Genomic DNA, 122,342 nt, shown 5'->3' on the forward strand with positions numbered 1-122,342 from the left:
AAACTATTATTATTATTTTTCCTTTATTTTTTACTGTTTTATTTTATTATTGTCTGTTCAAGTGTTATGTGGGTATTTTGTATTTTGTACTATTTTGTATGTTCTTGATTTCAGCAATAAAAATAAAATGTTGGTCCGGGCAAACTTTTAAAAACTTCATCTTTTTCATTTATTTTGTTAAAGCTTTCATTTTGTAATATTTATTAATTGCTATATAAGCATATATAAATGGTGCTTTGCATATAGTCACCTCTTTGTAAGCAGTGTTGATATTTTCTGTACTTTTATCTTCGGAATAATAATAATAATAATAATAATAAACTAAGTTTTTACGGTTTATGACACGACAGCACTGTCTTTCCCCCCCCCCCAGCAATTTGCACTACAGACATTAAAACATAGCGGTAGGTTTAAAATACACCTGTTGAGGGCCTCTGCCTTTTGTTCATGTTTGTTTTTTAACTATACATATTTCAACTACCAATGTAACATTCCATACATTTTAGAAAGTAAACACTATGTTTGTGATATTTAGCAGTGAACATTAAATGAAACATTATTTGTATTTTAAGCTAAATAACAACATATACAAATCAACCACAGTAAAATAATGAATGATTTCCACAATTTAAGTTTTAATTGTTTGAGTAAAAAAAAAAAAAAAACTTACACTATATTGAAAACACATGAACTGCAAGTAACCGTGATTGTTACAGTAAAGACACATTGCGCGCACGCGCTCTCTCTCACACACACACACACACACACACACACTTCACTCTGTACCAAGACCTCCATCGTCCATAAAGCAATCCCAGCTACAGTAGCCAGAGCGGTCATCTGAGGAGTAAAACCCCAAAAGCACTCCCCGTTGTCCATTTCCCTGGTAGCCCCACAGTCTTTATAGGATACAAATATTCCATTGTGTTTCTTCATCCTTTTGTGCATAATTTCATGAAAGCTCTGTGCGTTCTGCTTGCACTGCACGTTAGAAAAGTGTCAGTTCGCCATTGTAGCGATGATAAAATAAAATTATTTGAGTTAAAATTTAAAGAAGACGCCATCTTGATTAATTCAAGTGGAGGTGACGTATTTCCTGTTCGAGAGTGGAGCTCCACTCGCCCACGGTCTGCAGCCAGACCCCTCTCAACATTCGAGCTGTTTATCCATTTTCAACCCCTGAATGTAAAAACGGCAAATCAAGGCGATTTCTTGTTTTTTAATTTTTTTTGAAAAAACGAAAAACGAAAATGGTGCCATTTTCTCATGTTTCTATTTTCAATTTTAAATCAAAAAACGAATGAACGCAACGTACACGGACCTACACGGACCCCAAACCATCTAAGACTTTCGTTCATCTTCGAAAGAAAAGCGGAGATATTTTAATGAAATCTGAGAGATGTATGTCCCTCCGATTAAAAGATTCATCAAAGATGTTCACGTTTCAAAAAGTTCATCGCAAAAAAACATCGCCAAAGTAATCCATATGAATTGCGTGGTTTCCTCCAAGCCCCTAAAGAGACACGATCACTCTATATAATATAACTGTTTAAATTTAGACTTATATTCACATTCAAGGGACATTTGCACACATCATATTTGATTCTGAAGCTCTCTGCTGCGAGCTCATTATCATACGAACCAATCAGAGCCGTTCAATGGCTCTGGAACCAATCAGGTTTAGTCTGTGTTGTTTGAATTTAAACACAAATAAACGTGTTTTTTTTTTTTTTTTTTTATCATTTCAGATATGATGTTGAAATCCTTGTGGGAATTTCAGAAATGTATATTAGAAAATAAAGGCGTCAAGCTTGAACAAGTTTATAAACACCTAGCTTATTACAATTAATGTATCATGTAATGAACAACAGCCTAATCAACCAAAGTATCATAACCCATATTAAACAACATATTTTAAATACTGCAATGGTTAATAATATTTGACAAAGGTTTGTACATTGTAAATGTAAATTTTTTTTTCAAAATATCGTACTTTTCCAAATATTAAAATGATAAATACATAAATATTTAAAATATAACCATGTAGGCCTACTGCAATATAAAGTACATTAAAAACCTACTAAAGTGTAATCATTTTGTTATGTTCTTACACAAAGTACACATAAAATATATTTTAAGTAAGAGTAACATAAGTGTGTTTTTTGTAAATACACTAAAACGTCACTAAAAGTATGCTTGTGTTTAGTATATTCCTTAAAAGTGTAACTAAGAATATATTTATTAACATAGTATTTCTACTATACTTTTTAGAAATATAGTAACAGTGTGCTTGTGTTTAGCATATTCCTTAAAAGTGTAATTAAGCATATATTTATTACCAAAGTATTTCTAGTATACTTTTATAAACACATTAAAAGTATGCTTCTGTTTAGCATATTTCTTAGAAGTATAACTAAGCATATATTTAATACAAAAGTACTTCTAGTATACTTTTTAGAAATATATTAAAATGCAATTCAGTATATTTTTAATGCACTTGAAATAAGCATGTTGGGAATACAAATGTATTATAAACATACTACTTGAATTTCAAGTATATTTTTAATACATTTAACTTATTAAACTGTTACATTACAATACTTGCAGTTGTATTAACACTGTAAACCACTCTAGGGTGCTTTAATCTGCTAGTGTAGTAATGAGATAATGAGAAAGTAATATTCTTTTAGTCAGATTATGAAAATGTGATGTTGATAATTGGGAAATCTTTATCCTTGGCCTATATTAACCTAGACAGATCAAATTTTAACACATGACCAGATCTCTGTAGAAACTGCTGTAGGGCCCAGTGAGAATCTGATTGATTCATAACTTACTGTCACTGCTTACTGAAAAGGCCTGAGGCTTTGTTCAAACCAGCTGCAATATTACATAAGAGATTATGTTCCATATATGTTTGTAATAAAATTAGGTAAATTCAGGGGCTTTCAGGATCTACTGTATGAAACTGAAAATGCATGACAACAAAACACAGACATTTTAGTATGTAACCCAGAATCAATTTTGGTTTCACATTTGTTTCTCATAGCACAGAGCTCCTAAAATATGTTGTTCTAAGGGGCCTTTTGAACTACTAAGGTACAGTTTGATGTACTTTTTTCTTCCAACCAAGTTCGTCACCAAAGTTCTGCTGGTTATTTCAGCATTCTAAATAAATTCACTCTTATATTGTAAACCAAGGTGGATTAACCTAACCTATGAGTTTGTCTCTTGTGATAAACCTCAAGTATCAAAATAATCACTAACAGAATAAAACCTCTTCCTCTAAATAACCCTGGCAGAAGTGCAATGTACATTTCATACTGTTATGACATCCAAAGAAATAAAAAAAAAAGTGTCACATCTTTCCACTGAACCAGAGACAATTGCTCATCTGATAGGAAAACAACAGTGTGATTTCCCCTTCTGCTTCCCTGTCATTTATTGTTTAGGGGATTTTGTAAATGACATTGATATTCTTGTCTGATTCTGAGTCTTTACATTCTAATCTAGTATTGAATGATTTTATTTTATTTTATTTTTTAAAGAGCACATTCTTTAAAACAATTGAGTTGTCTTTACATTACAGTTTCTCGTCAAATGATGCTAGTCAATTTTTCTATTAGAATTAACATTTTATATTTTCATTTCTTTAATGTCAATCTCATATGTAGCAGCTGCGTATAATCATGCCATGGGCATGTCATGAGTTCACAAAATGAATGAAGGTATGCTTCACCTGCCATCAGAACAGGCACAAACCTATCAGTAGAGTCTGCCCTTGAGACTTTCAAGACCAAGCAGTTGTCTGTTAGATTCCACTTTTTATTAATGTTACTGATACCAAGCATTGACCTTATGCAAGAGATCTGTGATAACAGAATTACATAAAGACTGGCATTAACATATTTAATAGAAAACTGCCTAGAGTGTTTCTAATCTAAAGTTTTTTAACTTTGTTTTCTTTTGTCTCCTAGCAGCAACGAGGTACATGTTTCTGTGTGAGTTTGTGGTGTGTGATTCTCAGTACTTTTGGCTGATGATACACGGGGCAACTTTTTGAGCAATGTTGCCATCAACAGATAACAGATGAGAGACACAGGGCACATGACTGATCTAAAGTATCCAGATAAAAATATGTTACCCATTCTCAATGGGAAAGTGCCCAAGCAACATTGCTCAAAAAAGGTGTGCCTTAGTGTCTGATGTTTTCTCTGTAAAAGAAATATGGTGTTTATAATAACTAGTGTTTTAAAATTGGTTCAGATTTTCAATTGTTTTCAGATCTAAATTCAGTCTAAATTCAATTCGTTTTCAGTTCAAAATTTGTGGTGTAGTTCAGCCTTAAAGGGTTAGTTTACTAATTACTCACCCTCATGCGGTTCCAAACCCGTAAGACCTTCGTTCATCCTCAGAACACAATTTAAGATATTTTTTATGAAATCCGAGAGCTTTCTGAAGCTCCATAGAGAGCAATGCAACTTAAATGTTCCCAGACCCAGAAAGGTAGTAAGGACAATTAGGGGCGATATTCATCAGTCAGCTTTCACTGAAATTCAGCATTTAGATTGAAGACCCATCCTAGAAGGAAAATGTGCCTGCAGGTCAGAATATTTTGACATTTAACAGACAACCGACGCCATACCTCTCCAATGAGACAAGTTACAGCTTATTCTTTCTCTGTGGAGTGTCTCTTTTTGCACTGCCCTCCCTCCCTTAAATGTATTTAAACAGCGATCTTTAGTCTCTCGCCCTGCCTGCACTCTCTGCTCGGTTCAGACTCTGATCCTTCAGTGCTCATCCATAGCTGTTCATCATGGCTTTGTCCATTTCCTTTGCCCCTTCCCGGATGTCTGGGGGATATGGAGGGTTTGGTGCAAGTGGTGGAGCAAGACTGGGTCTGGGGCTCGGGGGTGGTGCTGGCTTAGGTGGAGGTCTTGGGATGGGAGGAGGACTGGGCTTTGGAGCTGGTGGAGGTCTCGGCCTCGGCCTTGGCCTTGGTGGAGGTGCAGGAGCTGGCGCAGGATTGGCACTGGGTGGTGGTGGCGGTGGTACACTGATTGCCAGTCCTGCATTCGCAATGGGTCGCGCCGTTGCTGCAGGAGGACTTGGTGGAAGCGCCGCGTTCGCTGCTGGTCCATCAGGTGCTGCTGTGGCCCCGTTACTATCCAGAGCAGCTGAAAAGCACACACTCTCTGGGCTGAATGACCGCTTTTCCACGTACATGGCCAAAGTACGGGCGCTACAGCAAGAGAACGCAGCTCTGGAGGCCAAGCTGTCCCAGCTGACTGGGGGGACGGATGTGTCCCAAGAGTCATCTGTGACTGCCACGGTGGAGTATGAGGCCCAGCTGAGTGAATATCGCAACACATTGGAAACTCTCACCATCGACACTGTTAAACTGGAGATTGAGCTGGACAATGTTCGTGGAACTGCCCATGAACTGAAGGCTAAGTGAGTGTTTCCTTTTTAATGACATTAGAGCATGATATTTTATGATACAATTAAAAAATAAAAAAGCTTTTTAATGTTATTCAAACATTTAAAATTACACAACATATTGTAAATAAATAAAAATTTAATTTTCTCTAAGGCTTGACTTTGAACAAGGAGTGAAGTTCCAACTTGAGTCTGACATTGCTACCATGAAAAAGGTGAGAAGGATGACATTCAATCACACAATGTATATCGAAACTGATCTGTTATTGACTTAAAATTTAATTTGTTGTTCGTAGACAACTAAAACTTTGACCACGCATGTCTGTATCCCTTTTTTAGGATGTAGAATTGGCCTCTGACCTAAGAATTGATTTGGATGCCAAATACTCCAGCCTGAAAAATGAACTGGACTTTGTTAACAAAACACAAGAGGAGGTACAAATTAAAGATATGTGTTGATTAAAATCTGAAATGCATGCAAGAAGTAATGTAAATATTTTTATTTTAAAAATCATATATAGTCACATAAGTTCAAAAGAACAACATTTATCGAAAATAAAAATATTTTGTAGAGTTATAAGTCTTTGCTGTCACTTTTGATCAATTTAATGCATCCTTGCTGAGTAAAAGTAGTAGTCTATGAATAAAATGTATTGTATTGTATACATTTAATATGCTATACTAATTTGTTGTATCTGTCACTGTAGGAACTGTCATCTTTGCAATCTAAACTGGGCACAACAACAATGGACACTTCAGTCTCAATGATTGAAGTAGACACTGGGAAGTCCTTTGACATCTCTGTAGCTCTCAACAAGATACGAATGGAATATGAGAAATCTGTGCAGCAACACAGAGAGGAGGCTGAGGCGTATTACAAACTCAAGGTCTGCACACAGGAAGCGCTCACATTGTCTAAATATTTGATAATTTTGGCATCCCAACTAAATAGATCTTATTCTATCAACTTTTGAATCTAGATGGATGAGATTCAGACGACCAATGCCAAAAACACAGAGGCCGTATCGTTGACTAAAGCTGAGATCACGTCAGCCAGGAAAGAGCTGCAGACGCTGAATTTAGAGCTTCAAGGGCTTGTGGCTGCAGTAAGTGTTTGACTTTTTAAATAATGCGCACTAAAATACAACAGATGTGTGATGTTGGTCAAAGCAACTTTTGACAGAGATAAAATGGAGTGGTTTGGAGTTGAGTGATTTTTAGATAGTAAAGGTGCTTCAACAGTAGCAATTCCCTTGAGAAACAGTGTTCGTCAGCAGTGTGAAACGCTTCACTGCAGATTCTCAGCATGTAATAAACATCTCTTGAATAAATCACAGCTGTCTGAGACAGGAAGCAGGTGACATAGGAAGTGGTTTATTGATCTCAGCCATTTCATATTGGCTGCAAAAGCCCCAATGCCACAAGAGAAGCTGAGTTGATGCAAAAGAACCAATTTCCCAGACAACTCAAACGTTTCAAGAGTTTTCTGACATCATTTACAACAAATTCATTGTCTGAAAATAAGAGATATCAAAACTCTGAAGAATTAGGTGGAGTTTTTTGGCACTTTTTATGAAGCTGTGTTGTAAAGTTGTCAAATTATGAAACCAAAAAATAATGAAAGCATTCTAGACAACATTAAAAACATTAGTCCCTCACCCCCATCTATGGAGAATATTTGTTTTGAAGTCATCCAAAAGGGGAAAAACAATGCGATTTTACAGGAGACTGTTGTTTATGTTTTCAGAACATGTCTCTGGAGCAGAGTTTAGCAGAGGCCCAGGCCCAGTCCAGTGTGGGTGTTGCTGAATACCAGGCACAGATCGCCAGCCTCACATCAGCCATAGAGGTGGCTAAAGTAGACCTCCACAAACAGATCCTGGCCTACCAAGAGCTGCTGGACATCAAACTCGCCCTGGACGTTGAGATCTCCACCTACAGAAAATTGCTGGAAGGAGATGACTTCAAGTAACTATGTCATAATCTTATGGGTAGTTCACGTAAAACATGATTAATTCAACACCAGGAATTTAGGTTAAAATAGGCCTATACATAAAATTACAGTACAAAGTGTCTATTTTGTTCCACCTAGTTAGATTTTTTTGGAAATGAAAGGGATTTCTATATTTTATCCATTCAACAGCCCAATAAAGCGATTCAAGTTCTGCACATAAATGGGTTGCTAGAAGGGATGCAGCAAAAACCGGAAGCTAACAATAAATTACATTTTCTACCTATTAGATTGTGTTTTATTAACATCTACACCTACCCCAACCCTAAACCTACCCCTTACAATAATGCAAAAACAGTAATTATTGTTGTACAGTGTGAGAAAAATTATGCTATATTGATGTGTGCATGCCCAGTAGTTTTTGCTGTATCCCTTCTAACCTTAACCACATAAACATTGCGCAATATAAAATAGTAAAGCGATGTCGGCTTTTGTGATTGGCCATAATACCTGAAGACTGTAGCCAATAGAAATGCTTCTCTGTCAGTACTTGGTACGTGTCCTACTCCCTCTAGAACAGATCCTGAAAGCAGACTGCTTTAGGTAAATTATCTAGGATGAACCGTGATTTTTGCCAAAAATCTGAACATCTTGCATTAACAGATGCTATAATAGAGAATTGTATATGGATGAAGCTGTGTTAATGTACCTAAAATGTTCTAGGTTTTAATGTGAACAAAAAAATAATGTATTGTCTAGCCCGAAAAGAGCTTGCATTTCCATTAATAAGACACAAGTTATAAGATCATAAGGTAGCCTATCATAATCTACACGCTTTCACAAACACAAATACATGCAAGATATGCATAAAATGCATGTTAATATTAAGTGATTTTAGGTACACTGTTTTCTGATTTTGCTGTATTTCATCAATGAATATATTTCCACACAAAGTCACAGCTGAGCTGCTGCACTTCTCCAAACTAACACAGCGGGTGTTTCGTTTATGAATGAATCTACGTTTTTGAACGAATCTAGTGAGTCAATGATTCAACGACCCATTCATAAAGACAGTCACCCTTACCAAAAAGTAGTATACTTCAAGTTTATTTTACTAAGTATACTTTATGTAGAAAGTATACAAATATCAGTGTACTAGTAGTATAGTTGTAAGTGTAATATTTCAATACTCCTTGGGCCCACATTCTAGTATATAAAAGTACACTTTATGTATATTTAAAGTATAACAGTAGTAAACTTTGAGTACACAACTAGTTTACATCAATGTTTTTAGCTTGTACTGCAACTATACTAAAAGTGAACTTATAGGTGTACTGATAGTTTACTAATTAAATACTTGTAGTAGCATTTTTAGTACACTTTGAAGTATAGTCTCAGTAAACTACTAGTTTAGTAGTTTTATACTGCAAGTATACTCGTAAGTGTTCTTTAAGTGAACTTTACATCATTAAGCATACTACCCTGTCCCTATTTAGGTATTAGTTTGTATATATTTTGTTGTACGAATATCTGAACATACAAAACATCAAAAGAAAGAACAGGGTATCTGCTTGTAAACAAAAACATTTTATTCTAGTTTCATGCATTCTTTTTTTAAACACTTGAATGTGGGTAAGTTTCATACATAAAAAATAAAGAAATAAACAACATTTTGAACAAAAAGCTGAAAAAATACTATGAATTGGATTCAGAATGATAATCAAAATGTAGAGTCATGGAGTCCATCAATACCCCAAAGCTTGACAGTCGTTATTACCTCTTCATTGGTCGACATTTTATTCCATAATGTTACACAGTTTTGATGCTGTTTTAACACGTGTAAGCATCTGTTTTTTCGGTTTCTTCTTCACTTGTGTTTTTTTTGGAAATTCTGTACAGAAGATGTGTACTAGCACCCCCTACCATATAACAATGAAAACACGGATTCTCGGAGCACAAGTATAGCTCAAATATATTTAGACTTTTTCCTAAGTATAAGTCAAGTATACTTAAATGTCATTTTAAGTATATTTTTGAGAAGTACATAAAGCCCATTTCTGAGAAGTACATAAAAAGTAGACTAACAGTATACTTTCCTATTTTTTTTAGTTTAAAAAAAGTATACTAATAGCACACTTGAAAAAACTTCTTTTTCGTAAGGGCACTTGCTTCATTCCTGAATGAATCAGATGTTTAAATGAATCAAATGAATGATTCAGTGACAAAGACTTGCCACCACCTACTGGCGGATTTAGTTTCATTTTTAAAGTATCATTCAGTTATAGATTCAAAACATTAATCTCATAACAAGGATATTATGAATTTAAATGCATTCATGCGACCTCTGAGCCTCCTTAAACAGTCTGTAAATACACCTAAATGCCACATTTGTGTTCGTCTGTGCACCGCTGTTATTGTTTTCATTAAAAAATGTAATGTAGTGTTTATGGACACCAATTTATGAATTTTACATAAAAAAATGATACATTTCGTAAGGTTAGAAAAACTTGCCTTTACCAAGGTAACCCTGCAAATCACTTTAAGGAGTCAAATATTGCCTCATAGTGGGAAGGTTAGATTAGAAGTGCTCTTTCTCCCTTTTTTTATTAAATACAAGGGGTTATTAATGATGCTTACATTATCACATTCATGTGCAGATTTCTACACAATGTTAAAAGCTAGAGAAATATATATATATGTATATATATTTTTTTTCATTATGACTTTCAGGGTGCCTGAGTTTACAGAGTCGTCCTACACTTTTTCAGGTGAGAGCCGCTTTTGTAAGTTTCAATGTCTTTGATTGAATGGAAACCAAAAGCCAGTTTAACAAATCGAAAGGAAACAAAGCAGTGATGGTATCAAAAGCTATAGGGACAGTTATCAGGGAGTTTCCTGACTGCTTTGGAAAGCTTTTGTGGTCAGACGGTTGTATCTTATTGACTGCTTGCTTGGTTATTGTTAATCACAAAACATTTGTAAATATGAACATACATTGCATGACTGTTTAAACCAACAGAATGCGTCTGTTAGTACAGCTATGAGTTTGAATTTTTTATGACAGAGATGACAGAAAGATCTCCCTTCTATCTGAGATAACAGAGAGATAGATGACCAAAGTTTCACTATTCTGTCACCATTTGCACACATTCATGTCATTCCAAACCCCCCATGACGTTCTTTTCTTCTGCGGAATAGACAAGGAAAATTTTGAGTTCATGTTTTAAAATGATCATTATTATTATTCACTGATAATCACTGTGACCAGATCATAGATCTGATCAGTCCGATTTGTTCATGAAACATATAAACAGCTGTTTGCGAACTGGAAACGCAGCCACAGTCCTTATTCGCTTTCATTATATTGAACAGATTGGTCAAGATGCGCTTTAAAATTCACTTTTGTGTTCCATGGAAAAAGGAAGCTCATGTGGATTTTTGTCTGTCTCTTTAAAAACACCCTATGAAATCTGGCCTTGACGTGACAGCAGATGATCATTCTGTTTTCCCTTTTTATACACATGATGAAGTGACGCAGTTGTTGACATCTGGATTTTACTAGTTCAGCTAAAGTGAAAATCTGTGGTTTTTGAGGGGAAAACAGTGTGTTAATCCATTACATTTTGATAATAGCACCATAGGATGTATTATAGTTTTGATTATAGGCTTTCCTATTGAATTGTAAAGTCCGGGGGCATCTGCACTTTTCCATCCTGTAGGGAGGGCCCTACCCCACACCAGCACCCCCCAGGACTCCCCCCATAACCCTGCCCCAAAGGACATACAAACTAGATACATCCTGACAGGCAAGTTTCATTCTAACATGCAAGGGCAGTGTAGGACAGAAACTGCTTCAGGTTTATGAACGTTATGAATTTGACAGATTATTATTAGTGCTCATCCCTTGTCTTTTTCTCTCTCTCTTTCCATTTCCATTGTCCCATTTCTCTACCAACAGCTGGTCAAATAAAGGTTAAAGAAATTATTACAGGTACATACGCAATCATTTCAACCATTTGATTTGAAGTGAAATTCTGTTTATGAAATGCCCTTTCATTCGCCATGTGACTTTGCTGTATTCATCAGTCATGAACAATGCCGACATGTGACTTCCCTCATCTTTCCTAAACAGAGACATCAGTCATCTCCGATGCAGATGATACTGAATCCTCTTGAATGCTGGGATGCATCCAGTCAATGCATCCTCGATGAATGCAGACCCCCCCAGCCCAAATGTGAGGAGTCTCATCCTTGTTTCTCCAATAAAGCTGCATTTTGGATGAAATCTTGTGTTTCGTTTTTCTCAATATATAATGCTAAGTCATTCTGTATCAGTTTACTGCAAAAATAGGCCTCATTCACATAAAAAAATCATATAATTTTGGTATTAGCACAGAAAAACTCAAAAATAATACCAGATTCCTCTTTGGAGTCATCTGAATGAATGAAACTGAACTTATCAGGCTTTTCGACCCTACATTTGAGAGATAGGACTGTTTAAGATGAACGGATTTACTAGAATGACTAACTTTTAATTGTATGAGAGAGTACAGTTGAGGTGGTGAACGCGCTTGATTTTTCACTGGTTGTGTCTATTAGGTCCCTAAAGGGACTTAGTTCTGGTAAAAAATATTTTTAAAAGTTCAAAGCTCATTCTTTTAACAATACAGCATAGTGCATAAATGCAAATAAAGTGTATAGTGCAAAAATGACCCTTAAAAGAATAGGCCTGTGCTTGTTGGATGAAGTAGCTATTTATTACAATGATGCTATTGAAAATGTAAAGTGTGTTACACCAGAAGTATGTGACCTTTGTTTGCTTTTAGTTGGTTCTATATTTTATAGTATACACTTAGTGGTGTATCACTTCTTCTTCAGATGCAATGATGCTAAACTCCTTCAGAAGTCTTTTATAGTTGCTTTCAGACAGTTGTTGTGAGAAGATTTCATGTTTGCTCTATCGAGAAAATTGAGGAAGTCACGCTTTGTGAAATCACGCTACCATCATGTCATTTGTTTTTCTCACTTTTTTTTTCTATTTTAATTTTTCACTTTACCACTGTGATGCCACAGGGCTCATGACACTGTTCAAAACATCATGTGACTTAGAAGGGTATAATGGAAGCGTAGGCACTCAAATAAACAAACCCAAAGAGATGTACACCTCAATTCAACCTTACTGTAGAGCAGAGAGTTAGAAAAACAAAAAGAGTGGCTGACTAAAACTAACCAAGCATGGCAGCTGCAGACAAGCACCTGGCTAACAACCTGAAATCTTTCTTTCGTCAGTGCATATGTCAAATAATAGTATTAAAATGCAATTTTGGGTTTCTGCAAAGTGTATGAGTGAATGAATAAACCCTCCAAACTCAAAAAAACAGTTGTGAGGGGGGTGTGTGATTATAAGTGCTTTGTTCCTCTATATAGCCTTGTGGTCTTAGCATGTCGTGCAAATGCTCACCGCAGAATGTTCTCAGTAGTACTAAGGTACTAAATGACAAATGTTTGTCCTCATCTCGCGGTGCCACAACCGTTACTAGGTGATGCATATTTGTCATGCAAACTGACGTACCAGGAGGGACACCACCTAAATCAAACCGAATTTCACGTCAGTTTGCACTGATTTAAAGCAAGACATGGATTGCACCAGCTTCTATTTACACTTAAACAATGCTTGCATCAGTGATTGATCACTTTCAGGTTAGTGAAATAACCTACAGATAAGGAATCTGTAAAAGTTAGCTCTTTTTAGCAGTGTTCATCATTGAAAGGAAGCAGTCTAACATGAATCACATGCTACCTCCTCAACGGTTTTTCGAGTTTAACCAATCAGGGCTCAAACCACAGTTTGAGGAAGGTCTAAAAACTCAGATAAAGAGATATGTGTGCGTGCATGTCTTTCGTTTGACCAGGTCACTGAAAATTAAAAAAAAAAAGAGGAACATTTGGTGGTTGCATAAAGGACACCTATAGAGGCCACTGGGTTTAATTATAGACATGTAGAGAACGTCAACGAGTCATTCCATGAAACCGATACGATTTGGACTTACACAATTTTAGATTTTTTACCAAAATATATTACTTTTCTGAACATCCCACAGCATTAATGACAATTATGTTAATTTAACTTCTTGAAAAACACATTTTCCCACCCCAGGCATCAAATCCCTATTATTATTGGTCATTATTTTAAGATATGGGCACTATTAATCTTCAGCCCCCTTATGGACACTATGGGAGCTCTCTGAATATGATCATAAAATGTATTTGTAAAAGCCTACTAAAGCCTAAAATGGAACTTTTTGTGACAGCAACCTTATCATTTTTGATCAAATAAGTGGGTTAACTTCAGAATTTTAACTAAAATCAGTATTCTTATGATTGCTCTGAACTTTTCAGACTGAACTCAACAAACATTAATTACTTTTTCATAAACTTAAAAAAATAATTTATAAAAATGTAGGTGTGACGGGATTGAGACTAGGGTAACGGGGTTGAAAATAGTAATGGGGTTGAAGAGACAAATACAGCTTAACATATAAATAGTTGTTTTTTACTCAAATTCACTGTAAGATTTTCTATAAACACTGTATTTCATTATGTGACCAAGAAAGACAACAGATATAAATTACAATTGAACTGAGTTTTATTAACCCGACTGCAGGAAAAACAACAATAACATTGTATACATTAGAACATTATAAACATCATCAAAATAAAACATATAACTTGTGTTATATTCAGTATCTGGCCCACACCTCTTTCAAGATCTCCACATGGAGATGGTGCTGAAGCACACAGGCTATGGTTTTCCACCACGTACAACACCCCTGTACAGTGCATCCGGAAAGTATTCACAGCGCTTCACTTTTTCCACATTTTGTTATGTTACAGCCTTATTCCAAAATGGATTAAATATATTATTTTCCACAAAATTCTAAAAGCAATACCCCATAATGACAATGCGAAAGAAGTTTGTTTTAAATCTTTGCTAATTTATTAAAAAAAAAAAAAGAAAAGAAAAAAATCACATGTACTCACATAAAATCACATAAGTATCCACAGCCTTTGCCATGACACTCAAAATCGAGCTCAGGTGCATCCTGTTTCCACTGATCATCCTTGAGATGGTTCTACAACTTGATTGGAGTCCACCTGTGGTAAATTCAGTTTATTGGACATTTTATTGGATTTGGAAAGGCAAAGACCTGTCTACAGTGGGGCAAAAAAAGTATTTAGTCAGCCACCAATTGTGCAAGTTCTCCCACTTAAAAAGATGAGAGAGGCCTGTAATTTTCATCATAGGTATACCTCAACTATGAGAGACAAAATGAGAAAATAAAATCCAGAAAATTACATTGTAGGATTTTTAAAGAATTCATTGGTAAATTCCTCGGTAAAAGAAGTATTTGGTCACCTGGAAGAAGCAGGGCCAGAAAGCAAGATTTCTGGCTCTCACAGACCTGTAACAACTTCTTTAAGAGGCTCCTCTGTCCTCCACTCGTTACCTGTATTAATGGCATCTGTTTGAACTTGTTATCAGTATAAAAGACACCTGTCCACAACCTCAAACAGTCCAACTCCAAACTCCACCATGGCCAAGACCAAAGAGCTGTCAAAGGACACCAGAAACAAAATTGTAGACCTGCACCAGGCTGAGAAGACTGAATCTGCAATAGGTAAGCAGCTTGGTGTGAAGAAATCAACTGTGGGAGCAATTATTAGAAAATGGAAGACATACAAGACCACTGATAATCTCCCTCAATCTGGGGCTCCACGCAAGATCTCACCCCGTGGGGTCAAAATGATCACAAGAACTGTGAGCAAAAATCCCAGAACCACACGGGGGGACCTAGTGAATGACCTGCAGAGAGCTGGGACCACAGTAACAAAGGCTACCATCAGTAACACACTGCGCCGCCAGGGACTCAAATCCTGCAGTACCAGACGTGTCCCCATGCTTAAGCCAGTACATGTCCGGGCCCGTCTGAAGTTTGCTAGAGAGCATTTGGATGATCCAGAAGAGGATTGGGAGAATGTCAGATGAAACCAAAATAGAACTTTTTGGTAAAAATTCAAAGAATGCTGAGTTGCATCCAAAGAACACCATACCTACTGTGAAGCATGGGGGTGGAAACATCATGCTTTGGGGCTGTTTTTCTGCAAAGGGACCAGGACGACTGATCCGTGTAAACGAAAGAATGAATGGGGCCATGTATCGTGAGATTTTGAGTGAAAACCTCCTTCCATCAGCAAGGGCATTGAAGATGAAACGTGGCTGGGTCTTTCAGCATGACAATGATCCCAAACACACCGCCCGGGCAATGAAGGAGTGGCTTCGTAAGAAGCATTTCAAGGTCCTGGAGTGGCCTAGCCAGTCTCCAGATCTCAACCCCATCGAAAATCTTTGGAGGGAGTTGAAAGTATTTTGGCCCTAACCTTATGGGCCACAATACCAGCAACAGTGTGTGAAAACCTTGTGAAGACTTACAGAAAACGTTTGACCTCTGTCATTGCCAACAAAGGGTATATAACAAAGTATTGAGATGAAATTTTGTTATTGACCAAATACTTATTTTCCACCATAATTTGCAAATAAATTCTTTAAAAATCCTACAATGTGATTTTCTGGATTTTTTTTTTTTCTCATTTTGTCGCTCATAGTTGAGGTATACCTATGATGAAAATTACAGGCCTCTCTCATCTTTTTAAGTGGGAGAATTTGCACAATTGGGGGCTGACTAAATACTTTTTTGCCCCACTGTATATAAGGTCCCACAGGCAACAGTGCATGTCAGAGCACAAACCAAGCCATGAAGTCCAAGGAATTGTCTTTAGACCTCTGAGACAGGATAGTATTGAGGCATAGATCTGGGGAAGGGTACAGAAAAAGTTGGAAGGTTCACAGAAGCATGTAGTCTCTGTTACCCTTAATGGAAGAAGTTTGAAACAACCAGGACTCTTCCAAGAGCTGGCCAAACTGAGCAACTGATGGAGAAGAGCTTTGGTTAGACTGGTGACCAAGAACCTGATCATTCTCCACTTCCATGATCATACGCGGAGATAGGAGAAACCTACAGAGGGACAAACATCACTGCAACACTCCACCAATCTGGGCTTTATGACAATGTGGCAAGACTCAATCCTCTCCTCAGTAAAGACACATGAAAACACATTTGGCATTTGCAATGTACCATCCCAAAAGTAAAGTGTGTTGGCAGCAGCCTCATGCTGTGGGGCTGTTTTTCAGCAGCAGGGACTGAGGGACTTGTCAGAGTAGAAAAAAAGCTCAGTGCACCAATATATTGAGATTGCATTAACAATAATGATTCAGAATCTCAGACTGGGCAGAAGGTTCTCCTTTCAGCAGGACAACAACCCTAAGCACACAGCCAAGATAACAAAGGAGTGGCTACGGGACAACTCTGTGAATGTCCTTGAGTGGCTCAGCCAGAGCCCAGACTTGAACCCAATTGAACATCTCTGGAGAAACCTGAAAACCGATGCTCCCCATCCAACCTGATGGAGCTTGAGAGGTCTTGCAAAGGAGAATGGGAGAAACTGTCCAAAAAATGATGTGCCAAGCTTGTAGCATCATACTCAAAAAGACTTGAGGTTCTAATTGCTGCCAGAGGTGCTTCAACAAAGTATTGAGCAAAGGCTGTGAACAATTATGTATATTGTTAAAATAACAAAGATCATTTCACAAGTAATAGTTTTCTATCTTTATTTGATGTAACGGGGTTGAGTTATTAAGCTTGACAATCACAATATTAACAAGTTATAGTTATAAAAGAAGGTGGTAACTTGTTTATGTCTGCTCACAATGTTGTTCAGAAGAGTTATATGATGTCACTTCCTGTTAATGATGGCACATAAGGATCAGTTCATTATTTTTATGGGCAGAAAATAATTTGTGTAACAGGGTTGAGGGGTTACTGAGGTACGAAACTAAATAATTCCTGTTCCTGCTCCTAAATAATTCCTGTTTCTGTGGCTCAGTGGTAGAGCATTGTGTTAGCAGTGCAAAAGGTCATGGGTTCAATTCCCAGGAAACACACATACTGATAATGTATAGCATGAATGCACTATAAGTCTGCTAAATGCGTAAATGTAAGTAATATGATTTTAATGAATAATCATGAATTTACTTAGAAAAAAAACATTAACAGCAAAAAAGCACAGATAGATATTTATGAGAATAGCAAAATATATGGACTTTTTTCTAATTTTATTATTCATATCCCAAGTATACTTTCATAGAAGGCCATGAGGGACATGACAAAATAGGTGGTGTCAACTGAAAAAAACAAGATAATTTCTAATATATAGATAAAATCTATGTCATGTTTTTAAACCTTATTGCCTTATTATAAAGGAGACATTTCAATTAATACAAAAAGATTTTAAAAATTGATTTTGATGACCCAATAGATAAAATACACTTAAAAATGTCAGAGGGACTCAAATCGTACCGTTTTCGTGAAATGACCTCTTGTGGCATACACCTTATTTCCATTTTTCCAACCTTTCCTCTTCATGCGAATCAATACACTCTACAAATCATTGCACAAAAGGGCGGTTTTACCAACGTCAGTCTTATCACTAAAAATCATGACTGGAAATGAGCGATAAGACAAATTTAGCAATCAGTATTGCATTCTGAAACGGCAGCAACAGATCCAAGATAATCTAAAGCTTCTTGAAAATGTCTTGAGCCTGACCTTTACGACAGCACAACATAAAACTACTGTATCTTGTGTATCTATGCTAAGCTTGACAGTTGTTTATTGCAACTTGCACTCTCTTATATTTCATATTTAATTATTCCAAGGGGGAGTGTGCTGTACTGTGTCTGATGTGATAAAGAGGAAAAGTGACCTATAACACAGGATATGGCATAATAGTGCACATATAAATAAGTGAAGTATGTGTCTGGTGAGACAATATTAATGATAAACAGGATGTCTGGGGCACGAAGATTCACACTTGAGTAAGGAACCAAACACGCAATGACAACGTGTAAAAAACAATTCTGCTTTAAAGATACTCATGTTGTTTGTGATGTGTGTAAATGTAAATTCCAATTAGCTTCAAGTGTTGTTCATAGCCAGGGTCAAAAGTTTGTATGTATCATCTTTGTTGCGCAAAAATATTGGCAAAAAGTTGCTGTGCATGTCATTGCTCAATTTTGTCGGTTAACGTATGGTCAGTGTTTTACTTGTGCTACAAGAACTGGATCCTGTCATGTCACTGCCAGTGTGACTTACCACAGTGACAAACAAACCTTAGAAAAAGGGAAGATAAGGATAGTTACAGGTGCTTTCTTGTTTTTGTTTGTTTTTTTGTATTTGTTAATGAAAACAAGAGTTCAGTATAGGCAAACTAAAAATCTAATAAAATTAAAATGAATTCAGATGTAATTTTAAATGAATTTAGATGTATAACATCAGAAATGAGTGAACAGGAGAGACAGTGCATAAGGCATGCATAAGACATTCACTCTGCATACACAATCTCTCACTTCAGAAAACCTGGTTAAGGTGCTGGTGGAGGAGCTACTTAACTTCTTCTTTTTCTTTTTCTTTCTTTTTGTTTTTTTGAGTAGCACAAAGATTTTAGTCCTGTGCGGGAAATTATGCAGGCCTATCACCACAGATAAAGCTGCATGATGGTGTAATGATATTGAGGAGTGTTTTTACACAGGTGTGTGAACAAGTGCATCACATCTAAAACTCAGTAATTATGATTTTGAGGCAAACATAAAATAAAAAAAATATAGTTTCCTCTTTTATGTTGTACTATGTATAAGAAGGGTTCGTAAACAAACATTTCAGATCTGCTGTTGTGTTTAGAGGAGGGCCTATGAAAGAGGGGAAAAAAAGTGTTAAAAGAGTACACGCTATTGTGCGTCATTGTGGTTAGACCTCAGAACTTAAAAGCTTCTGCAAAACAGACATTTTCCAGACGGCGCCAAAAACAACGTGAAAGTGATCTTAGCGATCAGGAAGACAGTAGACAGCAGCTCATCTGTATTACTAGTCCTAATTTTTCTCAAAAAACGTGCAGTAAGTACTGGCTTTATGTAAAGGAACATAAATTGATAATGATAATGAATTAAGAATGGCTAGTGTTTAATTTCATTTAAACAGAACCAAATCAAAAGTCTGATTATTGATATGCACTGTTTTTGGTTGTGGATATTTGTGAATATAATATTTGGTGTACTCTGGCATGATAAAAGTGAAACTTTGTTAATATGAGTATTTTTAATATATATATATATATTTTTTAAGTACAGAGACGATCAACAATGAACATAACCGAGTCTGTGACCCAGTCGACTGGGATGACTTCAGAATATGTAAGTGATATCTGAATATTTACATTAAGTGCATGCTGTCTCATTATTATAATGTTTGCATACATCTTTAACATCAACATGATTGCAGTTTAAATGCACAGTATCAGGGTTAATAAGATAACAGCTCAGTAAGATATGCTTTGCTAAATTTAACAGGATTATGAAGACTCTTCCACAACTATGGGTGATTATGAAGATGGGGAAATATGTAACAAAGCAACAGTGCGAAAGTTTCGAATGTACTATGAACCTGCACTCTATTGGATGATTGTGATTCTGGGAGCCATTGGAAACACTCTGGTAGTCTGGATATACACACACTTCAAAAACCGCCTGAAGGCGATGACGGACGTTTATCTACTGAACCTGGCTCTGGCTGATTTGTTCTTCCTCTGCACTCTGCCATTCTGGGCCGCCGACTCCATCTACGGTTGGACCTTTGGCTCAGGCCTCTGCAAAATCGTCTCTGCCATTTACAAAATCAACTTCTTCAGCAGCATGTTTCTACTTACCTGCATCAGTGTCGATCGCTACATAGTGATTGTCCAGACTACCAAAGCACAGAACTCCAAGAGGGATCGTCTCCTGTACAGCAAACTCATCTGTGTTTTAGTCTGGCTCCTGGCGGCCGTGATGTCCATCCCAGAGTTTATCTTCGCTCGTTCAAAAGAGGATGATCAGGGCAATCACTTTTGTATGATGGTCTACTGGAACAATGAAAACAATCGTACAAAAATACTGGTCCTGGCTCTCCAGATCTGCATGGGCTTCTGCATCCCTCTCATAGTGATGATCTTCTGCTATACCAACATCATCCGCACCTTGCTGAAGACGAGGAACTTCGAGAAGCACAAGGCCCTGCGGGTCATCCTGGCAGTTGTGGCTGTGTTTGTTGTCTCTCAGCTTCCATACAACGGCATGTTGGTCTTCGAAGCCACTCAGGCGGCCAATACAACTGTCACAAACTGTGAAGAGGTCCAACTCTTTGACATCGCCGGCCAAATTATGAAGAGTCTCGCTTACATGCACAGCTGCCTAAATCCGTTCCTTTACGCCTTCGTCGGAGTGCGTTTCCGAAAAGATGTCTTTAAACTTTTCCAAAACCTTGGCTGTATTCCAACCCTCAAGAACTCCAAGTTGCTGCAGGGAAGCTCTCACCGCCCCTCTGTTATGTCAGACACAGAAACCACCAATGCACTCTCATTGTGATTGGTGTCAGAACACTGCCAGTGAGGCTTGCTTAGAAAAGGCTTCTGTTTTGCTGCAGGTGCTTGGCATCTTAGTTTGAAAGCAGAAGTTTGAGGTTCCATAGGAGGACTTTGCATGCTTGAAAACATGCTGCCTGGAGGAGGGTGAAGTAACCTGCTCACCACAATGAGATGGCTGCCTTGAATATTGCATAACAAGAGTTCTCTTTGTTTGACTGGGCCATTTATATGAATGTCACAATTCCTGATCAAATAATTGTATGAACAGTGTTGTGGCAGGGAGAGTGCATGGTTACTGTTTTGCCCATTTAATTGAAACAATATTTTCCATCTTTTGTTCAGCATTAACATTTTCAGTTCATATAAATGTTGTATAACAACATGATTTGTCATGTATGAGCACTGCATTTCTTCTAAAAGTGTTTTTATTCCCCAAAAGATTATGAATGTTTATAATTGTTATTGTATAAAGATATTTTTTTTGTCTTTTTGTTGCTGCAACTGTGAATATTTTATTCATGATTTAAAGCCAGTTGTGTTCATTCAGGGTGTTTGTGTCTGTTTTGATTACTTTACACCTAAAATATTGTATATATATATTTGCTGCTCATTTTGTAAACAGTATATTAAATACAAAATGTCAATAAAACCTGATATACAGGCTTCCTAACTGTAGTCTTATTCTTTTTCTTTCATAATGCATCAACACATTTTCTCCATTATGCATTGTTATCATTAGGTACAGCATCAGAAAAGCTGTAACTTTTGCACACAGAACAGTTTGTCACTGGGGCAGAACCCGCTTATCTACACCTAAATGGTGTCTTAAGGGTAATACGCTTACTTTAAGGCTAAATAAGTCACTAAATATCATGTGCCTTTGACTGAGAATTATTTCCCAGTGACAAGATATCATTTCACACTTTGTTTCTCACCATGTCTTCAAGCATATTTCTGTTAATATAATGCTGTCAATTACTAACAACTTTTAATGTGATCTTTGTCATTCGAATCTGGCAGACGGCCACAAGTTCGTACTGTGGCTAGAACCGTTGGGACTATGACGTACACTATCTGTCTGGTGTACTCGCTGTGGGTCTTGTGGGGAGACACATATACATTCACTAGAAAATAGACACGTGCTCGCACATACACCATACTCTCAAAAGTACCTTGAATTCAACGGACATACAGGATGTTGCACTGAAAATCACATAAATTTCCACATTATATCAGTTTATTAGAATGCAAATTGATGATGTGTTGTTTTATACATCTTAGCTACTGATTTAAACAAACACTGCTGGATAAATTATGTTTAAATTATGGTTTATTTTTATTATGTATTTATTTTTTAATGATTTAAAGTGTAAAAGGAATGGCAGTTTCTTTCAGTTTCTTTGCTTTTGAATACATTTGTGCAGTGCAGACAGGGTCAAACAACCACAAAGCATAAACACACCTTAAATATGTCTGCTTGCTCTACTCACGACAGGAAGTGGCACACAAGCCAGAGTATGTTCTTTCCAGTGTGTGCAGGTACATGTGACTGAGGCTGGCTTGTCAATCACGGATACATCTGAGGTTAAACATATCACTTAAAAAAATAACATTTTAAATTGAAATAAATAGAATGCACGCTGTGACGTATCAAATCTAAAATATTATTTTAATATTTTGGTCTTAAAACCCTTTTTTGTCTATAAGACTCCCCCTAGTGACGAACATGCACATTTTTCCAAGCATTAAACATGTTAAAAATGTTAAACATGTTTAAAAAAAAGTTAAAAGTGTAATATATTACTGAGTCGTCTTCCAGTGTTTAGAGTTATCCAAGCACACAGATGATACAGCTAACACTATACACGTGGACTAAAAGCCACAAAAAAGGATTCAGTGCATTTTGTTGTTGTTTTTAAACAAACTTCATTTTCCCCATAGCATTCACTCACAGTTGCAGCTGGATGTACACAGCAGCTCCACAGATGACTGCTCAGGAATGAATGGATGGAGGATAGCAGACCGGGCGGTGTGAATGGTTGCCATGGTTTCAGCATGCAATTATTTGTGTTGGACAAGGAAGTCGCATGTGCTTTCATTTTTGACATATATGATTACATTTGACGACATGTTCGCTCATCAAAACTCAGCGACTGTCGGGAACTTAGACGAAGAAGAAAGAAGAGCACCTGGAAGAACATTCCACATGTTCTTATTTAGTCGAAAGGATCTATGATTTTTCTATGGAAAGCACGAAGGATGAAATCATCTGGAAGTCGCATGGAGTGGCTTGCAGCGCACCTGCTATTTACCTGTCTACTGCACCCACTGTAAGTGGCAGTAATATGAAATATAAACCGTTAAATAAAGAAGAAAATAATCACAATTTAATATGTAAATACAAGAATACATAAAAACCAATCACATTTCAGTATGCAAATTAGCCTGACATCATCGCTTACCTGCCAAGCGTTCTGGAAGTGTGAGAGACCTTGAGGTCAATCCATGTTTTAATGGGGTCTTCATAGAGTATTATGAAAAGAAATATGAGCGTTTCAGTAGTGGGTCTTGTCATGTGAATTTGGTTTATGTATCATTGTAGTCTACCTGGCGGGTCCAGAGCAAGTCTAGGACACATCTCACACCACCACCTGAAGGTGAGTGAATGTCTTCGATACACTTTTCATAGTTTCATTCCAGACTTGGAGGGATGTTTTATCTTGACAACTTGTTTCATCCCAGGTACCTCTTGGTCAGCAGAGTGTGATAAGGTAAGGAGTTTATTCTTATGCAAATGACCAGTTATATGAGACCCAACAGAACAGAACCTTTTTATATATATTACCATAGTCCAATCGCATGTCATCAATTGGGGTTTTGCAAATATCTTGTTTTAAGCTTTGAACCTTCACTACTTTGTCTTTTCCAACAAAAGGTTTCAAATATTAATACATATATATATATATTTTATCTCTGCAAGTGAAATGTTTTAATAGAAGTATTACATATAACTAGACAATGTGTCAACATAGGTAACTTTAGATGACATATCCTTTGTCTATTGACACTCTTGTTTGAATATTCTGTGTTCACAGGACGTCTACATTACTCAGTTAGTACAGCGACTGGAAAGTCTGCACATGTCTGCGGTAGTGAACACACAACAGGTATCAGTGTTTCTTCTGTTTCATATGGAGTTACTTGAGCTGCCACTGTAACTGAGGATTATTTTGTTAATATATATATATATATATATTCTTTAAATTAATTTAGATTATGCATGTACAGTAACTCCAAGATTGAATAAATGGATTTGTCTGAATGTCATTGCATTAGATGACAAAGTATCAAACCAAGTGGCATTTCTTTGAACAAAAATTTATAAAATAAAGGGGAAAAAAAAGAGTTAATTTCAATGTTTTATATTTTGTGATATTCGGTAACATGTATACATTTGTAAGTAATATGTGTGCAAATTGTATATTTCATTGGAAATCATAAAAATTGAAATGCATTTTATTTTGCAGGTATCTTTGGAAAGCATTTCTAATGGCTGTATGGCACAGGAACCAACCACCTGTTGCAGCCAAACAAAATCATCCCAAGTGTAAGTAGATACTGACTTCTTACTGACCCATTAGGCATTGCCAGCCAGATGACAGCCATCAGTGTGACAGGGTCATCTAAGTGTAAAGCATTTTGAAATATCAATTCTAATTACGCTAGCAGTACTATTTGCAGTAGGTGTTCTGTTACCTACCTATATGTTTTTCACTTTGTGTTTAATGTAAAATAAATATATTAGAAATGTAAATGAGGACTTGGCACAGAGACTTGCTGTGTTTGCCAGGAATCTTAACCTTTTGTTGAACTGAATGTAGCTTTGTATCATGCTGCAACACTAGACTTCTCACACTTTGCCAACCTGGAACTGATACTCCATGCCACAATACTTGGATATCTATTGAAGAGGTTAAATGGCATCTAGACAAATATTTCTCTTGTAATTGACATTTTTGTACTAATTTTCTTCAGCTCAAAGCAACATCATACAACCCAGTTAAGGATGCTGTCACATAGATGGCAGAGGCTTGGTCTTCAGCCTCCAATCCTCTGGGACACGCAAGAACACATTTCTCAACATAAACCTGAGGTAGAAACCAGACCAGAACTGGAAATCCACCCCATACAGGTCAGCCGCATTGTTTCTCCAAGGAACGAACAACCAGATGAGATCAAGACAATCAGTAATTCCCTTTGTAGCAGATCCAGTAATGAACGTCTTGAAGGAAATGCAACTGAACCATCCGTATCAGTCGAATCTGAAAACAGTGACCTCTCAGACCAAGAGAAAGACAATAAACCTATATTAAAATGGGAAACAGCTGTAGAATTGGACCTGAGGCCAGACTTATTTGATAGAGATCTAGAACCTACAGTGACTGGAGAAGGAGAGCAAGTGTATCCTGAGGTTCTTCCATTTCCACTTAAAGATCTCGACTTTAGTCAATTCCAATCCACAGCAGATGATTTGGAGAGCCAGCACAACTTGTGTTTAACCGACCCTTGCCTCACCGCTATGGCTGCACGCATGATAAAACTAGAGAAACTTCAGACTGCGACTATACAGAAAGAACAAGGGAAAGCGGTGAGATCTCGTCCAGCAACTGCTTTAGTTCGAAACGCCAACCATCTGAGACGTATGGAAAGCCCTTGTTCTCAGGAACACTTGAGGATTAAAGGCAATAATTCAGTTTTAGAAGATGTAACAAAACTTGCGCTTTCTTCAAGCTCTCATTCAAAGTCTACGCATCATAATCGCCCCTCGCCAAATGCTGGAAAGGTGTGGATTGGATTTCAGCAACCACCGGCTTTACCTAAGAAACCACACTCTGGTGTGGTAAAATTAAAGAAGACTGATGCCCTTGTTCAAGATCTTGTTGTTCACTCGAGCATATCACAAAAATGCAGTAGTCCAAATAGCTCGAAGAGATGCAAACCCTCAAAGAAAGCCATGCCAATGTCTCAGAAGACCTCTTCTGAAAAGACTAGTGTTCCCGCTAAAGCTCTTTGCAGGAAAACATGATCTAATTATTTTTAAGGGTTTTAAGCTTTAAGATTGACAGTGTGTAATTACCTGTGTGCATGTTACTGTATTTAATCTTCCAAATTCAATACAAGTTGAGCTCCATCAACAACATTTGTGGCATGCTGTCAGTTACCACAGAAAAATAACTTTAGTTTTGGGAAAAAAACATCTTACAAAGTAACCCAAAACATTTCTTCAGTAGCTCTTTGTTTTTTTGTGGGCTTTGGGCTGCTTTTTATTAATACAGACAAGTGATAAGGAACTTGTGCTAACCACATGCAGCAAAACTAACTGGAATACAGTGGAATACTGGAATACACTTCTACATAAAAACGAACTGAAACCAGAATATAAGTAATTGTAAAATTCACCATTTATTAATATTCTTGTGCAGTATTGGCTGTATAATCTGATACAAAATGAACATATTGTTATGCTGTGTACAGATGTCGGTAATTTCCCCCTTGAGTGGATAAGAAGATGAGCTCTTGAAAGGCACTTCAATAATAGAGTAGGACAGCAGCTGGCCATCAGGATCTCTCTCACACTTGGAATCACACGTGGCCATGACAGTAGGGAAAATTTTAACACTTACCCTGAAAATAGAATTGAAAATGGTTAGTTGTGGTTCAAGAACGGTTACTTTTGTGGGCGACATGCAAACATGTATTTCTTAAAAAAGAAAAGCATTACCTTTTGGTTGATAAATCTGGAATGTGTAATACCAGATTGTAACAATTTTTATGTATGTTGAGTAAATTTATTTTATTTTATGAACCTGCATTGTCACTATATAGAGTGTTTGAAGTATAAGTATGAATTGCTTATAAATTGCAAATTTAGGTGGTATTTATTGGGTTTAGGCAAAAATTGGGTTATACTGTATAAATACATTTGGATTTGACTAAATTATATATATAAAAAAAAAAACAACAACAAAAAACCCCAGAAATCAGTAACTGTCACATTTTATCATAGGCTAAATGAGGAACTACTTATTCAACCACATACTGTATTGTCAGCTTAAAATCAACAGCTTAATTCTCGTAAGTACTCGCTCTAAAACAGAAACCTTTTTTCAGATGAGATTTCCTTTAAGAGTCTTCTTTAACAGACAGCACCTATAATACAAAGAATAAATATACCAGTATCTTGGTACATTACAGAAAGTACACATTCTTGAAATATCCTGGGTAAATACACACTCATCAGCCGACACACAAGGTGACTAAATCAGTCCATTTTTTTAGGTCTTGAATATAAAACGGTCCAAGAATGAATCTCTGAGGTTCACACCAATGGATAAAGTCAATGCAAGGTCCTCACAAAGCTGAATATAGATAGGTTATTCTGTGATCAGACCAATATTAACACTGGTAGATAATAATAATAATAAAAATCATGTATAAAAGTTCATTTATAAAATAAAAGGGTTTTAATACAGGAAAATATACAGCTGCCCTTATATTTAAGAAAAGGACCCCTATCATTAAATTTGGCGTCTGAAAACCCATTGTCTGCTGCCAAATTCATTATCATCTAATATCTACAGCCCTGAAAAGCTGGAATAGAAATTAGACATTGATTAATGCTACACATGAGATGGAAACATTAATCCTATGAGAATTAGCCTCTGAATTGGCTGTTCATTTCTAATCAGAGCTTTGCTTTGTGTTGGATCTAAACATGCCTTTAGGAGTGACCTGGATAAAGGGCCTTGAAGAGGTCTCGTCCTTTTGAAAGCAGAGGCAGGCAGGAGGATGATGGACAGACATGTCTCCATTGGCCAGAGAATATACTCGAACACAAAGAAACAGTGGGAGAAACAGCACAAACAGCAGTTAGTGTTGATGAAACAAAACCCACCATAAGCTTCCTAAGACGCTGAATTATTTTCTTACACTGTTATTATTAACTTGCATGAAATTCTTGAAAGACGGACAACTTGTGGGAAGTCTAAATTCATTTTTTTTTTCCACCACAAAACAGCTTTATTTTTATATTGTTTAATGATAACAAATAATGTGAATTTACAGTCAATTCAGATTATTCCATTATCGTGCAGGACAGGCTTTGCAAAAATAACAGGCAGATAATTCTTCCAGCATACTTTATGACCGTTGTATAGATTTGGAACGTAAGGAATTGAGATATGAATAAAGAAGCAATTACCGCTTGTAACAAGCAGATTCATAGATCAGAGCAGGAAAACCCCTGTATCAAAAGACAACATTGTCACAAACACAAGAACAGTCACAAAAAATACAGCTAAATAGTCTACGCATAGTGAAAAACACACCAGAGGGTTTGTACAGTAGTGCATTGGAAGCCATACATATAACATATTCTCATGCATATTGAAAAACACTCAATAGATTATGCAAAAACTATGACACAAGTGTGACAACTCTGAAAAAGGTGAGGCATGTCTATCAGAGGCAGTACACTGAAGGTGCTTGGTCCATTAAAAATACTTGGATTCACCCTTACCCTCAATGTCAACCGTAACCGGTTCCTTCCATTTTTGAGAAAGTGACAGTCAGTCTTTTCATTCATACCGACTGTTTTGTCTCTGTGAGAAACACCACAACAGAAGCTCTGTTCCAAAATCTAGTGAAGCTGCCTCACTGCCTATTGCATACTAAGGCAGCACCCTCAAAAGTGAACGTTTTGGAATGCTCTATGTAGGTTCATGACTCCAATACTCTATTAAACATAATAAAATAATGAAACATAATAAATATAAAAAGTCATACAAAATTTGAGTCAAATAGTTTTTAATTTGACACTTTGTAATAATAATTTTCAGTATTGCGCAAACGTATAGGGCCAGTAAGTACATTAATTCAGAAAGGTTGCATTAAAGACAAGGACATTTATAATATGTCAAAAGATATATAATATTTCAAATAAATGCTGTTCTTTGGAACTCTCCATTCATCAACGAATCCTAAAAAAAGGTATCATTCTTTCCATAAAAAATTGTTTTTTAACACTGAAAATAATAAATGTTTCTTAAGGACTGAATCAGCATATTAGAATGATTTCTGAAGAATCACATGACAGCAAAGACTGGAGTAATGGCTGCTGAAAATTCAGCTGTGCCATCACAGGAATAAATTACATTTAAAAAAATATTAAAATAGAAAATAGTTATTTTAAGTTGTAATAATAATTCATCATACTACTTTTTTAACAAATAAATAAAATTAAAGACCCCAAACATTTGAACAGTGATATAAAATAATGTAATGTAATATAATATATCTATGATGCCTCACTAGGTTTTGGTACAGAGCAAAAGGGTGACAAAGGGTTTCAATGCATGTCCATTTCTCCAAATTTCATTCTGTAAACATGCAGGAGAAGCCTAAAGGGCTTTATGATGACACTTTATTTTTTGGATAGAAAAGAACGCAAAATGTTGATGCCGTTTGCTTTGGAAGGATTAGCTTACCTTCAGTGTACCGATAGAGGTGTACAACCTGCCTTTACAGAGGAGGCTTTCCCTGCAGACCAGGTCAAGCAGGAGATTCAGCAGAAACACACCTAGGGCAAGGGGCATGCCGTGGGCCTGCACGCCAGGTTGAGTTCTCACTCTCACACCTAAGGGAGGGTGGATATAGACAGCATTTATGCTGGTCTTACTTACGTCACACTCTAAACAGTCCTTGGTGGTTGAGTAATATTTGGTTTACATCAAATTGTAGAATTTTACATAAAATATAAGGTCTGTGAACTTAGCACACAAAAGGATATTTTTACATTCTGAACATTGAGCTTAATATCAAATATATTTGAAATTATTATTAGCAAGAAGCTGTGTATAAAGCATGCAATCTGAACAATATAGATTATCTTGAAAGATTTTCTTTTTTCTGAAAGATTTACAGCTTACAGGTTGTCTTGTAGGTCATCTAACAATAATAAAATAAAGTAAATCTTGATTGTGTCCTGCTCTGAACAATACTACAAATCAGAGACTAAAATAAAATAGCAAGGCAATAAAATATGCAAACGTCTTTTGTTGTCTGAGTCATATCTGTAGATACAAAACCATCATTAATCTCTGAGGTACGCTGCTGTTCATATCCTCTCCTGGATGAAAGGATGCTGTAATGCCTGATTGATGGTGATCCGCTTGGCAGGATCCAGCATCAGAATCTGGTCCAACAGATCTTTGAGCAGAACAACCTTCTTTCGCTGGTCCTCTGGTAGCGCCTGGCGACCCACCATGTCCATCGACAGGTCCTTAGTTGGGTTAATGGTACTCATGACCGTGATCTTTTCCTGCAGAGAAAGAGACATGGGTGTAGAGGAGAAGAATGAGAAAAAAGTGAAAGGTAAAAAAATGGATTTAATTAGTCTAGTAATTTATACAGATATTTTTCAGTTATAAAATTAGGGCTGCACGATTAATTGGAAAAAGTACAGTTGTACTGTACATTTTTTTTATTGTATTATTTTTCTAAAATACAGTATTTTTTATTTTTCAGTGAAATTGCAATAGTGATATTTATTGTTCAATATTTTTATTTAGTGATAACTATAATTATTATTATATAGTGAAGCCAAAAAACAAATGTCCAATTGTGGACACTAAAGGAACAAGCTAACTAACATATAAATAATGTTGATATACAAATCACAATTTTAGGCCAAATTGTGCAGCCCAATAAATATGCACAGCAAACTGGGAGCTTTTAAAAAAACTCAATTTTTTTTAATCAGTAATATTACAATTAGATCATTTTTTCCACACAAATCATGCAGTCCTATTTTAATTTTTTTAAGTGAATGGAATATATAACACTTACCCTCTCAGTGACCTTATCAACCTCGGTATACAAAAAGTTCAAGTTTTGGTCAAAGTGCTGGTCCTTGAACAGACCCTTCCTGATCATCTATAAATATCAAAAAATATTTAATTATTTTTTTATTTCTATTTTATTTTGTTTTAATTCCTATTATCTGATGAATTCTTACTTTATTAGGCAGTTTTCCTTTCAGGTCCATGGCAAGTTTTAGCATGTGGTTATTTGTTTTCCCAGGGAAAAGGATTTTTCCCGTGTATAGTTCATAGAGAGTGCAGCCCACAGACCACATATCGATTCCGTAATCATACGACTTTCCAATGACTGCAAAAAGAGGAAGAAAAACTCTTACCCAATTTCAGATGAATTTATTTGGATTTTTATATGGATTTTTTTTCAGATGGTTTAATTTGATTTGTTAAGTTTTTGCTTACTGATCTCGGGTGCCCTGTAGAAGCGGCTGACCAGATATGGTGTTATGTCGTTGTCAGCCACATGTGACGCAGAGCCAAAGTCGCACAACTTGAGGATGGTCTTGGATTCGTTCACCTTTAGAGTATTAAATACATTTATATAATAAGACAGCTAGAAGTCAGTGTCCAATATTTATGGCACAAGAATTGTGTCTTACTAAAATGTTGTCGGGTTTGATGTCAGCATGCAGGATGTTGCAGCGCTTGAGGAGTTTGAGGGCCAGGAAAAGCTGCTGGCTGTACGAACGCACAGCCTTGATGTGTAGCCCAACATCCTTGCCATATTTCCTCAATACCTCCCGCAGGTTCATGCTGAAGCCAGAAAAAAAGTTGCTTTAAAGGATTAGTTCACTTCCAGAATAAACATTTCCTGATAATTTACTCATCCCCATGTCATCCAAGATGTTCATATCTTTCTTTCTTCAGTTGAAAAGAACTTAAGGTTTTTGAGGAAAACAGAGGATCGTGTAGAACCCTTTGAAGCTGCACTGAAACGGCAATTTGGACCTTCAACCCATTGGCTCTCAGTGAAGTCCACTATATGGAGAAAATTCCGGGAATGCTTTCCTCAAAAACCTTAATTTTTTTCTGACTGAAGAAAGAAAGACATGAACATCTAGGATGACATGAGGGTGAGTAAATTATCAGGAAATTTTTATTCTGGAAATGAACTAATCCTTTAAGAGAAGAACTCAAGCTGCACTGATGCATGTGAATCTGTTGACTGTAATGTACCTGAGTGGTTCGAACACCAGACACAGATGCTGCTTGTGATAAAAGTGTCTAAAGAGCCGCAAACAGTGGAACTTATCATCTGCATCGGCGTCATTCAGTTTCTTCAGAAACTCCAGCTCTTTGAGTCCTGTTTTTTGCCTGTGAGAGAAAACATGTGGCTGTCGGTTACATAAAGACCACATCTACACCTACTCTAAATCTCAGTTCCTATCCAAATAAATCCCTATGACACAATTTATTTGAGAACATTAAAACTGTGGACGTAACCAACACCACACATTGTGGTTTGATCAGAAGTCCAACTGTACCAGACAGAAGTGTTTAAAGGCTAACGATACAGCTTTTAAGGGAAGTGTCTTACATCATCTCATTGTTGCGTATTATTTTCACCGCCACTTCTTGATTGGCTCGGGCCAAGTCTCTGGCTCGGATCACATTACTGAAGACACCATGTCCAGTGTAGCCGTACACCCCGTACCGTTTGTCCAACACCTCGCCAATGTTCACACCTGAATACATTAAAAGAACAATCACATTTTTGATGTCCTCTTTAACATGAAACCTAAGATATTTTTCAATCTTATAAACAAGTTTTGGATACTATAGGTTTAAATACAGCATTTGCTTCAAGACAACAGACTTACGGTAATAGCCTTCTGCATCTGTCCAGTTATCTCTGAGACTTGGGTTCTCCTTGAAGTCCTTGCCAATGCCTGCGGCCCGTAACCTGGCACTCTGCGGAGAGAGATTAGATGTGGATTTGTCACTGTCAACATGATTGAATTCAGAGAGTTGATTAAAACGTTCATTCACGAATGAGTGACTGACACCATAAGAGACCATTTCAACATCTGAGGGGCCTCGAGATCCAGTGAGCACCAGAGTCAGATTACCCACTTGGGAAAAAAAGCTTTGAACAAAGTTTCCAGTACAGAAACAACAGCTTGCACAGGACTATGCAACTCTACCTGTAGAGATCCCCTTACATAGACAAATTCAATCAAATTCTGGGGCTTGCAAAGCCATTGACCTATGCAATGGAGAGCAGGAACTTGGCTACTCACGTCAAAGTAAGCAGCGAACATGTCATCTGACTCTGTGAACATATCTGGCGCTGCTGGCTTTTTCAGATTAGCACCTAAAGAAAAAGAACAATGATGCAATGAAAGGAACGTAGACTTGCTGATAACGTATCAGACCACCTTGCATTACATCAGAGTAAATGTTTCATGCCTCAAATTTCAATGACTCTCCTTTTTGTCTTCCTAAACATCTGATATGAAAGCCATTTTAGACTTTATACTGACACCTGTTGGCATGGATGTAGCATCAAGCAAATGTTATTAGTTACTAATGCTGTCTCAGAAATATATTTGTAGGTGTATTTATTATATGATATGAACTAATAAAAATTTTTACATTTTTAAATAGATTATTGGGCAGAAAAAACATTTCGCAATTTTATGATCACTCCGTATGAATTGATGAGTAGTCGTGAGCACTCACTGGTCATGCGATCTCAACATGGGCAGTGACCACCTTTTGTACGATATAATAGTTTAATCTGTTTTTCTCATGTATGTGTACATCATTTTAAACATGATTTTCAAACCTAATCTAAACAACTTTTTTAAAGTGGAAAGTGCACTTTTAATTAAAAGATATTTTGCAGATGACATACCATCTTTTTCTTGAGAGATAAGACTATGCTTGGCTTTCACATTATCCTCAAACGTGTCCAGGTTCTCTTGCTCGTAGGCTTTGACATCAGCAGCCACACGCTCGAGGATGTCATCGGGAGATGGCGATCGGCTGTGAGTGCTACTCTGAGGACTGCCATGCTCTGAGAGTCCTGACATGTTACTGTCTTCATTTACTGGCTTATACTTCTGTACAGGACACAATACAAACACAATCACATTACATACTCTACCGTTCAAAAGTCTGGGGGTTGGTAACATGTAACAAAACAGTTATGCTGCTTAATTTTTTTTTGTTGTTGTTGAAACTGTTGTTCATTTTTAATTATGATTATTTGATTAATGGAATGTTTAAAAGAAAAGCATTTATTGCAAATAGAAATCTTTTGTAACATTATAAATGTCACTTTTGATCACTTTAATGCATCCTTGCTGAATAAAAGTATTCATTTCTTATTTATCAACATTCAACATCTTACTTATCCCAAACGTTTGAGCATTAGTGTACGGCTAAAACAAAGTAAAAGCCATTACAAGAGATTAAAATATTCTAACCTGCACGATGGCCAAGCGCTGAAGTCTTCTCTGTTCTATCAAAGCCTCCTCATCCTCTTCATCAACGTCATAATCCTCCAGCCTAGACACAGATTAGTATTCAAAATGAAGCCCAAATTTGATCAGCAACATAAAAGCAAAACATCATTTTCATTAATACTCACACTTCATCATCCGAGTCCTCCTGCTCAGGCTTCATTCCTTCAGACAGACTGCCCTTAAACATGTCCTCTCTTTCCCTGCTCCTTCTCTTCCGCCTTTCCTGTGATCCCCAACGTAGCTGCTGTCTGCGCTCTGTCCTGTCACGCTCCCTAGATCTACGCAATATTAATTCCTTTTTAATTCTACTGAGAGATGTTATAAAAAGTAAATTAGCATTCAGATGTAAATGTGATGCTCCTTGTAATTAAAATTCCATTAAAGCCCCTAGCTTAAGGACAGCAACCAAATCGGTTTACCTTTATTTCTTCAGAGGATGTGTAAAATAGCTACAAATTTATGAATTATTTATTTGTGCATTTACTTTTGTCATTGAAGCTTATTGGATAGTTGTATCATCTAAATGGGGAGTTGTTGAACAGTTTTGAATGCTACCGCACACCACAGTCACCTGTGTCTGAGAGGAGACCTGCCGGTTCGTCTCCTGGGAGAACGGGACCTTCGTCTGACGGGTGAGTGATTTAACCTTCGTCTGGAGTTCAGAGAGGGACTTTCCTCGCTACGGCCCCCTGCCACATCACGAGATCGCACCCTGTCAGTATAAGAAAACAATATGAAAGTGAGTTTAAAAGAAATTTAATTTTGGATAACAACAAGGAATGTTCATAAGAACACTATTAGTAATAATCTATCTATCAAAGATTTAAACAAACAGAGCTAGAACCTGTCGTTGGAGAGTCTCTGTCGATCTTCTTCTCTCCGTCTCCTCTCAACAGACCGAGATCGGCCTCTCCTGGGAGGGGATCTGTTGTGACATGAAGATCTGTCCTGTCTGGATTCCCGGTCTGTGCTCTGGGCAACAGAGATGTGTTCAGGTGAGCGGTCGCCCCTGGGCCGCACAGTCAGACTGTGCTGTTCTGGAGGTTGTTTTCTGCTAGGAGATCGATTCTCTTTTCCAGATGAGGCTTCTTTTGAGGGTACTTTCACTGTTTTCTTGTCTCTCTCCCTGTCAGCTTCTGGCAAGTTTGTGTTTCTTTCTTTAGATCTAGACCTGCTCATTCTTTCTGAGGATCTGTGGTCTTCAATTTGCTCTTCAGGCCGTGTAGTTGATTTTTTGTTGCTTGATGGCAAGTCCTTGGACTTCACAGGAGATTTAGACCCCTGACCACCATCTTTGGATCTCTCAATGCTCCGGGATCGTCTCCGCTCCCTTGCTTGGATGGGACCACTAGGTTTCTCACTGACGTTAACTTCTAACCCAGTCTTACTAACTCTTTTTTCTGATTTATGGGCCCGGAATGCCATCTCGTCAGACATACTTCTGTCTTCCAGCCAGGGATACATTTTTTCATCATCTATGTAATCCTGTCGAGATCTTCCAGCATGTCCCCGAGCATCAAAATCTTGTCTCTGTTGCTCACCATTTTGCACAGTTTGCTGGATCTCGCCATCCTCTTCTGAATCTGAGTTATAACCCTGTAATATCAATCCCATACCTGATTGCACAGCCCCTTCCATCAGCTCATTATCAAGCTCTGCTTGAATCATGGCCCTTTGTTTCTCCAGATCCTCCAGAGCAGCAAGGTCATCAAGTCTGGATCGCTTTGGAGAGATGACTGCACCTTCACAGCCAGCAGAACAGTCTCTATTATCCTGTAATGTGTCTCTGTGTTTCCGCTTATGTTTGTGTTTGTACTTGTGCTTGTGGTCCTTCTCATCTGGTGAGGGATATTTATGTTTTCTGTGCTTGCTCCGATGTTTGTGTTTTCTTTTCTTGTGTCTTTCCACCCTGGCAATGTCCATGTTATCTGCTTTTCTAGCTCCACCTTCACCAGGCCCATATTCATTTTCTTCCACACTGTCGGAGCTCTCCACATCATCCCTGGAAAACAGTAAACAGTACAATAATATTAACATACTTATTATAGTCTGGTTTTGATAAATGACCACAATTACAATTACAAGGTATTCAGGACGTATGTTCCATTGTCGATGGTTTAAAGTATATACAAAAACATACTGCTGGTTTATGTTGACCACAGAAACAGAGAAGTGTGTTAACTGATATCGTCAGAAAACTACACGTCAAACAAGTTGTACGGAAACGTTTTCATTTCCAATACATGTAACCAATATTTATATATCTAAATACCAAAACTATGCTATATAAAGTCAGTAAAGGTGTTACTTACACATAATCCTTCGCCATTGTTTTGGCTAACACGTCCATGTTCGCCATCTTGCTTGTTCCTGCTGCTGAGTCGTTTGGCAAAGAGAGTCGATTCACAATTCAGTCTGGCTATGCTACCAGTACTAACTTAAAAATAAGCAATCAAATTGTCCTCCAAATATCAACTTAAAATGTTCGTAACGTTCCCGTCTCAGTATACATTATTGTACAGTGGCTAAAGGAAAAGGAAGTTCGGACCAAATTGACTGAATCACTGAATCGATGAATCAATCGTTTGGAGCGTTAATAAACCACGCATGCGCAGTGTCTACGCAGAAGAGGAACGAACATGAAGGCAGGGATCTTAAAAATGTCTTGCTTACGAACAGTTTTCATAAATTTATTGTTCACTTTCTTTGCCTAGACACTCAGTTTAAACCAGTTAAAATGGTGTTTGTACATGAGAGTAGTGTTTAGGTTTGTCAGTATAGAGAATAATATAACAAATGGCACATTTTACGCTGTATCTATGTATGGTAATTACGCAGTGGTCCCTAAATCGCATGTTTGCTTCCACAACACAAGCTAGTAATTTAAAGATACAACGCTGTTTGATTCAGGTACGCACATAATTTACACATCATTGACACACACACATAAATAGTTAAACTGTGAACGATTTAACTGTTAATTAGCAAATATAGCATATGCTTTCTGAATTATTGGATGACTTTTGTGTTTATTGTAGCAGATGCTAGTAGGTAGCTTAACTAGTAACGTTAGTGTATATGTTGTGAATGAGCACATACTACGTCTGACGTTATCATTGTGCTTCAGAGTGTTGTGCAATAACAGGCTGTACAATAAACCTACTTAATTAGCTATCAATATATCTAATGCCCAATAGCCTTGTTGAAGTGTAAAACACTGAATGTTTCATACTGCACTCCAGATCATTTACAAGACTGCCTAATGCTTCTGCCTAATGTTTGTAATATCTAACTGATATTTTCCTCCTTCTCCACTGTTTCCCAGAATGGGTGGATTTAAAGATACATACCAAGATGTTCAGCCAGTAACCCTTCGACTTGCAGAAGAAAATGTCACTTCCAGTCTTTACTGCAGCTCAGCCGAGGGCATTGAAGCTCATTTGTCCACTTTAGTGGAAGCTTTCTTAGTTGAAGTGTACCGATGTAGAGTCTGTCAGTTTATCAGCAGTCAAAAAGCCAAGATTAGCCATCATGTCTTAGAGAGACATGATCCAGTGTCTCCATGTCCCCATCTGCCATGTCTGGAGAAAGAGGATGAAGAGAGTTTGGGTGTAGGAATGAGGGTTGATGATGAAGAGGAGGTTGACCACAACAGCTCTCCATATGACCTAGAGAGTGATCTCCATTCTGGCTCAAAAAGCAGTGATGATCAGATGGACATGGAGCGCATGTCTTTCCTCCTCCCGATGTATGGCATGTTTCAAAACATCAGCCCACGGTCATGTGACATTGGCCTGGGCTCCAACTCTGATGGGAACTTGCATGTGGCACAAACTTGTGAGGTGACTAAAGATTTGTGCAGTGTTAAAGGGATAGTCCACCCTCACCTTCATGTTGTTCCAAATCTGCATGACTTTCTTTTTTCTGTGAAACATAAGATATTTGGAAGAATGTTGGTAACCAAATGGTTTTGGTTCCCATTGAGTTCCATTTTATTTTTAGTCCATGCAATGGAATTCAGTAGGAACCGCTACTGGCTACCGACATTTTTCAAAATATGTTTGTAACGACATGAGGGTGCGTAAATGATGACAGAATTTTCATTTTGAGTGAACAATCTAAGTTGAATATGTGAGAAAATGCAACAGTAAATGTTTTTTTTTTTTTGAAGGTAAGCACGCTCTTTGAGGAGGATAGGCATGATGAGGACAGTGAGGAGGAACCTGTGTTTCAGCTGGAGGATGCTAATACAGATCTGGCCGTTCCTTTGAACAGTGGAATGGACACAGAAATCCAGGATGAAGAGATGGCCCAGTCGGCTCATCTCATGACTCTTGGGTTGTGCAGAATTTCAAGCACTAAGTGTCAACCTCAGTCTGCGACCTCCGCAAAAAGCTTGTCCCATCCAGAAGGTGAACAGGATGCTGGACATGCCAACATGGATGCTGAAATGCAGAAGCCATCTGAGGAGGATGGCGGATTGGCCTGCATCCTTTGTCAGACACTTGTTTCCAGTCGTAGCATGCTAGAGGTGCACCTGAAATGCCACAGTGGAGAGCAAGGATTTAGGTGCCCTCGCTGTGGTTGGGAATCAGAAGACTGGGATGATATGGAGCAGCACTGGAGAGGACATGGTAAAAGAAAAGGCTCAAAGAGGCATAAATGTAGCATTTGCCCCAGGACATTTAGGAGAGCTGACTCTCGTGATGCACATGAAGAAAGGCATAATCAGCGGCATCCCTGTCGGTCTGAGTCTGGGGGTCTGGTGCAGTGTTCTCTGTGCCTGGAATGGTGTCTCTCAGGGAAGGAGTGGGAGATACACCAACAATGTCATTTTCAAGGAGGATTTAAGTGTTTACATTGTGATTTCAAAGGTACAGATCATTTTGTCTTATTAAACTGAGTTTACTTTGTTGTAATCAGAAGTTTTGATCCAACCCTGCTCCAACAAACAAACCATCTAGTTTTCAAATAAGCCTGAATGACTTAATTAGCTGGATCAGGTGTGTTTAATTAGGGTTGCATCTAAACTCTGCAGGGCTCCGGCCCTCCAGGAACTGAGTTTGACACCCCTGGTCTAGATATATCCAGCTAAGACTCAAGTTTGTGTTCCACAGCATAGTCACTATAGAAGTGTATAGCAGTGTTGTTGATTTTAATGTGTTTTAAATATTTGTCTAAACTGAAAGTTTATTAGATATTTGTTTTAATTCCAAATTTGATAAGTAGAAATTTTCCTTTACCTCTGTTTTTGCAGTTTCTTATTTCTCTTATTATTTCATATTTCTCTCTTATTTCTCTTTTTCTCTTTTAGAGAAGTCATGGAATAAGACCCTGAAGCATATTCACACTCAACACAAACAGCTTGACACAAGTCAAAAGAAACAGGTTGCTCACAGTAGGTAAGTATCAAATGTTATCATTCAAATACATTTTTTTGTCAACTAATTCAAAATGCCGTAAAGCATTGGTTCTCAACTGGGGGAGGTGGATCTACCTATGGGGGAAAATATAATTTACAGAAACTATGAGTGTGTCCACAGTTCAAAAGTATTCAATTATTGTTGGAGTCCAATATGGTGAAACGGTTGACTCTGTTACTCTGCTTAACAGCCACTGTTGAATGATGACTTCTTTGTCTATACTCAGAGAAAACCAGCAACTTAACACATCCACCAGGTACCCAGAATGCTTGAGAAAGATGAAGCCTGAGTCGTGGTCCCAGGTTAGGAAGAACAGGGTGAAAAACAGGGTTGTGGCAAGGAAAAAAAGCAATGAAAGAGGAAAGGACAGAGTGGGACACGTGAAGTGTGACGCATCTGTTGGACTCACTGTTTCTAGACGGAAAGAGTTCTGCTGCAACCTCTGTGACAAGTATGAGAATAATTTCATTCCACATTAGACAGTAATTATCTTAACCAAAAGACTGCTAATGATGTTTAGCATCTTAAGGTGGCTGTATTTTATAGTACGTACAGTTCAAAAGTTTGTGGTCTTTAAATTTTTAAAATGTTTTTGAAAGATGTCTCTTATGCTCATGAAAGCTTTGATTAAAAAAAAAATGCAGTAAAAACAGTAATACTGTGAAATTTTACAATTTAAAATGACTGTTTTCTGTTTTAATGTATTTTAAAATGTAATTTGTTCCTTTGATGCAAAACTGAAATTCCAGCATCCATTACTTCAGAAATCATTCTAATATGCTGATTCAGTGCTTAAGAAACATTTCTTATTATTATCAAAGCTGAAAACAGTTGTGCTTAATATTTTTGTGGAAACCATGATATATATTTTTTTAGGGTTCTTTAAAGAGAGGAAAATTCAAAAGAACAACATTTATTTGAAATGGAAATTATTTGTAACATTGTAAATGTCATTAATGTCGCTTGAAATCAATTTAACATGTCCTTGCTGAATAAAAGTATTAATTTCTTTACAAAAAAATCTTACTAACCCCAAACATTTGAACTGTAGTGTATAATATTTTTATAGTGGAAATGCACTGAAGTGTTTCACATAGTATCTGAAAATAAATTAAATATTTCCTTGATATGCCGTGTAACTTTCTTTTTCCTTTGAGATAACGTTTGACTGTATAATTGTATAATTTCTTTATCTCTGTTCAGGAAGTTTTCTACCAAGATGACAATGCGGCGTCACATGGGCATTCATGAAGGAGATAAACCATTTAAATGTCCACACTGCCATTATTGCGCTCGTCTCAAAGCCTCACTCATACAGCACCTCCGTGTCCACACAGGTGCAGTTACAAACACATTATACATATCTTCTTTTAATATGTAACATTCTTTTTTATGTATGCATATTTGGTGCAATGGCAGTAGATCATTGTTTTGGAATGGAGCCACCGCCTTTATTAGCCTTGGTCACTAAACAGAAATTATGATCAGAGCCGAGCCAATAAATTACTTTCCCATGGTACTTTAATTAGAAATGTTGCAAATATATGGAGAAAGACTGCTCATGGTGACGTGCAGAGATTTAGAGCTTTGTGGAAGTCCTTTCAAAAGACTGGTTCTCATGGAACAGTTTCCATGACACTGCTCTGCCTGAGAGTGAGAATTCCAGTGATGTGTTTTTCTTCTTGCTTTAGGTGAGAAGCCATACAAGTGTTCGCAGTGCTCCTATGCTTCTATTGACAGAAGCTCTCTGCGCCGACACTTAAGGACACACACACAAGAAAAGCCTTACCGCTGCCAGTACTGTCCTTACAGCAGGTACATGCATTCATCTGTCATAAAGTTGACAGGCTACACTTGTTTCATACTGCATCTGTAACTAAGAATGAGGCTCTGCATTTCACTTCAGCATCCAGAAGAAGAGTTTAGACCTTCATTCACGGCGCCATCACACTGGAGAGTCATTCCCTTGTCACTTGTGCCAGTATTCCACACCAGACCGCCAGCTGCTGGTGCGACACAAGAAGAAACATCACAGTGCCGAACAAACTGCAGCACTGGGGCAGAGGAACACTTCTGGTTCCCAAACCGCACCTTCTCAAAGAGCACGGACTTCCAAATGATATACATGATTTCTAATAAAGTTAAATTTTACAATGACAAATCAAAGTATTGTTTTGTTAATTATGCACACATCTTGTAATAATTCAGTAAATTCCATGTGCCATTGCTAGTGAAATGTTATGTCATGGTTTTAAATAAGAGTAGATCACCTCAGCATTGACACATTAACCCAAGTCATGGTTTAATAAGTTCAGTGGAATGTAGGTGAATGTTATTTGCTCTATTTCAGCGGGTGGTTAATTATAGCTTTAAAATAGAAAGCGATTAAAGGATTGACCCATGATGCAGCAAGCGTAATACTGAGTTTAAAACGACAAGCAAATCCCACTACCAATCCAATAGAAACTGGATTATTTCACCTGTTGCTCAACGCACGAGCAGCCAAATTCATATTATCAGAGGAACGCAAGCTTTAATTTGTCATTTTGTTTTAATTAATTGCTTTAAGGCTATCGTTAATTTTAACAACATCTTTTGTGTTAACATCTTTTAAATCATGGGTCTCACTTTTTTTTTCAATGACACTTTTCACCTCGAGCTCAACTTTATGCAAACAAGCAGCGACACGCTGTAGCAACAACCAATGAAATTGCAACTTGTGACCTGCCGCCTGATGCAATTGGATGCTGCGGCAGAATAGGAACGCCTACTTGCATCAGTCAAGAAGAATAACTGACTAGAAGACCTCCATCGATTTAATCGATGTGTGAACGCTCCCACTTGAGCAATTCTTAATTTTCGAAGAGAGTTCACAGGGAATGTGCACAAATGCAGCTTTCAGAGCTCATTGTCTGCAGGCGAAGAGAAAAGCGGAGGAGTTTGAAGTTTGTTCAGCTTATGTCAGAAGATTTAGAATTTGTATCAGATAATAAGCCCCATCTAATTTCGATGGAATATTCGCCGTTTTAGCAATAGTTTTTTTCGTTTTTGCAGCGGAACACATTTTTTATTTCGTATTATTCAATTTAGTTTAAATGATAATTACTTTAATTACTATTTAATGTGTTTATGATACGACTCCGTTATGGCAGGTGTTAATATGGACACCTTTCCTCAGGTGACCGTGAAGGATTGTTGGGTCGTTGGGCTCGAGCGTTTCGCTGTTGGTGCTGCTGGAGAAGAAGAGGAGTTTTTCGAGATTAGGACTGAATGGTCTGAAAAAAGCATAACATATCTGCGAAGGAGATATTACGATCTGGTTAAACTCGTTAAGAATTTAAGTATATCGTTTACAGACGACAGAGGACGTTTGTCTCAGTCAATGATGCTTAAGGGTATGACATTTATGTGAATTTGTGACATTTTAAAAAAGTGGTCATTTAACTGATTAGAGACTTAATTATTCTATGTGTGTATGTTTTATCAGCACTACAGAGGATAAAAGAAGCAGAGGAAAACAATACCGTTAAAACGAGGTTGGATGAAGTGGAAAAATTACTGAGAAATATAATCAAAATGCCACAAAAGGTGCTTCATTAGACTAGCCAATCAATTCCCTGTCAATAATAACTGTATAGATGCCCTGTTGTAAATAACATGCATGTAATTTATTTTCCAGTTCTCTCACTCTGAGGCAGTTCTTACATTTTTCAAGACTTCTTCTCTTGACTACACTTTGAAAACCATGTATGAACCAATCCAGCCTCTCTCCCAGAGTCCTGTCACTGTAGCTGGTGTGTGTTCGTGAGTTCTGATGTTGTATTGATCTTGAACTGATACTTGATTTAAAAATTTTTTTAAGCTAATATATGCTTTTCTACAGATGTAAGAAGGGCCAATGGGTTTTGTTTGGCCAATACAGAAACTGTTCTTTTCGATCCGTATTTACTAGCACAAGGAGCAGAAACATCATCAAAGTACAGGTAAATATCTGACAAATCAACATCCTAATACTCTTCTGTTGATTTATTGCTCAAGCAAATTTGACATATGTGGAATCAAAATGTATGTGTCTTATTTCATCACATCCAGCTCTGAGATTGAGTCCCAGATGTGGACTGGAATGAGAATTCCAAATGGCATCAGATGCGTCAAGGAAACTGTGCACAAACCTGGCATGGGCTTCATGACTGCTGGTACCCCTGAAAGTAAAGACACAGACAATCAACCGAAAATATCACAGATTACCAGCAACATGACCTACCTCGACCTACAAGCCTGTGAGACAGACATTCTTGAATGACATAGTGCACTTGACAGCTTTAATTGTAATTGCAGCTTTTCTAGTGTGGAAGTCAACAGAAATATTCATTTTTAAGGTTTAGTCTGTAAGAATAATATATATTTTTTTAAATAAAGTAATACATTTCTAAAGGATTTCTAAAGATTTCTAAAAATGGATATGAATAATATTTTTTAAAGTTAAGATTAACTTTAATATTAATTAAAAAAAAGTTAACCACACCTGATTAATGTTCTTTGGTTCATTTGCTAGCATTTACAAATCATATAAAATGTTTAGTTGATGAGTGATATCTCAAGGTCATTTATTGTGAATGAAGTCATCCAATTATGGAAAATGTCATATAAAGTTGTTTTACACTTTATAGCCAAAACGTATGTTGATACCCATCACATATGGTTGTCAGTGTTGCGGTAACGCATTACAAATAACGTGAGTTACGTAATCGGATTGCTTTTTTCAAATAACTAATAAAGTAATGGATTACTTTTTAAATTTACAAGACAATATCTGAGTTACTTTTTCAAATAAGTAATGCAAGTTACTTTGTTTCGCATTTATTCACTGACACCACTCCTGCCCCCGTGTTGAGAGAAATTGGGAGTGAGGTGCAGAGGAAGAGGTACTTCCTTCAGGCTGAGGCTTATTAGTCTTACTTTTGGTGTGAAAGGGCCTTTACTGTTGCCAAAAATACATCTTTTGGGTTTTTTTATTATTAAAAATAAACAAACAAGCCCAGCTCAGGTGGTAAAAAGTAATGCAAAAGTAGCGAAACATTACTTAAAAAGTAACTAAGGAATGCAATTATTTACTTTTTTATGGAGTAACGCAATATTGTAATGCATTGCTTTTAAAAGTTACGTTCACCAACTCTGTATATGGTTGTTGAGCATTAAATATCAAAACCTTTGGCATGAATGGTTTCCACTCTTCTTGTAAGTACTCAAATATGTCTATGAGAATCAGACATGTGTCAGTGAGGTCAGACACTGATGTAGGATGATGAGGACTGGCTCGCAGTCAGCATTTCTGTTTATTCCACAGGTGTTCAATGGGGTTCATGTCTGGGCTTTTGTGTAGGCCTGTCAAGTTCTTCCTCGGTAAATCATTAATTTATGGGCATTGCATTGTGCACAAAGGGGGCATTGTTATGCTGTAGAAGAAAAAGGCTCTCTCCAAATTGTTGTCACAAATTTGGAAGCACACTATTCTAAAGAATGTCATTGTATGTCAAATGAGTATTTTGAGATTTTTTCTTCCTCTGGAATTAAAGGGCCTGGCCAAATAGTTTGCCCATTAACTAGAAACGGCATATTCACAAACTTTTTGTCACTTACTAAACTCGGGGCCAAAATAAAACTATATTCAGTTTTAATAATGACTGCTAAGACATGTTCATCTGTTTTTTTTTTCTAAAGTAGGCCAAGTCCTTATTGTGAAAAAGATTGAAGGCTATAGGCTGATCATTATTTAAATGGAACACGGAGAATCATTTCAGTCCACGTTCAGGTCAGTGAGCAGTTCCCATGATGAGGGATGTTAATCAGTCCTTATTGGAACAGTCATTGTGCTCCACTTTGACATTGCATAAATTGATTTGGCTCACTGCATCCACTCAAACAATCCATAAACCCTTATTTTGGGTCAAAAAGTGCTTTTTTCCATCAACATCTGCCCTAATTTACTTCTCTAAACAACAAACAGTGGAAGCATTTTTATAGTTAATGACTTCTAAAAATCGATTTAATTCATGGTCTGCATTTCCTCCTGGTAACCTCTTTACCTCTCACCGGGTTATCCAACTCACTGCCAACATTTCAAATGAAACATTCAAACTTGAAATAATGTTATGTCTTTCTCTATGTCAGTCCCATTTATTATCAATATTATACATAATTTTAGCTCGTAGTCACAGGGTAAAGTTTGCCAACACTCATACAAATTGTTCTTTTTATTTCTTATGAAAAAAGACTAAAGCAAAATCGTCCCGATGATTTTAACAAGTTGAAAATATTTCGAGTGCTTTTTTAATGTAACCATAGGCCAAGTGACCATTTTTGTCCATTACAGGAGGCCAAGCCACAAACTACTTACTGATCAATAATAACTTGGTGGTGCATTGATTAGTATATAAAAAGCTAATGTAGGGTGCCACCATTCACAGACTGACACAGAGAGGAGAACAGCACTGTTTATTATTTAACAGGAGAATTTTACCGCTTTTTTCACTTCTCTTAATAAAATTACCATCGGTTTTGTATACAAGAAATTTACAACTCTGAGACATCAAACTGCACAACATGAGCCATCACTCCTCATGGAGAGGGCATCATTGTGCCCCTGGAGACATCAACTGCACTGCAGGCTTTAAGGAGTCACTGGGCAGCAGGAGCTACAAGTTGCTCCATGTGCCTTTCCATGGGCCGACCCATAGCCACCACCATGAGCCTCCACACCCGTTCCCCACCGTGGATGTTCCTGATCATGCCCACTACATCATCGGCTCTGTCATCTTAATAGTCGGCATCACCGGAGTGATTGGAAACGCACTGGTGGTCTACGTGTTCTGCCGGAGCCGTACTCTTCGCACCGCGGGGAACATGTTTGTGGTGAACCTGGCTGCTGCTGATTTCTTCATGTCCCTCACCCAGTCGCCTGTGTTCTTCACAGCCAGCCTGCACAGGCGCTGGGTGTTCGGGGAGCGCTCTTGTGAGCTCTACGCCTTTTGCGGCGCCCTCTTTGGGATCTGTTCCATGATGACTTTGACTGCCATAGCAGCTGATCGCTGCCTCGCCATAACTCAGCCTCTTGCCCTCGTAGGCAGAGTTAGCCGACGCAAAGCGGGTGCGGTATTGGCGGTCGTGTGGCTCTACTCCCTGGGCTGGAGCCTTCCACCATTCTTTGGCTGGAGTGCTTATGTTCCAGAGGGTCTTCAGACTTCCTGTTCTTGGGACTATATGACCTTCACTCCATCAGTGCGTGCATACACCATCCTCCTCTTCATTTTTGTGTTCTTCATCCCACTAGGCATTATTGCCAGCTGCTACTTTGGAATTTTCAAGGCTATCCGAGCTGCGGGGAAGGAAATACGAGAGTTGGATTGTGGGGAAACGCACAAGGTGTATGAACGCATGCAGAACGAATGGAAGATGGCGAAAGTCGCCCTCCTGGTCATTTTGCTTTTTGTAATATCGTGGTCGCCCTACTCTGTGGTGGCCCTCACAGCCACGGCTGGCTATTCCCACCTCCTGACTCCCTACATGAATTCAGTACCTGCTGTGATCGCCAAGGCCTCAGCCATCCATAATCCCATCATCTACGCAATTACACATCCGAAGTATCGGGCAGCTATTGCCCGTTACATTCCGGTACTCCGCCCCATCTTGCGTGTCAAAGAGAAGGATCTCCGTTCCTCTTTTAGTTCCAGCAGTGTCAGTTCCCGTCGTCCGACCCTCACCAGCCAGTGCTCTCTGGGGGTTAGCATTGGCAATGCTGCGCGAGCTAATGGCCGCTGGGGGAAGACGCGCTTGTCTTCTGCTTCAGATAGTGATTCTTGTTGGACTGAGAGTGAGGCTGATGGTTCCAGCGTCAATTCCCTGACCTTTGGTCGTCGTGTGTCCACGGAGATCTCTACAGATACTGCCATTCTCTCACCAGGGTCAAGTACTAACAGCTCCAGTGGGCAGAAGCCGGAAAAGACGCACAAAGTTGTAAGCGTACCAGTGCCGTCTATTACTTTTGAAACAGATGCAGCCGATGGCGAGTCTCTGTCTGATGGGAAAGCTTTGCTCCTTGGGGGGAAAGAAAGGGAATGACGCAGTGCTTCAGAGTAACTTTGGTACTAGTAACTTGAGTAGTAGTTGCTTTGACCTGTTCTTTTTTATTATACATATATATTCACATGCCCTTCTTTACTTTACAAGCCTCTGTCTTGATAGTTTTGTGAACTTTGTTTTTGAAATTAAAGATTTTCAGGTTTGTGTGAATTTAGCAAATGCATTTATTAACTTCAATGATTTCCTTCATAAAATGTAAGCGTTTGTTAATGTCTTTCTTTTTATTAAAACCTTCATAATAGTCATCTATTTTTTTCTTAATTTTCTTGTTTTACTTGCTTTTCTTGGATAAGCTGCTTTTCTGCTTTTCTTAGTCTGGTGTAGATTTTAATAGTTGAGTGAATGTATCTAAATGATGTTTGGCATACTTTTTATTTAAATAGAATAGCATATACAAATATCTTAAGTAGTCTTGTTTATTTCTAACATTCATTGTATTTCTAATTGTTGTGTCGCAATAAAACAAATCCAGAGAAATATAGTGCTTTTTCATGTTTTATACCTGGGGCCCAAAATGTTAACAGTTCTCACACAGGTATTAAAGGTTATTAAAGTTTTAATCTCACATTTAAAGTGAATATGTGACCCTGAACCACAAAACCAGTCTTAAGTCGCTTGGGCATATTTGTAGCAATAGCCAAAAATACATTGCACGGGTCAAAATTATCCATTTTTATTTTATGCAAAAAATCATTAGGGCATTAAGTAAAGATCATGTTCCATGAAGATATTTTGTACATTTCTTACCGTAAATATATAAAAACTTAATTTTTGATTAGTAATATGCTATTATATGTAACTTCATTTGGACAACTTTAAAGGCGATTTTCTCAATATTTAGATTTTTTTGCACCCTCAGATTCCAGATTTTCAAATAGTTGTATCTCGACCAAATATTGTCCTATCATAACAAACCATACATCAATGAAAGCTTATTTATTCTAATTTCAGATAATGTATAATTTCGAAAAATTGACACTTAAGACTGGTTTTGTGGTCCAGGGTCACATATAAGGTCAGATTTAGATTTGCAACGAAAAAAATGGCAAATTTGGTTTAGGAGTAAATTGGACTTCGAAAAGCCGATTTATAAATATTTGAAAATTGTTTAGTACTGGAAATACATTAATTTTTGTCTCATATACACAACTTGGACCACAATAATTGTTTAATTTCTTACTCTCTTTCTTTGTACATATTCCTACAGTGGCTCTAAAATATTTATGAATTTCATTGTAGTAGATTGTCAGAACTTGCACTTTATATTTAACAATAAGTTGTCATTTTTTATTTTAAACAGGATATCTATTGTTGAATCGTTTAATTTTAATGAACAATTATTAATATTTTAGCAAAACGTTTTGTTTAAAAGCGCCTTTAAGGCCGTGTTCACACTTGGCGTCTTTTTTGACTAGACAAAGTTGACGAGAGCGCACTGTTACAAATAGCAGCCGAGAGCGTCTTTTCTTTCCATAGCAACAGCTGCAACGGTAGCTAGCGCTGTGTGCTGCAGAAACGTCTGCTTTTTAAAGTTAATGGGGAGGGTGTCGGTTCACAACGACATTATACGGGGAAGGAAACTGTATGGTGCTTCCAACAATTTAGTCCAGGAGCTCCGGTTGGATGATGCACGGTTTCATACTATTCCTTGTGCTCCGAAACTAGTGTCTACCAGCTATCTTCTCCTTTTTTCTTGTTGTTTTTAGGAAACGACTCGTCACTCGCTTGTCATTGGTCAGCTGTCAAAAAGGCTTTTTTGAAAACACGGTTTACTCCATAGGATTATAATGTAAAACAGACGCTGGCAGCTTCAAAAAAAAGACGCCAAGTGTGAACACGGCCTAAGGAACCTTTATTTTGAATTTGTCTCTTACTTGTGATTCGTGACCCGGATGTTGTATGAAACAATGGCACGCTGATGTTGCCTGCTTCACTCGGGCTGTGTTGTCGTGTATTGCCCCTGACTGTGACTGTTCTCTCAGCAGCAGTGAAACGCGACACTCGTTTGAAGTGAATTATTAATGGCAAACAGACGATTGGGGAAATAACCGTCAATATGGGGGATGATGGTATAGACTACAACATAGTATTTCCAGAGGCACTGTCCTCAGGTAAGTGATCTTCTGAGGCTGACAGCAGCTCTGGGTTGCCTTGTTGTCCAATTCCTTGCTTGTATGAATAGGAGCCTGCAAACTGTGTTTAAACCTTAATTTAGAGATGCTGAATTGAAAAGCTTCAATAGGAATGTGGCACTCATTTCACATACTATAAGTGCGTATCACTGCATTCGTGTTGTTTGGACACATTATTCCTGTCTTGACAGAGAAACACTGGCGCGGATCAAAGGAGCCAGTCGTTATTCTGCTAGGCTGGGCGGGCAGCAGAGACAAACATCTCGCCAAATACAGTTCTATTTATAATGAACAGGTGAGACATTTTCATATGCCCTGAAAACATACATGTTGTTTCTTCAATTATGGTCACAATTGGTCATGTGGACTTTTAGAAAATAATCTCTCTCAAGCGCACTTGTCACAGTCTCACTAGTATGTTGAATTTTTCTTCATATATGCACCACAGAGAAATGATCATTTTTGTGTTTTTACTTTTTTCAGAATGTCGTGAGCATTTCCAATACAGTGTGCTTTTCTCAACATTTCATATTATGTATTGTGTGTTTTTTTGTTCATTAAATCATGCATAATATTTCATATATACCAGATACCAACAAAGAACAATATTTTCACTAATACATTGGAAATTATGCATATTTATCTATCTATGTGTAATATTTGTATATTATATTTTTATTTGTTATTCAAACATCATATGTCTCATGTTTTATATCGAGCATTATAACTTTAATAACTTTTGAGAAAACATCATTAGAAGCAGAATTGTGAGAGTCTGTACTTTGTGTTTAAATGTTTTTTTACTCAAAATAATTGTAATTTAATATTTCACTCTTGGATCATCATTGGTGGAATATTAATTTGAATAATATTTAGTAATACTACAACCTATAAGTCCACATCACAGCTGTAATGATAATGCCACAGAGGTACAATATCATTGAAATCACTTTCTGAACATTTTTTTTCCAGCTGATAAACAGTAAAAACATTGATAGCAATCAGAATCCACCCAAATTTAAAGATTCTGATCATTTAAAGCAGCAGATGATGTAACTTAAGTGCACACTTATAATGAACAGAACATTATCATCCGTTAGTGTGAACTAATATAGTCATAGTTATACTTAACGCTATGGTTAGCATTGTTTGTGCGAACAGGCCTTATGACATTAAAATCTGTTTAAATGTCATTTGAAAAGAATTTTTAATGTGACCTTAATCTAACAAAAAAGAAAAAAAATATAAAATATGATTATTTTAATAAAAGTCAATCCATTGGGACATAAAGTGGACCATAGTTACACCCATGCGTAGTATACCTATAACAGCTTCTTTTTTCTTGGTAGGGATGCGTGACTCTACGCTACACAGCTCCTTTGAAGACAGTTTTTATTTCAGAACCACTGGGCTACAAGGAACTAAGAAGCACTGCGCAAAAATTACTTGAACTTCTGTTTGACTATGAGGTGGAGAACAACCCAATTTTCTTCCATGTGTTCAGCAATGGGGGCTTCATGCTTTACCGCTACATCGTTGAGTTATTGCACAGTCACAATCAGTTCAGCACTCTTTGTGTGGTGGGCACAGTTGTGGACAGTGCCCCGGGCAGTCAAAACGTTATAGGGGCGCTCAGAGCACTCAAAGCCACCTTGGGGCCCAAAGTCAATGTGCTACTGCAGTACTTCCTCCTGGCACTGTTTGCTGTGGCCGTTTTCCTTCTCAGGATGGTTTTGTATCCTGTGACCAAGTACTTTCACAAGAACCACTACGATGCGATGATGGATCACCCGGCACCTTGGCCTCAGATGTACCTCTATTCTAGAGCAGACCTGGTGATCAGGTACAGGGATGTGGAGAAGATGGTTAAAGTGTTGCGTGAGAAAGGTCTGACAGTTGAAAGTTTCGATTTCATCTCCCCAGCCCATGTGAGTCTATACAGAGACTGTCCAGAGGACTATTCCAGCAGGTGCAGGACGTTTCTGACCCAGTGCATGAGTTCTTCAGAGGAGACCATGACGAAAAAACGCCTTCAAGTGCAACACTGATTATACAATTCTTGACCAGCTTGTTAATATACACACTGTAAATTTATATGTGCACCAACCATCCTATTTGTGGAATAAAAGCACTGCTGTAAACTGTTCTTAAACCCAACATGATTTTAACAGGATTAAATTTGTATACTAACCTTTATTGTATTGGTCTTATGCTGTGAATTACTCTGTAATTTAGGGGGTTAATGATTTGTTACATTATTGAGATTTTTAGATATTGTGAAATGAGTATGTTTGTGCATTTAGACATTGTGACTGAATAAATTAATGTATTTGACTAACGTGCCTTCCTTAAATAAAAGCTTCTGTCGACTAAGCTTCAACCGGAATGGAATTTTAAAAATAATGGAAATTTATATGTTTGTGGTGGGGAAAACTAAACTTTTCGATACTGCAAATCAGTTGTGAAGTGATTCACTGTTTTGGAACGCTTGAAACTCCACACACTAAGGTCATCTGCTCCTTAATGCCTGCGTGACCTTTTGTTAGTATGATATGCGCTTCGGAGCACTGATTCGAAACAAAAGATTCGTCCGTTACTAAAATAAGTCTTTCTATTGATTCTCTGCTGCTGGTCTACAATATTTAACTTGAGAGTGAATGCTCTCGTGGAGATTAAAACGATTTATAATATTTATAATCATTCTTTTGAGTCGGTTCTCTTTAATGAAGCACATTGAACAGGCTCATTCAGTGATTCAGATGGGTTTGAATCAAGATGGTTTTCATTAAAAAAATCCTTATCCAACAATGATAATGACGGGATGGATCTTGAAAATGTATTGTCTAACCCTAAAGCTGGAACTGCTCTTTCAGACCGGTCACTCAGTATAGCACCAAACAAATCCACAAAAGTAACAATGCTTCTTTGTATTCATTTTGCAACTTTTCCCAGTATTTACAACACAAAACCGGTTCCTTGTGCTCAGCTGCCCTTGTATCATCATTTACAGAATTCATCCTACATCCTATCAAATGCCAGCATTATAGAAGATCTTCAACAGCAATGCAGTACCTTCACTGCCCTCATATTTGTCATGGAGAGATATTTCACTTCCAGGCAGGTAAAATTGGCCTTTGTCAATCTTGACAGTCAGCCAGTTTGTGATCAGGAGGGCTTCAAATTGGTCAGGCAGAGGTTCTCATGGCATGTCTCCGACTGTCACGTCTGACATTTCAGAGCGAGTCACTGGCATTTGTCTCTCTGGAAAGCCGTCTGTGGCACTTCGTATATCATTTCAAACCACTGATAGGGAAGAGAGAAAGAGAGGAGTCTATTTATCTGTTTAGACAGATGAACATCGCTTATTGGAGTGCATCATGAATGGACAGCTTTGTTTCTGTCTGGTTGGTCAAGATGCTCGCATTGCTTATGTGTGTTTTCTTGAAAAAAAGTGTTTCAGGAGTGACTTCAAATTAAATTCTAATGTGACAATAGGCCTACTATTAGTTTTTTTTTTTTTTTTCAAATATATTACAATTTTGATTACTATAAATAAAATGTTGAAACACAATAAAATAAAAACAAATCGAAACACAAGATTGGCAAAGGTTCTCCTCTTGTTTCTTCATGCCTTTGTTTTGCTGTGAGCTGTTTGCTGAAGTCCATTGTTAACGGTCTGTATTCAGCTGTAGCACATTAGTTTCAGTAGAGGGCATCATTTCTCCATGATTCACCTACTGTTCCTTTAACAAAGCGCCTGTCTCTGTCCCTTTGCCTTTGAGTGTTCTGTGTGATAGCTCCCTTTTTTCTTCTTCTTCACAGATCTAGCTATAACACCACTGTTTACAAGGTGTAAGTTATACTTCCTACTATGTGAAGCATGTGTGTGAAAAACAGTTAAGCACAAGATTTAAACTCGGCTAATGTTGTTGATCACATCTGATATGCTACTGAGATCAGGAGTAAAAAACATCCAGTCTGAGGTTAACAGGAGAAGATGACCTTTTGGCTTTCAGAGAACTTTTATCATTGGATTTCTTTTAAGCAGCAGGCTTGTGTAATTGACAGCACAGTGTATAATGACAACGCCTGGAAAAAGTCCTGAAATTGCCCTGAGAGTTAATGAAGTCGCACAGTGTGATGAGGGAAGATTGTGGTGGAAAGGGGTCAACAGGCCTCTTCAGCCCTCTCGTCCATGGAAAATGGCTGCTGTCAGCCGCCGAACATTATGGGAATCTGAATGCCCACACAGCACACTCGCCCAGAGATTAATGATTTAAAATAGTGCCGTTTGGCAGATGAGCCTCGTTTGCACTTTAAGGGACAAGAAACAGTGAGAAAGAAAAGTAGGCTCCTAAAATATTTGTGTAATTAAATGTGTATTTTTATAATTTACATGAACTACTTTCTTCAGTTATGTATCTACATAGGACACTGGCTATATTCAGAATGGAATACTAGCTTACAAATCTCACTGAATACTCAGTGTACACTGCATAGTGCATGCTATTTTTAAATAACAGATTCAAAAGGCATTTTTCCAACATTTAATACATCATTGTATGACCTGCATGTACGCAATTATGCGGTTTTATTCTAATTTTGTGTAAACATGTCTTGTCTGGTCAAATAATGAATAAAGACAAATTAATAATATTCTTTCTGTTCAATCATTACACTAGCAATTGATGGTCAAGGTAAGTTCATTGCATTGCATTGTGGGATATAGTACCCCATGCAATAAGCTGTGTTGAATGTTGCACATTTTGGGAAATGTAATAGGTCATCTATGTATTCAATACAGAAAATGTGCATACAGTTCAAACAGTATACATTGTATATACATTCTATGCAGGAATTTTACATGATAGTATGCTATTCTGAACACATCCATGACCTACCTGCTTGTGTCTGTGCTGTAGATCTGGGTGTAGTAATGTCCAATCTTGAACAACAGATGGCAGTATCAGCCAATGCAGCAGTAATGCTAGAGTCTAAAAATGATGACCATTAGCAAAACAGCCCAGTAAATCACAGAGAAAGCTCTAATTATGTGTCTAACAAAACCCAAAATACACTTTCCTTGGGTCCAGTGGCTCGATTTTTACTTCTCTTACACTTTATGGTCAGAGATATCCATTCAGCTGTTTTCAGAAAGAGAGAAATAAAGCTCAGAATAAGAGAAATTAGTAAACAGACCCATTTAAAAAAAACATCAGAAATAACTGCATATTCTGAACACATTCATGAGAGTTATTTCTGATGATTTTATTTTATTTTATTTTAGTAGTAGCACATTTGCTGGTGCTGGTGAACAGCTGGTGATGCTCTCGACCATATAAAACAGAAGACTTTATCTTATTTTTTTACATTTTATTTTACTATATATAAATATATATATATATATTTTTAAACATAGCTGGAATTAAAAGATAACCCGAAGCATTGGCATTTACAGTCAATGGCCATCAAACGCAGAGGGGGGATGTCTGTGAATTTTCTAAATCTGTTTTGGGATTTTGTGACTGTCACCCTCTTTTACTTTGAGTTTAATGTCAAATCGTACATCTGTTTTTACATGCATTGCCCTTTGGATAACTGGGATAGACTGCTTGTGAAGATATACTGCCATATACAATCGCCATGCACTCAGTTAGGTTCATGCTCCATTTCTGAAAAGCAATATCTGATATGATATTATTGCCCTTATCCAAAGAGAAATGGGTAAATCTGTCATGACTGCAAGTTATTAGATAGCCCAGGAAGAAGTTTCAATATTTCAGAGGATTTCAAACTACCTTTCTAATGATCAGAAAATTGATAAGATGATACAAATAAAATACATTTTTCTTTAATTTAATAGAGATGGATCATTCAAAAAATCAGTAGCCTACACCAAGGACTAAATGTGAATTTAAAAATAATTCTTAAAGGGACTCTGTGACGATGGTGAACTCAAAAACAGAAACCAAACAAAAAAAACAAACAAATTGAGAACACCAACTAATACAACTAAGACCTACCTCATGGATCCAACAGATAAACCTTTATATCTCCAGGCACTCAGCATTGGTTCTTGTTTTGTCCTGTTTCTTGTATGTTTTTGGTTTATCTTTATTAAATTAGTTTATGCTGCACTCGAATCCATTCTTCCCTTGTTTCTGAGTTTACAATTATCATAGACAATTCCTCTGAAAATGTAAATTCGGTCATTATTAACTCTTATGCTATGTTTTCTCCTCAGTGGAACACAGAAGATGACATTTTAAGAATGTTAAAAAAGGTTTGTCCATGAGGTCCAAAACAACAGATTTTTGTTGTATGCTCCAAAATGACATTTTTCAAAATAGCTTCTTTGACATGAGGGTGAATAAATTATGACAGAATCAACATTTTTGGCTAAATAAACCATCTGTCTCATGAAACCTCTGCTGAGATGTTTTCGAATCTAAGATACTTCCAGTCCAGTCAATTCTAAAGCCTTGTTGCCCACGCCTGGGTTATGACCTATCCTTCCTGAAGCTGGTTGTGTCAACAGTGTTGTATTTTATGCAGTGTCTCAGGTTTAGAGGTTAACCATAAGCCGATGTCTCCGTCTGCTCTTTCCTCTTCCATCCGCTGTATTTGTGTCATCTTTTGTTTTGCAGCTTTGGATGTCTGGTGTCAGGAAACAGACACATATCACATCAGCCCATGTTTGTCCTTCCGTCTCCTTCACTCCCCCGCTTTTTTGGCACAGCGACCCACGGCGCTTACAGTAAGCCTGCAGGGGCCATTCCGGCCCGCTGGCCTTTTCCTCCACACCTGTTTCAGAGGAGACATGTTGTGTTAGAGCTTCAAGTCCCTTCCACTAATGAGCAAAGCGTCCCACCGAAAGGAACATCGAACGTTGGCCCCCTCCCACTCGGGATGAAAGTGCGAGAGAGACATGAACAAAGTCGTCTGTGCTTTGACAAACATGAAAAGCTTCCCTGGTGTGTAACTTGGAGGAATTGGACACTCAGAGAAGAGAGAAGGGCTTCCAGTCGGACTAGGCTTGCAACCGACCTCTCCAACCCCCCTTGCAAGTTTCCACTTATGAGAACGAAGAGAAATGAAGAAGAAAGGGTGAGGGAAGAGAAAGGGGCCCTCAGCTTGCGAACAGCACCTCTTGGAGCGCGGGTTGCGCGAGATTGTTCAAAGTGACTGTGCTTCACAGAGCCCCTTCAAGAGAACATCTCCGGCTCTTCACAGCCATCGCATCTGACAAGCAGCGGGCTCCTGTTAAAAGCGCCGTCGAATTAGATGTACAAAACAAACCGATTCTGCACTAGAGGTGGACTTGGTTCGAGAGCGCACGTGTTTCAACGGCGCATAGTTTGAAAGATTGAAAGTGTAAAAGTGCGACGACACTGGTCCCCAAGCACGCGTGGGGTGTGTTTAATTTGACTGATATAGGGCGCCGCAGACGGAAGTATGTTTAATGAAGGGGAGAGATGTACTCTTGTGTGACAGCCCTCCAGAAGCAAGGGCTCACAAAAGCTCTACAGAGGAGCAGAAACAAAGCAGCGGGCTTTTGATTCTGCCTTGCAGCTGACACTTCAGCTTCTCTTGTTCTCTAAGGCAAAAGTTCCTTTGTTATACTTTCTGTTTTATTGGATTTTCAAGTATATAATACTCAGATATAAGTGCAAAGAGATATAAAGTGGCCCTAAAATATTTGGACACCTTAGCCACATTTAAAAAAAAAAATATGAATGTCATGTGCATTAGAGAACATATGTCAAATCCTTTGACATTTATTTAAAAAAATATAGAGCATTCAATTATAAACCAACAGATGGATTGTCTAAAATTATGAAAAAAGTATGTACACACTTTCTGATTGTTCATAGTTTATATATATATATATATATATATATATACACACACACACACGGTTATTATAATATAATATATATATTTTTTTCTATTATATTTATTTTGTTATAGTTTTTTATTCTCAATTCAATTCAGTTCATATAAGCTTTATTGGCATCACTTGTACAGTATTGCCACATCATTGACCATTACATGGGCAATGAACAAAATAATGATTAAATAACATAAAATAAAAATAAATCAATATCAATTAATAAGTAAATAAATACATAAATGCAAAATTCTAATGAAAAACTAACATAAGTATACATTATTATGAGAGAGCAGAGTTTAATCCAAAGCAAATCCAAGTACAAATAAAATATTTGTATTTAAAAATATTCAAGCAATGCAATCACTGCCTGCTGATTTAGGTGTCAAAACTGTAGCATCTATAAATAAAAAAAAAAAAATGTCTGCACTCTAAAAAATGTCCTTTTTGAAATGTTTATTAAGTCTAAGTAGGGGGAAAAACAATTCAACAGATGTTTCATTTAGCAGCCTTCTTCAGTGTCTTCAATACAAATAATAAAATATAAAACTACACACAGATAAATACATATACAGATACACACACGCACACATATAAATACATACATATGCAACCTATGTATTATATATGTGTGTCTGTGTACATATTTATGTATATATTTATATCTGTATATAACTACACACAGATATATACATATGTATATGTATATTTATGTATACATTTTTTAATTTTAAAAAAAGTGTTGATCTTGGATTTGCTTCAGACTAGGCTCTGCTCTCTCATCTTTGATAATGACAGGGCCCTTCAGCATTGCATTAGTCTGAGTGGGCTTTCTGACATTATCCCACTATTAGAGATCTGGACCGAGCAGTGGTCTCTGTCTGCCCTCTGCAGTGTCAGGTAGTTGAGCCAAGAGAAAACCTTGGCATTTTGTACAATGACTCAGCTGAACCATGGGTTACTCTGTTTTGTTTTATAATGTTTTACATCTTTTAATTAATATATTAAACTATTATTTTCAAAAACAGTGTGCACTGCATAGCCAATGTGTTATGTTCTGAGGAATACCTATATGTCAGTCCAGAAAAAATATAAATGAGAATGAAAAATCCTATACATAAAATGCATACATTTCATTTTTAAATAATTATTTTAAGATCTCTCTCTGTGTGTGTGTATGTGTGTTTATGAAATGGGTTATATTGCTGCAAAAACTCCATGTAAATAACAGAGGCTCCTGGGGAGCAACAACCTTGACATCATTATGATAATCTCCTTTGTGTGCTTAAGAGGGTGGGACTGTGTTTAGCTTTGGTCCCATTAGTAAAAATCTTATGATTTATGCAGTTGCCGGTAGACTAATATCTTTAAAATTTTGCCTGGGACAACGATTCATCTTAAAGACTGATGAGAGGAGGTTGCTCTCTATGCAAAACGCATTAAGGCTAAATGAGGAGTCTATTACTCAAATCTGGCTGATAATCTGTTAGACCTCGCCAACTAAGCAGATTTAGATGTGTCACCACGATGATGGGCCCCACCACTTCAGAACATCACACCAGCCTGATGTTTAAAAAGAGCCCTCTACAGCCGCCATTTCCCTTGGACATACATCGCGTATCAGCATATCTGTTATCGTACTGGAATTAATCTCTTCCCCTCCCACACACCCTATGAGGAGTTCAACGCGTGTGAGAAACACTCAGGAGACTCATGACAACAGCCGTGTTTGTGTGGGAAAAGCCTGTTTATCATTGGGTTAATTACCACGCAGGGGTTTATTTCTCCACCACACACGTGACTGACTGTTCACAGTGCAGCAAAGATGATCATGTGTCTCCCTGCTGCTCTTTTGTCTCAGTCATATAAATGTAATTAATAACAATAAACCCTTGCTGTGTTTATTGGTAGTGGGTTCAAATGTCTTTGACCACTAGAGGAAATGCATATAATGTTTAATTTAATTTTTTTTACTACAGATTATATAATCAGCAACACAAATTAAGTACCATTTATTTATTTATTTTTTTTTAATTGAAAAATGTGCATACATTTTATAATGTCTTAGTTCTGTCTTTTTTTTTTTTTTTTAAGCACTGGAGCTGACATAAACTTCACAAGTTCATATGGTCATTGCCACACATTTGCTTTTTGAAATCTTAAATATTTCTTCTTCATTTTATATTTGATATTTTGTTTATATTAATAATATAATAAAAATACAAAAATAAATAATGTATATTTACTAGTGGTCTCAGAATTTTGGACATCACTGTAAAATACATAATATAATGCACATTTGATGCAGAAATACAAATACATCTAGATAAATGTAAACATTTGATAAAATGATAGAAAATGTTTGTTTTTTTAAATAAATAAATAAAAATAAATAGATAAATAAAAAGCTCACGTTAAATAGTATCGCCTTTGTTCAAGTACTTGCGTAAAATGTGTCTTGTCTGGCGGAAACAAACCTCAGTATTCCAGAATCCAGAGGGCGATAGTGTTACTTTCGTATGTAGCTATTATTAACCAGATGTGGTATCAATCAGGTAAGTTGCTGTCAAGATATTCAAGTGACAAATTTTCTTTCAAACTGTTGTTCCGCAAAGAGGGTAGCTGACCTGAAAGAGAAAACTGACAGTAAAAGAAGACATTTACATTTATGCTCGCTGTTGTAGCGCACCTTGCGGAACTGCGGAGAATGCAACGTTTCTGAACGCAGCTATGCAAGATTACGTAGCTAGTGCCTATGTTTATAAACCTGCGTCGACTAGGGTTAAAAGTGAATACCAAACTACTAAAACACATAATACAGCTTATGTTTTCTTATGCCATGGTCTGTCTGAATACTGGATTCTGATTGGCTGGCAGGTGTTGATTAAATTCGTTGAACTGCACAGGTAGTTCCAGGTCAGTTTAATCACGTTCTATACGTACTACCGGCACATCCGGGAACGTAACTGTCAATTTCGTCACCGCCCCTTTTTGGGGGAAAATAAACTAGACTTCCCATAGACTTCAATACAAAATAGCGGCAAAAAGCAACGTCCGTACACAGCCGGCAGGCGTGAATAACTTAAGAAATCACTCAGATTAAACATGTCAAGTAATTATATGTCCACCCTGCCTGCCATAGAGCGTGAAAGATACATCCACAAAATTAATTTGGTCAATTTAAAAACTCATTATCCCAGCGTCAAATTGGTGTAACAACCCCACCCAGTGGCCAGAGGTGTCTTACCGGACATTTACTCGTACCTAATCTAATCACCAGGTAAGCCAGTGAATGATTTTACTTCGTATTTGAAAGTAAACATCTTTAAATGTATATATTATGTCATTATATTTAGAGTACTGAGTGCACTTTTCTGTCCAGCCATACAACTAACGTTAGCCTGGCTTAGCTTTCGATAGCATCATCCGTAATTCATGATATTTCCATAACAGCAAGATATGGATGATGATGGCAGGTAGCCTGGGCTAAATTTGGGTTTTTACAAACATTATTGGTGCACCCAACCACACAACAACTCTTTGGCATGTTGTAAGGTTAGTCCACTTCCTCGATCCGGATGCTGTATGGCGGTTTGTTTTCCCCCAAAAGTGGGCGTGAACCTGTTCAGAGACATTCTATGACGTTGCGCCGGTTGTGAGTATATTAATGCGCTTCCTATAAACATTGGTAACCATAGTAACATACAGTTACAGTATTGACGAAAATATTTTTTATCGTTCTGGTCAAATATTGCAGCGCAAATATTATTAACAAATTTAATATGTGAATGCTGGAAAATGAACATGGCATAAACGGGATAATCAACGGCTAGCCGTTGATTATGCCTTACATTACATATTACACAATAGTTCGTGTTGCAGAACGAACTTGTGGGAGAAATGTTCTAAACTGAATTATTGAGCTGGAGAGTTTGGCGGACAGCATGAGGCAATGAGCATGAAATCCAGACTAATTAAACACAACGAATCACCTCTTTATTATGAAAATGACGCAAAATAGATCAGTTTGACTCTCGTCCTGAAAGAAAGAAGAGTTTCGTCTGCCCTGTGTTAGCAATATCGGCGCTGTCATATTTTCTTGTTTAAATGGACAGTTTGACATTTCTTGGAAAAAATGAATGGTAACTAGGACAGAAGTACAGGGCGGAATTACCATATTTGGGGAGTCTATTGCTTGCGTTAGTAGCACAGAACACAGAATGGTTGTAAAAGTAAAACTATTCTTATAAAACATTTATGCTCTTTGGTAGCCTAAAAATAACTTACTAAATGATTTCAATATGTTTTTTAAGGGGGTTCTTTTGGACATTCCAGTAGACCAGCATTGTCATCAAGTCTCAGGTAAGAGTAATCTGAAGTGGTAGCTGAAAATATTGTATATATTGAGGTCTGTATTCATTTTATTTATTCACTCAAAATAGACATTAAGTCCTAAAGGTGCACTTAATCTCATTAAAATATTTTACGTATGAATAGAAATGTTTGAAACACGAAGACTCAGCAGGTTCAACCTGCACAGCAAAAACGAAAAGTGCTAAGTGCATCTGGATCTGAAAGTGATTTCATGGGGTGTTTTAATAGTAGTAGTAATATAATTGCTGTGTAGAATTTTCTACTGTCAAGTTGCTTGGCAGGTGACGGAGGTAAAACCGCAGCCGTTCAAACCTGGGAAAATGGGCGACCTGTACAAGGCAGATCTTGTTTTGAACGGCCGTTTGGTACTAATTAATGGACTGCGGCCCATTCCTGGCCTGAAGTTAAACATAAACGGCGTGAATTAAACATGGGCATTCTTCATCTTGGCACTACTTAAACTCTAGGAGACAAAACCCAATGGAACGGCTGTGACCGCGGAAATGCATGCCGATGTGCACTTCACTTCACCCCACCCCCTGTGCGTAAATTGCTACCTTCAACGGCTGCCAATGGCATTAGCACCCAACAAGATCACCTCGGCTGACAATAGTTAATTTGCGCTAATGATGCTTTATTCCTCCCATTACATTAAATCATTTCCCTCCACTGCTCAACCTTTCCGTGTGCCAGTGTGATTCCCTCCCTTGCACAATGTCATTTAAATAATAGAAACATGATCTACAAAATATTACCGCCACATTACCTGATCTGAACAGTATTTACCTGACCCCTGGCTGGGAAGAAGCTATTGGCACATTAAAGCGCTCATTTCACATCCTCAAGCCATCTAGGGATGCTTTTTGGCTTCTGAAGAGGAGCATTTTTCAAAACTTTTGCTAAAGTGTTTTTTCTTTTGGGAAAGTTTTATTGCACTCGAATTTCAAACTGTCAGAAAATAAACTACAGCCTAGTCTCAGTAATAGAATGAGACTGGTCAGCCCTGCAGCACTGGGTGTCTTTCATTTAAATGACACTAGTCTGAAAGAATAGTCATAAGTGCTGCGAAGGGATGGCATTTTCAGCACTGTTACATCACTTCTAATCGGATAGAGGTGTGTAATTGGTACCATATAAGCATGAATAAGTTTTAAGAATATTACACTAGAGGAAAGAGTGTACTCTAATATTGCTTTAAGATAAAGTACACCAATGGGGCAGCATTATCTTTTTAATGCTAATTTGTACCACTTGTCTTACTGGGAATTATCTCCTTGTACTACTTTTATCCTGTATTTAATTAAGTTTACTAAAAAGAGTTAGGCGATGAAACTACCAGAAGGATTTATAGAGGTTTCTTACCACACTTATTCAGATGTAGAACTTCCTTTCCTTGGTTTGTTTTGCATTACTTTAGTTTACAGTTTTAGCTGATTGCTTAAGTAAAATAGAACCTGGTTAAAAGAAATCAAACAGGTAAAAAGTCTCTCCATAAAACTGTGTCTGAAATGCTGTTGTTCCTGTAGGCAGTAGTTCTGATGCAATAGGTCTATATTCCTTTTAAAACTTAGTACTGTATATAGTAGTGGATCTGTTGGAACTTTTGATGCTTACTGGATTTACCACAAGAATGAAGCAGTGGTTGACATTGTATGGTGAAATGTTTTGTTGCCTCTTTGAATGTGCTTTACTCGACTGTAGAGCCTGTGTAAATGAAAACGTTTCTTTGCGAAACCTGAGTAAGCAGGACTTAGCCCTGGTCAACAGCAAGACTTCAATCTCATTAGCAGTTGATTAATGAAAGAGACTGTAACATCATATTAAACGTAGCAGCACATTCGCAAAGAGGCAATTTTACAATTGGTCTAGAGTTATGGGTGCATATGTGGAGGGATCAGTTTGAATAAGGCAATGCTCATTCGTTATCTTTAATTGTTCCTGAGGAAGCTTTTAGTCTGGGTGAAATATGATTCTATTAGAAAACGATGCTTTCCCATTTAGAGCAAACAGACATGAATTATCTCATTTGGACCCTTTTCAGGACTGTGCTGTGTTATAGCGTGGGGGTTTAAGAGCCTTACCGTTTCATGCTTCCATTTGAGGACAGTGTGTGCGTGGAGGAAATAGAAGAGATTGTTCCCCTGCAGTGGAAATAGAAGGGAAATCTGAAGGACAGAACTGAAATCTTTTTTATTTGTGACCTCTGTGAAGAAGACACTCTGATTTCTGCATGGTATAAGAAAGTGGACTTCATAATAGTTTTGTAGGTATATGGATGACGTTTGAAAAGTTTAAGGGTTTTAGCATTGATGCTTGTACTTTAGTTTTGAATAACTGAATGTTTTTGTTGATCGTGTTAATACTATTCTACAATTAAAAGAATTATAGTAGAGTTTCCAAATTTAGTGTTTAGTTGAATATTCCCTAGACAGGTTGCCATAGTGAGGAACATGTGAAATTGTGGAAAATCTGTACATTTTAAGATTGTGTTGACCAGGCTATTCATGTTTCTATTTATATACTGACAACATTATCTTCAAATCATATTTTAATCATAAACAATGATTATTACAATCATTACACAACACCGCCTATGGCTGGCTGGACACATTATGAGGATGGAAAGCAGCTGCATCCCAAAGAAGCTGATTCAGTGAGTCCTACCTGTAGGACCTCGGTTCCCTTAACATCACATGGGAAGAAGCCAAAGATCTGGCCTTTGACCGCACTTGCTGGAGAGCTCTCGTCGCCCAGTATGCTTCCTAGCGTGGGAGAAGAAGAAGAAGATGCTTACTGTAGACATTTCCATAGACATTTCATTGATATATACTGTAGATGTAAAAGAAGGAAGAAGGAAATTTATATAGAAATATATATATATTTTTACATATATCTGTGTAGATCTTATTTTTCTTAAATAATTTTTATTTAATCATAGATATTCCTTGATCAAAAGGTGTGGGAATCCTGTCTATAGACAGGGCCTTCCTGCAGTTCAATGTTTTGACATTTTCTGTTCCTCTATATTCTCAGAGAGAATGAATTCTTGTATTAAAATCTGAATTTTAGATTTCTTGCATAATTGACTCTTCATGTACAACCGTCAATCTGAAAAACATGTTTTGGAGATGCAAAATTAATTGTAAATCCATCATTTTCCCCTGAGTTGTCAATGCCCAGTGCTGAATGATATACTGAGCCTAATATTTCATTTTTACTGTCATATTTACATATCAGACAGATGCCCATGAATGAATTTGATATTAGCTCAAGGTCTATGTTCTTACTTCAGGTCTACAATAATAAACATCAAGACATAATATGATTGTGCTTGATATTTTCTGTGGTTGTATTTTGTACCCTCTCTCGGCTAGGATGGATTTACTTTGTACGCTTCAAATGTACTTCACATATACACACACGATTATGTTCAGAGGTACCATTAAATTTGCTCGACCGGTCATTCGCACTTACCTGCAAGTCAGAGTAGCCCTCATGTAAAATCCTTGTCACTTCATTCCATTTACCGATATATCAAATGATTTACCCTCGAATGGGACAGTGTTACAGTAACGATTAACCATTAACATTATCGCTTGTAAGACTCTTGACACCCAAGGAGTTAAGTAGCTTTTTGCATGGGTGACATGTGAGTGAAACATAATAAAGGTAATTTACTGCAAGGCAAATTCCATAGCTAAAGGGTTCCCATGTTAAATAGCTCAGTGACCTTTAGCGGCTGATTACATAAAGGAGGCACAATCAGATTAGAGCAGGGAGGGAAAGGTCAAGCGCATTCGCAGTGGTGGCCATTTCGGTCTACCTGGAGAGGCATCGTCTCAGAGCGCCGTCCGAAAAAGCAGCCGTCGGCTGGGGGGCGAGGAGGTAGTTAGCCTTTGTGCCCCAAGAGCCGTTTACGTAAAGGCCAGCATCTGACATGCTCATGCGTCCCCTTGCTTTTATGTCCCGATGGACGGCACTGTACGTGAGAGCGTCTTCAACCTGAATGATCTGCAGAAGGACCTATGCTTCAGGATGTTGAGTTTTGTTGAAGTGAAGTCATGTGAAAATCTGAATGTCAAGCGTCTGAATTCAGTAGAGTGATTCGGGATGGTTTTTTTTGGCTGTCATTCTCTCTGAGCTTATGCTGTCAGCTTGTGCCTTTGATAGCTGATATTGTTATCTTGTTCAGATTCTGAATCACGTTAGCACTAAAATCCATAAACCAATCAGTACAAATGCAGTTAGCCTTATGAATGTAGGGACTACACACAGTGTCTCTAATATGCTCAAACATTTCAGCTAGCATTTTTAAAGAATTTATTCTAGACTTGTTTTAGAAATTTTACTTCTAGATGCAATGACAATGAAGACATTTCTATCTTTTGCTGTAGTGTGTCAGTAGGAAATATAATTTTACATTTCCAAACATTCCTTTTGCCATTAGTTGTAATCCAGTGAGTTTTTTGTATGCACATGACAAGGAGCCTGACAAAAGATCTTTCATCTTTGGAACGGAACACAAATTAAGATATTTTTGATGAAATCAGAGAGCTTTCTGACCCTGCATAGACAGCAGCTCAACTGAAACGTTTAAAGGCCAGAAAGGTAGTGAGGACATTGTTAAAATAGTCCATGTGACATCAGTGATTCAACCATAATGTTATGAAGCTATGAGATTACTTTTTGTGCTCAAAGAAAAAATACAGACTTTATTTAACAATTTCTTCTCTTCCGTGTCAGTCTTCCATGCACATCCGTGAGAGTACCATGACACATATATTATAAAATAACTATATTTTTTATAATACACAATGGCCACAATTATTGGTACCCCTAGAAATTCATATGATTATAATATCTCTGAAGTATTTTCCCATTCATATTTGCATTATTTTATTTTATTTTTTTATCACACCAGGGTGACTAGGAACATGAAATTATCCAGCCTTGGCTTCCTGTTTCACAGGAATATAAATATGAGGGAACACAAAAGCCAAATTGCCTTAATCATTGATTACAATGAGTAAAATCAAAGAATATATTTTTGATGTGCAGCAAAAAACCTCACAAATTAGAAAGTGGCTGAAAGAAAAGAGCTAAAGCATTAAAAATTCCCATTTTCATCATCAGGGCAATAATTAAGAATTTCCAATCAATATAAAATGTTTCAAATCTGCCTGTAAGAGGACGTGGCTCTATTGTCTTAAAGGGGTCATGTGATGCTATTTTAAAGATCATTATTTTGTGTATTTGGTGTAACAGAATATGTTGACATGCTTTAATGTTCAAAAAACACATTATTTTTCGAATACTGTACATTATTGTAGTTCCTCTATGCCCCGCCTCTCTTAAACGCGTCGTTTTCTACAAAGTCCCTCCTTCCAACAAGCGCAGTCTGCTCTGATTGGCCAGCTGACCCAGTGCATTGAGATTGGCCAAACACTGCAAGCACGCGTTGGAAATGTAACGCCCCATACTATAATCGCGAGCTTCAGCTTTCAAACTAAATATCAAGACAGTTAATAATGTTGTTAGTTTTACCCTCAGTTCAAGCCCGAAATGGTAACAGAGTCACGTGACAGACACAGTGATGATGCTCGTATGTATTTGAAGTACACAAGCCGCGGTTAAGACAGCTGACATGCTATGATTTCTGACGAGCTGTACACTCTGCTGTGATGTGACCCTGTTACCCTCATACACACGCACACACACACACACATGACACGTTACTCTATGCTGCACAAAACTCTGCATTTGAACAGTCAATAGCAAATACTTAAACTAATGACAAAACATACTTACAGTCGCTGATTCAGAAGCGCCAGATTGTCATAGCAAAGTCGGAATTGAACCATTTTTTTTTAAGAAATAGCCTTTGTGCACAGCCAGCCTTGTACTCTCCGAGGTTCACAAAACTGTTGTCCATAAAATGCGTTGCACAAATTCGAACATTTGGGTTGTGCTGTTCTGTTGTAAACAAATCTTAACAATGATTCCTAATTGCATCTACGGAAGGCCAAATAAAGTGCCCAGTCTGGATCAGCCTTCTCTTTTAGATAGAATAAATCCTTTTGTGGGAGACTTTGAGCTTTGTAACTCTGCAGATCTTATACATGCATAAACAGCTATACATAACACACTAAAGAAAAGGAAAACAAGAAATCGCATCATATGACCCCTTTAAAGCAAGGCGAGGAGGATGGTTTGGGTGGCCAAAGACTCTTCGAGGATCACAGCTGGAGAACTGCAGAAAATAGTTGAGTCTTGGGGTTAGAAAAAAAAAACCTATCAACACATGTTGCTTGGGAGGGTTTAAGAAAAATCTAGAAAAGAAAACACTCCCATTCAAAAACAAACTCCAGCATATTAATTTGCTAGACACTACTGGAACTTCAAACTGGACTGGCTTCTATGCTCAAATGAAACTATAAAAAATGAGCTTTTTAACTGCAAACATTCAAGGTGGGTTTGGTGCACACAGGGATAAATGTGTACATTTGTACAAATATACTGATGTACCTTTAATGTTGTGGGCCTATTTTTCTGCCAGAAATCCTGGATATCTTGTTCAGATAGATGGCATCATGGATTCTATCAAATACCAACGGAGAAAAAATTTAAAACTGAATGTAGAAATCTTACAATGGGCCAAATCAAAATGGGTCAATGAGAACAAAACCAAGCTTCTTCCATGGCCAACCCAGTTCCCTGACCTGAACCCATAGAAAATGAATGGGGTGAACCGAAGAGGAGAAGGACCTGGGAATCTGAAGGGTGTGGAGTAATTCTGGATGAAGGAATGGTATATATATATATATATATATATATATATGTATGTATAATGGAATAATATATTCACTGGTTGTTGATACTTTGACTTCTGCTGAGTAGTACATGTGCAGTATGAATAAACTACATGGATGACAAAAAAAACAAAAAACAATATCCAACATGTCAGCCTAGATATGCATATAGTAAAAATGCATCAAGCAAACCTTTATTTTGCAAATTTAAACTGATATTGTGTGAAATCGACTAAATGTTTAAGAATTTGTTGCATTACCTCATTTTAATTATCTAAATTGAACAAGCAGAAAAATTCAATTTTTTGAGTGTTGATCCTGTATGAACTGTGCCATTACTGTATTAATATTCTAGTGTATATTGTATATTAGATCATGTTCTGGTATTATTATTTAAAAAAAAAATCTATGATAGTATAACTTTGTGTTGTCCCGTTCAGATCTCATCTGAAGTTATGGTTCACCTTGCAAGAAGCGCACTTTGTTTTATTTGATCCAGCATGCAGCCAATGACAAGACCAATATGCGAAATGTGTGCTTTGCAGTTCACCTTGCATAAGGAGGCCTTCAAAGGTACAAGCCACCAATTTGTATAATAACCACATACTGTAGGTTTCAGTCATCTAAAGCACCAGGCCATTTGATTTTCCAGAACACTTGTGTATGTGTACACAAGCGCCTATCACTTACTTGAAGTGTTAAACAAACAACAAATACCAAGAGCTTCTCCGTTTCGATAGGATAATGACATCAACCACTGTACCATTCGACTGGAGAACGGCTATGCAACACCGCTAGCGCTCATTGTATAAAAAGAAAATGGTAAAAAAAGGAAAAGCAGTGTGTGCTCACAAAAAAATGGCACGGTTTCATAGATATGATAGAGTAATATTTTGCACAGTGCAGTTACAGACCCAGTGGAGGGTCAGTGAATGGTAGAAAAATGGCAGCTTAGAAAGAGCGGTGTTATCAAGTGGCTTTTCTCCACTTGTTGACAGCAGAATGGATCTGGGTGGCCCTGTTATTGTTATTATAATCTCATAGCACAACCTCCATCGCACTAGTGAGTCTGGCAGGCTGGGGAGATGGCGAGTGATGAGACACTATTTGTGTGTGTGGCTGTGTGTATTTGAGCTAACTAGACTGTGTACGCTGCCTGTGTCTACAGTATGTGTGTGTGGGCACACATGCGCGTGTGTGTGCGCGCAGGGCGGGAAGGCAGTTTGTCTTAGGCGCAGATCGACGCTGGCTGGCCTGTCAGCTGGTTTTATGGCGGGCCCATTAAGGGGCTGACATGGTTAATGCTGATTGCGGCAGGCGCAGCGAGGACCTGACAGTAACGGTGTGCTGAGTGACGCAGATGATGTTAACAAGCCGGGGGAAGCGACTGGGGCCCGTGTTTACAATGTGGGGGTGCTAAAGCTGTCTACGCGATAACCACCAACCTCCTCGGCACACACACACACACACACACACACACACACACACACACACACACATCACACACATGCCGAGGCTGGCACAAACTACACCAGCGGATAATTAGGCAGCCTGGCTTCATTCCTTACCCTTCCTTACAGTGGAGAGCTGCAGTGGCCCGTCACTTATGGAGTGAAGATGGCTCTGCATCTCAGACTATTTCAAGCTTGCTGTTCGACCACAGACGTTTCATCTTGACTGCTCTATTCAGTTTGCCTTTGATTCATTTGTATATAAACTGTGTCAAGGTAATACCGGTGCACTCACCAAAAATGCGCTTACCAAAAAGTAGAGTAGTTCAACAATAAAGATTTTTTCTTTCTGTCAGGCCAGTAGGTTAGATTTTTATTTGACCTGCTTTCACTAGTCCCACCACAGAAAATTTATCAAATTTTATTTTTAAAAATGTACTACTTACACTTATATGTAGTAATAAAAATAAAGAATTAGAAGTATGTATGCTTATTAATAAAATAATATAATCTAATAATAAAATAAATAACAAAATACAGGTGCATCTCAAAAATTAGAATGTTGTGAAAAATATCTTGTTTCATAAAGTGAAACTTTCATATATTCTGGATTCATTACATGTAAAGTAAAACATTTCAAAAGTTTTTTTGTTTTAATTTTGATGATTAGAGCTTACAGCTCAGGAAAGAAAAAATTCAGTATCTCAAAATATTAGAATATTTCCTAAGATCAATCAAAAAAGGATTTGCAAAACAGAAAAGTTCAAGTTCTTTAAAGTATGTTTATTTATGGACTCAATACTTGGTCGGGGCTCCTTTAGCACAAATAACATGCATTAGTGAGGTGTGGCATGGAAGCGATCAGCACTATTGAGCCTTCAGCTCATCCATATTGTTGGATCGACTGTTTCTCATCTTTCTCTTGAAAATATCCCATAGATCCCATATGGGGTTCAGATCAGGCATATTGGCTAATAATATCATGTATCAATAATATCAGTAATATCATGGTCAGCAAACCACTTGGAAGTAGTTTTGGCACTGTGGGCAGGTGCTAAAGTCTTGCTGGAAAAGGAAATCAGCATCTCCATAAAGCTTGTCAGCAGATGAAAGCATAAAATGCTCCAAAATATCCTGTTAGAATGCTGCATTGACTTTGGACTTGATCAAACACAATTGACCAACACCAGCAGACATCACGGCACCCTAAATCATCACTGACTTGGGAAACTTTACACTGGACTTCAAGCAGCTTGGATTCTGTGCCTCTCCAGTCTTCCTCCAGACTCCAGACCTTGATTTCCAAATGAAATGCAAAATTTACTTTTATTTGAAAAGAGGACATTGGACCACTGAGCAACAGTCCAGTTCTTTTTCTCCTTAGCCCAGGTAAGACGCTTCTGACGCTTCTGTTTCAGAGGTGGCTTGGTGGCCCTTTTCCTGAAGATGTCTGAGCATCGTGACTCTTGATGCACTGACTCCAGCTTCAGTCCACTCCTTGTGAAGCTCTCCCAAGTGTTTGAATCGGCTTTGCTTGACAGTATTCTCAAGCTTGCGGTCATCCCTGTTGCTTGTGCACCTTTTCCTACCCAATTTCTTTCTTCCAGTCAACTTTGCATTTAATATGCTTTGAAACAGCACTCTGTGAACAGCCACCCCTTTCAGTTATTATTGTGATCATTATTGTGGATCTGTCTGTCTGTCTGTATGTCTGTATGTCTGTCTATCTATCTATCTATCTATCTATCTATCTATCTATCTATCTATCTATCTATCTATCTATCTATCTATCTATCTATCTATCTATCTATCTATCTGTCTATCTGTCTATCTATGCATGTATCTATCTATCTTAATGTGTGGGCATGAATGTGTAAATATCTAAAAATGTACACATATAAATAATTATTATATAAGGACCCTCTATTTCATTATTTTATCAATTCAACTGAACACACGCATCTACAGAGCTGGAAGACCCTTCTTTGCGTGTGTTTGTGCATCCCGTCTGCGCATTTGAATGCCAATTGAATTAAAGAAACATTCTGATATTAGATTTGATGCGTGCAGTCTGTATTGCCCGCAGTCGTCTTCCGCAGCTGCCAAAATGACACGATTTCCACAATGATCTAAAGAAACATGCTCAAAAACAATTAGTGTTGAGAACTCACATTTCAAATTAAGCTGTGGGGCCATTGCATATATAAGTCCTCTTGTCAGCTCGGTGAAGTGACAGCTAATGAGCTTCATTAATATGCTAAACAGGCCTTTTTCCCCCTCATTTTGCTCGTGCTCTGTCCACTGCAAAGTGACCAGCTCTGGAATATTTCTAATTGCAAGTCAATTATGTCATTGAGCCCATTTAGAACTTCATTTGTATGCAAATTCGGGGTTGTGGGGCTGAGAAGAGGGTTCAACACTCAACAACAGTAAGTGTATAAATAGTACATGATCTTAGTCTGTGCCCACCAGAGCTTTTTTGTGGCAATGCAGACTTGGACTTGAAGCCTAGCTAAAACTAATCCAAAAATTCCAATCACTCTGCATGCAAAGAAAGAATCACAATCTGCTCGGCTCATGGAATGATCATTAATTGAACTTACAAGGGAGAGTTGCACCCAGTAAATGATTTCTCAATGCATCATCTGTCTTTGATCTCTATGTAGTCAATAGGTTTAGTGGGGTGTAAAACACCCATCAATAAAGGCTGATGAAGACATACTGTAAGTAAATGATTAAGGGAAGTCGGTTCCTCCTGTCGTGACAGTTGTGGGTCCGTGGAGTTGTGTATCGTCTGGTGTGAACTTAATAGGCTGCTCTGTGTGTGTTTGTGTGTGTGTGTGTGCACGCAAGCAGTCAGCGAGATGGCTGCCCGCTATGGAAATGACAGTGAGTGGCTCTCTCTTCCCAGAGTGCAACCTGCCTTTCTGTCAACTACTGCAGCTGTAGAGAGTAAACCTACACACACAAGAACACACATAAGTAATAGGCGCATCCATATTTTGTGTACACACCTGATAGTTTTGGAGACTGTGTTGTGCTTGGTGGGTTTGGTGCAGGCTGATGGAGCCGTGCCTGCTGTCCGACAGGCCCCTTAACGATTATCAAGATCCATTTTATTAGTGCAGACTAGGGCTCTGCACAAGAGGCAAGGTTGTAAATTAGCTGCCAGGCCGGCATCAATACTAGAGAAAATCCAGTGACATTGTGAAGTCTGCCACCCATCAGCAGTTAATGAATGGATGAAGTGAAGACCATTTTTAGTAAATTCATTACTGTATTGGACTTGACAGGGCAGATTAATAATTGGTTTGTCACATTTTTTTTTCTTCTGAATGATTAATATGCCTATTGATTAGCGACCTGGGCGGTGTGCAGATGATATGGAGAAAAATGCACGCACAAGCACTTGGATACAGAAATTCAATGGATGCTGAAAGAGTGACCAGCAGTCAAAAACACTGCATCCAACTTAATCAAACCATCCTACAGATATCTGTCCACATGCCACTGCAGGAACAGGCTATTGGTCAGGTGGTTCGCTGCAGTGACCATATCAGCTCTGCTTAATCAGAGTGCAAAATATTATTTTTGGCCTTTCGCCACTTTTATTTATAGAGACAGTGAGAGGACAGGAAATAATGGGGGAGTAGAAGGGGGAACAGGACCAGGAAATGTCACAAGTTAGATTTGAACTTTTACCGCCAGCATGAGTTTAAAAAGCATTTATGTTAACCACCAAACCATGGCCCTGACCACTTGATAGTAACAAAAATGTTTAAAGAGGTAGTTCAGCCTAAAATTAAAATTCTGTTATAACTTACTTTCTTCCAGGGAGAAAAGAAACATTTTGAAGAATGTCTCAGTGTTTTTTTTCTTTTTTTCTCCTTCCATACAATGAAAGTCATGGGGTTCAGAGTTGTTTTGGACTCCACTGACTTTTATTGTATGGACATATACAATTTTAATGATGAATAATAAACGATGACAGAATTTTCATTTTTGTGTGAACTATTCCCTGTAAAGACATGAATTGCTCTTTGCAATTCATTTTATATCTTTACTTCAGACTGAAAAAGGATATTCAGTGAGAAATGTATGGGTGAGAGTTGGATTTTATTAAATGTTTTTAGGTCGTATCACGAAAGGGGATATTACATATCAGAAAGCAGACAGACTGAATTCAAATATGCTAAATTAATGGCTACATATTTGGTTAATATACAACAATTTCTTACATGATCTTACATGATCAACAGAACAAAAAAAAACAAAAAAACAATTTCATTAAATATTACAAAGTAAATGGGGCCAGTTTTCTTTTCTATTTTTTTCAATTAATTCGTTTAAATTCTTTGATTTCAGTTTTTTTTTAATTAATTTTTTTTTTTTTAAACTTGAATATTAAACCCAATATCACTGAATTTCTACAAAATGCTTTGTGGCTGCCATTTTGTTGTATAGTTTGGCTTAGCCTTGAAGATTGTATTGTGTCATTCTGTGTCAACATTAAAAGTGGTAGGATCAAGATGGCATTATACTGTACAGCAGTCAAAATAATTTTGAAGAAATCCATATTGGACAGATCATGGATGAATGCTGCAGAGCAGATGAACAGACAGAGCCAGTTATTGAAACTCAGTGTTATTAGTCATGATCATACAATGAATAGTCTGACATTTATGCATTGCACAATATATTACAAGGATTTGAATCTGATAATATTTGCTCAGTTATACATACATTGTTGATGGCTTTAAGAAAAACATGACATATAATCAAAAGATATTACTTAGACCGTATCTATAATCCATGACGAACAGCCCTTTTAAATCTTGTTTTTTTTTATCACTTGTAAAATCCTTCATATCTTCACACATTGGAATTCATACTGTAGATAAAAAAAACATCAAAAGAGTCACAGATTGAGTTATCATTTTACTTCTCGGATTTCTACCGGAAATAATCCATGTTCTACAAAACACATCTAATTCGGAACACACACCGCTTTCTGGTGTCTCCTGCCGCATCATTGCAGCGCATGGCTCAATTTCACTACAGCCGAGATTAAGAAAACCATGCGCTGCTTGCTACAATGGGGCATTACCATATGAATATGACCATTGCATCTCAGTCTCTTTAGCCCATCAATCTCTTCTGGCTCTTGTAGGGGAGTCAGATAACCTCCAGGAGATCCCTCTTAACCTCAATTCTGCAGGATGGATTAAGAAATACCCGTGAGCGGAGTGTTTGAGGAGAACGGCGGCCCTGCCATTATTCTTCCCTGAAACGAGTTATAATACAATTAATCTTGTCCAGGAGGAAAAATATGGCACCTAAGTGAATTTTACATGAAGACCCTCCCACTGCTTATCGCCGGGGCCCCTTTCCTGGATGAGGAGTAATTGTGTTCTGACAGAGACAATGACTGTAGGTGAACTTCAGTGGAGACAGCTTTCAGAAGACTTGTCACAGGCGCAAAAAAGAAAAACATTCAAAAAGAATAAAATAAAGAATGTTCTTTGTTTATTCTTTAATTCCTAAAACCAAAATGTAACATGTCAGTTCACTTGTATTACAACAATAAATACGCTGTAATTCTCTACACATTTTTGACCATGATAAATATGTGCAATGACATTGCATAAAATTATTTCATATAGAAATATGATGTTTAAATTGTTACATATTTTGCATATTTTTTGAACTTGTGTGCGTATTTTGTCTGTAAGGAGTTTCCTTAGAAACGTATACATTTTTTTTTTTTTTTGATGTATGTCTATAGCATCTGTTCCTTCAGCTATGCAGAAAAACAAACTAGATTCTCTGTTCTGTATTATCCAGTGAAGAAGAGAACCCATTCCACACCGAACATCCGCTGTATGTCTTTCTTAGTAAAGCGGAAGTACGCTTGAGAGTCACTTCCTGCTGTCCAGGTGCAAACCGCACAGCTGTGTAAGCATCTCTCTGTTAAAAACATTACCACATGTTGTAAAATCTATTGCCACATACACGACAAACCATGAGAATAATTTGCTATCACAAGCTCACTCTCCCCTGATAATATCTGGATATGTGCTGGGAGTGTCGTAATTAACTTTCCCACTGGGAATGTGCATATGATGCTGCGGTATTATTTATAAACACTTGTGCTTATGCAAATTGTGCTTGTATTGTAAACATAACCAAATCACATGTATTTTTATTGATTTATAGTTCTTGCTTCATTTCATTTTCATATGTTTTTTCCAATAATACTGGAATTTAGTGTCCTGTGATGACCTGGTAAAAGGATAAAAAGCAGGTTTTTTACCTCCGGAAGAATTCCAGACTCAATTACAGAGCCAGGTAGCATGATTTATTTAAATAAGTCTATTTAAGATACTTATATCATACACACGCTCGACATTCGTAATGGAGGTGTATCGGACAGGGTACGGGTAACGGGAAGACATAAAGCATGGTCTGATCCATGGGTCCGGCCGCTGGTGTAAGGAGAGGAGGGGGAGAGAACACAGGTGAAATTGATTCTTGGTGTCTATATTTCATGTTGAAAATTGGCTCGTACATCCAGTGGTTTGATCTATGGGGGCCGTCGTCCTAAGAAAAAACCTTAGTAAATGTGTAATTTCTCCCTTGATGGAACACGGACGAAAGGCGATCCTTCTTATTCCTCTGCCTCTTTCTCTCTCTCTCTTTCTCACTCCCCTGTTCTTTTTCTCTCTTTCTCCATAGACAGTTCTGTTCCTGCAGGATTACGGCCCCCTCCCCTCTCTTTTCTCTCCTCCTTTTCATGCTCCTTGATGTCTCCATTTCATTATGGCCCCTCCATTTATCAACTCTTTTCGGGTGAGGAGTGACTTTGCGCCTGTTTTTTTTTTTTTTTTTCGGTGTGATTGTATGTGTGTATCCGTTCCGTGGTAGTGGGGTTCATATCTGCGTGGATGACATTGGAGGGTCTGCGCTGACGGAACTGTGTAATATTCTCTGCAGGTGTCTTGTTTGTTTGGCATCAGAGAAGTGGCCCCAGGCAGATGGGCCGCCCTGTGTATGCGCTGATAGATGTGAATAAAGATAGAGTGGTATAGGTATACATAGAAAAGAGAGGCGAAATAAATGGGGCAGACAGGGGAGCAATGCACAGCCGCTGATGTGTAAATGATAAAGAGCCCCTCGGCATCTATCCGAGGCTTGGATGCTACGAAAAAAGGAATGGAAAGGGTGAGGGAGGAATGGGTGAGTGCATTACAATCAAGGAATGCTAATAATAATAATAATGTGAAATTAGTTCTCTCTATCAGTGGCTGAGCGGACAGGCCTTTTAATCATGGTGTAAAAGGTGCGAATGCGCTTTATCATCATTGAACTGTGTCCGGGGCTAATTGTGGCCATATTTCACTGTCCGGGAGCCCGGGGTGGCCAACGATCTGGCCTGCTGGAGCTGCGCCGTGATTGAACGCAGATAAAGTCCCAGTCAGAGGAGGGCTCAGCTGCGGGAGACAGACACTAAGTGAAACAGAGAGCTCCCTCGTCCTGAAGCTACCCACTGGCCCCCCGCGCTTCCGTCTTTCTCCCCCTTGGGCTGTGCTGAAGAACAGGGGAGCCCCTGTAGATCAGGGTCCTCTGTGAGGTGAGCTCAGGGAGGTGTAACGTGGTGCCACGTCCTGAGAGTCTGATTCTCAATTATCATTTGCCAGGGGAAGTGTTAGCAGACAGATGCTTGCTGTCTTATAATCATGACTCAGTGATTTATGATCAGCACTGACACAGTGTTTCAGCACTTACTGATAAAAGAATAGTCGAAAGATGTCCTCTGTAATGAACCTCTCTCTTTAGAGATAGCTTTGTCTATCAGACATGATTGATGGACAAGACAAAAAAAACACCAAAAATATTGGCTTTTTACTCTTGTGTGTGTATAATACTTATGGCATGAACATAATATAATATAAATTTTCTATTTATTTTTAATATATATTTTTTACAGTATTGCTTCTGTTTTTACTTTTTTCATTCTGCCACACTTCCATCATTTATTCCCACCTTCCTTTTTTATAATCATTTCCCTCTCTTTCTCAGTCACCTTGCAGAGGGATGTAGGTCACCTGCAGGGAAGAAAGTTTTAATTAAAGTTAAAGCTTCACCGGCAGAGCAGACTGAAACCTGGGGATGAGGATTGGGGGGTGGGGTCTGCAGGTCCTCTATCACACCGTCCCAGTACCAGCCTTATGATCGTACGTGTAAAAAGGCTGGCTTGCAAATTCTACCTAATAGGCCAAATATCTTTAATAACAAAAATGAACTGACAGCCAAAGTGAAAATCTATTTCCTAGCATATATATAGTTTATATATATATATATATATATATATATATATATATATATATATATATATATATATATATATATATATATATATATATATATATATATATATATAAACTTGTCATAGCACTTGTTTCTTATTGCTCTTTTGTTGATTCTGATTGAAGTCGCTTTGGATAAAAGTTTGTATTACATTACATTAAGTCATTTAGCAGACACTTTTATCCAAAGTATATATATGTATATGTGACCCTGGACCACAAAACCAGTCTTAAGTCGCTGGGGTATATTTGTAGCAATAGCCAAAAATACATTGTATGGGTCAAAATTATTGATATTTCTTTTATGCCAAAATCATTAGGATATTAAGTAAAGATCATGTTCCATGAATATATTTAGTAAATTTCCTACTGTAATTTTTGATTAGTAATATGCATTGCTAAGAACTTCATTTGGACAACTTTAAAGGCGATTTTCTTTAATATTTAGATTTTTTTTGCACCCTCAGATTCCAGATTTTCAAATAGTTGTATCTCGACCAAATATTGTCCGATCCTAACAAACCATACATCAGTGGAATATTTATTCAGCTTTCAGATGATGTATAAATGTCAATTTCGGAAAATTAACCCATATGACTGGTTTTGTGGTCCAGGGTCACACACGCACACACACAAGTTCTGTCAATATACTGTCAAATAGTATTGTCAAATGATTAATCGTGATCCAAAATAAAAGTTTTTGTTTACGTAATATATGCGTGTGTACTGTGTATATTAATTATGTATATATAAAGACACACACATACAGCATATATTTAGAAAATATTTACATGTATTTACATGTATATATTTATATTTATATAAATTATATCATATATAAATATATTTAATATATAAATGTAACATATTTTTCTTAAATATATACATGCATGTGTGTGTATTTATGTATACATAATAAATGTACACAGTACATACAAATATTATGTAAACAAACTTTTATTTTGGATGCGATTAATCGTTTGACAGCACTAACATATAGACTAAATTTTCTCCTATAATGCCTGATGAGGTTAGAGAACACCTGACAAGAGATCAGAGACCATTCCTTCATCCAGAATCACTCCAGACCCTTTAGATTCCCAGCTCCATGTTGGTGCTGCTTCTCTTCAGTTCACCGCACTCATTTTCTATAGGGTTCAGGTCAGAGGACTGGAATGGCCAGCAGAAGCTTGGTTTTGTGCTCAGTGACCCATTTTTGTGGTGTTTTTGAGGTTTGTGTTTGGATTATTGTACGGTTGGAAGATCCGAACATGGCCCATTATAAGATTTCTAACAGAGTCAGTCACTTATTGATTTTTTATCTGTTGGTATTTGATAGAATCCATGATGCCATGTGTCTAAACAAGATGTCCAGGACCTCCAGCAGAAATATAGGCCCACAACATCAAAAATACAGCAGTATATTTCATTGTACACATGGGGTACTTTTTATCCCTGTGTTCACCAAACCCATCTTGAGTGTTTGCTGCTAAAAAGCTCATTTTTTAGTTTCATCTGACCATAGAAGCCAGTCCCATTTGAAGTTCCAGTCGTGTCTAACAACTGAATATGCTGGAGTTTGTTTTTGGATGAGCGAGGAGAATTTTTCTTGAAACCCTCCCAAACAACATGATGTAGGGGCTGTTTGACTTTTTTTTTTTTTTTTTTAAAGGTTTTCTGACCCCGAGACTCAACTATTTTCTGCAAATCTCCAGCTGTGGTCCAGCTGTGTGTGAGTCTTTAGCCACTCAATCTCTCCTTCTCACCGTGCATTAGGACAATATAGACACACGTCCTCTTCCAGGCAGTTTCGTAACATTTTATGTTGATTGGAAATTCTTAATTATTGCCCTGATGGTGGAAATGGGAATTTTCACTGCTGTAGCTCTTTTCTTAAAGCCACTTCACTAATTTGTGAAGCTCAATTATCTTTTGCTGCACATCAGAACTATATTCTTTGGTTTAACTCATTGTGATGGATGATTAAGGGAATTTGGGCTTTGTTTCCCCTCCTATTTATGTTTCTGTGAAACAGGAAGCCATGGCTGGATAATTTCATGTTCATAATCACCCTGGAGTGCTCAAAATTGTGAATATGAATGGGAATATACTTCAGAGATATTTTACTTATAAGAATTTCTAGGGGTACCATTAATTGTGTCCAACGTGCATTTGAGAAAAACATTAATTTCATAATGAGATGAGATGATTTTCCCCCATTTTCAATTGTTTTAGTTCAATGAAAGGTTCGATTTTTGTGATTTTTATTTTATTTTTTAAATAAAAGATCAAAAGGATTAATAATGCAGGTTTATTTTCAGAGCCTCCTTTGATCATATTTACCAAGTTTGCCAAATACCTTTGGCCATGACTGTATATATACATAATAAATACATACACACACACACACACACACTATATATAACTATTTACAATTTAATTTAGAAAATTTAAACCAGAATATAAAATAAATAAAAAACATAATATCCTTATTAATTTAAAATATTAGATATTATAAGTAATAAAATATACAAATGCATTCTTTTCACATTATTTATAAAAAAATAAAATAAAAAAAAAGCATTTACAGTGGGTGATGGGGTATTTTTAATATCAAGGTATCAGTGCAGATAGTGGAGTATGTGTGCGCTTGTTACCGTGTGTTTGTGTCCCCAAATGTATCCCCACATTTGTGTTTTACTGCAGAGCCGTCCCTGAGGTGTATCTGGTTTCACACACAAACTGCAGGAGAGGCACATGATACAGGGAACACACAGCAAACATTGCATCCCAAAGTAAAACGCATAATCCAAAGAGCCCCCTAACACAATTAGGAGTGAGGCCGTCATAGGTGCCGAGCACCAACAAAATGCTCTTCGAGTGGCAGCGTAAAGTGCCGCAGCTATTTAGAGGGGGGAAAACAGTTTGGAGAGGGGCATCCATCCTTCAGAGGAGTCCAATCTCATTTGGGTGATGGGCGCGTCACTCGAACAGGAATGGAAGTGCAAATTCTGTGCTGTAATAGAAGATTGAATCAGAGGCAAATATACAAAAGTGGGGAAATTTTCAAGATTAAATTGAGACAGTTCTAAAATTGTGCACCACTCGTCAAATGATAATGCACTTATGTTGTAAATAACTTTTTTCACTATTTCATGTTTACCTTATTTTCCAGTTGAATGCAAGCAAACAGCCCTCTAACTTTTTATAAAATCTCATTATTTCAATGATTTGTAAATCTAATTAAGGACTCGAAGGTGAAGTGTCTAATTTCTGCACCAATGGCTGGACAAAACATAATTGCAAAAATGATTTTTTTTTCAGGTTTCTCTGAGCATCCCCTCTGTCTGTCATTGGTCAGACAAACAGACATTCCTGTACCACATGAGATGATGTTGCTATGTCAGGATGGTTAGGATGCTCAAATAAACAGAACAATGCATATAACATTTTAGAAATCAACTTTAGCATTTAGTTTACTTGTAGAATAAGTAAGAATGTTATACATTTCACATTTACTATTAAGATTTACAAATTGTAAAAATATTATTTTATTAAAAAAGGATGTATTCCAACAAAAAAAACATTTGTTTGGTGAAAAAATTATACAATAGAAAGCAAAAAAGACAAAAAAGCTAAAAAGATAGCTAGAGAAAGAGAGAAAGCACACTCGGTCTGGGCCCTGGAAGCTTTCTATATAGAGATAAATGATGGCACTCTATGTGAAGCATCAACTACCCTATTAACCACGCTCCATAAATGTGACTCATCAACGGGAGCTGTCATAACTCACTTTACAACATTGATTTTAATCATGTGAAATGTAAACATACATATTATCAATATCAATGCGGAAAATAACGTTGTAATATGCAATTACAGGCTGCCATTGATTTTTTTTTTTCAGCGTAATCATACCCAATTGATTTAATAAGGCCGTTATGGGCCAGGCTCAAGGAATATTAGAAACACAATTTTCATAAATTTAATGTGGAAGGAGACAAAATCTGAACAAAGAGGTTCAGGCTTAGCAGGAATTAACATCAGCGCTGTTTGCACCTACGGCTAACAAATGTAGCGTGTGTGTGTGTATTTGAATATGACCACAATCAAGCTTAATTTAAGAAAATGCAAATAGTTTAATAAATGCACAATTATTATGAGACAACTGATTCAGTTTAGTTTTTTCTTTTATTCAGCAAGGACACATTACATTTTTTTATTCTTTTTATTATCTGTGTCTTGTCTTGTCGCTGTGATTCTGTTGCACTGTGGAGCTTCTGTCACTAAAACAAATTCCTCGTATGTGTAAAAATACCTGGCAATAAAAATTTCTGAAATTGATTTGAAATTAACAACAAAAAAAGCTATTTCATATGAATGCTGTCCTGTTGATCTTTCCATTCTTTGAAGAATCCTGAAAAGAAAGTATGTTGGTTTCCACAAAAATTTTGAGCAGTGCCACTCTTTTCAACATTGATAATAATAAATGTTATTTAAGCATGAAATCAGTATATTAAAATGATTTATGATGGATCATGTGACACTGAAGACTGAAGTAATGACTTTGCCTTCACAGGAATAAATTACATTTTAAAATATGTTAAGACAGAAAATGTTTATTTTAAATTGTAACAGTATTTTACAATATTATTGTTTTTGACAGATTTTTGGCCCCAAAATGTTGAACGGTAGTGTATATCTGACCAGCTTTGAGTCATGAAAAAGGAGAGCTGGAAATAAAACACTACATAATTCATTGTACGTAACTACTCATAAGAGCATCTAAAAAAATTAGGTCATGATGACTTTGAATGATGAACTTAACTGTGGATCTTCCAATTTATCCAGCCACTTTATTCACTCTGCATTTAGATGAAATATCGCAGTGACTTTGCAATGGCGGCTGTATATGTAGTCTTTAAAGTGTCAGCACATTTCTTCTTCAGAATCATCATTGCTGTAGTTCGAGTGCCAACAACATGACTCATTTTTCCCCTCACTTAAACCCTGTGTTTCCGACCCTCTCCTCCTTTCTTGTGCCACGGAAGCCATCTCTCCTCACACTTCCCCTCGTCACGCCGACAGCAGATTGATTTTCCCCACTCCTCAGCTGTGTTATCAGATTGTGTCGGACACGCGCCTGTGCCGCGCTCCCATTCAGAGCTGCTCTAATGAGGACAAACTACCCCCTGAGCCACCATGGATCCTCACTGCACGAAACAAAATGGCTGCATTGAAATGAGAGGACAGAGAGGTCAGCTCACCGTGTCCATTCTCATATTACCGCACTCTCTCCAAATGACTTTTTTGCTATTGTAATTGTATGTTGTGGCCCACCGGCACATAAAAGTCACTGTGTGTCCATCTCTCACACTATCGAGGCTCTAATGTAATCACTTTAATAGCCCAGCCCTGATGGGAAAGAGCCCCATGTATAACATTATAGAAATATTTATTTGCCAGGCGAAATAACTGGATGCTAACTTGATTAAGATATGCAGTTATTCATTTGGAGGAGAAAGCTTTATGTCTGCATTAGTTGGGCCGGGATTGGCGCTGAGTTTTGCCATGATTCACAGTCCGCCGCCGTCTCCCACAACACCAGGGGCCTCTCTGAGAAAACTTCAATTCTTTATTATGCAGGTTCAAATGGGTAAAATCAACCAATAGCTGCATTAGTCTTGTTTTGCCATTGTATTTGTGTAAGATAAACACAAAGCCTTTCGCAGAAAGAAAAAGTGTGAATGTTCTTCTAGCAAATTCTGTCAACCCTAGGTGTTAAAATAAGATGGCAGATGGCATTTAGTGTTGAGTACTATTTTATAAATGGTAACGCAATTTGCACGTTGTGTACACCACATAGACAGTAATGCTTTTTGTACTTCAGTGCAAATAGTGCTCTGTTCTGCTGTAAATAGTAAAATGCTGCTATTTGGATTATTATACGAAGTTTTCATCAAAATATTAATTAGATTAGCCATTCAAACTACACTGTAGACAAGCATTTACCAAAGTACGGGCCATGGACCCCTGGTGGGCTGTGTACGAGTTGCAGCAAAAAAATGAGTTGAATGAGAAAAAGTAGAATGAGTAGAATGAGAAAAATGTGGGGTGTTATTTATTTTTGTTATTATTAAAACACAGACGAAACCAGGAAAAAAGGGACAGTAATTCTGACCCTTTTTAACTTCTGTTTTGTCTTTTTATCTGGCTTTTCTGACAATTTTGGCTTTGTTTTTTGCAATTGCACATTCATATCTGGTTAATCACAATTTGCAACTTTATTCTTCAATTGCAAATTTTATTTGCTGTTGCAACTATATCCTACAATATGTTTTTTGGCCCCACTTTATATTAAGTGGCCTTAACTACTGTGTACTTATATTTAAATTAATCATTTGATACAATGCACTTATTATGTACATGCATGTTTTTACATTGTACTTATTTTTTTAAATACCTGCATTAATTTCTGTAGTTACATTTGTAATTACACTGTTGACTCATCCCTTACACCTTAACTCACCCTTAAACCTACCCATACCACCAAACCTGTCCCTAACCTTACCCGTATCCCACCTCAGTAGCAGCAAAAGTGTTTTGTAATACAATATGAACACAATAAGTACATTGTACGTATTTTTTGATAATATTAATATAAAGTGGAAACTGTTTTTTATATATCTTTTTTGCTCAGTTTAAACTTTCTCACAATTACCCATTTCATTAGTGGAAAAGGCTTCTGTACAAAATCTAAAAAAAAAAAAAATGAATACAAATGAAAAATATAAATGATAAGCTTAAATTACACATTATTAGGGCAGTAACAGTTCTGCTTATTTTTTGTGGTATGCTTCTGATCTTTCTTAACATTCTTTGAATCAACTTTTGCACTGGCCTAATGTTTGAATGTTGAGGCACATTTGCGTTCTTGCAAATAAGAGGATTGTGTTCATTCTTTTCATGTTATTTGTACTCGGGTAACACAGTGTTCATTAACTTGCCTTAATCAACTTAGCCTTAAACGAAGCTGATTACAGAGGTCTGCCAATTTAGTCCCCGTCGTCTTGGTGGGCAATAGAATCAGATGAGAATGTTTGGCTAGTGCTGCTTCTATTCTATTCTATTCTATTCTATTCTATTCTATTCTATTCTATTCTATTCTATTCTATTCTATTCTATTCTATTCTATTCTATTCCCAGACCAACCACTGTTGCCATTATCTGAGCTTGTATATATTGGGTATATATCTTAACATATTGCTTTCTTAATCATTAAATGCATTTCACTGCTTTATTCATTTTGTTGAGTAAGCAATTGGACTGTAGGATGATTTTAAAAGGTCTTTTCTCTCTTTCTAGCTTTTTTCCCCTCTCTCTGCAGCTGTTGAGCTGTCAGAAATCATAGAGCCATCAGAGGTGCTGGTCGCTGGAAATGTGTTCATTTGTGGCGCGATGGTGCGGCACCTGAGCTCTGCTGGAGGGTAGGACAAGAGGATGAAGGGAGGGAGAGAGGGAGAGAGGGAGAGAGGGAGAGAGGAGAGAGAGAGAGAGGGAGAGACGGATAGCCAGTCATCCCTGGACCAGCAGGTCCATATTTAAACTGTCCCTGTGTTTTATAGCCAGGGATGTGAACCAGTGGCTTGCTGTTTAGGGACCATACATCAGTGTTAAAATGGCAGATTACTGTTAATGAATGATATTTGTGTTCAGTGGGTATGTCAGAAAGGCGGAGTGACCAGGAAAACAATCCTCCCTTTCCATTGCATCTCTCTCTTTCACACTTTTTCTCCCCTCTGATGGTTTTGTTCACACTTCTCCATCCCTTTATGCATCCATATCCCCATCTTACTCTGACCCCTTCACAGAGCAAAGGAATGATCTCATTTAATGGCTGATATTTAACTGTACTTAATGCAGCTTGGTCTGGCTGGGCTTAGGAGAGCTGCATGTGTAATCCACTCACCGCGAGTTCTTATGGAACCAGACTCCTTCGCCTGCCTCCCAAGACACAACTGCTTACGTTAGGGATTAGAACAAATTATGAAATTTAGTTCTTCTGTGGGGTATTTATTCTAATGTTTCTTGTAGCTGCATGGTTTAAGCGCTTATATTATGTGCTTTTTTTATCCAATTTATGTTTGAAGATTAGTTTTTGGTATTTCAGTCATGAATGGAAAAACTTTCCCGTCATGTTCCCATCCAGATGCAGTTTAACTCAGCAGGATGGATATTTTTCTACTGGACCAGTAGTTTAGCTTTTATTTAATAAAATACTTATATTATTACATATATTATTACATATATATTACTGTGTATATATGTGTATATATATATGTGTATGTATGTATGTGTGTGTGTGTGTGTGTGTGTGTGTGTGTATATATATATATATATATATATATATATATGTAATATGCTGTTTTTTGTTAGAAATAATTAATTAAATGTGTATTTTCTTTGCAGCAGTTTAACAGTTTACAACTTTTGTTACGTCATATTCATAAACATTATTTTGCCAAAAGAATATATACATATATATATATCATATACATATATATCATACAATACAAACTATTGCTGATTATTTTAACACATTCTTACCAGTGTTTTAAAAACGATCTCAAATTATTTTTGCAAATTCGACACAAACATCCTCTATGATCCAGCTAGACAACATTATCTTAACAAATGAGCAGAATTTGCTAAAGCAATATAGAATCCAATCACATAAAACCAAATATTTCAGTTTGTAAGGTATAAAATTAATGTACAAGATTAACATTTGTAGGTCTAATTGTTTCAGTGGCAATGCAGCAGTGGCCCAAAAGGTCAAGTGACTGTTCCGTCAACTGACCAAAAGCACTCTCACATTGGACTTGGACCATCTGTATTTTTGAACCCTGCGTGGTGAAATGGAGTCTGTAGCATTCCCACAATGCCATATGCTCTGTCCTTTTAGCTGGTGAAATAGTTATAATGGCCTTGTGTTAGTGTTTTTTTTACCAGGGATGGAGATGCTTTTTGATGCATTGCTTAAGTTAACCACCAGCAGGTGTCACTCATCCATAACTAAATGTGCCAAGCAATCAAGCAGCTGAGCAAGCGTGGACCAATGATTTCCATCAGAAACTGAGCAGTTGTTTTTTGGGGGGAGGTTTGTGGACTGAAGGAATGGGAAATGAATTAACTCCATTAAATGCTGGACCGTAAAAAGCTAAATATTATTGTTGATATTCACTGTTGCCTCAACTTAGCGTTGATTGAACACGTTGTTATGCATCCATTGCCTCTGGCTGTGTTCCATAATTTGTTGTTTTGAATCAAGATGACTTGATAAGTGTGATTTGCACCATTTTGAATCACAGTAATGTTCTTTCCCAGCCATTCTCATTATCTATTTTCACTGAGGGGAAATGTTATGACTTAACTATGAAGGACTTTCCCATGAGGGCATTTTTTAATGAGACGGAGGAGAGATAGAAACAGTCTCCTCACTCACAAACATCCTCCTGCTTCGCGGTCAGAGAGTTGGACAATACATGCACTGACGCAGAGTTGTGAAGCCCCATCCCCACCTGCTGCTCTTCCCTGCGTGTTTGAGGCTGTTATTGTAGGCATGCTTCCACATGGCCCAAACTGTGGGTGGGTCCATGAAGCAGGACGCACCGGTCCAGCAGGAAGAGGAAGCCATTACCTAGGCTAACGCTGAGTCACCTCACTGCACTTTCACCCTCTGACATTGGCCTGACAATTGACTGGATCCTCCCCTTGTTTTCACCTGCCTTCCAGTGAGATCGCTCGCCCCAGGTTGGGAACATTACCTCACAGTTAAAGCTTTGCTCTAGTCAAATTCCTGGTCAGAGGTGTGACCATAAAATTGAACACTAGATTTGCCTTTCCTGAAATATCAGTGCTTGCACGGTGCCAAAAGAATAGTTAAAATTTTAGGTTTTGGTTCTTGTTGTCATAACATAGCATGTGTCTTGGTCATCTGCACACTAGAATAAACGGAGTAAAAGTGGTTTCATATAGCTCAGCAAGCATGCATTTAGTATGTGTATATGATGTTTAAAAGATTTATTTTAAACATCAAAGGTTTCCACAAAAATATTAAGCAGCACAACTACTTTTATTGTTGATAGTGAGAAAGAGCTATCCAAAATCAGTATATTAGAATGATTTCTGGAGGATCATGTATAATATCAAGTTATTCAGAAATAATAAAAGTCATTTGAGTCTGAAATGACATGAGTCTTAAATAATTAATTTTATTTTTGGGCTAAGCAAGATCTTTAAATTTCTGCTAAGAATTGCATAAAATGTATCATCACATTATGTGCTGAACAGAGAATAATTTCCAGTAAATGGGAAATTTTACTTTCATTTTAACAAGTTTACATATCACAGAGTTCAAATGGAGTCCATAAAGCTTTGGTACTAGAGGTTTAGAGCAAACCATTACCAGAATATTTTAGAAATATCAATGCACAGCTGCCTTCGAAGCACTGTAATAAGCAGACCGTATTCTCAAATGTGATCATTCTATTGGCATCTGACCTTTGTGACCTGACAGGTCAGCCTGTTTGCCCAGTTGACTGGTTGTTTGTGTTGCCAGCGTGTGGGCGGCGCTGCTGTCTGTTGGTGTGTTGGCCATGAGACCCGGATGCATCTGCTTGATGAGCATCTGATTGGGGGATCCACAGCTCCAAACACCAACAGATACAAACTTACAGCACCTGCTTCCTCTGGAACATGCTTGTTTGTGTTTCTGACTTCCTGCTGTCTCGTGCCGACCACGTCCAGCTCAGCAGTGCAATTACACTCACTTCCTCTCCTCTCCTCTCCTCTCCTCTCCTCTCCTCTCCTCTCCTCTCTCCTCTCCTCTCCTCTCCTCTCCTCTCCTCTCCTCTCTCCTCTCCTCTCCTCTCCTCTCCTCTCCTCTCCTCTCTCCTCTCCTCTCCTCTCCTCTCCTCTCCTCTCCTCTCCTCTCCTCTCCTCCCATTGATCCGATAAGCTTGATCGTTTTAATTGAAAGTCAGAGGAGGGCACTCTTGTGGTTTCATTATTAATTTAAACACTCAGGGTAACTTAAAGTGCAATTTTCACCCACATGTGAAACAAAAAAATCAATGGAAACAACAGCAGTAAGCATCAAGGTTAATTACAGATGCTGGAGACACAAGTGTGCACAATGTTTTCTCACTGTTCCTTTGCTGTCTCACTTAAAGTGTTTTGACACCGTTTCTCTGGAACAACAGACTGAGGGTAAACAGTCTCGAATCAGGAACACTGAAGATTAAAAATTGCGCTTGATTGTTATGTGGTATGACTTTGGGCTGCTCCTTTCTCCTCCTTAGTAGGGATTAAATGGAAGATGTATATTCCTCTGTAATGCAATCTGTCTGCTGATGAGAGATGACAAACATGCCCTCTCAGATAAACATAGACAAGATTGTTTAGGGAGACTGGCTGGGTCATAATAAAACCTCTCTCTCTCTCTCAAAAAAAAAAAAGGAAAAGAAAAGAAAGAAATTGTAAGTTTGGAAAACATAATAGAAACATAATGTTTTTTTTTTTTTTTTAAATATACATTAATATAAATGTTTTTAATAAAAATATTTATTTATTTATATTTATATGTATACCCCATATTTCTTTATTTAAAAAAAAATGTATTAATTAATTTAAATGTCTTATTAAATAAATGTCTTTTTTAAACACAAACCACTTCAATTGGCTACATTTCACAGTCACATATAACAATGTGGTTAATATTTAGCCTAAGTACATAAGATGTTACAGTAATATTTTAAAGTATTTTTAATAATTCTAGTTTGTCACATTAACAGCATGGACTTCTATATGCATATTTAGAGCACATATTTTCAGTTAATATCCTAAAGGCTTCAGCCAAACACGCATTTCTGTAGTAAGTATCATGAGTTCCTCATCACAAACTGACATTGTGGACGGAAGGCAGACAGGATGTCAACAGCACGAGCTGCTGAAAGACGGTAATCAACACAGATGAACAAGTGGGCAAACTTGCACACAATCCCAATTACAGAAAAATATAGTAAAAATTAGGATAAAAATGTACTGATAATAAATACTATGTTTCTTATTTCCAATTTGATGTGCAATGCAATACAAATTAAGGTAAATATGAGTCTTTTACTTTTTCATTTATTGAAATAAAATACATTTGTAGACATATTTCTGGACACAACTGTAGTAGCAAATACATGGAATATGTGTTCATATATTAATTTTTATATGTAAAATGTAATCATATTCCATGTGTTCGTTACTACAATTGTGTTTAGAAATGTTTTGCATTAGTTTAATGCTGTTGTCTGCACTTTTCTTCTATAGCATTTGCTTCCTTCCATAATGTGTTTTACTGGTAGTTATTGCATGTAATAATGTGTACCGACTAATACACAACAGTATATCATATCCATTTTGCAGTTTAGGTTTTGTCCACTCCTTAAGAGAAGAGAGGTAGTGTGTTTACATAAACTCTGGTGGACCACTCTGATTGTAATTACTGCAACATTTCCAGCGAGCTATACCCACACTCTCAACCAATTAGTGTGCTCTACACCATAATAGAATTATGGAAATGGAAGACACTTATTCAAACAGGTTCTGCATTACCATATTTTGAAATATTTGACTTAATTATGACCAGCGACTTGGCGAAACAAGAGAGGGGCCAAAATAAAAGGAAAAAAGAGGCAAGACTTTTAAAGCAGCCTCATAAAGTTGTTATTAAGAGGACAGAGATGGCCCTAATGATGTGTTTGGAAATTAGGCCGATCAAACATTTAATGCAACGTCCTCCTGTAGGCAAAAGGCCCCTAAATGAGTCAATTAGACAGCCATTATTCTCACTGCCAGGCCACAAGTGGAAGCTGATATGCATAAAGTGTTTATCAAGACGGACGTCTACTTAAAAGGATCCTCTAAAATATCGTTAACTACGAGGAGTACAGCTACCGTGTGTACAATTTTTGGTGGGGGTAGGGGCTTCGCTAGTGGTCCTCAATCAAGAAGTAATTCAGTATTATCTGCATAATGGTGTATCATAAATTAGAATAACCCGATTAACATGCAAAACTCTCAAATTTGCCTAAAATAATGCACACGCATATATTAAGACCTCGCTGCAAATTAGAAGAATTACAGTGGTGGAGGATGGAGGAGGTGGTCTTCCAAAATTGCAACAATGACTTTCATTTAGCTGTCCACGCGTGTTCTCGTCAGTTGGAATTAACGGTGGAGTTTACTATACAGAGACAAAGCCTCGGAGGGAGCCTTAATTGAGCCGGTAAAATTTAGGCGACTGTAGCTATGGTGAGATGGCGGAGCTCCGACTGTGGATGAAGTTATCGCTCCATGCTACATTTGCATTAATTAACACGCCGCCCTGCCACGTCTTCATTTGTCCTGCCTGTCCGTTCGCTGGCATCGCACCTTTTCACCCGTCCGCTCTTGAGTGTGTGTGTGTGTGTGTGCGAGAGGAAGATGCTGGTAGATGGAGATGGGAGGGTTGTTACATGTCTGCCATTTGCAAATGGTTATTAATTGCGTGCAGGGATGAGGTGCGGGGTTGTACGCGGGGGTTCGCCGCGGCTGTACGGGGGCGATCGGCCTGGCCGGCGGTGGCGGCCTGCTCTTCTGCGCACATAGCTCTTCATCAAGCCGTAGCCGTCACTGCTCCACAGACAATTACAGTCCTCTGATTGCTATCAGACAGGGAGGGGATTTTTACAAATTAGGGGATAAATAGAGTTTTCCACATGCCTAATGGCAGAGGCTGGGGAGCAGTAATGAAAAACTATACATCACAATCAGGCAGACAATCCTATTCATGGCAACGCATTATGCTCACTATTCATAATAATGGTATGCTGACAGAGACAGGCCAGGCCAGGACAGCACAATAGAGTAATAGGGAAGATGCTGCCAGCCCAGGGCACTAGAACCCCATCCCCAGTACGAGCTCCGTCCCGTCGCCCTATGGAAATGTTACCTCCCTGTTTTTTTCATTACGTTCATATGGAGATGTTTCTATTTGATTCGAGGATGATTTATCATTTTGCAGCTGTGTGGCATGTGTAGGCTGCTCAATAATTTACAGGAAAAACTCGCTGCCATGTGATTCTGCCGGTTTTATGCAACCTACTGTACTAAAATGCAGTTGTTTATCAGTGTGCCTTCATAGCCTTGAGATTCGTGTGCCGTTTTAGGTAGCAAACCTGTACAGCATTATGTTTAACTACAAGTGCATAAGCTTAGTAGCATGAATGATGTCATTATTTCAAATTTCCAGTCTTTCCTTTAGAAAGCCTTTATAAAAGGAAAGGCCAGATATCCTCTTATGATCATGGATTTGTGTATCTCAGTTGTTATAGCATTTTACTCTATCAGAAAGCCACAGAAAAAAGAAACGCTTTCAGTCTCACACACCCATACACACATACACCGAGGGACACCAAAGTCACACGCTCTTTCATTTACCAACACAATCAAGCTTGCAAGAACCAATTTTCTAGTGATTCAAACCCATAGCAGGTCTAGGCTCTCTTCATCTCTAAGGATCCTGGCAACTCTAAACCAGCACACCAACACTGTCCTACAATTACAGCACAGAACTCAATGTAAACTAAACTGACCTTCACTGAGAAACTGACTGAAGAAGCAGGAAAAAATAGGCAATTCTTTTATCAAAAACAAACATGCATGCATGCGCACACACACACACACACACACACACACACACAATATACACAGTGGTGTGAAAAAGTGTTGTGTGTATATATATATATATATATATATATATATGTGTGTATATATATATATATATATATATATATATATATATATATATATATATATATATATATATATATATATATATATATATATATATATATATATATATATATATATATATACAGTGGTGTGAAAAAGTGTTCCTGATTTTTATTTTTTTGCATGTTTGTCACACTTTAATGTTTCAGATCATCAAACAAATTTAAATATTAATCAGAGATAACACAAGTAAACACAACATGCAGTTTTTAAATGAATTTTTTTATTATGAAGGGAAAACAAAATCCAAACCCACATGGCCCTGTGTGAAAAAGTGCTTGCCCCCTAAACCTAATAACTGGATTTGCCACCCTTTGCAGCAACAACTGCAATCAAGCGTTTGCGATAACTGGCAGTGAGTCTTTCACATCGCTGTGGAGGAATTTCGGCCCACTCTTCTTTGCAGAATTGTTTTAATTCAGCCACATTGGAGGGTTTTTGAGCATGAATGGACTGTTTAAGGTCATGCCACAGCATTTCAATTGGATTTAAGTCCAGACTTTGATTTGGCCACTCCAAAACCTTAATTTTGTTAATTTTGAGACATTCAGAGGTGGACTTGCTGCTGTGTTTGGGATCATTGTCCTGCTGCATAACCCAAGTGCCCTTGAGCTTGAGGTCACAAACTGATGGCCGGACATTCTCCTTCAGGATTTTCTGATAGAGTGCAGAATTCATGGTTCCATCAATTATGGCAAGTCATCCAGGTTCTGAAGCTGCAAAGCAGCCCCAGACCATCACACTGCCACCACCATGTTTCACTGTTGGTATGATGTTCTTTTTATGAAATGCTGTGTTGGTTTTATGCCAGATGTAACGGGACACACACCTTCCAAAAAGTTCAACTTTTGTCGCATCAGTCCACAGAATATTTGCCCAAAAGTCTTTGGGATAATCAAGATATTTTTTGGCAAATGTGAGACGAGCCTTTGTGTTCTTTTTGGTCAGCAATGGCTTTTACCTTGGAACTCTCCCGTGGATGCTGTTTTTGCCCCGTCTCTTTCTTATTGTTGAATCAAGAACACTGACCTTAATTGAGGCAAGTGAGGCCTGCAGTTCTTTAGATGTTGTTCTGGGTTCTTTTATGACCTCCTGGATGAGTCGTCTTTGTGCTCTTGGAGTAATTTTGGTAGGCCGGCCACTCCTGGGAAGGTTCACCACTGTTCCAAATTTTCTCCATTTGTGGATAATGGCTCTGACCATGGTTTGCTGGAGTCCCAAAGCCTTAGAAATGGCGTTATAACCCTTTCCAGACTGATACATGTAAACTATTTTGTTTCTCATCTGTTTATGAATTTCTTAAGATTGCGGAATGATGTGTTGCTCTTTAAACATGCTTCACTTTGTCAGACAGGTTCTATTTAAGTGATTTCTTGATTCAACAGGTCTGGCAGTAATCAGGCCTGGGTTTGGCTAGTGAAATGTAACTCGGCTTTCTAAAATAATGTGGTTAATCACAGTTCTTTCATGATTTAATAGGAGGGGGCAATTAATTTTTCATGTAGGGCCAGGTAGGTTTGGACAGCTTTTTTCCCGTAATAAATGAAATCAACATTTAAAAACTGCATTTTGTATTTACTTGCATTATCTTTGTGTAATATTAAAATTTGTTTGATGATCTGAATCTTTTAAGTGTGACAAATATGCAAAAAATAAAAAAATCAGGAAGGGGGCCAACACTTTTTCACACCACTGTATATGAATGATGATCTCTGTACGAGTCTTGTTGATATTTTATATTATAATCAGTATATTATTTGAAAGGAGTTTTCTTTTATATATTTTTTAATTTTTGTTCATATGTGTATATATAGTTATATACATAGTAAAAAATACAAAAATATGTTTTTATTTTAAAATATTTACATTTCTCATTAATATAATTTATTATAAACTAATTATTTTGATATATGTATATGTGTGCATATATAAATGTATGTATGTATGTATGTATGTATGTATGTATGTCTATATATAAATGTGTTTTCACTATTTTTACTATGTCAGAATGATTTGAGTGAGGTGCTTTCACTGAATGCTGACTCATAGCAACTATGCTCTGTTTTGTATAATTGTTGAGTCACAATTCCAATTTAAAGCTCATTTTTAAAAAATAAATTGTTCATTTAGATTGCTGTCAGTATACATACATTTTAGATCCACCACGCATTCTGTCACTTGCACTGCATTACAGTGTCTAGCGCACACAGGCACCCTAACGAGCAAACCGAATGAATCAATAAGTAAAACAGGCATTCTTGGTAGCAGGAGTCGAGTTGAGATGAATCTAGTTAGTGTGTTTTCTGAGAATCTCCATGTCAGGTCTATTCTGTGATTAGGACAATGCCCTGCTGGGCTGACGATGACTGTCCTAACACACTTTTGTGGAAGGGTTTCATTAAGAGACCGTCTCTATAATCACTCTCACCGCAGATGAAACCAAGGCAGTGAGCGTCTCCCCCCCAGGGGAAATGAGGGACCTTCCAGCGGCAGCACTGCTGAGAAACACACAGACACACAGTCATGTGCAAATATACACAAGTGGTTTAGCATCTCTCTGTTTTTTTTTTCTTCTGACACACCCACGCACTCTCACGGCTATGTGTATTGCTGCCTCATTAGTCCAGATGTAGCAGGATTAACAGCAGCTGTGACATTTGGTTGCTTGTAAGGGACCAGTCTATAAAAACAAGCAAACGAGAGGATCTGGAACCCTAACCCCTTCTTCCCCACCTCCTCCTTCCACCTTTCATTTTATCTCATTAAATATGTATATCTCATCTCCAAGCCGTTCGTGCACGTCCCGGCTTCATTTGCATGCAGTAAATTCCTGTCGATGACATGGCTGAGGAATGTGTGTGAAGGCTGCACCGGCTTGCTAATGTATCCACATGACCTGAGAGCTCCGCACACACCACAGTAACTTCCAAATCACATATTACATAAAGTTATGCAACATATAGGAGCAGGATGTCGTACATGACTTTACAGGACACTAAAGCCCCTTTTTGCCCCTGACATTGCAGTAACATGCACTTTCAGTGATTGGATTGCACTTGACCACATTAAAAATATAATGGAATTAGAATTTTAGTTATCCAAAATCAGCTGCCTACCTAATAGACTAGCATTGAAAAGTCTGTGATCAGAAGGATTATTTATTTATTTATAAGCTAATACTCAAGCATGGATGCACTGAAGTGATCAATAGTGACCTGGAACTTTTACATTTGTTGTTCTTTTGAACTTTCTGTTCATTAAAAGAATATTGAAAAATTGTGTTGTGTTTTCCACAATAGTATTAAGTAGCATGACTGTTTTCAACATTGATAATAATAGGAAATGAGCACCAAATGACCATGTGTGACCCTGAGATTTGATGTATGGTTTGTTAGTATAGGACAATATTTGTTCGAGGTACAACTATTTGAAAATCTGGAATCTGAGGGTGCAAATAAATTAAAATATTGAGAAAATTACCTTTAAAGCTGTCCAAATGAAGTTCTTAGCAATGCATATTACTAATCAAAAATAAATTTTTAATATATTTACTGTAGAAAATTTATATAAAATATCTTCATGGAATATGATCATTACTTAATATCCTGATTTTGGCATAAAAGGAAAATCGATAATTTTGATCCATACAATGTACTGTTGGCTATTGCTACAAATATATGCATGCTACTTAAGACTGGTTTTGTGGTCCAGGGTCACATATTAGAATGTATCACTGAAGACTGGAGTAATGGCTGCTGATGATGCTTTGCCATCATTAGAATACATTACATTTTAAAATATATTAAAATAGAAACAGTTATTTTAATTTGCAATAATATTTCCTATTATTACTGTTTTTACTGTAGTTTTGATTTACAAAATTCCAGCCTTGGTGAGTATGAGACTTTCAAAATTAAAATTAAAAATGTTAGTGACCCAAAACTTTTGAATGTTACTGTATGTAATAAGGTTACACTGCACAAAATTATATAGGCCACTTGACGGACTGAGTCATTAAAGTGGTATTATATTGTTGGCTTTTTATTTTTATTTTGCTTTTTTAATGTGGAAAAAGACACCTTTGCTCACACGATTTAATTGATTTATTTTTATTAAATTACAAATCTCATTTCTCTCTACAAAGAGTGCTCTTATATTTTTTTCTTTTCCTTTTTCACTGCATAATTAAAATCTAATTTAATATTTTTTTGTAAAAAAGGAAAACAAATAATTGTGTTTTTTAAATTCAGTAAATACGGGATGTGTTTCAGCTAACATCCTCTCACATAATATGTAATATGCCTGTATGTGTTGTCGGATTGTCATCAGAATGAAAATGTAAGTGAAATTTAAGTAATAACAGAATATAGGAAACGCATGTTAATGCCAAGTGTAATGGGGCCTCAAATACTAAGAGGAATCTGCAAGTGTCTCAGATGTTCACAGCTGACCCAGGGGAGTAGGAAGTGTCAAAGCAAAGGTCTAAAGGTCAGCCAGATCAATTTAGTGTGGAGGTGTGTCATTTCCTTTTTTTGTTATTTTCAGCTCTGTTTTTTTTCCTGAGCTGGGCTGTCCATATTGGACAGAATGTACATCTGCACACCTCGGTCAAACACCCCCTTCTGTGATCTCGCGTAATCTGCTGTACTCTATCGTTGATACCCCGGTCGGACAGGTGTTGCCGTGAAGCCAGTAAAGGAGAGAGTTATTAATGGTTTGTGCAGTAAGCTGGTGGGTTAACCTACTCGAGCTGCAATCCCAGCAGTCTGATCCCAGTTATAGTACATTAAGCAAAGTGGAGTGTCTGTTAGTGTGTTGGAGAGCAGGAAGTGAAGAGCTCCGAGATGCGGCCCTGGTGTGATCCAATAAGGAGCGCAGGTAACCCCTGTAATTGAGCCTCTGTAGCGGTGTGGAAAAGCGCATTGTGCCTGTCTGGCAGGCCTAGTTGTCTGCCTTTGTTCACTGGACCCAAAGATCAATCACTTCGTATCAAGTTTAAAGGAAGTGTAGGAGGTGTGCACGAAGACACTTGTGCGCACATTCACACATACACACTTGCATACTGACACCATTAGACACACACACACGCACACAGCCAGCAAGGTGACGAGCAGCCAGGCGAAGCATCGATCGATGGCAGACCAGGGAATCAGCAACAGGGAGACGGAAAAAAAACAATCACCTATCAGATTGAAACTGACTTCTCCTTGTATCTTTAGGGTCCTGCTACAATAGATTGGACAGGAAATCCAATGGCAAGCAGAAACAAAAAAAAAATGTAGAAGAAAAAAAAGTGATTGCTAATACGCTTCAGCCAGAGCCATTTTAATCTGTGACAGTGGAGGGATCTGGTGAAAGCCATTATCACGTACTCCTGCCTTAGATAAGAAGCCTCTAATCTGTTTGCTGGAGGTATTGAACAAATGCATTTGTAGAGCTGAGAAACGAAGGGGTGATGGAAGGAGCATTTGTGTGTGTGTGTGTGTGTGTGTGTGTGTGTTTGTGTGTGTGAGCTAAAGAATGTGAGGATGAAAAATGAGATGGGGATGTTGGAAAACTTGCTTCCTCAAAGAGTGAAAGGTGACAGGAGAAAAGACGAGTCCTTCAGCTGATGTATTTCAGAGATTTTTAACAGGGTTGTTAAATGTGCTCAATTTTGTGAAAGGGCAAATCTCCAGGGATTCTTCACAGGTGCTTCGTTGTCATATTAGGATGTTATAAATGAACTTAGAATGGAGTTTCATAGCAATGATTGACATTTAAGCACTCTGTTTAAAGTTTAAAGTGAGTATTTTGACACTCTTCTCTTGCTGCAGAACTGAACCTGTGCAGTGATGCATACACAGACCCCCCCCCCCCCCCCCCAAAAGTTAGTATGTGAATAATTTCTAATAAATCATTATATATTATTATAATATGTTAATATGTGATATATCATCATTTTGTCAAATATTTTTAAGAAGTCTCTTATGCTCTCCCATGCTGTATTTGTTTTATCAAAAATACTGTAAAGCAGCAATATTGTGAAATATTATTACAATTTATAACTTTATCTATTTTATTTTAAATGTAATTTATTCCTGTGATGGCAAAGCTGATTTTCAAGATGCCATTACTCCAGTTTCCAATGTCACACGATCCTTCAGAAATCAATCTAATATGATGATTTGCTGCTCAAGAATCTTTTTAAATTTTTTATTGTTAGAATAGGTTTTTTTTTTGCCTGGAAAATATAAAGATTTTTTTTGTTTTGTTTTTTGGATGAATAGAAAGTAAAAAAACAAAAACAAAACAGAAATAGAAATCTTTTGTAGCATTAAAATGTCTTTACTGTCATTTTTCATCAATTTATTGCATCCTTGCTGAGTAAAAGTATTAATTTCCTAAAATCTTATACTGTGTATATATATACACTGTATATATATATATGTTGGCATATTAGGGCATCATACACAATTTAATAAATGGAGTTACAAATCAAATGGTAGTGAAAATGATTGACATTTAATAGCAGTTTTTAATGCTCATATTTGCTATATTGTTTTCGGCTATGTTCCCTTGGTACAGACCTAAAGCTGTGCAGTCTGTAAACAATATCGGGCACGGGCACCAAATGTCATAAAAAGACCCACATCTACTTCATTCCCCCTCATGGCCCCTAACAATCTCTGGCTTTTGACCTCTGACCCTAAGCACGGACTCAAACCCCAAACCTCGATCAAGCCATCACAAGCTAAGGGGCAAGAGATTTATCTGCCCCCCATAACTACAGATCAGTCCTCCTGCATGGTGTAACCCTCCAAACCCCACCCTGCCTGCTGCACTCCCCCATTCCAATTGACTGTTCCATTTGTCACACGGAATACTGTAGCCCCTGGCTACTAGTTAACCTGCACTCGGAAACCCTTCTGTGAAATGCTAAAGATTGCAGAACCGTAAAAGAGGGGCGACATGATGTGCAATATGTCAAACAGAAGGACATTTTCAGTCTTTCTCTCCCTTGCTGCCAGTGCACAGCAGAGGCCCAAGGGCATCATCCACCTCCAGTTACTAACCCTTGTATAAGTTTCCAATTCCAGCTGGCTGAGATTATGGTGCTTTTTTATTATTTATTTTATTTTATCGTCAAATTATTACAACGCTGATAAGATGGAGATGATGATGTCCCAGTATGTTGGACCTTGACCTCTCTCCTGGTAATGGACCTCACTGTGGCTACTCCTTCTGCAGACACACACACATTTGTGTGTATGAGTGTGTATATATACACACACACACAAACATACACAAAGACCAAAAATCTGTCTTTCTTTCTTTCTTTCTTTCTCTCTCTCTCTCTCTCTCCTCCTCCGTCCCTCTGTCCGTCTGTCCGTCCATCGCTCTCTATATGTAAAATACTGTATACCTATCTATATATACAGTGCCCTCCAAAAGTATTGGAACAGTGAAGACAAAATTGTTCTGTTGGCTGTGGAGTCAAGACATTTGCAAATATGATGAAAAGATGAATATGAGACAAAACTACAGAATGTCACATTTTATTATTAGCCGTTTCAACACATACATGTTTTACCAAATAAAAACAACAGCACTTTTAGAGTTCATCCCACGCATTGATGTGAGCATAAGTATTGGGACAGGTGAACATAAAGCAGATATAAAAGATTAAAAGCTATTATTTAGTTGCAGATCCCTTGTGCGCAATCACAGCAGTGAGTCTGTGACCCATAGACATCACCAGACTCTTGGTCTCATCCTTTGAAATACTTTTCCCAGCCTTTAATGCAGCCAATTCAAATTGTTGCTTGTTTTGGGGAGTTTCTGCCTTTACTCTCCTCTTCAGCTGGTGAAATTCATGTTCAATCGGATTTAAATCTGGAGATTGACTTGGGCAATCTAAGACTTTCCATTTCTTTGCCCTTATAAACTCCTTGACTGAACTGGCAGGGTGTTTTGGGTCATTGTCCTGATGCAATATGAAGTACTTCCCAATGAATCTGGTGGCATTTTCTTGAATATTGGTAGGTAAGATGGTTTTGTACCCTTCCAAATTCATTCTGCTACTGTCATCATACATTAAGTCATCAGTAAAGTTGAGAGGGCCTGTTCCAGAGGCAGCCATGCATGCCCAAGCCATGACACCACCTCCACCATGCTTTACAGATGAGGCTGTAGAAGTTGTTGGTGATTTTACAGACACATCGTTTAGGGTTCATTTTCACAGCTTTTATGATTTGTCTGTCATCAACTGCTATTGTTTTCTCAGCCGATCAGGTAGTTGTTGGTTGCTGGTGTCGCTGGTGGTTTCCAAACTCTTGATTTCTCCATGCCCTTTGTTTTTGCTATAGCTGTAATTGACTTCCTCTTTTCTTTTAGCATCCAAATTGCTTGCTTTTCTCTCAAAGTCAGCTCCCTCATCTTCATCCTGGTTTGTGTGCGTCATCATCGAATGCAAGATTCAGAATGCAGAAGTAATGGATATAACTGATACAACACATTCAACACAAATGGGATCAGGTTTGAGTCCAACCTGCGACCCCATGAGCTAATAGCAGTCCACTGCAACACAGCATTTTTTAAATGGTTTATGCATTTGAATCTAATGGCAGTTTTCTTAAAACATATACAATTTAAATGGGCTTATAATGATCAAAAATGCTCTACATATCAAGCTGACTGTGATCATGGGTGAGCATAAATTTATCTAAATTTTCTCCTTCCTTTGTGATCTCTCTCTATCTTACCCTTGGGGTCAGAGCTAGCACTCATAGAGATGGAGATTGGGTTTTAGTTAAATGTCATTGGAGGTTAAAGGATGGCTCAGGGCTAGTCCTCTCTCTGCTGCCTGTCATACTCTCCACTTCAGAGTCAATAAGAAGCTCTAGGGTCAGTGGGAGGGTCCTAATGAGTCGAGAGGAACCCCCTCAAACCAGCTGATCACTGTGATGAGACTTTGATTTTAGACATCAGAGTTACAATTGGTGATTCATGATTCATGATTTGAACATTATGTGATGCTCACACATATTAAGCATGTGGATGAATATCTTGCCCATCTGTAGCATGCGAGACGAGGCTCGAGTGTCTGCTCCAGCATGTCCATGCGAATGTCTTCACATATGAATGAATATGAATGACATGGGTTGCCTGTCCATCCCCTGCTGTTTGGCTGTCACTCAGCCTCAGGTGAGAATTCTCTAGCTGGTATCAGAAGCTGCGGTGGGCCGTGGGCCCCTTCTGCTATCAGATCACACGGATCACTAATTCAGCACTGCTGACAGATATGCCCCCTGCAAAAGCACGGACGGCCAGTGGAGGATGGCAGGTACCATTAAACGAGTGCTGACTGAGGGCTGGGCCGCTGGACAGAGGAAAGGTCAGCGTTTTGCATTCCTAACATCCCGCTGAATCATGGACATAAGAAACAGTTTAAACAAAGTGCTGGAGGCTCGGAGAAGCCGGATCTGAGCTGCCAGAACTCGCGATACGAAATTGTGGTAAAACTTAGCAATAAAGTTAATTCCGCTAACATCTGTAATTGTATTTGGTAGGGGGAGACCAAAGATGGCTGTAACATGGGGTCAGTTGTAACATTGTCAGTTTAAACAAATAGAAATTATGCACAGGGAAATCATTATCATACATGATCACCATCCTCTTGGGGTTACAATATAATTCGGCCCTCAGCGAAACTAATTGAGCAACCCTGCCCTAAACCCATATATACCCCTCACAGAAACTTTGTGCATTTTTAGATTTTCAATAAACATTCTGTAAGATTTATAAACTAGTTTTCTCATGGGACAAGGATTTTGGATATTGCCATCTTTGTGGGGATATTTTGTCCCCATACGGTAGGGTTTACCAGGACCACATACACACACACACACACACACACACACACACACACGCGTGAAAAGTGGGGACATTCCATAGGCGTAATGGTTTTTATATGTGCTATTGCCCTACACCAACCCTACACCTAACCCTACCCCTTACAGGAAACTTTGTGCTATTTCAGATTTTCGATATACTCCATTCTGTGTGATTTATAAGCGTTTTGAAAAAACCTTTTGTAACATTCTGTATGATTTCGAAGATGTTTTTGTCATGGGAACCAAAAAGAAAATGGCCCTACAAGGTCAAAAATTGCTTGTATTACTACCATTGTGGGGACATTTGGTTCCCATAATGTAGGGAATACCAGGTACACACATACACAAACACTGAGTTAAAAGAAATTAGAAATTAAAGCAAAAAGTCCTGGGTCCCCTGGAACTATCAATGTTCAGCTATTTTTATAGCATGTATTTATCTAATTGAATGATAATTAAGAAATATTATATTATTTATTGTAAATTGTAATGATACTTATGTTAATTTATGCAATTTGAAATCCTAAAAAATGTATGTAAATGTAAATATTAACCAATATTAATAAATGCAATAATTGTTCTTTTTTTCTTCTTCATGTTAGACATGTATGGCATTAGCTAATGCTAATGTACAGAACCTTATTGCAAATTGTTACCAAGATCATGTTAATTCAAACTCTCTTTGATGATCTTTTGGGGCCAAATATCTTTACATGCTATTCTGGTATGTGCATTTTAAAATCGCACATTTTGAGCAGACAAATGCGCTCTTTTGGCACCATATAACCTCCACAAGTGGCCTGTTAGAGAGGACAAAAACGAACAGGAAGCACACGCACACACTTTATAGTCTCAGTGCTCTAGCCCTCACCACATGGCAGCGAACACTGGGAGAGATAAATGAATATCCCCGTACACATAAACAACATCACACAGGGCCCAACTCCACTCCTCCCCACTAATTCCTATTCATTTAACCGCCACATGGGCAGGCCGCACAGCCAGAGAGACATTCATTATTTAGCTGCTTTTGTTTATGAATAGCTTACTGGTGCAGGCCCGAGTCTGCGTGCAACGGGCCTCGTAAATCACAACCGGCAAGTCGTTTTTCCACAAGCTCCACTCGGCGCCGTGTTTGCGCACGGCCGTTTGTGTGCAGGGCTTGAGGACGGTTTGTCGTCAATTTACCTTTGTGCTTCTCGGCGTGCTGTTTAATTAATAATGAGGACAAATATTTGTTTGTTCCGGGGGCGAGAGAAAGAGATCGAGGAATAGGTGGAGAAGAGAGAGAGGCTTGATCCCCCTCTGGACAAAATTAAAGTCAGTGCTCTCTGTCAGGCTTCTCGACTGGCTGTTTCCCACAATTCCTCCCTCCGCAGGGCCACAGCGGAGATAGGGAGGAGGGAGGGTGGGGAAGAGGAGTGATGGAGCAGCCTGAGGTTGAGGGTAAACATGAATGAGCATCAACAACATCCCTGCCGCCTGCCCGGCAGACCGGCGGTGACTCCCTCCGTCCTTATTTATCACTGCCCGCCAAGAAGAAGATTTAACCCGGTCGTTTTTTCCAAACGGAGTAAAAGTACACAGAGCAAACCCAGGCTGTTTAACATAGTCTCAGCTATAAATAATATCTCCCCATCTTCATTTGTCAATGTGACACTTTCGCCTTTATTGAGTTACACTCGGGGGATTTGTCTCGCTTCCTCTCCTGTTTGCACGCTCACGTGCTCTTGTCCTGCTGACGGAAGCAGTTGGCCCTGAACAAGCCGAGTCGAGAAACTTCATTTGATTGCACTTGTGTTGTTTTTTTCCCATCTGTTTCTTAATGAAGAGGAAGGAGAGCTTTTCAAACATACTGCAGCTTCTTCCTTCATCCTGATTTTAATGACTACAGCTTTGATGTTTAGATTCAGATTCTACCTTCAAAGCGCTTTCACCTTGTGTAGCCTAGTATGTGATTAGCCAGCTAGTGTAATTGAACCGATACCAGTCTTAAAGTGGGTGTTTAAGAGACTTGTGGGGTCGATCAGCTGACATAAGCAGGTGGAAAAGGATCTACCAACCATTTTACCATGTAGTTGCTGTCCGTGGTGCTGAAAGAAACTTTTGTCCTAATGCTCAAACAATGACTGAGCCATTACGAGTATGTCTTTGCATCTGTTGCAATGACAAATTATCTGTATCTATATTTGGATAGAACCAGGTGTGGACAGAAAGTTTTAGATGCAACTATTCTATTCAACTATTCCATTTAGCAGACATGCCTTGTGTAATTCATGAAATTATTTGATAAATATAATAAATTATATAATATTACAAATATTCTTTATTGCCAATATTTTATTATAATTATGTAAAATAAAAGTTACATTTAAAAGCAAATTTAAAAAAAGGTTCAGCAATAATAAAGTTGAGTTGACTTCACATTGACTTCATATTGACCATTTCATTGTAATGTTAGATATGTTCATTAAAATATTTTAATAATATAAAAAATGTGAATTTTCATAGTATCTTTATGCTTGTTTTATAATTTTAAAAATATCACTATATCCCTGTGCTTGTTGGATAATCAGTCTATAGAATATTTTTCTATTATAACATATGCCACTATATCTTTGTTTTTAATTAATTTCTTTTTAAAGATTTCTTTAAATATTAGCGTAACTTTGTGCTTGTCATTCTTACAATTTTTTTTCTATTATTAAAAATATCACATTATTTTTGTGCTTGTTGGATGAGCAGTTTTTCCTGATAATTGTGTTTTCTTTTTTAAATTTTTCTAAAATAAAATTATTTGTGCCTGTCCTATAAGGCTTCAGGCATATTCCACAATAGCTATGCCACAAAAGCTATAACTTATGAATTGATAAAGTACAGAAACAAGATTGATGTTCTCTAGCAAGTGTGCATTTAATTTGCATTCATTTGTTTGTCATATGTGGATATCATTAACAGTTTTGGAAATTTTCTACACCTTTCACCTGAAAGAAACATTGTTCTATCCCTGCACATCTTTATGAGTATCCTTTTGCACTTTTAATCATACTTTACAGCCGAGATCTTATGCATAACCTATGTGGCATGATGCATAACCCTGAGCCAAACTTCTTGACACAAAGAGGAATATAAAAACCGCAATTCACGCTTGCTTTTATTCCTTTCAATTTGTTTTGCTTAAAAAAACAAACAGGCCGTGAGCGTGTGAATAAATAAAAGCAGCAGAATGAATGAAAATGTGCAGGGAGCGGGGGCTCTGAGCAGCAGAGGCCTATAGAGGGGAGCATGGTTTGTCTCCAGGCATTGTGTTCATCATGGTGTCTACCCTGGAAAGGGGACCATCCATCAGGCTACATGCTTCACGTAACATGGGGGTGGAAAGGCCCTGACGCTGGGCTGCGGGGATCGGTGGGGTTGTTGTATTTTGTTTGACACAGACGTAGACTGATTTATACTAAGCTCTGACACTTTTTGGACTGTGAGATTCACCTACCTGCTTTTTAAGATGGATTTAGCAGATGTCTGAGAACTGAGATGTTTAGCACAATGCCAGCCTTGTGAAAGTAATTTTGGATTAATCATGTGACTTTTGTAAGCATGATACTGTATATTAAAGGAAAAGTTCACCCAAAAATAAAAATTTGCTGAAAATTTACTCCAAGATGTAGATGAGTTTGTTTCTTCATCAGAACAGATTTGGAGAAATTTTGCATTACTTCAGTTGCTCACTAATGGATCCTCTGCAATGAATCGGTGCCGTCAGAATAAGTCTAAACAGCTGATAAAAAAATCACAATAATCCACACGACTCCAGGTCATCAGTTAATTTATTGTGAAGTGAAAAGCTTCATGTTTGTAATACATTTTTTTTTTACCTCAAACAGTTTCTAGACCATCCATAATATTGTTTTCTCCAGTGAAAAAGTCATCTTATTTGAGTCAGGAGAGCAATATGCACAAATCAGTCACTGTTTACAGGCCCAAATGGTCCAGTGGCCTGAGGCTGAGTAAATTTGGGGTGAACTATCTCTTTAAGATTTTTTTTTGTGTGTGTGTGTGTGTGTGTGTGTAATTTGATTGTAAAGGAAGCCTTTTTTCCTGCATGGTTTTATTGTTTTGATTATCTTGAATATGGCTGTAAGTTTGTGGCAAGACAATGACAAGCTCTTTATTAATGTAAAAATGAGTTTGAAATGCAAGTCTTGTGCTCTTTGTGGGTAACTGATTGTATCAAATCATTTGGTACATCCTGAACCCTCATTATCAGTGTCCCAGTAGGACATCCTCTTCTGTTCTGCTTTATAACTGATCAGCCAGGACTGTCATCCGGTGCATGGCTGGGCCTACGTACCACTACTCTGGCTCCTAAACTTTGTGGAATCCAAGGAAAGTCAAACCCTTACACTTTTATGCTCTGTCTAATGCATTTATATGTATACTTCTAGAGGTTTTGACATTCACTGACTTTTCTGCACTGACTACCTGTAGCAGAAGGATCAAGTTCAAAACTATAAAGTCTTTGTCATTCAGTTGTGTGTGTACATAAGGGACAAGATTGCTTTTCCTATACAGGTCCTCGGAGTTCCCAAACCTGCATGAATTTCTTTCTTCTGCTGAACACAAAGGGGTAGATATTTTGAAGAATCTCTCCAGGTTTTTTTTGTCTATACAATGAAAGTCAATGTACTTCAATGGTATTTGGACCTCACTGTTCTTAAAATATCTTCTTTTATGTTCCACAGAAGAAGGAAAGTCATAAAGGTTTGGAACATAATGAGGGTGAGTAAATGATGATCTCTTGTAGAATTTTTTATTCAATTACAAGTCAAAAATATATTAAAGTAAAAGTTTACAAACAAGTTTCCATTTGAAATTTACTTTATTTTTTACTTCCTTTTTGAAATTGATTGAAGAAGTCAAGTTACAGATTAGATTTTCTCACTTAACTTTTGTAAAAAAGTATAATTTTTGCCTTGCGAATTAATTTAGGTAAAGCAGAAGTATTCAGTTTCAATTAAATTCTAGTACAGAACAAATTCACCAAAATAAATGATTTTTATTACAAGCACTTTACAATTCTGTAAAAATGTTGACTTTCTTCCTTATGACAATGTGACATACTATCTCACGATTTATTTCTCATAGATCTATTTGTCTTTATACTCACAATTACAACTATTTCTCCCAATGTGACTTTATATCTCATAATTGGGACTTTATAAATTATTTATCACGCTTATACAGTTTATACACAATTTATACTCACAATTAAGGCTGTTTCTCTCAATGTAACTTTATATCTTACAACTGTAATTATTTTGTTTAATTAGGGCTTCATTTCTAGCTATTATTACTTTATATCTTGCATTTACACATTATTTCTCAAAATATAATTACATTTCTCAGAATTTTGTTATTTCTCAAAATATGATTTATTTTCTCATAATTTAGACTTTTTTCCTTACAATGACTTTTGATAGTTTTTTTTATTTTTTTTTATAGAATTTTAATAGTAGATATAAGAAATTGCATAACATACAACACATAAGAGTATAGGTAGTATATACTGTATTGTACATCTTTTTGTTTTAGTTTTTTTTGTTCCTTTTTTAATTATCATAACCTTTCTCTTTTAGTTCGCTTGGGTAAAAAAGCATCTGTGAAGAACATTAAAGTATGTATAAATATATCTTATTACGTTTTTGTTGAGCAGGCAACATAATTGTAGACATCACTTCAGTGAATGCTCCAAGATCTGAAAAAGATGAAGTGTAATGAGAGTGAGAGAGAGAGAGAGATTTGCAATATACTGTCCACAATGGCTCATACAGTGCCTGTGGTAGCAGAAGCCTCATCCATCTTTCCAGCTTCAGGCACTCAGTGCAAAGGCATAGTAACATATCACTATGAATAAACACACAAGGCCAATGGCACCAGGCCCCATTATCAGTAGCTCTGACTGATTACTCTCAGAGGGAAAGTTTTTATAATGCGATCAATTAATTTAGACATCTGTGGATCTGTTTCTGCACTTGCGCCGCTCTGATATGTATCTGTAATTCCAATGAGGTACTTTGTCTCCAAACCTCTTTATTTGCTAGTTAGGGCACCTCTCATCCCCGTCCTGTCATAACGCTCACACATAAAAATGAGCGCTGACTCAGGACTTATCTGCAATCAATACCAAACATTTTTTTCTGACCAGTTGATTAAAGATACAGTGGAGTGTGTGGGTAAGTTGTAGCCAGGGAATGTAGCTCATATTCAAAAAGCACCTGAGCATATCTGAAATTCCCAGCAGTCCTTCTGTACCATGTAGTCTTGTGACAAGCATTGATCAGAGGCGTTTTTTTTGCTGTATGGAGGCCCAGGAGGGAGCTCTTAGCACTGGATTATAGAGCAGTGGACAGTGTTGGCCTGGAGAGCCACCCCAATAAAGAAGACATGCTTTATGACAGGCTAAACGTGCCGGCGGCACAATTTAACCGCTCAATACCTCATCTCGCGCAAATTACTTTGTGTTGACGAGCAGAAGAGAGCAATAATCAGCAACAACACAAAAATCACTCTTACACTGAAGAGGGCAGAGAGGTAGATACGCGGACAACCATTTGGGTTGAGTTGACGTATCTGATGGTTATAATGTCAGTGGTATCTTTTGAAGTCTATTGAACTGAAATAAGCTGAAGGATGATTTTTAAGATCATATACTGTACAGTGATAATATCAGTTGTCTTTTCATTGAATTACTGAATGTGTCTGAATGTTGTATTTCTGCAGCACACAAAACTTATGGAAGCCTGTTTTACCTAAGAATAAAAAATGAAAAGGTAATAAAAAAGAAACTGTATAAAAGTTTGAAATAATAAGAAATATTGTGAGATATGAAGTCGCAAATGTCAGATATTAAGTCATATTGTGGAAAAGTAAAAATGATGAGATATTATGTCAATGTAAGAAAAAGTCTATATTCTGAGAAATTAAATCATATTTTGAGAAACATTGACCATTCTGAGAAATTAAATCAGAGAAATAATTTGTAATTGCAAGATAATATACAGTAATAATTATGAGTCCTAATTAGACAAAATAATCACAATTGTGAGAACAAAGTTGCAACTGTGACTAATAATTTGTAATTATGAGATATAAAGTAAAAATGGTAAGAAATAAAGTCCCAGTTGTGAGATATAAAGTCACATTAATTGTAAGTATAAAGAGAAATAAATTTATGAGAAATAAATCGTGAGATGTTACATCACATTGTAAGGAATAATGTTGCCATTTATAGATTAATATCACAATTATGAGATAAAGTCACATTGAGATTGTGTAAAAACACACATGAAGGCTTATTGTGAGATTAAAAAAACTGCAAATGTGAGAAAGTCAAATTGTGAGATGTTGAGAGCAAAAATGATTGCAGTTGTGAAATAAAGTAATAGTTATGAGAAATTATTTGTAATTGTAAGATATAAAGTCATATAAGAAACAAAGTCTCGATTACAAGAAATAGTCAATTCTGAGACATGAAATCACATTGGGAGAAATGTTGTAACTGTGTATAAAATCAAAATTATAAGAAATAAATAGCAATTGTGACCAATTATGTCACATTGTATGAAATAAAGTTGCAATTTTGAGATTTAAAGTCATATTTGTGAGATATGAAATGACATTTCTGAGATATAAAGTCACAGAGAAAAATAGTCATACTTCTGTGTGTAAAGACACATATAAAGTCACATTGTGAGGAATAGTCGTAACTGTGAATGTAAAATCGTATATATAGTGTCACAATATGAGATATAAAGTTACAGTTATGAGAAATGAAGTCAACATTTGCATTATTCTGAGGCAGAAACAGGCTTCCTGCACCTTGCAGGATGGCTTTATTTGAGTAGAGTTGACTGATTGTAAGCCTGTCTCTGTTTAGTCTGTAATTAAACATTACAGAGAGCTGTGGCTTGGGTGACAGGCTTGCAAATGAGCAGTTTGAATAGATCCTGTCTTCCCTTTGTCACACAGATTTAGATTTTACACAACATGCCTTAACAAAGCCGGGATTATTCAAAATATAATGTGAACTTTTTAATGCTCCTTTCTTGCGACAGGCTGTACTGACTTAAGCACAACTCAGAATCGCTGTTTTACATTGATGGACTACAGCGTGTGCTTGCAATGTACAGGCACATGTAAAAGCTTACAGTTGTGAGGGAACATGAAGGCCTTTGCCTCTGCAATTAGACCGGTGGTGGTGTTGTGGCCTGCCCTGATGGCTTGGCTGTCTAAAACAACATGCTCCAATTAACACCCCCATAATGCGGCTGCCACAGACCCCTGCCCCTCCCTTGCCCCTTTAGAAGTGCAGAATCAAAGAGCCAGGAGGCGCCCTCGCCAAGGACGTAATTGGGCTGGCCTTTGACCTCCGTACCTTAAATCAGCCCGTTCGATTCTGCCCAAACACTCCCCCGTGCTAACTAGCTCTCGCACTAAACCACTCATTAGACACAAATACACCAACACTGTGCAAGACGGACACACATATACTCGCACGGCGAGGGTTCATCATCATCATCTGCTTCTATCGTTTTTCCAAAATCAAATAGAATCAATAATCATAGTATGTATTTTTTGGGTTGTTATTTTTTTAAACACAAGTATGGCTATAAATCTATATATGCTCCGATTAACGAGTCTTTTCCAGGAGAGTAGGCCATTAAAATGAGAATATGTGTGTCTGCTGTGTAAACTGATTATCATTATATCATTCTATTCCCATGTGGTGGATTCTCTTCCGACCAGAAGCTGGATTCTGAAGTGGGACACCGTATCATTAAATTCCAGGACATGGCAGGAACTTATTGGGACTCCATTATTTGCATCGACAAGAGATGTAAAAAAAAAATAATAATACTATATATATATATATATATATATATATATATATATATAATATTTCTTATATGATTTCTATGATATATGATTTCTTTGTTGCTTCTTGCATGTGAAGAACAAATATATAAACCTATGCAACCTACTGCCTTTATTTCCACCATGATGAGAACAAGCTTAATTCATTTCCTCACCATGCATAGGAATGGCTCTTCATTTTATGAGAATGACTACCATAAAAAGGATGTAGGTTGGTCTCGGGGGAGGCTGTACGACACACGCGATCATCATTATGTGCCAGTGGTGAGAACATTCATATCGCTGTCATTTACATAGAGCGTGATTATTACATCATAGTACAACAAGCATGTGAAAATAAGGGAGTAATAAAACAGCTTGGGTTGTTTTTTTGCTGATCTCGATTGTGATTGGTTAATTCGGAATAAAGTGTTGAGTGAAAATCTCAGAGGGGTGCCGCAACAGAGCCAAAGATCACTTAGTGCTGTCTTCTGCTGCCCGGGAACATGGAGAAGAGCCAGTGCCTGATCCCGCAGGGCCTGTACAGTAGGAGGGATTATTTATGGTGACATTTAATTTCCCTGCCTGGGCGTTTTCTTTACATTTTTGCAGGGAAAGCAGTGAGATGGGGGGCCAGCGACAGCATGGGGTTCTCGTGCCCAGCATGGCGGGACCCGAAAGAGGCGGAATTAGCAGAAATAAATTATTCCAAGGCCAGTGAAGTTATCCAAAGTGTAATCGAGCTATGGAGGCTGGGGAAGCCGAGGGGGCCATGCAGAAGCGCTCCATCAAACGACTGTGGCAGGTGCTTCACCGCGGCAGGCATGTTAATGAACAGTGCGGCCCTACTTTCGCTGGCCACTTCTTAACACTGAAGTAGCTCTGGCTAGTGCACTCTTGTGAAATTACCCTAAATGGGCTCACCCTCTCAGTATGAAGTACGAGCATGTATTAACCTCCTACAGGTCACACTTCTGCACCTCGTGCCCTACTCCGGTGTGCCACTTCAGCAGTGAGGTCATTCGGATGGGTCGCCGGAGTCAGAGGCTCCAAAGGCTCCAAACAGCAGAAGCTCTTCTGCCTGCCATTCTCGGGCTAAAATTAACTAGCCCACTGTCACTTGAGTGTCCCATGACATCCATTTTGCATGGAAGTTCTGACGTGACTTCTGACCTGTTGTGGTTTGACATCAGAAATTGGAGCTGGTTGAAGTTGGAAGGTACCAGTGGATTGTTGGGTTTATAGATTCTCTCTTCTAGCCCCTGAAAACAAGTCAATTTTCAATCTTGGTTTACTTCTATGTTGACAAGGCTGAATTTTCCAGCCATTACTTCAGTTTTAAGCGTTACATGATCCTTTAGAAATCAATCTAATATGCTGATTTGGTGCTTAATGGTGTGTGCACACTAAAAGCGAAATGAATATTCATATGACGCTACTCGCTCTAGATTACTCACGGGATTTTTTTATGTCACTTGCGCGAACAAAAACATTGTGCTATGAGGAGTATCTTCATCAACACGACAACAACAACTCATAGCTAGAATCAAGTAGCAGATGCATATTTTCTTCACATCCCAGGTTGTTCAACTTCCTTGCTTACTTTTCTCCAAGCTATCTCCTTTTTTTGTCCGGTCTGTATGAATAAGAAGTTGTCATAAATTTCAGGGTGCCCGCAGATGTCTACAATACTATTTGTATTTTCTGATACAACCGGACGTGTCAATAAGCTCTGCACTGATTGTCTTGTGCGACAATACTTCATGCGAATTTCCTGCTCGAGTTAAAATTGGTCGACTTAAGCGGAAGACACATTTGAGGTGAATATCTCACATTCGCGGCAATTGCGTTGCCCAATTTGTGTCGCCCGGCACGGATTTGTGGCGATTCACATCTTTGCATTGACTTTGTATGTACTCTACTCTGTCAAATAATAAAATTAGCTTCCATTAATGCTGAAAACAGCTGTGTAACTTAATTTTGTGGAAACCATTAATATTTTTCTTTTAGGATTCTTGAAATAAAGTTCAATAGAACAGCATTTATTTTTTAAATAGAAATACAGTCTAAATATCTTTACTGTGACTTTTTTTTTTTTAGCAGTTTAATAAATCTTTGCTGAATAAAAGTATTAATTTCTTTAAATAAAGTGCTGACCCCAAAGTTTTTAACAGTAGTGTATTTATTGTGTTTACTTAATTTTTTTTATGATGATGTTATTTCTTTTTTCTTTTTTAGCATTTTTCTCTGAACTTTTGGGCCCCTGGACCCAGTTTGAAAACCCCTGTCCTAGAGTAAACAAACTCATTTAAAACAATGATTTTTGATTCTTTAAAAAGGTGAAAATTTATTGTCACTGTATTGAGCATTACAATTTCTTCCATTTATATTTGTGGTTTGTCTCCTCCCTCGTTCTGATCTAATCCACCTTAATTAACACGTCTTTTAGCTTTCGTGTCTTAGAATTGAAAGATTGAAATGGTGAATATAAGTTCTCTTAAGTGATAATGATGAGTAGGAGCAGGGCGGTGTCAAACGATTACTGCCGACACTCTCAAGTCAGTATGGGCAGCCATTGCCATGTCAGCTTTACCTGAGACCAGTTAAGTGCAAATCCACACACATCAGTTTTCCTCTCGCTCGAAACCTGACCTTCTCCTTTGCCCCGCCACATTTCCTCTTAAACTCAGGCCTTCATTCGCCGGTTTTACGCCAGAGTGATGCATGAATTTCAAAAGGGCAGATCAGAGAAAGATTCGTGGAAAGCGGCAGCCATATTCCCCTCATTAATGGAGCCATCATCTCTATTTTTCGCCCCAGAACCAACTTAGCAGTGATTTTTAATTTGACTTTTCCATTATTGTCTTATAGCCGTAGCCTTTATCTTTCCTCACTGACTTTCTCTTTAACCTTGAGCCGACCACCTGAGCCGCTAATGACTCGAGCTTCTTGAATAGGGAGAGAGGGGTGGGAAGGAGGACATGACACATGTACAAATTAAAAGAGAGGGAGAGAGAAAGGGGGGAGAGAGGGAAAAGCTTTAAACAGGGTTCAATTGTCTTCTATCTTCAGCTTCCGTCCTCTTAATCCTTATGCCCAAGCACAAATGAATCTAGGAACATCACCTTATCAGGTATGCCTTTCAAATACCCCCTCATCGACTGTTTCTCGTGCACAGACACACACACACACACACACACAAATAAACAGATACAGCCAAATGCACACCCAGACACATACATACACACGATTATTCCTTGTGCTGGTGTATCTGGGCAGAGATTGATTTGCATAATGTGGCCAGAGCAGTTTGTGTTTGGCGCAGACAAGGTCAGGCCATTGGCCGACATTCCTGCCAGTGTTCACGTGACCCGTACTGTGATCACTCCTGTTATTTTGCCTGCCATTATGTCTGCCGAGCTCTTGATCGTGGACAGGCGATCAGTGAGAGAGCATTGCTTGCAACAGTGGGTTAGACCAGTGCTTTTCCAAAGTGTGAGGCATGTAGCATATACACAGAATGGGAATAAATAATAGAAAAATAAAAAATGATAATAAAGAAATAATGTAAGACTTCTTTATACCTAATCTAAGACTTTGAATAACCTCAGGTTAGATCAATTACAACAGTGTAGGATGACAGGTAGAGTTGTCTATGAATTCTCAATAGGTAGTGTTGATCTGCTGTTGTTTGAGTTTGCGACTGCAGGGTTTTGAGGAATGAGCATGAGCTCTATGTCTGAGTAACTGGTTTGAAGAGTTTTTGGCTGATTTTGAGTCATCAATTGCAATTATTTCAATAACCCGTCTAAAGGAAGTGCAATATGTGACAAAAGCACAGCAATGAAACATGTACACCATATAAAGGTGTCTTTTAAGGAAATTATTTCTCCATAATCTCCTCATAAAGAGATCATGAGGAAGTCATTTTTTTATGGAGCAACTTGTAAAGATTTTGCACAGGTGACAAAATCACTCAAAATAGACATCATAGGGAAATTCTTCCAATCAATCAAGTTTAATAGACATCTTCTAAAGAGTTTGTAATTTAGTTTTTAAAACATTTTTCTTTCCTTATGCACTTTACAAATTCAGAAGCATTTGTATCGAGTCGCAGTCAGAGTGTGTGTGTGTGTGTGTGTGTACGGGTGGGTGTGCGCCCTGTCTGTGCAGTGCAGTGACACAGCAGTAGCTGGTTAATTAGAATTGTGTCACTGAGTAAATGCGCTGTGACCTGGGACCCTCACACGCAATCTCCAGCGCCACCCTCGACCCTTTCAGCCGCACCGGAGGAGACCCCTGACAGGCCTGCCAGTCTCCACGGGTGCTTGCGTTTGTGCTGTTGGGGGGTGAAAGTCAGGGAGAAAAAAGAGAGCAGGGAAAAAGAGGCAGAAAAGAAGAGCGAGAGAGAGAGTGGGCTCTTGTTAGCTATCTTCCTGGAGGGCCCTCAAGATCTGCTTCTGGTGCTTCGGCCAGCCAGGTGTCGACATCCCACTCCTGAGCTATGGTAATGGGCCCTGGATGAACTCTTCAAGGGCCTTAAAAGCCTCTTGTTCAGGAGGCATTTTACTGTGGAGAGAGCAGGAGATGAGGCCCACTCGTGCTGCTGCAGTCCACCCTGGGAAGGGGTGAAGCAGGGCATTCCCTTGAGCTTCATTCATCACTGCCTCCAGTTATTACTGCCCCCTTTCAGGTCCACGGAGTTGGTTCGAGTGCTCCTAACTGTTGGGTTTCCAGTTTAACTGTGTTTCTCGGGAGGAATATGGTTACATCAGAAATGCAGCGTTTTTTTTTTTGTGGCCATGGGTTTACTTGAGGTATTTTTACTTGTAGTTTTACAGATTTTGGTACAAATGAGGAGATTCCCCCCTTATACCCAGAAAAGCGCTATATAAATGTAATGAATTATTATTATTATTAAATGTAGTTGACTAAATATTTTAGACTGGTCCTGGTCATTTATTTCAGTGGTGGTACTCTAGTGTGAGTTTGTCTGAATATAATTCACAAACAAATTATTGATTCACTATTGATTCAGAATCAAATTGTTCTTGTGATCCTGTTAATAGTTTGAATCAGTCTAATGAATCCTTCACTGAATTAACAAACTGGAACCATCAGACCCTTTTTTAATGAACATGACTCACTGTTTGGGCTTATCATTACTTATAAATAAATATCTTATTATATACATAGTGTTCAGAGGTTTGGGGTCTGTAAGATTTTTTTTTTCATTTTTTTATTTTTTAGAAATTTATAATATTTTTTTCTTTTTCAGAAAGAATGCATTAAATTGATTAAAGTGACTTTTGTAATGTTTATCAGCATAATTTACAGTAGCAGCACAACTATTTTCAAACTAGATAATGATAAGAAATGTTTCTTGAGCGCCAAGCAAACACTTTTGAAAATTCAGCATTGGCATCCCAGGAATACATTCCATTTTAAAATACATTACAATAGAAAACAGTTATTTTAAGTTATAATAATATTTCACCATTTTACTATTGTTACTGTATTGTATTTTATTTATTTATTTTTTGGTCACACTTTATTTTAAGGTTCAATTCTCGCTATTAAGAAACCATTAATTACGACTTTTGTCTCAATAAACATTAGGCATTGGGTTGGTTTGAGGATGTAGAATATGGTCATGCAGAATATGTGTTTTATAAGTACTAAATAACAGCTAACATGTTAATAATAGGCATGCTAATAAGCAACTAGTTTATAGTGAGAATTGGTCCCTATACTGAAGTGTTACCTTTTATTTTAATAAATGCAACATTGGTGAGCATACAATTCCAGGAAACATTTTTAAATGATCAACTGCTAGGCCACAGCACTGACATCCGTTTGTTTTCCACTAGAAGATCTAGCTTTATCTAATGCTGCTTTGGTGACTCTGATAGCCGTTAATTTAGTCCTACGAGCAGAGAAATATGTGAATGTTGCGGTTTGTTTGCAAGCTCACTGTGTTACTTCATCCGATTCCTGCTTTATCCTCTCAAACTGACTTCCCCCTCCCTCTCCCTCTATCTCAGTCTCCTTCTCTCCATCTCCGCTCTTCTCAGTCTAGTGACACCACCTTGCCGACTAATTAGAATTCTGTCACTAAGTAAATGCATTGTGACCAGTGGGTGACAGCTGTGCCTCCCTGCCATTTGGTTTGGGAGAGAGAGAGAGAGAAAGAGAGAGAGACAATCAGCCGCGTGGCAGGCTGGCGAAGGCAATGGCAGCCTCCCTTTTAGTGGGAGAGGTGCTGCTCTCGCCACTGACCTGACAGTCATTTAAATTACAGCCAGTGAAGGGGAGCCTAGCCAAGCACTGTGGAATAATGCACTGACTGACTGACTGACTGACTGACTACTGTTTGCCCTGACAACGGCCCACACTCTCTTCCTTTTCAATTAAGAAAGAGAGTCGGGATGAGGGGAGAGCGGGGCCCGTGTCTCCCCCTGCTCAACCTTCACTCATCCTCAGAACAGCGTGTCCCGTCCTCCCTCGCTCCTGCCCCGGTCCCGTGTCTCCTCTCGTCTCTTGGCGTCGCTCTGCTGTTCTGCCTTGCTGTGTCTCTCTGTCTCTCTTCCACTCAGAGCAGGGAGTTGTTGATCCACTGATACACAAATGAGGGTTTGTCTGACAGGCGTATTACCTACAGACTGCTGCACGAACACCGAGCCTGGATACAGCTTATTAGCTTACAGCGGGGAGCCGGGCTGTTGTCTTCTTGATGTTTTTGTCTTATTACTTGCATCAACAGGAAAAAGAAAAAAGAAATCAGGTGAAAACAAGAAGAAAAACATTTTATTGACAAGATTTTTGCACATAATCTCTGTGGCATCCTCCAGCAGGTCTAGCCGCTGTATTGTAAAGAGTAGTCACATCCGATTTGTGAATGAATTGTTCCCGGGCTACAGAACAGATTTTGTCGAACAGATTTGCAATTTGTTTGTTAATTTCTCTTCTTAACATTTGGTGCAATTGATATAACCGCATTTGAAAAACTACAAATGAAGAGTTTAGATGCAAAAGCCTCTAAAAAATTTGCATTTTTATCAGGCTCCTATATTTATGTTTAGTTATTTCACTGTAATTGCATAGAAAAGTACCAATACATTGCCATTAGAGTAAAATTACTGAACCTAAACATAGCAGCCTGATAAAAATGCTAATTTTAGATGAAAATTTCAGATGGCAGTTAGAGGCTCTTGCATCTGAACTCTTCAAATATTATTAATTATGAAATCATTTTACAGACTTTTTATAAAATATATAAAGTGTAAAAAATTATAAAGCAATTTTTATAAATGTATATCTATCTATCTACACACACACACACACACACACATATATACACACGGTAGTAAGTATTTAATTATTTGTTTTACTGAAAATTATACAATTATTTAATTACAAATGAAGAACAAAATGTATGAACAATTTAGGAACACTTGATGACTCATCAACTGAGTGAATCATCTGGTTCGTTTAAACAAAGAATTTAATTAACTGATTTGCTAGTAAGCATCAGATTTCACTAAAATAAGTCTTCTGTGCATGTGCAAGTTATTACTTCATTTTATCTTAGCAGTTTTTTCATATGTGCTTGTTTAAAGTATTTGAACATTGAACAAGTAGTATGGTACATAGATATAACGGAACTATAAATAAATAGCTATGAAACATGTGGCCTGCTGGAGTAATGAACTGGCTGAACTCATGCAGTTAGGAAGGTAGTTAGGACAGGGTGTATGTGTCTGATCCGTGTTGTCTCCATGGGTCTCACTGCTGCTGTAGGCCTTGGTCATTATTCAGAGCTGCCGGGTGTAGAGCTCGCCCTAATGCTGGCTGATTGGCCCAGTGGTGGTCTGTGCCAGGGCATGGCATGGCTGACAGCTTGCGACATGGCAGTGGATTACGGAGTGTCAGTGGCTGGCTGCCATGCAGATGTCCCTACTAAAACCTGTCATTAGGATGGAGGGGCTTACAGAGTCTGGGGGATACAGAGAATGTGGTCGCCTTCTCCGGCTCACACAGAGAAAGAGAGAGCTCTCAACATGTTTTAATGGTTAAAAACCATTTCAGGCACTAAAATAAAGCTACAAATGTAATGACAAATCAGTGCTGTTGTCCTCACAACTAACTGAAATAAAGCACATTTACTAAAACATAAACCAAAATTAAAATGAAAACTGAAAATATAAAATAAAAACCAAATAAAATTTATATAAAATAAAATGTATTGATTCCTAATTTTACTTATCAATAATGTGAACGTTTTTTGAAGAACAGGCAAAAAAAGTATAGGTTTATAATATTAGGCATAATAGGAAAATGATTATTGCTAGAAGTGCAATATACTAGACGTTTTGGTGGTTATTTTATTTTAATCTGCCTCTATTAACATGTGTAACGATCTCAGACTCTTGAGTACGTCAGATGAAAGATAGTCCAGTTGTAGACATGTTTGAGAGTGGTGTGTTGACCCAAGAGGGAGAGATGTGTGAGATAGCAGATGAACAGGAGTGAACGTGAGTGACAAACAGTGGGCGCTCATCCCTCTGAAATATTCATGGCTATTTCAGGGGAGAGGGGAGTTAATTTAGGCCTCTTGGTACGCTGGGGGTAATTAAAAGAGATGATCAATAGTCTGCCCTCCCACCACCCCTTGTGTCTGATAACAACTCTCTCCCAAACAAAGGATGGAAGAGATGTGAGGACAGACAAGGAAGAGGCAAAGAAACAAAAGGGGAGCTATACAACTTAGCAAATGCCTTTTTTAATGTAATAATTAAAAATTATTACATTAAAATTATGAAGATACTATACTGCACATTTGGGACATCGAAGGAACGAACTGAGATGATGCTGTTGTTTATTTGCTTTGTTTTAGCATCTGATTCACTGAAGGAATCGTTTGAATCGGTAACACCATGACCAGCAATTTGTACAGGACTGACAGTTTTCCCAATCTTTTAGGTCCGCACTGATATAAAATATTTTATTTAATTAGATATTTCAACACTTTTACATGTTCACGGTTCTGTGATGTTGGCGTTACAGATAACAAATACATACAGCAGGTACTAAATAAAATATTGATTTATTTTTATTTGGTTTTATTTTTTAATTATTTACATTTTTATTGTTTAATCATTTTACTAGCTTTTCATCAACTCCCACACTCCTGTAAAAGTGTTGTGAAAGTGTTCCTGTGTGACTTATATATTAGTACTTAGCAAGGATGCATTAAATTGACAAAAAATGTCAGTAAAGACATTTACAATGTTGCTAAAATTTCAAATAAATGCTGTTCTTTTAAACTTTCTTTTCAACAAAGAATTCCGGAAAAAATATGTATGATGGATTCCTCAAAAACATTAATCAAAACAACTGATTTCAACATTGATAATCATATTAGAATGAGAATGATTTATGATGAATCATTTGACAATGAAGACTGGAGTAATGGTTGCTGAAAATTCAGCTTTGCATTTAAAGGAATAAATTACATTTTAAAAATATATTGAAATAAAACACTTATTTTTAATTGTAAAAATATTTCACAATATTACCAATTTTACTACATTTTTGATCAAATATTAATAAATCTATAACAGCATAATATTTAACTTTTAGTGCTTTGTGTTTTGTGAATAAGTCACAATCTATAATAAGCCTGGCTTGCATTAAAATAAGGCATTTACATGAGC

The 122,342-nt window shown here is 37.6% G+C and overlaps 9 protein-coding genes across 16 annotated transcripts; 8 read left to right on the plus strand and 1 right to left on the minus strand.

Annotated features, from left to right (window-relative positions):
- The first annotated feature begins 3,822 nt into the window (after positions 1–3,822).
- zgc:136930 (uncharacterized protein LOC563946 homolog) lies at positions 3,823–11,651 on the plus strand. Its single transcript, XM_058756336.1, has 9 exons — positions 3,823–5,454; positions 5,594–5,654; positions 5,779–5,874; positions 6,147–6,326; positions 6,420–6,545; positions 7,187–7,407; positions 10,121–10,158; positions 11,349–11,381; positions 11,523–11,651. Exons 1-9 carry the CDS (start codon positions 4,817–4,819, stop codon positions 11,564–11,566), a joined length of 1,437 nt encoding a protein of 478 aa, XP_058612319.1. The 5' UTR covers positions 3,823–4,816; the 3' UTR covers positions 11,567–11,651.
- A 7,820-nt stretch (positions 11,652–19,471) lies between these two features.
- On the plus strand, positions 19,472–21,632 carry ccr9a (chemokine (C-C motif) receptor 9a). Its single transcript, XM_058793522.1, has 2 exons — positions 19,472–19,754; positions 19,911–21,632. The coding sequence occupies exons 1-2, from the start codon at positions 19,704–19,706 to the stop codon at positions 20,961–20,963; spliced, it is 1,104 nt and encodes a 367-aa protein (XP_058649505.1). The 5' UTR covers positions 19,472–19,703; the 3' UTR covers positions 20,964–21,632.
- A 1,283-nt stretch (positions 21,633–22,915) lies between these two features.
- On the plus strand, positions 22,916–26,266 carry LOC131523319 (uncharacterized). Of its 2 annotated transcripts, XM_058749630.1 has the most exons (6): positions 22,916–23,292; positions 23,565–23,619; positions 23,705–23,733; positions 24,058–24,129; positions 24,490–24,569; positions 24,998–26,266. In XM_058749630.1, the coding sequence occupies exons 1-6, from the start codon at positions 23,206–23,208 to the stop codon at positions 26,046–26,048; spliced, it is 1,374 nt and encodes a 457-aa protein (XP_058605613.1). In that variant the 5' UTR covers positions 22,916–23,205; the 3' UTR covers positions 26,049–26,266. The 2 variants fall into 2 exon arrangements, with proteins under 2 accessions (XP_058605613.1, XP_058605623.1); XM_058749640.1 differs by lacking the exon at positions 23,705–23,733 and having other exon boundaries at positions 23,228–23,292.
- A 136-nt stretch (positions 26,267–26,402) lies between these two features.
- Positions 26,403–36,902, minus strand: prpf4ba (pre-mRNA processing factor 4Ba). Of its 4 annotated transcripts, XR_009266750.1 has the most exons (17): positions 36,680–36,902; positions 35,212–36,369; positions 34,939–35,079; positions 34,493–34,645; positions 34,329–34,410; positions 33,755–33,962; positions 33,138–33,211; positions 32,718–32,808; positions 32,435–32,582; positions 32,074–32,211; positions 31,497–31,650; positions 31,300–31,414; positions 31,038–31,189; positions 30,869–30,955; positions 27,755–30,341; positions 27,124–27,172; positions 26,403–26,647 (listed from the first exon to the last, which is right to left on the minus strand). XR_009266750.1 is itself a non-coding variant. In XM_058749595.1 (15 exons), the coding sequence occupies exons 1-15, from the start codon at positions 36,724–36,726 to the stop codon at positions 30,138–30,140; spliced, it is 2,952 nt and encodes a 983-aa protein (XP_058605578.1). In that variant the 5' UTR covers positions 36,727–36,902; the 3' UTR covers positions 26,403–30,137. The 4 variants fall into 4 exon arrangements, 1 of the variants encoding a protein (XP_058605578.1); XR_009266748.1 differs by having other exon boundaries at positions 26,403–27,172; XR_009266747.1 differs by having other exon boundaries at positions 27,124–30,341.
- A 109-nt stretch (positions 36,903–37,011) lies between these two features.
- Positions 37,012–41,968, plus strand: si:dkey-154p10.3 (zinc finger protein 600). The gene is made up of 8 exons (XM_058749617.1): positions 37,012–37,277; positions 37,693–38,209; positions 38,539–39,241; positions 39,682–39,769; positions 40,017–40,241; positions 40,994–41,127; positions 41,482–41,605; positions 41,697–41,968. Exons 2-8 carry the CDS (start codon positions 37,694–37,696, stop codon positions 41,908–41,910), a joined length of 2,004 nt encoding a protein of 667 aa, XP_058605600.1. The 5' UTR covers positions 37,012–37,277; position 37,693; the 3' UTR covers positions 41,911–41,968.
- A 598-nt stretch (positions 41,969–42,566) lies between these two features.
- LOC131552810 (PX domain-containing protein 1-like) lies at positions 42,567–45,436 on the plus strand. Of its 4 annotated transcripts, none has more exons than XM_058796937.1 (6): positions 42,567–42,750; positions 42,969–43,185; positions 43,278–43,378; positions 43,470–43,584; positions 43,674–43,773; positions 43,883–45,436. In XM_058796937.1, the coding sequence occupies exons 1-6, from the start codon at positions 42,670–42,672 to the stop codon at positions 44,091–44,093; spliced, it is 825 nt and encodes a 274-aa protein (XP_058652920.1). In that variant the 5' UTR covers positions 42,567–42,669; the 3' UTR covers positions 44,094–45,436. The 4 variants fall into 4 exon arrangements, with proteins under 4 accessions (XP_058652920.1, XP_058652925.1, XP_058652935.1 ...); XM_058796942.1 differs by having other exon boundaries at positions 42,567–42,735; XM_058796952.1 differs by having other exon boundaries at positions 42,626–42,735; positions 42,943–43,185.
- opn4.1 (opsin 4.1) lies at positions 45,435–49,109 on the plus strand. Its single transcript, XM_058796911.1, has one exon. It carries the CDS (start codon positions 46,394–46,396, stop codon positions 47,906–47,908), a length of 1,515 nt encoding a protein of 504 aa, XP_058652894.1. The 5' UTR covers positions 45,435–46,393; the 3' UTR covers positions 47,909–49,109.
- A 301-nt stretch (positions 49,110–49,410) lies between these two features.
- On the plus strand, positions 49,411–52,441 carry tmem53 (transmembrane protein 53). Its single transcript, XM_058796922.1, has 3 exons — positions 49,411–50,040; positions 50,253–50,356; positions 51,411–52,441. The coding sequence occupies exons 1-3, from the start codon at positions 49,986–49,988 to the stop codon at positions 52,107–52,109; spliced, it is 858 nt and encodes a 285-aa protein (XP_058652905.1). The 5' UTR covers positions 49,411–49,985; the 3' UTR covers positions 52,110–52,441.
- A 9,563-nt stretch (positions 52,442–62,004) lies between these two features.
- Positions 62,005–113,725, plus strand: LOC131528235 (uncharacterized). Its single transcript, XM_058757245.1, has 7 exons — positions 62,005–62,175; positions 62,266–62,314; positions 108,286–108,340; positions 108,456–108,492; positions 112,519–112,609; positions 113,239–113,448; positions 113,592–113,725. Exons 1-7 carry the CDS (start codon positions 62,092–62,094, stop codon positions 113,723–113,725), a joined length of 660 nt encoding a protein of 219 aa, XP_058613228.1. The 5' UTR covers positions 62,005–62,091.
- The last annotated feature ends 8,617 nt before the right edge of the window (positions 113,726–122,342 follow it).

This window comes from Onychostoma macrolepis, chromosome 02, assembly GCF_012432095.1.
Source record: "Onychostoma macrolepis isolate SWU-2019 chromosome 02, ASM1243209v1, whole genome shotgun sequence".
In the NCBI taxonomy this organism is placed as follows: domain Eukaryota; kingdom Metazoa; phylum Chordata; class Actinopteri; order Cypriniformes; family Cyprinidae; genus Onychostoma; species Onychostoma macrolepis.

Coding starts and splice junctions, on each gene's coding strand:
- zgc:136930 (XM_058756336.1), top strand. CDS start 4,817: ATGGCTTTGTCCATTTCCTTTGCCCCTTCCCGGATGTCTGGGGGATAT. Junction 5,875..6,146: donor TTAACAAAACACAAGAGGAG/GTACAAATTAAA, acceptor CTGTCACTGTAG/GAACTGTCATCTTTGCAATC. Junction 10,159..11,348: donor GTCGTCCTACACTTTTTCAG/GTGAGAGCCGCT, acceptor CTCTACCAACAG/CTGGTCAAATAAAGGTTAAA.
- ccr9a (XM_058793522.1), top strand. CDS start 19,704: ATGAACATAACCGAGTCTGTGACCCAGTCGACTGGGATGACTTCAGAA. Junction 19,755..19,910: donor CTGGGATGACTTCAGAATAT/GTAAGTGATATC, acceptor TAAATTTAACAG/GATTATGAAGACTCTTCCAC.
- LOC131523319 (XM_058749630.1), top strand. CDS start 23,206: ATGGAAAGCACGAAGGATGAAATCATCTGGAAGTCGCATGGAGTGGCT. Junction 23,734..24,057: donor GGTCAGCAGAGTGTGATAAG/GTAAGGAGTTTA, acceptor CTGTGTTCACAG/GACGTCTACATTACTCAGTT. Junction 24,570..24,997: donor CAAACAAAATCATCCCAAGT/GTAAGTAGATAC, acceptor AATTTTCTTCAG/CTCAAAGCAACATCATACAA.
- prpf4ba (XM_058749595.1), bottom strand. CDS start 36,726: ATGGCGAACATGGACGTGTTAGCCAAAACAATGGCGAAGGATTATGT. Junction 34,646..34,938: donor AGGTCTCCTCTCAGACACAG/GTGACTGTGGTG, acceptor AATATTGCGTAG/ATCTAGGGAGCGTGACAGGA. Junction 30,342..30,868: donor TTGATAAGGTCACTGAGAGG/GTAAGTGTTATA, acceptor CTTTCTCTGCAG/GAAAAGATCACGGTCATGAG.
- si:dkey-154p10.3 (XM_058749617.1), top strand. CDS start 37,694: ATGGGTGGATTTAAAGATACATACCAAGATGTTCAGCCAGTAACCCTT. Junction 41,128..41,481: donor GCACCTCCGTGTCCACACAG/GTGCAGTTACAA, acceptor TTCTTGCTTTAG/GTGAGAAGCCATACAAGTGT. Junction 41,606..41,696: donor CAGTACTGTCCTTACAGCAG/GTACATGCATTC, acceptor ATTTCACTTCAG/CATCCAGAAGAAGAGTTTAG.
- LOC131552810 (XM_058796937.1), top strand. CDS start 42,670: ATGTGCACAAATGCAGCTTTCAGAGCTCATTGTCTGCAGGCGAAGAGA. Junction 43,379..43,469: donor TAATCAAAATGCCACAAAAG/GTGCTTCATTAG, acceptor TTTATTTTCCAG/TTCTCTCACTCTGAGGCAGT. Junction 43,585..43,673: donor GAGTCCTGTCACTGTAGCTG/GTGTGTGTTCGT, acceptor GCTTTTCTACAG/ATGTAAGAAGGGCCAATGGG.
- opn4.1 (XM_058796911.1), top strand. CDS start 46,394: ATGAGCCATCACTCCTCATGGAGAGGGCATCATTGTGCCCCTGGAGAC.
- tmem53 (XM_058796922.1), top strand. CDS start 49,986: ATGGGGGATGATGGTATAGACTACAACATAGTATTTCCAGAGGCACTG. Junction 50,041..50,252: donor TCCAGAGGCACTGTCCTCAG/GTAAGTGATCTT, acceptor CTGTCTTGACAG/AGAAACACTGGCGCGGATCA. Junction 50,357..51,410: donor GTTCTATTTATAATGAACAG/GTGAGACATTTT, acceptor TTTTCTTGGTAG/GGATGCGTGACTCTACGCTA.
- LOC131528235 (XM_058757245.1), top strand. CDS start 62,092: ATGGTAACTAGGACAGAAGTACAGGGCGGAATTACCATATTTGGGGAG. Junction 62,315..108,285: donor GCATTGTCATCAAGTCTCAG/GTAAGAGTAATC, acceptor TTTCCTATACAG/GTCCTCGGAGTTCCCAAACC. Junction 108,493..112,518: donor AGGTTTGGAACATAATGAGG/GTGAGTAAATGA, acceptor TCTTCCGACCAG/AAGCTGGATTCTGAAGTGGG.